The sequence below is a fragment of the Pristiophorus japonicus genome, chromosome 14 (assembly GCF_044704955.1).
Source record: "Pristiophorus japonicus isolate sPriJap1 chromosome 14, sPriJap1.hap1, whole genome shotgun sequence".
NCBI lineage: Eukaryota > Metazoa > Chordata > Chondrichthyes > Pristiophoridae > Pristiophorus > Pristiophorus japonicus.
The window spans coordinates 29,925,528-30,069,706 of record NC_091990.1 but is presented as its reverse complement, the minus strand read 5'-3'; the positions used below and the strand labels follow the sequence as shown (position 1 = coordinate 30,069,706).

The window sequence follows — 144,179 nt, the reverse complement described above, 5'->3', positions numbered from 1 at the left end:
GCTAGCATCTGACGCAAAGTTGCAAGTGAGCTACACTGCAGTCCGTCCTTGGTATCAGATGTAAGTCAATCTAAGAGGCTGGGGTGAGGAGGAGGATGTGGAAATGCAACAATAGGACTTCAGACAGCCATAACAGCAGCGTGCCATATCTTTAGCATTTAGGCACACTGTTGCCTTTCTGGAATTTTTAAATTGTTTCCATAGAAAGGATTTGGAAAAAGAGTTATTTTAAACGATGAGAGTTTGAAATGCAATGTGTATTCTCAAATTTATTCAAGAAAGCACTTGGAGAAAAGGTGGTTAATTTGATGAACAATTCATTATTTGGGTTTCCTCTCCTTCATCTTCATGGAGGCAGCTTTCACATGTATACCCAGCTCTACCTCTCCATTGCCTGTCTCAACCCCTCCACTACCTTTATGCATGTCTGTCCCACATCCAGTCATCGATATGCCACAATTTACTCCATCTAAACATTGGGAATCCTGAAGCTATCACTATCAGCACCCAGCATAAACTCCATACCCTTGCCACTGACTCTATCCTCCTCCCCAGCAACTGCAACAGGTTGAATCGGGCTATTTGCAACTGTCAGCATCCTATTTGGCCCTGAGCTGAAATTCTGGCCTCATGTCTTCTCCATCATAGTTACTATTTGCTTCCACTTCTATAATATTGGTTGTAGCGGGGGCAGGTTTCCAGATATTTTCCCCTCATTCACCGTGGGATTTAAATTTTTTTTAAACCTTCTCAGGAGATTGCAAGGCTGTGGTGGGTAGGGAATGTGTATCATGCACAAGGCATCATAACTACATGGGACAGGATAGATGGACCAGTGGGTCTATTCCTATCCATTTCCACACGTTTGTATCTACACTGAACACACATACAAATAAGTATGAGTGATTAATGAAACTAATTAGCATCCTGGAGAAGGTTTGAAATGAGCTTTATCAGAACACGTGCTAATGTGACCTATATATAAAACAAAGTGCAAGCAGAGGAAAAAATGTTGGGAGAAAAAAATCAGTGCCTTTTGGATATTGCTAATAATTGCTTAGAGAATGACATAGAATATTCAGCACTGAAACAGGCCATTCGGTCCAATTAGTCTCTGCTGGTGTTTATACTCCACACGATTCTCTTCACATTCCATCCACCTCACCTCAGCTTTTCAACATATCCTTCTATTCCCTTTTAGAAACATAAAAAATAGGTGCAGGAGTAGGCCATTCGGCCCTTCTAGCCTGCACCACCATTCAATGAGTTCATGGCTGAACATGCAACTTCAGTACCCCATTCCTGCTTTGGGTGGCAGTGGGAGCTGCGAGGAGGATGCTATGAGGCTGCAGAGTGACTTGGATAGGTTAGGTGAGTGGGCAAATGCATGGCAGATGAAGTATAATGTGGATAAATGTGAGGTTATCCACTTTGGTGGTAAAAACAGAGACACAGACTATTATCTGAATGGTGACAGATTAGGAAAAGGGGGGGTGCAACGAGACCTGGGTGTCATGGTACATCAGTCATTGAAGGTTGGCATGCAGGTACAGCAGGCGGTTAAGAAAGCAAATGGCATGTTGGCCTTCATAGCGAGGGGATTGGATTACAGGGGCAGGGAGGTGTTGCTACAGTTGTACAGGGCCTTGGTGAGGCCACACCTGGAGTATTGTGTACAGTTTTGGTCTCCTAACTTGAGGAAGGACATTCTTGCTATTGAGGGAGTGCAGCGAAGGTTCACCAGACTGATTCCCGGGATGGCAGGACTGACCTATCAAGAAAGACTGGATCAACTGGGCTTGTATTCACTGGAGTTCAGAAGAATGAGGGGACCTCATAGAAACGTTTAAAATTCTGACGGGTTTAGACAGGTTGGATGCAGGAAGAATGTTCCCAACGTTGTGGAAGTCCAGAACCAGGGGTCACAGTCTCAGGATAAGGGGTAAGCCATTTAGGACCGAGATGAGGAGAAACTTCTTCACCCAGAGAGTGGTGAACCTGTGGAATTCTCTACCGCAGAAGGTTGTTGAGGCCAATTCACTAATTATATTCAAAAAGGAGTTAGATGAAGTCCTTACTACTAGGGGGATCAAGGGGTACGGCGAGAAAGCAGGAATGGGGTACTGAAGTTGCATGTTCAGCCATGAACTCATTGAATGGCGGTGCAGGCTAGAAGGGCCGAAAGGCCTACTCCTGCACCTATTTTCTATGTCTATGTGGGACCTTGTCGAAAGCCTTCTGAAAGTCAAAATATACCACATCAACTGGTTCTCCCTTGTCCACTCTACTGGAAACATCTTCAAAAATTTCCAGAAGATTTGTCAAGCATGATTTCCCTTTCACACATCCATGCTGACTTGGACCTATCATGTCACCTCTTTCCAAATGCGCTGCTATGACATCCTTAATAATTGATTCCATCATTTTACCCACTACTGAGGTCAGGCTGACCAGTCTATAATTCCCTGTTTTCTCTCTCTCTCCTTTTTTAAAAAGTTGAGTTACATTAGCTACCCTCCACTCGATAGGAACTGATCCAGAGTCAATGGAATGTTGGAAAATGACTCAATGCATCCGCTATTTCCAAGGCCACCTCCTTAAGTACTCTGGGATGCAGTCCATCAGGCCCTTTCAATCCCATCAATTTCCCCAACTCAATTTCCCAACTAATAAGGATTTCCCTCAGTTCCTCCTCCTTACTAGACCCTCAGACCCCTTTTATATGCGGAAGGTTGTTTGTGTCCTCCTTAATGAATACCGAACCAAAGAACTTGTTCAATTGGTCTGCCATTTCTTTGTTCCCCGTTATGACTTCCCCTGATTCTGATTGCAGGGGACCTACGTTTGTCTTTACTAACCTTTTTCTCTTTACATATCGATAGAAACTTTTGCAATCCGTCTTAATGTTCCCTGCAAGCTGCTTCTCGTACTCCATTTTCCTTACCCTAATCAAACTCTTTGTCCTCCTCTGCTGAGTTCTAAATTTCTCCCAGTCCCCGGGTTGGCTGCTATTTCTGGCCAATTTGTATGCCACTTCCTTGGCTTTAATACTATCCCTGATTTCCATTGATAGCCACGGTTGAGCCACCTTCCCTTTTTTATTTTTACGCCAGACAGGAATGTACAATTGTTGTAGTTCATCCATGCGGTCTCTAAATGTCTGCCATTGCCCATCCACAGTCAACCCCTTAAGTATCATTCGTCAATCTATCCTAGCCAATTCACGCCTCATACCTTCAAAGTTACCCTTCTTTAAGTTCTGGACCATGGTCTCTGAATTAACTGTTTCATTCTCCATCCTAATGCAGAATTCCACACTATTATGGTCACTCTCTTCCCCAAGGGGCCTCGCACAACGAGATTGCTAATTAATCCTCTCTCATTACACAACAGTCTAAGATGGCTTCCCCTCTAGTTGGTTCCTCGACATATTGGTCTAGAAAACCATCCCTTATGCACTCCAGGAAATCCTCCTCCACCGTATTGCTTCCAGTTTGGTTAGCCCTATCTATGTGCATATTAAAGTCACCCATTATAACTGCTGCACCTTTATTGCATGCACCCCTAATTTCCTGTTTGATGCCCTCCGCAACATCACTACTACTGTTTGGAGGGCTATACACAACTCCCACTAACGTTTTTTGCCCTTTGGTGTTCTGCAGCTCTACCCATATAGATTCCACATCATCCAAGCTAATGTCCTTTCTAACTATTACATTAATCTCCTCTTTAACCAGCAATGCTACCCCACCTCCTTTTCCTTTTATTCTATCCTTCCTGAATGTTGAATACCCCTGGATGTTGAGTTCCCAGCCCTGATCATCCTGGAGCCACGTCTCTGTAATCCCAATCACATCATATTTGTTAACATCTATTTGCAGTTAATTCATCCACCTTATTACGGATACTCCTTGCATTAAGACATAAAGCCTTCAGACTTGTTTTTTTAACACCCTTTGTCCTTTTAGAATTTTGCTGTACAGTGGCCCTTTTTGTTCTTTGCCTTGGGTTTCTCTGCCCTCCACTTTTCCTCATCTCCTTTCTGTCTTTTGCTTTTGTCTCCTTTTTGTTTCACTTTGTCTCCCTGCATTGGTTCCCATCCCCCTGCCATATTAGTTTAACTCCTCACCAACAACACTAGCAAACACTCCCCCTAGGACATTGGTTCCGGTCCTGCCCAGGTGCAGACCATCCGGTTTGTACTGGTCCCATCTCCCCCAGAACCGGTTCCAATGCCCCAGGAATTTGAATCCCTCCCTGCTGCACCACTGCTCAAGCTACATATTCATCTGCGCTATCCTGTGATTCTTACTCTGACTAGCACGTGGCACTGGTAGCAATCCTGAGATTACTACTTTTGAGGTCCTACTTTTTAATTTAGCTCCTAGCTCCTTAAATTCGTTTCGTAGGACCTCATCCCTTTTTTTACCTATGGTGTTGGTACCAATGTGCACCATGACAACTGGCTGTTCTCCCTCCCTTTTTAGAATGTTCTGCACCCGCTCCGAGACATCCTTGACCCTTGCACCAGGGAGGCAACATACCATCCTGGAGTCTCAGTTGCAGCCGCAGAAACGCCTATCTATTCCCCTCACAATTGAATCCCCTATCGCTATCGCTCTCCCACTCTTTCCTGCCCTCCTGTGCACGGTGCCATGAACTTGGCTGCTGCTGCCCTCCCCTGATGACAGTACTCAAAGTAGTGTATCTGTTTTGCAGGGGGATAACCACAGGGGGACCCCTGCACTACCTTCCTTGCACTACTCTTCCTGCTGGTCTTCCATTCCCTAGCTGGCTGTGGACCCTTCTCCTGCGGTAAGACCAACTCGCTACACGTGCTACTCACGTCGTTCTCAGCATCGTGGATGCTCCAGAGTGAATCCACCCTCAGCTCCAATTCCGCAACGCGGACCGTCAGGAGCTGGAGGCGGATACACTTCCCGCACACGTAGTCGGTGCCCCCGAGTTCCCACATGGTACAGGAGGAGCATCTCACGTGACCGAGCTCCCCTGCCCTTAGATACACTTAAATTGGCAACAACAATGTTAAAAGTTACTGACTGTTATAGAAGAGAAAAAAGAAAAACTACTTGCCAATCACTTACCCCCTTGGCTGTGACGTCACCTTTCTGTTTCTTTCTACTTCTTTTTTGCCTTCTCCCTGTAGCTGCACCGGTACGCCTCTCGCCTACCCTGGACTAGCGCTGCTCCGAGCTCCTGCCTCCTCGACTGACTGCTCGAACTGCCTGACTCCGCTGGCCTTTATAGGCCTCTCGCCGACCCTGGACTCGCGCTGCTCCGAGCTCCCGCCTCCTCAACTGACTTCTCTCAGATTCTCAGCTGGTTTCCTTTTGGAAACATTGAAGCTTGAGACATCAACTGAACCAAAAAGAAATCTGGACCACGATTTAATCCTTTGTGTATTAGGAACACAGGAATCTCCAGGATCAGAAAAGAATACACAATTTCATTACAATATCCCTCAATTTATTTTCTTGCCTAATAGTCCGTCACCTCCCTCTGAAATTTAGTTATTGCCTCAATCTCCTCCCTGGACAGCTCATTCCAAAAACTGTCCACTGTCTGTGTGATATAATTATATCTGATCTGTCCATTCACCTTCCCTTGTCTAAGTTTCATTCCATGTGTCCTTATTGTTCTTGGGGCTATGGTACACAGTTACTCGGAATTCAATTTGTCAATAGCCTTAAGAATCTTCAATACCTCTAGTCATAAGTCAGAAGATCCCCTCCTAGTCTTTTCTCCAGTTTAAACATTCTCTGCTTCTGTGGCCTCTTGTTGAAGCTTGTGTGTGCTATCACATGTAATCTTTTATCACACCTTTTGCAGAGCCATTATGTCCTCGCAATATGTTGAATTGGACAAAAAACTCCAGCTGGCAAAAAAAACAATGCTTTGTATAGATTCTGTATCCCTCCTGTGATTTGTGTTCTAGTCCATGTACTGTACAACCCAAGATCCTATTTGTTTTATTTACTGTTACCCTGTACAATGCAATCATCAGTCCAGCAGTACTGTGATGTTTACTGTACATTAATACTATTTAGTTTATAGCCCCTATGTTTATAGTTTTCTAGATGCTTCACTTTGCACTTTTTAACATTGGGCTGAGAAATTGGAAGTGGAATACAATCAATCTAGGTCCTGCTGCACCTGATCAGCCGGCTCATGACTGTTTGAAACCTTCCTCTCCTCTCCTCTCCCCAGTCTTGCTGTCATCAGTTAATATTGATTCTATTCCCACTTCCAAATCATTTATGCACAACATGAGTGGCAAAGTCCTAGTATTGATCCTTGGGACACCCCACTGGTCATTTCCTACCCCTCTGCTGCAGCCCTATGGTTGGCCACTCTGTGTTCTTTGCAGCCAGTTGCTAACCAATAACTGCCCACTGATAGTGTCAGTTGTGGCTCAGTGAGTAGCACACTCACCTCGGAGTCAGAAGGTTGTGGTTTCAAGTCCCACTCCAGGGACTTGAGCATACAAAATCTAGGCTGACACTCCAGTGCACAGAGGTGACGTTAAACCGAAGCCCCATCTGCTCTCTCAGGTGGATATAAAAGATCCCATGGCACTATTTTGAAGACGAGCAGGGGAGTTATCCCTGGTGTCCTGGCCAATATTTAACCCCCAGTCAACATAACAAACAGATTATCTGGTCATTATCACATTGCTGTTTGTGGAGCTTGCTTGTGCCGCGTTTCCCACAGTGGCTACAGCCAATGAAGTACTTTTGGAATGTAAAGAACTTTGAGATGTTTGGTGGTCATGAAATGGGCTATATAAATATCTCTATCTCTCTATCTATCTCTCTCTATCTCTCTCTCTATCTCTCTCTCTATCTCTCTCTCTATCTCTCTCTCTATCTCTCTCTCTATCTCTCTCTCTATCTCTCTCTCTATCTCTCTCTCTATCTCTCTTACCTTGTGGACCAACTTCCTGTATTAGATGAAGCCCTTACTACTCGGGGGATCAAGGGTTATGGCGAGAAAGCAGGAAGGGGGTACTGAAGTTTCATGTTCAGCCATGAACTCATTGAATGGCGGTGCAGGCTAGAAGGGCTGAATGGCCTGCTCCTGCACCTATTTTCTATGTTTCTATGTTTCTATCAGCAGTCTGGCCAAAGTTTAGATCAATAATATTCACGGAGTTTCTTATATCTGCAAGTTCTGATACCTCAAAGAATATTAATAGATTTCCTAATCAGAGAAAGCCATGCTGATTTGCCCTGATAATTTCACAGTCCTCTCGGTGTTTCACAATACCCTTCTTCAGAATACTTTCTAACATATTACCCATGACAGAAGTCAGCCTCGCCATCTTGTAATTTCTAGAACTGGTCAATTGCCTAGATTTAAAAAAATATATAAGTGTCATGTTCCCTTCTCTAATCCTTTGGTACAATTCCTGATTTTTAGTGTTAATTTTAATATTTTTTATTACAACTGAAAAGTAGTTCTGCCATTTAATCTTTTCTAGGCATTTGCCAAAATGGCACCAGAAGCCAATGATTCCAAAAATATCACCGGATCTCCAATTCCGTTTCACACTAAAAGCATCTGGTGTCTGGTGTTCAATTATTTGTATGTAATCCTTTGATAGACACATTCAAGACAAGTTTTGACTCTCTAGTGGCTCAGCTGGGCATGGCAGTGTGTAGCTAAGAAACACTGATCAATAAAGTCCCTGGTTCAATCAGTGGACTGAGGTAACTGATTTCAGCATGGGTGATAGTGGGGAGAACTCTACTTGGCCTCAATGTGTTTAAAGAGGTAGAACTGGCCAGAGGTTTTGCTTTTAGTGGCAGTGTATCTGTGTCAACCTTGGGTGAGGACAGGATCAGGCTCAGCGAGACCTGACCAGCCACCATGACCTCCGGGTGGTTTCTCCCTGGTCTGGAAGGTATATGCTTGCTTTTTTGGAAACAGGAGGTGGGTGGGGTGGCTTGACCCATCCACCTCCACGGAGGTGTGTGGGGTGGCTTGACCCATCCACCTCCATGGCACGAACCTGGTATTGCAGTACTTCCAGGAACGGTGCAGTGGCTCTAGGCCTTTTGGCTAAGAGCATTGGCGCAGAGTGATCCTTGGCATGTGCAAGGTGACCTCTGGCGTTTGTGATTTGACAAAGAATTGGAACGATTGGCTACGAATTTAAAAAAAAAAAGATATTGCCCTGAAGTTGAACAGCAGGTCAATACTCACTGCCTATTGTCGTGCAAATATTTGCTACATGTACAAGGACCTGAAAAACATATTCAACATAGCTTGCGCCCAAAGGAAAGTGTAGTTCATGTGAAATTCCTGTAAGACCCTAGACTCTGGAAGGATCGCAAGACTGATGCCTAGGTTATATCTACCATAAAATCTGCAATAATGTTTTTAAAATTGAAGCTGTTAATATATGTCCATCACTGACCAGGGCATCACATCAACATTTCTGACGCTTTATGTGGGAGTGCTTGAAAGATTCAGTAAGCAGGATGCTTAAGTTGTGGATCACAAGGTAATTGTGAATGAGGAAGGCCATTCAGCCATTTATTGATCCTCAGAGATTCTAACATCCCCTCTTTCCCACCTCCCAACCCCCAACCTCCATTGTAGCATCCAGTTCTTAATTAGTCCATAATTTTTGCTTCCACAACTCTTATCTGGAATATTTATTCGGCTTGATCACTCTTGTGCATGAAAAATAAATTCCTGATAGTCTTTCTCTAATTTGAACACATGTCCTCCAGTTATACTACTGCAGTTTGACTTAAAATTATCAGCTGAATGTTAGGAGCTGCTAGCTTTTGGATGAGACATTAAACTGAGGCCATCTCTCCCTGGTCAGGTGGACAATAACAATCCATATGACATTACTTGAAGGAAACCAGACAGGTGTCCCAATGTCCTCAGCAACATTTGTCCTTTAACTTAACACCACCAAAAACAGGTCACTTATTTCATTTGCTGTTTGTGGGATTTTGCTGTGAGGAAATTGGCTGCTGCATTTACCTACAAAATAATGACTGTGATGCACTTTGGGACTTCCTGTGTGTGTGAAAGGCGCTATATAGATACAAACTTTCTTTATTCTCCCTAACTATTGGGACAACAATAGCAGCAGTATACAGGAATGGAAACATCTGGGCGGGGATTGGGGGGGGTGGGGAGGGAATGTGTTGCTATTAATGGCTGAAAAATGAGAATGGCAGAAAATCAGGGATGCTACCCCCTAAAGTTTAATTGTCCTATCGACCCTCTCATTGAGTGAGTCACCACATTGGCAGCAGTCACTTCAAATGTTATGTATCAACATTGTACTATTTTTTCACAGTCACTAAACTTCCTCCCAGTTATTTGCCAATTATTCTCAAATTATAAGCATTGACATTTATATTAACATGATCTGGCCATAAACATGTTCAAGTGGTCAAATATGTGGTTCCTGTTCCTCGGTATTAAGTATCATCCTATCTCTGGAGACTCTTTAATGTTGATGTAGAAAGATTAAATAACTTTCTCGTTCCTCTGCCCACCTCAGCTAGAATTGTTAGTTAAAATAACTTTCCACGTTATTTATATGTGCTCCAGATGTTCCTAATCAAATTGTTCCGTAACCACCATATATATCTTGGTTTTGAAAACTTCCATATTTTCCTATTTTTAGAAAAAGGAACCTTCAAGAATAAAAGAAAGATCAGAGTTTCCTAACCAATCATTGAGCAGCTCAAATGAGAACAATAGTTGCTTGGACAACCCACTGGTCAAGATGTCCATAGGGGTGAACACAGGGGTTGTAGTCACTTTGTCTACTCATTTGAAATAGATGCCTACACACCAATGGCACAAATAGATTCACAAGAAAGTGAACAACCCAGTTTACCATTGAAATCTCAGGTTGATGAAAGGGTTAATGCCGTCATGAAATAGTGGATGAAAAAGTTTGAGGCAAACATTAACTGTTCGTAGCTAGGATCTACAATGCAAACCTTTGCCATCGGCAGATGAATCTTGATAACTGTCTTCTGTGAAAAAATCTACCCTTGTCTCCAATCAACATGGTGTTAAAGACATGGCGAGCTAAAATACATGGGAAACTGAGGATCATATTCGTGATGTATCAACTCAATCAAATATTATGACTTGCAGCATTTCACCCATTCAGGATCATTGAATACAAATTGTCCCTGCATTAACATTTTATAAACTCTACAATCTCAAAAATACAAGCTTTAAAATACTAATTACAAGTACTGAGAGCAAAGCTATATATACACATATATATATATATACATATACATGGATTATGGGAATTACAACATATTTGCTGACAAAAAAGCAGTATGATGTGATTTTACTAAATATAATTTTGAGTCTCCCCTTGCCATCTTCCAAATTCTTGCACTACATTTAAAAACAATAGCCTAACATTTTTGTTCGGAACATCTAGGCTGCTTTATTTACAAATATTAGAATTCATTATGAATTAGAAAAATCTCTACAACAGCTCTATCTTTTTGTGTCAACCCACTTAAGTCACAGGGTGTCTTTTGCTTTCCGAACGTTTTCACAAACATTCTGATATGCAGCCAAAAAATAAGCATCATTTCCCGCAACTTCAGGATCAGTTTAAACAAAATCCGGCCTAACCGAGGTCTTGCTGCTATTTTAGTCCAATTCACATCAGAGGTATTGTTTTATTTGGCAGTAGACACTGAGACCAAGGTTATTTTGAACTGATTACCAGCACCATAAACACTGCATTGGGTTTTCTCTACTGTTTCCATATTTTGTAAAAACAAAATGTAAAATTAAAAGCAAAATCCAAATTTTAAAATAGCTTCTCCGTAATAAGTCGTTACTTATTAACTCATTTTCCATATTCGCCTCTGGTTTGCTTTGGTTTGTGAAGCAAGGGCAAACATTTGTGCAATATGCAGTAAAATGTTTTTTTTAAAAAAAAGGTTCTTTACAACAGGGTACAGTAGCATAGTGGTTATGTTACTGGGCTAGTAATCCAGAGACATGAGTTCAAATCCTACCATGGCAGCTGGGGAATTTAAACTCAGTTAATTAAATAAATCTAGAATTTTAAAAAAGCTAGTATCATTAATGATGAAACTACCAGATTTCTGGAAAAACCCAACTGGTTCAGTAATGTCCTTTTAGGGAAGGAAATCCAGTGCTTGGGGCCTTGGAGTTGAAGGCACGACTGTCAATGGTGGAGCGATTAAAATCGGGCATATTCAAGAGGCCTGGACTATATGTGACTCCATTCCCAAAGCAATGTGGTTGACTCTTAACTGTCCTCTGAACTGGCCGAGCGAGCCACTCAGTTGTACCAAACCACTACAACAAAGTCTGCACGGTGGGCGTACATTCGCCACACAGACTGCAGCAGTTCAAGAAGATGGCTCACCACTACCTTCTCAAGAGCAATTAGGGATGGGCAATAAATTGTGGCCTCGCCAATGACTTCCCACATCCCGTGAATGAATAAATTTTTTTAAAATTGCGTTTAAAATTTCACTATACATAGAACGCAATCCCCACCCCCCAATGCTCCAAGTGATATTGAACCACAGTACTGTAATATCACCTGACTCCACCCTTGCCTCAGCTCATCTGTTATTAAAACCCTCCTCCATGCCTTTGTTACCTCCAGACTCGACTATTCCAACACACTCCTGGCCGGCCTCCCGTTTTTTACCCTTCCTAAACTTGAGGTCATCCAAAACTCAGCTGTCCATGTCCTAACTCGCACCAAGTCCCGATCACCTGTGCTCGCTGACGTACATTGCCTCTCAGTTAAGCAATACCTCGATTTTAAAATTCTCATCCTTATTTTCAAATCCCTCTGAGGCCTCACCCCTCCCTATCTCTGTAATCTCCTCCAGTCCTACAACCCTCCAAGATCTCTGCACTCCTCCAATTGTGGCCTCCTGAAAATCCCCGATTTTAATCGCTCCACCATTGACGGCCGTGCCTTCAACTGCCAAGGGCCCAAGTACTGGAATTCCCTCCCTAAACCTCTTCGCCTCTCTACTTCTCTGTTCTCCTTTAAGATGCTCCTTAAAACCTACCTCTTCATCTCTCCTAATGTGCTTCAGTGTCAAATTCTCTTTGATAATGCTCTTGTGAAGCGCCTTGGGACATTTTACTATGTAAAAGCGCTACATAAATACAACTGGTAGTTTGTCATAGTCATAGTCAATGCATGTCTCCTCATATTTTTACTTTTAATGGGATCCCTTGTATCTCCAGGGAATGAGCCCTCTGGTGGCTGTACAGAGTAAATACAAGTCCACATATATAACACTGACAATGCATATCTCTCCTACCTCTTCATCTCTCCTAATGTCACCTTATGTGCTTCAGTGTAAAATTTTCTTTGATAATGCTCTTGTGAAGTGCCTTGGGACATTTTGGTGAATTTTTGTGCTTATTGAGATGTCTGTGAAAGAATAGATTCCCCCTCCCACTCCCCACTTTTTAATGTGCATTGTCAGTATTATATATGTGGACTTGTATTTACTCTGTACAGCCACCAGAGGGCTCATTCCCCGGAGTCCCAAGGGATCCCATAATCCCTTGGGAGCACAGGTATTTAAGGAGGCTTCACAGGTTGGAGAGGCACTCTGGAGACCTGCAATAAAAGACTAAGGTCACACGTTACTTTGAGCTCACAGTATTCAGTCTGACTCTTGCTCCACATTCAAGAACGGAACTGGGACTCCGAATGTTAAGTAATGGAGCAGGATAACAGAGTTAGAATAATTCTCCTTGTAGAAAAAATTCAGGAGGAAACAATCTGGGATTCTTTTTAACTGATCTGAATCTTTAAAATGTGAAAAAGTAAGCATGTCACTTTACCTAAACTGTGATTGGAGGAATCAGTGAAGTGAGAACAAGATTAAATAAGATGAAAGGTTGGAAGCCTTTTTTTCTATCCAAGGTAGTCAACAATACAAAGGTAAGCAAATATCTGATTATGAAATACTCCAAAGAATATTGTAACTTCCGTTCTGTTGGCACCATGACTGTACCATCTGTGAAATGCAACCCAATGGGGCTGAATAATGTAGTGTGTGAATTGGACATTTACACTCCTTTCTCTCTCTCTCGAGGGGTCTAGAGTTTTCTGTCTCTAAAGTTTTACTAGTTATCTCCATCTCAAGATTCAAGAAACTATGAAGAGTTCATGTCCATGCAAATTGTTTCTGTCCCATTGGCATGGGTAGAATTGATGGACTAAATGGCCTTTCCTCATCCTATAAGGAGGATGAATAAGAGATCTCTCCATCCTCTGTCTCCTGCACTGTTCCAATGAAGCTCTACGCAAGCTCGAGGAACAGCACCTCATCTTTTGTTTAGGCACTTTACCGCCTTCTGGACTCAACATCGAGTTCAGCAATTTCAAACCATAATCTCTGCCCCTATTTTTTCTCCGTTTTTTTTCTCTTTTCCACTACAGCTGTTGGTGATTCTGCCATTTCCATTTGCACCCTATCTAGACCCATCTTTTGTTTCTTAACTTGTCCCATTACCATCACTTCTGCCTCGCACCATCATCCCTTTGTCCCTTAATCTCTCCTGCCTTCCAACCTATCACAGACCACCTCTTTTGTTCTTTTCTCCCCTCCCCCCTTTCCCTGCCTCTACACTTGCTTAAAAATCTGTTACATCTCTAACTTTTTCCACACAACTTCTCCGAATTACCTGCTGCACCGTTTTTCACCCAAAACGGCAAAATATCGCCGAAAAACCGGTCACCAGGCCGGCGAATTTTTAGCAGTGTTTTTAATTTTTTGTTTTAACCTTCTTTGTCTCATTTATTCTCACTTCTATTCAACCTGATGTCAAGAGGAAAGGATGATCCAGGCTGCAGCTGTGATCAGTTGAAATAGTGAGAACTGGTGCTCTCTGTGGCAGAAATTTGAATCAGAGGCAACTTCAACACTTGCAAAACATTTTGGATCTCTTGACATGCTTTTAGCTTACCTTTGTATTTTCTTCCTCCGGTTTGCTTCTGCTGTCTTGCACATTGAATATGTTGGTAAGGTTAAGCCAATTTATGGCCATTGTTAATACTGCTCCTTGGATGGGCTCCAGGAGACATCTGGTGCTTGAAGGATGTCGAAAAGGATCCTCCCAAATATGACATAGCAAGGACAGACAAACTCATTCGCCCACGAGAAGTTTGTATCCTATTTTAAAAAGAATACATTCAGAGTACCAGCTACATTTTAAGGCATTTAATGGGAGACTAGACAAGCATATGAGGGAGAAGGGAATAGAGGGTTTGCTGATAGATACATAAGGGCATAAGAAATAGGAGCAGGAGTAGGCCATACGAATCATCGAGCCTGCTCCGCCATTCAATAAGATCATGGCTGATCATTGACCTCAACTCCATTTTCCCGCCTGATCTCCATATCCCTTGATTCCCCTAGACCCCCCCAAATCTATCTATCTCAGCCTTGAATATATTCAGAGACTCAGCATTCACAGCCCTCTGGAGCAGAGAATTCCAAAGATTCACCACCCTCTGAGTGAAGAAATTCCTCCTAATCTCTGCTGAATGATTTAGATGTGGAAAGACAGGAGGATGCTCAAGGGGAGCATAGACTGGTTGGGCTGAATGGCCTATTTCTGTGTTATATATCCTATGGAATCCTATCTAAACTACAGGATCACAAACTCTCAGCAGGTGCTATATAGTGTTGCCTGTAGACTTCCCTGATAACATGCTTTAACTGTAACCTTAGATGAATATATACTCCAGAACACTGTGCCATTGTCATTCCCTGTGCCATTATAGAATCATAGAATGTGGAAGGTTTACACATTTCACGATGGTTTAAAAAGAAAACCTTTGGAACTGTTGGACTGGAAAAAAGGGCGCCCGCCCGGGACAAGTGGTGACGCAGCACTGATTAATTCAATTTCTGCGGTCAGGAGCAAGACCCGATTAAACATCGAGACATAGGGTTTGATACAATCAAGCAGAGGAGCCCATGGATTAATTGGCCGAGGGGAAAAACCAGTTCCCTATGGAGACTACAAGTCTGCGAAAACCCAGGACAACAAAGGATCCCACAAGGCGTGTGTTTTTGGATAACAGGGCACAAAAGATAAGGAGTTATCTTTTGCCCTGTCGATTCCGTGTGCAAATTGTGGCCATCAAGACTCACCCAGACCCATCATCACAGCCATCAAGACTCATCCAGATGCATTAACTGAAAAGCAGCCCAGTAGGAAATGTGTGTAATCAAATGGATATATATGTAAGAGCAAAGAACAACAGCTCAGATCGACAAGCAGTACGCAAAGGAGGGAACATCGGAGAGGAATAGAGGAGAGGAACAACAGGTCGAAGAAACAATGACCACGAGCCTACAATCGACAACAGCAACAATTGGCTGGATGGGTGATTGTATGTCTTCTATCAATTCTCTAAGAAGTCTTGTTCTGTCATTTTTAGTTGTTTTTTGTGTAATAAACTAACAGTTGGATTTAAGCTGAAACTTTGCATTACGTGGAGTCCTTCCTGTAATTCCCAAGGTCTATGAGTCAAAGTAGAGTGGAAAACGAACGCCCTACAAATGAGACAGCACAGAAGGAGGCCATTCAGCCTATTGAGCCGGTGCTGGCTCTTTGGAAGAATCATCCAATTACTCCACACCCCTGCTCTTTCCCCATAGCCCTGCAAAGTTTTCCCCTTCAATTCCCTCTTGAAGGTTGCTATTCAATCTGCTTCCACCATCCTCTCGGGCAGTGCATTCCAGATCATAAAAACTCACCGTGTAACTCCTCTTTCCACATGTCACCTCTGGATCTTTTGCCAATTACGTTAAATCTGTGTCCTCTGGTTATTGACCCTTCTGCCACTGGAAACACATTTTGAACACCTCTATCAAATCTCCTCTTAAGCTTCTCTGCTCCAAGAAGAACAACCCCAGTAACTATGCCCCTCATCCCTGGCACCATTCTAGTAAATCTCTTCTGTACCCCTCTCTAAGGCCTTGACATCCTTCCTAAAGTGTGGTGCCTAGAATTGGCCACAATACTCTAGCTGGGGCCCAACCAGTATTTTATAAATGTTTAGCATAATTTCCTTGCTTTTGTACTCTATGCCTCTATTTATAAAGTCAGACTATGCCTTTTTAACAGCCTTCCCAACGTGTCCTCTCTCCTTCAAAGATTTGTGTACATAGACCCTCTCTCTTCCTGCAGCGCTTTAAAATTGTACCAATAGCTTATATTGCCTCTCCTCATTCTTTCTACCAAAATGAATCACCTCACACTTCTCTGCATTGTATTTAATTTGCCATGTGTCTGCCCATTTTGCCAGTTTGCCTGTGTCCTCCTGAAGTCTGTTACTATCCTCCTTTTTGTTTACTACATTTTAGAGTTTCATGTGAACTGAAAATGTTGAAATTACGCCCTGTATGTTCAAATCCAGGTCATTAATATATATCAAAAAGAGCAGTGGAACACCACTGTATATCGCCCTCCAGTCTGATAAACAATCTGCTTTCTGTCTCTCAGCGAATTTCATACCCATACTGTCATTATCCTTTTAATCTTCAATTTTGCTAACAAGTCAGAGTTCAGGAGTTCAGGAGGTCGGCAATTCGGTAGGTTCTGAGGTCAGCGAGTAGGTAGGTCCTGAGGTCGGCGAGTCGGGAGTTTGGAGGCCGGGAGTTCGGAGGCCGGGAGGTTGTTGAGATGAGTTGGTAAGTAGCTCTCTTTCCTCTATTTTCTCTCTTTCTTTTTAAGGAGGTCCGGAGTTCGAAGGCCGAGAGGTCGGGAGGTCACAGAGGTCGGTGAGGTGAGTTGGTGAGTAGCTCTCTTTTCTCTATTTCTTTTTTAGTAGATTTTAAACTAGATAAGGCTAACTAGAGGGATGGCAGTGCAGCTCAGCCCCATGGAGTGTACATCCTGCGGCATGTGGGAAGTCCTGGACACTTCGCACAGCCTAGACAACCATGTGTACAGGAGGTGACTACAGCTTCAACAGCTCGAGCTCCGAGTTTCGTCCCTCCCCCTGTGCAACTGAGCCACCTGTGGTGCCTTGGAATTGTCTCTGGCTACACTCCACAGAGTCAATAAGGTGCATCCGCAAGGCTGAGAGCTATGTGGATAGCACGTTTCAGGAGGTGGTCACCCCGCAGCTTAAAGGCGTGCAGGTGGAGGGGAAGCGTGTGACCACCAGACGTAGTAAGTGTGCTAGGCAGGTAGCGCAGGTGTCCCCCGATGAGTCCATCTGGCTTTCAAACCAATATTCAATTCTGAGTATCGGTAAAGATAATGGTGCCTCTGGGGTGTGCAGCCAGAGCCAATTCCAAGGCACCACGAGTGGCTCAGCTGCACGGGGGGAGGGATGATGAACAAAAAAGCCCTAATGATAGGGGATTCTATAGTTAGGGGAACAGACAGGCGTTTCTGCAGCCGTAGACATGACTCCCGAATGATTTTGTGCCTCCCTGGTGCCAGGGTCAAGGATGTCACAGATCGGACGCAGGGCATCCTGGGGAGGGGGAGGGTAATCAGCGAGAGGTCGTGGTCCATATCGGGACCAATGACATAGGTAAAATGAGGGATGAGGTCTTATAGGAAGAATTTAGGGAGCTAGGAAGAAAATTAAAGGGTAGGACCTCAAAGGTAGTAATCTCCGGGTTACAACCGGTGCCACGTGCTAATGAGTCCAAGAATCGAAGGATAGAGAGGATGAACACGTGGCTGGAAAATTGGTGTAGGAGGGAGGGCTTTAAATTCTTGAGGCATTGGGACCACTTCTGGGGGAGATGGGGCCTGTACAAGTCGGACGGGTTGCACCTCAACAGCGGGGCCAATATCTTCGCGGGGAGTTTTGTTAGTGCTGTTGGGGAGAGTTTAAACTAGCTTGGCAGGGGGATGGAAACCTGAGAACGAATTCAAAAGGGAAGGAAGTAAAGCAGAAATTGGATAGCAAGAATGTAGAAAGCGAATCTGTAAGACAGAGGAAACAGAGCTTAGTATGTTGTAAGCAAGGAGGCCTTCCTGTGCTGAATGGTATATACTTTAATGCAAGAAGTATAGTGAAAAAGGCGGATGAGCTAAGAGCACATGTAGACACTTGGGAGTGTGACATTATAGCCATTACAGAAACATGGCTGAAAGAGGGGCAGGTTTGGCAGATCAATATTCCTGGCTACAGGATTTTTAGATAAGACGGGGAGGGGGGTAAAAAGCGCGAGGGTTGCGGTACTCATTAAAGAAACTATTACAGTGGTGAGGAGGGATGATATGTTAGAGGGATCATCAAATGAGGCCATATAGAAACATAGAAACATAGAAACATAGAAACATAGAAAATAGGTGCAGGAGTAGGCCATTCGGCCCTTCTAGCCTGCACCGCCATTCAATGAGTTCATGGCTGAACATTCAACTTCAGTACCCCATTCCTGCTTTCTCGCCATACCCCTTGATCCCCCTAGCAGTAAGGACCTCATCTAACTCCTTTTTGAATATATTTAGTGAATTGGCCTCAACAACTTTCTGTGGTAGAGAATTCCACAGGTTCACCACTCTCTGGGTGAAGAAGTTCCTCCGCATCTCGGTCCTAAATGGCTACCCCTTATCCTTAGACTGTGACCCCTGGTTCTGGACTTCCCCAACATTGGGAACATTCTTCCTGCATCTAACCTGTCTAACCCCGTCGAATTGAAAAATAAAAAGGGGCGATCACACTGCTGGGAGTGTATTATAGACCCCCCAAAGAGTGGGACGGAGATAGAGGAGCAAATATGTAGGCAAATTGCTGTGAAGTCTAAAAACCATAGGGTAGTAATAGTAGGGGATTTTAACTATCCAAATACTGATTGGGACAAATTTAGTGTGAGGGTATAGAGGGTCCGGAATTCTTGAAATGCATTCAAGAGAACTTTTTTAGTCAGTATGTAGCAAGCCCAACACGAGAGGGGGCGATCTTGGATTTAGTTTTGGGGAATGAAGCTGGGCAAGTTAAAGGGGTATTAGTGGGGGAGCATTTGGGTGCCAGTGACCATAATTCAGTCAGATTCAAGTTGGTTATGGATAAGGACAAGAATAGGCTTGGAATAAAAGTTCCGAATTGGGGAAAAGCTAATTTTGCTAAGTTAAGCAGTGATTTGGCCATAGTGGACTGGAAACAGCTACTTGTGGGTAAATCGGTGTTGGAACAGTGGAAGGCATTCAAGGAGGAGATCTGAAAGGTTCAGGCCAAACATGTGCCCTTAAAGAAAAAAAGCTGGGAAAAATAATTCTAGAGCCCCGTGGATGTCTAGGGAGTTACAGGGGTGAATTAAGAAAAAAAGGGACGCTTATGTCATATATCAATGGCTAAATACTTTAGAATCTTTAGAGGAATATATGGAAAGATAAGAGGTAAAATTATAAAGGATATTAGGAATGCTAAGAGAGAGGCACGAGAAATTCTTAGCCAGTAAAATTAAGGAAAACACTAAAATGTTCCATAAATATATTAAGAGTAAGAGGGTAACTAAGGAAAGGGTAGGGCCTATTAGAGACCATGAGGGTAATCTTTGTGAGGAGGCGGAAGATGTTGGTAGGGTTCTTAAAGAATACCTTGCATCTGTTTTCACAAAGGAAAGAGGTAATGCAGATACTCCTATAGAGGAGGAGTGTGATATTCTGGATGAAATAAATATAGTGAGAGAGGAAGTATTAAGGGGTTTAGCAGCCTTGAAAGTAGATAAGTGCCCAGGTCCAGATGAAATGCATCCCAGGTTGTTGAGCGATGTAAAAGAGGAAATAGCCTTGACCATCATTTTCCAGTCCTCTTTGGATCTGGGCATGGTGCCAGAGGATTGGAGGACTGCTAATGTAGTACCCTTGTATAAGAAGGGAAAAAGGGATAGGCTGAGTAATTACAGGCCTGTCAGCCCAACGTCAGTGGTGGGAAAATTATTGGAAAAAATCCTGAAAGACAGGATAAATCTGCATTTGGATAGGCAAGGATTAACTAGGGACAGTCAGCACGGATTTTTTAAGGGAAGATTGTGTTTGACTAACCTGATTGAATTTTTTGAGGAGGTAACCAAGAGGGTCGATGAGGGTAGTGCGTACGATGTAGTATATATGGACTTGAGCAAGGCTTTTGATAAGGTCCCACATGGTAGACTGGTCATGAAGGTTAAAGCCCATGGGATCCAGGGCAAAGTGTCAAGTTGGCTTGGAGGTAGGAAGCAAAGGGTAATGATTGATGGATGTTTTTGTGACTGGAAAGATGTTTCCAGTGGGGTTCTGCAGGGCTCAGTACTGGGTCCCTTGCTTTTTGTGGTATATATCAATGATTTAGATTTGAATATAGGGAGTATGATTAAGAAGTTTGCAGATGACACTAAAATTGGCTGTGTGGTTGATAATGAAGAGGAAAGTCATGGGCTGCAGGAGGATATCAATCTACTGGTCAGGTGGGCAGAGCAGTGGCAAATGGAATTTAATTCAGATAAGTGTGAGGTGATGCACTTTGGGAGGGCTAATAAGGAAAGGGTATACACATTAAGCGGTAGGCTACTTAATAGTGTAGATGAACAAAGGGACCTTGGAGTGCTTGTCCAGAGATCCCTGAAAGCAGCAGGCCAGGTGGATAAGGTAGTTAAGAAGGCATATGGAATGCTTGCCTTTATTGGCCAAGGCATAGAATATAAGAGCAGGGAGGTTATGCTTAATATAGAAACATAGAAACATCGAAAATAGGTGCAGGAGTAGGCCATTCGGCCCTTCGAGCCTGCACCGCCATTCAATAAGATCATTCCCTCAGTACCCCTTTCCTGCTTTCTCTCCATACCCCTTGATCCCCTTAGCCATAAGGGCCATATCTAACTCCCTCTTGAATATATCCAATGAACTGGCATCAACAACTCTCTGCGGCAGGGAATTCCATAGGTTAACAAGTCTCTGAGTGAAGAAGTTTCTCCTCATCTCCGTACTAAATGGCCTACCCCTTATCCTAAGACTATGTCCCCTGGTTCTGGACTTCCCCAACATCGGAAACATTCTTCCCGCATCTAACCTGTCCAGTCCTGTCAGAATCTTATACGTTTCTATGAGATCCCCTCTCATCCTTCTAAACTCCAGTGAATAAAGGCCCAGTTGATCCAGTCTCTCCTCAAATGACAGTCCAGCCATCCCTGGAATCAGTCTGGTGAACCTTCGCTGCACTCCCTCAATAGCAAGAACATCCTTCCTCAAATTAGGAGACCAAAACTGAACACAATATTCCAGGTGAGGCCTCACTAAGGCCCTGTACAACTGCAGTAAGACCTCCCTGCTTCTGTATTCAAATCCCCTAGCTATGAAGGCCAACATACCATTTGCCTTCTTCACCGCCTGCTGTACCTGCATACCCACTTTCAGTGACTGATGAACCATGACACCCAGGTCTCGTTGCACCTCCCCTTTTCCTAATCTGCCGCCATTCAGATAATATTCTGCCGCTTTGTTTTTGCCCCCAAAGTGGATAACCACACATTTATCCACATTATACTGCATCTGCCATGTACTTGTCCACTCGTCTAACCTGTCCAAGTCACCCTGCAGCCTCTTGGCGTCCTCCCATCAGCTCACACCATCACCCAGTTTAGTGTCATCAGCAAACTTGGAGATATTACACTCAATTCTATCATCTAAATCATTAATATATATTGTAAAGAGCTGGGGTCCCAGCACTGAGCCCTGCAGCACTCCACTAGTCACTGCCTGCCATTCTGAAAAGGACCCGTTTATCCCGACTCTCTGCTTCCTATCTGCCAACCAGTTCTCTATTCACGTCAATACATTACCCCCAATACCATGTGTTTTGATTTTGCACACCAATCTCTTGTGTGGGACCTTGTCAAAAGCCTTTTGAAAGTCCAACTACACCACATCCATTGGTTCTCCCTTGTCCACTCTACTAGTTACATCCTCAAAAAATTCCAGAAGATTTGTCAAGCATGATTTCCCTTTCATAAATCCATGCTGACTTGGACCGATCCTATCACTGCTTTCAAAATGCGCTGCTATTTCATCCTTAATGATTGATTCCAACATTTTCCCCACTACTGATGTCATGCTAACCGGTCTATTACCTGTTTTCTCTCTCCCTCCTTTTTTAAAAAGTGGTGTTGCATTAGCAACCCTCCAATCCATAGGAACTGATTCTGAGTCGATAGACTGCTGGAAAATTATCACCAATGCATCCACTATTTCTAGGGCCAATTGTATAATACTTTGGTTAGGCCACAGCTGGAGTATTGCGTGCAGTTCTGGTCGCCGTATTATAGGAAGGACGTGATTGCACTAGAGAGGGTGCAGAGGAGATTTACTAGGATGCTGCCTGGAATGGAGAATCTTAGTTATGAGGATAGATTGGATAGGCTGAGGTTGAGAAGAGACCTCATTGAGGTGTACAAAATAGTGAGGGGCCTGGACATAGTGGATAGTAAGGGTCTATTTCCACTGGTGGAGGGGGCTATTATGAGGGGCCATAGTTTTAAAGTGGTTGGTGGAAGGTTTAGAGGGGGTTTGGGGGGTGGGGCTTCTTTACACAGAGGGTTGTGGGGGTCTGGAAGTCGCTGCCTGGAAGAGTGGTAGGTGCAGAAACCCTCACCACTTTTATGAGATGGTTGGATGGGCACTTAAAGTGCCGTGGCCTGCAGGGTTACGGACCTGGAGCTGGTAATTCGGATTAGACTAGACAACCTTTTGTTGGTTGGCACAGATATAATGGTAAGTACTGCAGGGAATAGAATGCGGCCAGGGTGATCTCCTGACTAGTTTTGATCGCCTTGATAGGTCGGAGAGGAATTTTCCCAGATTTTTTCTCCCTAAATTGGCCTGGGTTTTTATCTGGTTTTTGCCTCTCCCAGGAGATCACATGGCTCCAGATGGGGTGGAGTCTAGATGTTTTTAGTATAAGGGGTGTTGCAGTGGTGTGTGGCGGACTGGTTGGGCTGGGTGCTCTTTGCCTTTCTGTTATTGTTCATGGGTCTGTATGTAACCTTTAGGGCTGCTGACCAAGGGCCGTGCGGCTCTTTGTCGGCCGGCGTGGACACAATGGGACGAAATGGCCTCCTGCATTGTAACTTTCTATGTTTCTGTGCCTATTGTGTTTGTACTTCATCAAATGCTTTTTGAAAGTTCACATACACAACATCTACTGCACTTCCCTCATCAACCCTCTCCATTACTGCATCAAAGAACTCGAGTTAGTCCAACATGAATTGCTTTAACAAATACATTTTGGTTTTCATTTATGAGCCTATACTTTTCCAAGTGCCAATTATTTTGTCCCGGATTATTGTCTCTCAAAGATTTCCCCACCACTACCATCAGGTTAACTGGCCTATGGTTGCCGGGTTTATCCCTCTGCCCTTTTTGAACAGGAGTGTAACATTTGAAAGCCTCCAATCCTCTGGCACCACCCTCATATCAAGTGAGGATTGGAAGATTGTCACCAGAGCCTTCACAATTTCCACCCTTACTTCCCTAAGTAACCTAGGATGCATCCCATCCGGACTAGGTAACTTTTCTACTTTCAGTACTACCAAGCTTTTAAGTACCTCTATTTTATCCTATCCAATATCTCTATTAAAAACATCCCAATAGTGGATAATCAAGGGGCTATAGGGAGGAACTTAAAACAATCATTATCACTGGCAAAATAATGGGACTAAAGCCGGACAAGTCCCCTGGACCTGATGGCATGCATCCTCGGTTCTTAAAAGAAGTGGCTATAGAGATAATGGATGCATTGGTTGTAATTTACCAAAATTCCTTGGATTCTGGGGAGATCCCAGCAGATTGGAAAACAGCAAATGTAACGCCCCTGTTTAAAAAAGGAGGCAGACTGAAAGCAGGAAACTACAGACCAGTTAGCCGAACATCTGTAGTTGGGGAAATGCTGGAGTCCATTATTAAGGAAGCAGTCGCAGGATATTTGGAAAAGCATAGTTCAAACATGCAGACTCAACATGGGTTTTATGAAAGAGAAGTCATATTTGACAAATTCGCTGGAGTTCTTTGAGGATGTAACAAACAGGGTGGGTAAAGGGGAACCAGTGGATGTGGTGTATTTGGATTTCCAGAAGGCATTTGATAAGGTGCCACATAAAAGGTTACTGCAGAAGATAAAAGTTCATGGGGTTGGGGGTAATATATTAGCATGGATAGAGGATTAACTAACTAACAGAAATCAGAGAGTCGGGATAAATGGTTCATTCTCCAGTTGGCAAACAGTAACTAGCGAGGTGCCGCAGGGATCGGTGCTGGGGCCTCAACTATTTACAATTTATATTAATGACTTGGAAGAAGGGACTGAGTGTAACGTAGCCAAGTTTGCTGATGATACAAAGATGGGAGGAAAAGCAATGTGTGAGGAGGACACAAAAAATCTGCAAAAGGACATAGACAGGCTAACTGAGTGGGCAAAAATTTGGCAGATGGAGTATAATGTTGGAAAGTGTGAGGTTATCCATTTGGCAGAAAGAATAGAAAAGCAAATTATAATTTAAATGGAGAAAAATTGCAAAGTGCTGCAGTACAGAGGGAGTCGTTGTGCATGAAACACAAAAAGTCAGTATGCAGGTACAGCAAGTAATCAGGAAGGCAAATGGAATGTTGGGCTTTATTGCAAGGGGGATAGAGTATAAAAGTAGAGAAGTCCTGCTATAACTGTACAGGGTATTGGTGAGGCTATACCTGGAGTATTGTGTACAGTTTTGGTCTCTGTACTTAAAAAAGGATATACTTGCATTGGAGGCAGTTCAGAGAAGGTTCACTAGGTTGATTCCGGAGATAACGGGGTTGACTTATGAAGATAGGTTGAGTCGGTTGGGCCTATACTCATTGGAGTTCAGAAGAATGAGAGGTGATCTTAACGAAACATATAAGATAATGAGGGGGCTCGACAAGGTTGATGCAGAAAGGCTATTTCCATTCATTGGGGGCATAGTCTCAGAATCAGGGGCCGTCCATTTAAAACTGCTTGAGGAGGAATTTCTTATCTCAGAGGGTTGTAAATCTGTAGAATTCTCTGCCCCAGAGAGCTGTGGAGGTTGGGTCATTGAATATATTTAAGGTGGAGATTGACAGATTTTTAAGCAATAAGAAAATGAAGGGTTGTGGGGAGTGGGCAGGGAAATGGAGCTGTGTCCATGATCAGATCAGTCACGATCTTATTAAATGGTGGAGCAGGCTCGAGGGGCCAAATGGCCTACTCCTGCTCCTATTTCTTATGTTCTTATGTTCCTCCTTTACTGTGACATTGGCAGCTTCCTCTTCTTTAGTGAAAACAGATGCAATTTACTCATTTAGTTTCTCAGCCATGCCCTCTGCCTCCACAAGAAGATCCTGTTTTTGGTGCTTAATCTGCCCCACCCTTCCTCTGACTCCCCTTTTGCTATGTATTTGTTTATAAAATACTTTTGAGTTCCATTTCATGTTAGCCGCTGATCTATTCTCATACACTCTATTTGCTCCTTTTTCAGTTCCCCTCTGTACTTTCTCTATTTGGCTTGGTTCCCTATTGTATTATGAACCTAACATTTGTCATAAGTCTCCTATCTAACCTTAGATTTTGTGGTTGAGGCTGGCCTGGGACTGATGTTTAGTAGACAGTTTTGCACTGTGGTGCTGTATCACGAAGAAGAAAGAGCAACATGGGGCCCAAGTTTCCCCATGAGTTGCACCGTTTTTTTTGGTGTAACTTGATTTTTCTAGTGTATCTTTTAAGTTGCAAATATGGCCATTTAATTTGCGCCAGTGTAAGTGAGTTCGTTAGGTTTTTTGTGAGGTCAGTTTTGTGTTTTCAAAAGGGGGCGTTCCCAACCACTGACACCTTTTATGCCAATTTGGCCAGAAAAAAGTTGTACTAAACTAACTTAGGCCAACGTATGTGTCCACTTTTGTCCGCACAGAAAGACCTTACTTATAGTTAAGGAATCGGTGCAAGTAACTATATTTAAAGCACCATCAAGCACCAAACAAAGCAAAAAAGTAATAAGCAATTAATTAACAAATAAAATAGAAGGAACCATGTCCCTAAAGCACTAAGACCAAAGTAATAAGCAATCAATAAATAACACACAAAAAAATAGAAGGATCCCTGCACTTAAAGCACCAAAAACCAAACAGTAAATAACAAATAAAAAATAGAAGTCCTACCCTAGGGAACGCAGCAGGCCACCGATGAGGGAGCCCATTCGGCCAGGGCTAGGGACAGCGTGCTTCGGGTCCCTCCCACACAGCCTACAGCGCGCGTTTGCAGAAACGGCCTGCCAGGAGCTACTGCACATGCACGCAGACTCTAGTGCACATGTGCAGAGGTTCAGGCACTGTTTTCAGTGCCGGGACCTGGCTCTGCCCCCAATCCATTGGGCCACGCTGCGCCACAACAGAGGAGAGGCTGGGGAGTGGCCAAATTATGGAGGTCTTTTTTCGGCGCACTTGGAGGTGGGCTAAAGTGGCGCAAATCGAGTGAGGGCACCAGAAAAAGAGGTTAGGGAAATTTGGGCCCATTGTTACTATGACTATTATGACAGACATTTCCTTGCTGAATATTCTTGAAGTGGCCCAACATCCCTTTTGTCGTGCAAGTTGACTGAATCCTTTAAATAAATACACTAGGTACTTTAACACATTTTGATTTTCTGTGCTCCTTTGTATTGTGGCTTCATCTCTAACTGTCAACGCAGTGTTTTTTAAATCTTTTATAAAGATCTTGTTTCTTGCAGAGGTGCTTCCTGTAACAACTTCCTATACAGTGACTGATTCAGTATTGGCTCCTACCCTATTTTTGTGGTGTCAGAATTGAGGTGGCATCTCTGAAAATCTGCACCGTGCAAATAGCACCAAATTGGAACTCATTGGCAAATACTGTTATTAATTTAGAGAGAATGTCGCAATTATATTGTGCCTTCACCTCCACGCCACCCACCTCCTTCACTGATTCACATGTTCTGTGCCTGATTTCTCACATTATACCTCCTAGTGTCCCATGTTAATAACACCTGTTTTCTACTTCAGCATTTTACAGGTCATTTTAGAGGCCCGAAATTCATCGACATACTGCCCACTACCACCTGCTTACCGCTCAAAAATGCAAGTTTGGTCAAAAAACATCTACATACCGCTCGGTGGAATATTCATCATTGACATACCGCCGAGCGGTATGCACACCGTTTGCCGTGCAGAACCGCCCGCGTACCGCCCAAAAATTTGCAATTTTCAATAAATACTTTCGACATACCACCGGAGCTGCATACCGTCCTGGAAAAGGTTGTTTTACGTGATGTTAAGTGGGCGGGAATGGGCGGCAGTGCTTGGAGCCGCCATTTTGAAATCGGGAACAGTCAGCAAAAGCAGCACCTCAGTATTTGTGAGGTGAACAGTTACTTTACAGTGGGATTTACAGTGGGAAAGGTATTTTTATTAGTACGGAGTACATTATTAAGGTAGAAAGCATTTCAGTTATTTTTTTTCATTGAAAAATCATTTGAGTTTATCTCCGGATATTTGAGGAGATTCTGGAGATTTAAAAAGAATGGGGCCTGTACCATCTCAGCCTGTATTACTGTCTACCTGTCTAATGCAGGATCCAGATGGGAGAAGGTTTATTGAACAGAATTATCAGGATAATGGAGGAGGTCACAGACTGATGAGGAGGAGGAGGCCTTACCCCCAAAGGATTTTCATACTTGAACCTGACCGATCGACAGTGTGTTTAAAGGATGCGCTTCCGAAAAGAGGTGATCGATGAGATTTGCCAGCTCATTAAGGCAGATCTGCAGCCCAGTACCACCAACGTTACTGCACTCTCTATCGAGAGGAAGGTGACTGCGGCACTTTCCTTTTATGCATGCGGCTCTTTTCAGGCATCAGCTGGGGACATATGCTGTATTTCTCAGTACAAAATTTTAGCACCGGGTTAGCGTGAGTGCCAGAGCGTGCAACTTCCGCCAAATGAAAGTTCACAACGAGAATTTGTGCTTCTTGTGTGCTGTCCAACCACAGACGCTAATGCAGTGCGGCCACGTGCATGCGCAGTACACTCGGGGCTGAATCAGCCATTTTATAATTCGATTTTGATCATGGAGGACAAGGATAGCAGACAGCGTGCCAGGTGGTTTAGCCAACAGGCAAACGAAGCTCTCGTGGGAGCTGTGGAGAGAAGATGGCAGGAATTATTCAGGAGGTGTGGATCTAGACCCCTGCCATCCATTTTTAATCAAATATGGAGGGAAATCGCTGAGGAGATCTCTGCTTCAGACACAGTGGCCAAGAATGGGAAGTAATGCCGAAAAATGTTTAATGATCTTTCGAGGGTTTTTAGAGTGAGTACAATTTTTATTGATGCACTCCTTCATTACTATTCTATTATAAATTTGACATACTATTTGTTCTCATGTTGTTGGTGCCTCTCCGCACTCTGTGGGTTGCCTCCTAAAATGCATGAAGCATAGGAAGGCTTAGTTTGGCACCCTTTTGACATGACTGATCTTTACACATTATTAAGATTGCTTTCTGAGATCTCATAAGATGTTTCCGCACTTCGATGTCCTCCTGATGAACCACGGGTAACTTCCAAGGCCATCAAACAGACAGTATGGTATAAGTGCTTTGGTGGCTATCTGTGTCTGCCACAAGAGCAGATGGACCCTCTGGTAACCATTCATTTTCACCTTTGCAGGCAAAGAAGTCCCATAACTGCCGGGAGCAGGTGCGGACAGGCGCCAGTCCGCCTCAGACCCTGCCACTCACCGACCTCGAGGAGTGAGTGGCAGGCCTCACTGGCGTCGCAGGTCAGGCAACTGCCACTGAGGTCGCTGACCCCTGCTTGGATACTGAGGGTAAGTCCTGCACACTCCCTGGGCTGGGTTGGGGCAATGTCATGCAGTGTCTGTGGACTAGATATAATGGAGTAGCGGTGGTCCTTCAAATGAGCCTGTGCTCTGTGACCTTCCGCTTGTCACCCTGCCCCCTCCCCTGCTGCTAACCACTCGTCTGTTGTTTTCTATTTCCAGATGACCAGACACAGGCGCAGCATCCCTCAGATCAACCCTCCATGTCAGGCCATCCTGTGGAGGAGGAAGAGGAAGAGGAGTTCAGAGGTCAGCCGACTCCGGAGCAGATGCACTGTATCCCATTTTTTCCATCAGCAAACAATTGTCTGAGGACGATGATTTAACTTTCTGGGGGTTTGACACCTCCGAGGCTCCTGGGACTAGTGGCATGCAGCATCGCAGTGCTGAGGTCGAATCCCGCATGCCATCTCTCCGGAGGGTGAGTCGGCAAAGTCTGTCTGCTGACAGACAGACAGACGCGGAACTGGACATGGTGGGACTGTCCAGGGAGAGCGTCCACCTCACCCGTCAGTTCCTTGATGTCCTGGGTAGGATTCCCGCGAGCATCGAGAAACTCACTGCAACCATCACAGAGGTAGGGTCGCAGATTGTCGGTGTGAGCTGCGAGACCATCACTGGCCACACGAGGCTCGTGGCCTCCACCAGTGACACTGGAGTCCCAGAGAGTGTGGCGAGAAGCCTTTTGGTATCTGGTGCATCACAGGCACAAGCTCTGCTTCAGCTTGGGCAGGTGATGCAGTCAATAAACCCTCCCGCCATACTCTCTGCAGTCCCCAGTGTGACACCCAGACCCATACCACCTGTGACTGGCGACGCCGATCAAGAGGCTCGCCAGTTGGAAGCCGGGCCATCCATGCCACAAGCTGGTCCAATGTCTCCCAAGGCGGCGTCTCCAATGTCTTTCCCCCCAACACAGCAGCGCTCTGGCAGCCTTGCTGCACGAACTCTTGGTGCCACTTTGGGTAGGAGCATCAGGCAAGGGAGGGGGGTAAGGGGAGGGGAAGAACCAGTGGTAAAAGACAGTAGGGCAGGGGTTGCTGCATTATATTATGCATTTTGTTCATTATAATGTTGTTGTTGAATAATCACACTGCTGGATGCAGATCATTTATGTTATTTTATTAAAGTTTCAAAGTTTCAAAATTAAGTTAACAAAGTTATAAAAGTTTACAATGTTTGATAAAAATTATTGTTCACATGAACCATTCCTGTGTAGTGTCTCATTTGTAGAATAAGCGAGGGAATAGTCAACATGGTGGGATAGAGTGGCCAGGCAATGGTCAAACGTGCCGTTCACTCTTCAAGCAGAGCGTTGAATTATGGCTGCTGACGTAAGGCTTTTGCAGCAGTGAAATTCCCACGATGCCTCCCCTGTGGTGGTAGTGGCATGGGGTCCTCACCAGGCTCCTCATCCTCCTCCGCCCCCCCCCCCCTCTCCTGAGGTGGTCCTGCAGTCCCCATTGGCAAATCCTGTCCCCTCATGATGGCTAAGTTGAGTAGCACGCAGCACACCACAATGAACTCAGAGACCTGCTGAGGGGAGTATTGCAGGCAGCCTCCAGAGTGGCCCAGGCATCGGAAGCGCTGCTTGAGCATTCCAATTGTCTGTTCGACGATGTTGCGTGTGGCTGCATGGCTCTCATTATAGCGACGCTCGGCTTCTGTCTGAGGGATCTGGAGGAGGGTCATGAGCCAGGTGTCGAGGCCATAACCTTTTACCCCCAGCATCCAGCTCTGGCCTTGTGGTTGACGCTGGAACATGCCTGAGACACTGCTCTCACGCAAGATGAAAGCATCATTGATGCTCCCTGGATATTGGGCATTGACTGCCATGATGGGTTGAGTATAGTCGCAGACGATCTGTACGTTCATGGAGTGGAATCCCTTTTGGTTTCAGTAAACCTCTGGATTGTCTAAAGGTGCCTGCAGGGCAATGTGCGCACAGTCAATGGCACCCTGAACCTTGGGGAAGCCAGTAATTCATGTAAAACCCACAGCCCTCTCGTTCTGTGCCTCCTTGGACATTGGGAAATTTATAAAGTATATCCTGCATGCGTACAGTGCATTAGTCCCCTGGTGAATGCAGCAATGTGTAGCGTGCTGCGAGATGGAGCACATGTCCCCCGCTGATGCCTGAAAGGAGCCAGAGGCATAGAAGGCAAGTGCCACAGTCACCTTCACCTTGAAGGGCAGTGCAGTCCTTTTGCCGCTGATAGCCTGTAGGTCTGCCTTTATGAGCTGGCATATCTCTGTCATCACTCTTTTCGGAAGCGCAGCCTTCTAACGCACTGTGCCTCAGAGAGCTGCAGGTATGAGAAATGTTCCTTGTAAACTCGTGCGACATCTTCGATTATATTGAAAATGATCATCAATAAGCCTTCTTCCAGCGCAACACCATATAAATATAGCAGCCAGGGTTAATGGCTGACATAGTATGTCCCCCATCTTTTAAAAGGTCCTTTGAAACAAAGTATAAACTCACATAAACTTCACAATCAAAAAGTATGCAGTAACGCAGCGTTCTTCTCCCAATGCTTTTAATCACTCAGAACTCTGACTTTCTCCTCCGTTTCCAAGATGGCGCCGTTAGCGGCCGGTGTGCCCTGGGGCCGACTGCTATTTGCTGGCAGGTTCCCGGACAGACGTTAAATCGGGCGAAATGCTCAAACGTTCCGCCCGGGGCGCTAGCGCAGCGATGCACGACAATTTATGTCATCCAAACGGTGAAAAAAGCGGGCGGGCACTAAGTTTTAGCACCGCCGCAAAACCACTGCCGAAAGTTCCGCCCAGGCGCAAAATCTTGTTTCATGGCAAAAAAAAAATCATTTTTGCGCCCCACCCACGTGCTAAGCGGGGTGCAAATGAGCCGAAAATCCAGTCCGATTAGTCAGATCTACGTTACATGCTGATGAAGGATTCTATCAGTAAGGACGGGCAGGCATACGTTTTCAATTGGCGCAAACGTGGACATGATATTGCTGGTGTGTCACCAAATTCCAAGGTAAGCCAGTTCAAGAACCACCACCCTACCCCCCTCCCCTCCCCCAACTGTGGACAGCACTCCAAAAACACGGAAATGTCTGTGCAAAAAGTAGCTGGCTGCCAGCCGTGTAATAACTGTGAATTCTGCTCTGAGTCAATCTTGGCATAAAGTAAGTCCATCTTCGTTTAGGCAAGATCTAGTTCCAGGAAACATTTAGAGGCCACCCCCTGTGAGCTGAAAGCACTAGAACAGATGTTGTTCACAATCTTCAAATCAGCCTTTATTTTTTGCAATACTCATCAAATCCTGAAATTGTTACGTAAGCAACTTTCACCATCCATTCAAATACAAGACAAAACTGACTGAATTGGTGCCAAACGTTACTTTTGTGCACAAGCTGCAACCTGCCAATCTTGCTTTCTCAGCAATGCTTTCTGTTTAATTTTCAAAATATATTTGTCTTTATTCATTTTCGGGGTATGGGCGTCACTGGCAAAGGCCAGCATTTATTGCCCAACCCTAGTCATTTCTGTGATTTCATTGTCATTATGGAAATTCAAACAGTCACTTGCTCTACTTGTACATGCCCCAAAAAGTAGGTAGATTTGTAGGATCTTAGTGAAGCCTTCCTAAGAACTAATAATGAAAAAGAAAAGGTGCCACCTGCACTTAAACTAAATGTTAATGCATTCAACTCGTGAGTTCAAATTAAGGCATCAGAACCAAGTATAAACAAGGTACATGCACTGGCCACTTCACACAACAGCACCCAGTGGCAGCCCTGCCATGTTCTGCACCACTGTAAAGTATATGAGACAATGCAGCTGCCTCTCAGGGATCCGAGAACCAATTCTTGGGCTCACCTGGGGGTTTCAAAGAGAAACACTCACTGCTTTTATATTGTGCTGAGACCATACTAGTGATTGCAGGTGTTGTAAGAGCAATTGTAACCGAAAAGTAAACTTGACAGTTGTTATGTCTTTAATACTCCACGGGGTCTAGTCTTGTACTTGAGCTGTTGTGACCTTAGTCCCATTTATTGTAACTCCAGAGTGAGGCACAAGCACGGTGGGCAGCCTTTTATACTGGGCCCTGCACAGCTATGCAGGTGACCCTCAGGTCTCCCACCGCAGTGCCCTCTGGTGGCACACCTTATGTGACTATACAGTTAGTATACATGGTCAACATACATGACATCACTTCCCCCCAAGTCTTTAATGCAAATTGACTCGTACATTGACGGTGACCTGGGCTTTGCTCTTCCTGGTTGACCAATGGAGGGTCGCTTCTAACTTGGGTGGGTTGGTAGTGAGATTTGTTGCGAGTGGAGGTCCTAGTGGTTTCTGGTTGTGAGTCCATGACTACTCCATTCTCCACCCCTCCCCCCACACACACACACACAGATCATACTAATGGCCCGTTACATACAAGTTGCATTCAAGTTTATCACATGGATTTTACATTTACATCTTAGTACATTTGTTGGATGGATTACAGTTGCATTTCTTTTTGTGTGGTACATTTACATGAACAGTACATGTATACCAGTACAGGTACACAAGGACAGTCTAGTTCCAGCGCGGCCGGATGAGATCCGGGTCGTCTGGTGGCGGTGCAGCGCCCCATGCTAGTGGGTCTGTGGGCGAGGTGAGCTCATTTTGCTCGAGTTGCCAGAGCTCAGTGCTCTTGCCATTACTCCTAGTGTTGGGCAGGTCCAAAGACAGCTGATGTGTCTGTGACTTCCCTGTCCTTTTCGTTTGCATAGTGTCGCTGCTGCTCCCTGGGAAGCGGTCTGAGCCAGTGAGCGTTTCGTCTAAGCGACGATGGGGCTGCCTCGTCTTGTCTCGCAGTTCGCAGGGGACTGCTGACTCGCTTTCCTTGGGGGCACTGTTGTGAGCACTCTCTCTAGTTTGGGATCCTGGCTGGTCCAGATCCCGTTTGGAGAAGCCGTTGCAGGTGACCCTTTGCTCTTGGGCATTGCCGTGGTGGCAAGTGAGTTTGTGGGCTGCGCCTTTTCCACCCGGGCGGTGGGCGACGGTAGCCGACTGCGAGCATAGACGCAGTTTACTGTTTCTGGCCCGTGGCGGTTCATGCCATCGGGTGCCTGCAATGTTAAACCGATCTGGGGCAGGGTATCGCTACCGGTGCCTCTGCTCTCCGGGGATCGTTTACTCTGCGGCTTGTCTACTTCTGTCAGCTGTGGGGACACTTTATGATACATCGTTCTGGTCCCGGGGACGCAGGCTACAGCATTGGGTAGCCCGCTGGACCTGTATACGACCGTTAGGTGTTTGCTCGCTACATTGGCTGATTGCAATTTGCACCCGACATCGCTCAACAACATTTTGCTCGTTACAGCTGGACTTTTACATTGGTTACCAATTTCAAGCAGTTCATTCAAAAATGGCGAGTTGCTGGCCTCCTTTAAAATGGCCTTACTGCTTTTACCCCAATCGTCTTCCTTGTGTGGAACCACCTGTCATTGCTCGATTAGCGCTGCACCTCGTGATTTGGGCACCATCTTTTCCCTGTCCATGCTGTTGACTGCCGCGATCTTCTTTCCCAGGGATTCTGCCACTGAAGCTGGGAAGGTGCCCTCGGATCCAATCTTCCTCCCCAGGAGTCCTGCCACTGAAACCGGGAAGGTGCAGCGACGGCAGCAGCAGCCTTCAGACACAAAAAAAGTCATTACAATTAAATCACAAGCCTTTCCAGGGGTCCGCGAGACACAGCTTCACTTTTCCTCTAGTCCCTTTAAAAATGGCCGAGTGCCAATATTTATGTGCCACTGCACGTGCTCGCGTGCTCCAACGCGCACGCGCAGGGTTGCCGGCACGACGTTGCCTTATTTAAATTAGCCCCGCCCCCGACTACTTGTACAATCGGCGTGAGTCTCTTGCTCCGCCCCCCGCTGTTCTGTGCGCTGCTGAAGACCTGCAGGGAGCCAGAGAATATGTAAGTATTTTTTGGGCACCCTTTCGAGCACAAAAAATGGGCGTCCAGGTCGGAGCTGCGCCGTTCTAGGCACAGCCTGAAACTTGGGCCCATAGTCTCTGAACCGACACTGATGAGCCCTGTGATTACCTCCGCAACGCCAGCATGGTGCTACTCGACTTATGTTTGCACCCCTCGGCGGACTCTGAGTTAAAGGACTCGGGGGGGCCTGTACGCTCTGCCCTGGGCAGATTCACATTCAACTGTGAAAGGCGCCATTCTATTTACAGTACTTGCCGGGTTTGAGTCCTGAGAGTGAGTCGTCATCTGCTTGGAGCTGCAGCTTGAGGTCATGAACGCCTGGCTGATGCTGATGGCCTTTTACAGAGTGACGGTGGTTTCGGCAAACAGTAGCCTGTGAAGAAGGGCCCCATGACCGATACCAATTACGAAGACGTCCCGCAACGCATCTACGAGGGATGCGCCAAATACACACGGTCCTGCCAGCCTCGGGGCGGAGGTGTGCATAAAATCAATGCCTGGCTATGAGGATGCTCTCCTTCAGTTTGAGTTGGTACCAAATTACCACTTTCAGCTCCTCGTATGACTTGGTCGTTGTTTTCTCTGGTGCAAGCAAGCCCCTGACAAGGCCGTAGACCTCGGGCCCACAACAGGATAGCTCTGCTCTTATCTGCAAGTGTGGCCGGATCATCGCCTACCAGGTCATTTGCTGTGAAATATTGGTCGCGCCGCTCCGTAAAGGCTTCCCAATCTTCACCCTCTAATGCACCGTTAGTCATTTTTGCGTGAAAGTTCGTAATCTCGTCGCCAGTTGTTATGTCTTTAATACATTTATGAATGACTCCACGAGGTCTAGTATTGTATTGGAGCTGTTGTGACCTTAGTCCCATTTATTGTAACTCCAGAGTGAGGCACAAGCATGGTAGGCAGCCTTTTATACTGGGCCCTGCATACCTATGCAGGTGACCCTCAGGTCTCCCACCGCAGTGCCCTCTGGTGGCACACCTTATTTGACTATACAGTTAGTATTCATGGCCTACATACATGACACCAGTATTCGGTGAGGCTGTTTTATATTGGATTTACATTAACGAATCCCGGCGAGTTTAATTTCTGGGTATAGCCAGCTGAGCAAAAACCTGGGAATCAGGGTCCAGCACCAGTGTAGCTTGGGTCTCGCATAATATAATAGGAGCTAGCAACGACAGCAGAAGTCGTTGGAATTCTCTGCCCCAGAGGAATGTCGGTGCTGAGTCTTTGAGTTTATTCAAGGCTGAGATAGATATATTTTTGGACTCTAGGAGAATCAAGGGATATGGAGATCGGGCTGGAAAATGGAGTGGAGGACGGTGATCAGCCATGATCTTATTGAATGGTGGAGCAGGCTCGAGGGGCAATATGGCCTACTCCTGCTCCTATTTCTTATGTTCTTATGATCACCACAGACTACCTTTATAGACTAGCAATGCACTATTCCAATTTCTAACTGTGCAGTAGGATAGACCTTTCCCAGTGATCATGGTAGTTCCAGAACAGCACTAGGACAGGCGTGATTTACATCAAATTCTACAATACTGGTAATCCATTAGTAGATTTATAGTCTGTGCCCTTCTTGGGCAAAATCTTGGTTTATATTTTTAGGTGGATGACCCATATTGCTGCAGGAAACGAGTGTGATTGAAACAGATTTGCAGGATCCTAATGCTTACTAGTTGGAGCAACAAACTACTAAAACTATTGCAGATAACTTTTTTCATTCAATATTTCTGAAGACGTTAGAATTCCCAAATATTACAGACATTATACACTGAAACAAACTGATTATGTAGATCATCACATGAAATATATACCTTCAAAATATTGATATCACAAAGATTTGTTGAACAAAAACATGTTAGGCAATTCTACTTTAAAGTGTCATTTTTCAAATAAAGTTGAAGTTTGCAAAATTCTTTTGGCTCCATGTTGTTTTGCTTTGTAATCCACAGGGGTTAACATGCCAGCCAATAATAGCCTGACTCGCTGATGCAACAGATTTCATTTTAGAAAGAAAGAAATGATTTATATAGCGCCTTTCATGACCACTGGATGTCTCAAAGCGCTTAACAGCCAATGAAGTACTTTTGGAGTGTAGTCACTGTTGTAAGGTAGGAAAAGCAGCAGCCAATGTGTGCACAGCAAGCTCCCACAAACAGCAATGTGATAATGACCACATAATCTACTTCTGTTATGTTGATTGAGGGGTAAATATTGGCCAGGACACTGGGGATAACTCCCCTGCTCTTCTTCAAAATAGTGCCATGGGATCTTTTACATCCACCTGAGGGAGCAGACAGGGTCTCAGTTTAACGTCACATCCAAAAGACGTTATTGGGGGAATATCCAGTGTGACAAAGAAGGTATGAGTAAGATTTTTAATGAAAAGGAATGGAAACTAAAATAAAAGTTTTCAGAGTAAAATGTTTTTAAGCAAGGTGAGTGAAGCTTAATATGCCTGCGTACAGCAAGCAACTCAGATGGTGTGTGTGTGTTTGGTACAAATGGTGTGTGTGTGTTTGGTACAAATGGTGTGTGTGTGTTTGGTACAAATGGTGTGTGTGTGTTTGGTACAAATGGTGTGTATGTGTTTGGTACAAATGGTGTGTGTGTGTTTGGTACAAATGGTGTGTGTGTGTTTGGTACAAATGGTGTGTGTGTGTTTGGTACAAATGGTGTGTATGTGTTTGGTACAAATGGTGTGTGTGTGTTTGGTACAAATGGTGTGAAGTTGTTCTATTTGAAATGTTATCACTTTCACAATCATGTTTAGCACATCAGAAATCAAAACACATGTTATATCATTACAAATATTATCAGGCATTTCCTTGATTTATGTATGTATATATACACATATATTTTATATATATATATAATATTAGACATATAGCTGGAATTGTAATCAGTTTTGTGTAGAATCTAGCACTGTATATATGTTACTATGTTATATTCCAGACAAAGCTAATAACTATAATTCCAGCAGATCTGCTAACATTTTAGATACACCTTAAAAATTATTCTGCTTCACCATCGTAATTGAAAGACTTGAAAGAAAGACTTGGATTTATATAACGCCTTTCATGACCATCGGATATCTCAAAGCGCTTTCCAGCCAATGAAGTACTTTTGGAGTGTAGTAACTGTTGTAATGTAGGAAACGTGGCAGCCAATTTGTGCACAAGCAAGCTCCCACAAACAGCAATGTGATAATGACCAGATAATCTGTTTTTTTGTTATGTTGATTGAGGGATAAATATTGGCCAGGATACTGTGGATAACTCCCCTGCTCTTCATCAAAATAGAGCCATGGGATCTTTTACGTCCACTTGCGGGAACAGATGGGGCCTCGGTTTAACGTCTCATCCGTAAGACAGCACCTCCAACAGCACAGCACTCCCTCAGTACTGCACTGGAGTGTCAGCCTAGATTTATGTGCTCAAGTTCCTGGAGTGGGACTTGAACCCACAACTTTCTGTCTCAGAGGTGAGTGTATTACCCACTGAGCCACAGCTGACATTTCAATTGGAAAACGATGGGAAAAATTAATGGCCATGAAAATAAAAACACTTAAAAAAATGCTGGCAGGTCTAAAGCTGCTAAATTCTTGTCTGAGTGAAACTGGCAAGTACATCAAATTCCATCTGAAAAGGTCACAGCAGCAAACATGAATGCAGCCACTGAAAATTGTGTTGCAATTTAAAAATAAACATTTTTTAAAACGATTCACTGTTGTTTTTATAATGTAAAACAGTGGAAGGACAGAGCCATCTTGTACGGTCTGTGATATCATTACTTAGTGTCACTGAACTCCTGCAGATTGAGGAGTTCAACAGTGTAAGTGAGAGTGGAGCAAGAAGTCTGGAACAGAGCTGGGGTGGGGCAGTTTGATGTTTATGTCAGAACAATACTGCCAGTGTCTTGGCACCTAAACAATCTTCTTTTTAATGAATTGGCACAGGAGAAACCACTGCGTGTACCGTGGCTATTTCTTGATTGGATAGAGCAGGGGATGAAGCTCAAACAGCATTTCTGTTTTGAATTATGTTGCTAAACTAAAACTGGCTACCGATGGTAGTAGCAGAACTGCAAGATCCAAATTTTCCCCTTGCCAAGAGAATCAAGATTATATGCTAATACTCTAACTTCCTGCATTGTGGAATGACTTTCATTTCACTATTGCACCAGAGACATTACGCAGTCACTTCTTTCTGTAAGTATTCCATTTCTATTTAGGTAATTAATTCCACCTCGGATTACTAGATCCTACCTCTTGGAAATAATATGCCAGCCTTAATGTTACAGAGAGAGGTAGGCTGTTGTGGTGAAGATAATGGCAAGTTCTATCTGCCTTTGTCCAAAATGACCTGGGGGAAAAAAAAGGAAAATCAGGCCATGGGTTGGTAGTGAGGTGATTTCCCTTTTTGAGAAATATTTACATTTATATAGCGCCTTTCATGACCACCGGACATCTCGAAGCGCTTTACAACCAATGAAGTACATTTGGAGTGTAGTCAATGTTGTAATGTGGGAAATGCAACAGCCAATTTGCGCATAGCAAGCTCCCACAAACAGCAATGTTGTAATGACCAGATCATCTGTTTTACTATGTTGATTGAGGGATAAATATTGTCCAGGACACCGGGGATAACTCCCCTGCTCTTTTTCGAAATAGTGCCATGGGATTTTTTACATCCACCTGAGAGAGCAGCCTTGGTTTAATATCTCATCCAAAAGACGGCACCCCTGATTGTGTAGCACTCCCTCAGCACTGCACGGTCAGCCTAGTTTTTTGAGCTCAAGTCCCTGGAGTGGGACTTGAACCCACAACCTTCTGATCCAGAGGCGAGCGTGCTACCCACTGAGTGATCTCCCATTCTCAGAGTCTTGCCTGAAATCCCTGCTCTTCACACAGAAACATTTGGAAACTAAATATGAATTATTGTCTAGTGAAAAGTTTGAGCGCACCTGATGATTAAAATGGGGAAAGCATGCCCTAAGCACGCACTGAGATTAGAAGCGAGCTACGGTAAATAGCTACACAAGGGAAACTGCCTAGGTATCTCACAAGGTTAAAAACTATTGGCATTCTTCCATTTTGGGCCACAATGTATCCCATTTATGCCATAGCTTTAAATCAGAAGATAAACTTGAACCTAATTTAGGAGTAAATGCTCCCACTTTTCTCATTTGCTGCTTTAAAGAAAGAAAGATTTGGAACATAAGAAATAGGAGCGGGAGCAGGCCAATTGGCCCCTTGAGCCTGTTCCATTTAATAAGATCATGGCTGATCTGACATTAACATAGCACCAAAGCAGAGGGGGCAGCAGAAGCAGTGCCGCAAAAAAGTCAATGCCGGGGCACTTAAAGACCCAGCTAAGAGCCCTATACAGTCAGTGCCTCACAGCTAACCTGGCGTGCCTTGATGACCCGAAACGCAGAATTGCCACAGCGCTTGGTCTGCCCTCCAGGCCTCCATAACCAGTGCCTGCAAAGAAACGCTCGGTCACTCAACCAGGAAACACCGGGACTGGTTTGATGAAAATGATCAGGAGATCCAAGAGCTAATAGATCAAAAGCGCAGAGCATTTCTAAGCCTTAAACAACAACTCAACTCGGGAGCAGCAAAGAGGCATTACAGATGGCTCAAGGCTGAGGTCCAACAAAAAACCCGGGACCTAAAGAACAGGTGGTGAATAGAGAAAGCACAGCTGGCCAACAGTCATGATGTGCGAGGATTCTTCATCGCAGTCAAGGCCACCTATGGCCCAAGCACCCAAGGCCCCCATTCCATTGCTGGCCAAGAATGGGGAGATACTCATCAAGGACACCAAGGCAGTCAGGGCCCGCTGGAAGGAGCACTTCGAAGATCTCCTCAGTCGAAACTCTGCCTTTGACTCGAGTGTTCTCGACTCCATCCCGCAGCATGCTACCCACCGCCACCACCTCAGTAAAACCCCAGCACTGCACGAGGCAGAAAAAGCCATAAGACAGCTTAAGGACAACAAGGATACGTGAGTGGATGGAATCCCTGCTGAGGCACTGAAGTATGGTGGAGAGACAATGCTGGCGCGAATACATGACCTCATCTCTCTCATCTGGTGGGAGGAGAGCACGCTGGGAGATCTCAGAGATGCAGTGATCATCGACCATCTTTAAAAAAGGGAATAAGTCCGACTGCGGCAACTACAGAGGAATCTCCCTGCTATCAGCCACTGGGAAAGTCATCGCTAGAGTTCTCCTCAACCGTCTTCTCCCTGTGGCTGAGGAGCTCCTCCCGGAGTCATAGTGTGGATTTCATCCCCTACGGGGCATAACAGATATGATTTTTGCAGCACGACAGCTGCAGGAAAAATGCAGGGAACAGCACTAGCCCTTATACATGGCCTTCCTCGATCTTACAAAGACCTTTGACACTGTCAACTACAAGGGTCTATGGAGCATCCCCCTCCATTTCGGATACCCCCAAAAAGTTCGTCACCATCCTCCGCCTGTTCCACGATGGCATGCAGGCCATGATCCTTACCAATGGATCCACTACAGACCCAATGCACGGGGTCAAATAAGGCTGCGTCATCACCCCAACCCTCTTCTCAATCTTCCTCGCTGCCATGCTCCACCTCACCATCAACAATCTCCTCGCTGGAGTGGAACTAACCTACAGAACCAGTGGGAACTTGTTCAACCTTCGCCGTCTCCAGGCCAGGTCCAAGACCACCCCAACCTCTGTCATCGAGCTACATTAGGCAGATGATGCCTGGGTCTGAGCACATATAGAGGCTGAACTCCAGGACATAGTCGAAGTATTTACTGAGGTGTACAAAAGCTTGGGCCTTACGCTAAACATCCGTAAGACAAAGGTCTTCCACCAGCCTGTCTCGCCAAACAACACTGCTCCCCCAGTCATCAAGATCCACGGCACAGACCTGGACAACGTGGACCATTTCCCATATCTCGGGAGCCTCTTCTCAACAAGAGCAGATTTTGACAATGAGATTCAACACCGCCTCCAGTGCGCCAGTGCAGCCTTCGGCCACCTGAGGAAAACAGTGTTTGAAGATCAGGCCCTCAAAATTGGCACCAAGCTCATGGTCTACAGGGCTGTAGTAATACTCGCCCTCCTGTATGGCACAGAGACATGGACCATGTACAATAGACACCTCAAGTCGCTGGAGAAATACCACCACGATGCCTCCGCAAGATCCTACAAATCCCCTGGGAGGACAGACGCACCAACATTAGCGTCCTCGACCAGGCCAACATCCCCAGCATTGAAGCACTGACCACACTTGATCAGCTCCGCTGGGCAGGTCACATCGTTCACATGCCAGACACGAGACTCCCAAAGCAAGCGCCCTACTCGGAACTCCTTCACGGCAAACGAGCCAAAGGTGGGCAGAGGAAACATTACAGGGACACCCTCAAAGCCTCTCTGAAAAAGTGCAACATCCCCACTGACACCTGGGAGTCCCTGGCCAAAGATCGCCCTAAGTGGAGGAAGTGCATCCGGGAGGGTGCTGAGCACCTCGAGTCTCATCGCTGAGAGCATGCAGAAATCAAGTGCAGGCAGCGGAAAGAGCGTGTGGCAAACCAGTCCCACCCATCCTTTCCCTCAACGACTATCTGTCCCACCTGTGACAGGGACTGTGGCTCTTGTATTGAACTGTTCAGCCATCTAAGGACTCATTTTATGAGTGGAAGCAAGTCTTCCTTGATTCTGACGGGCTGCCTATGATGATGATGATGGCTGATCTACTTCGCTGCCCATTCCCCATAATCCTTCATTCCCTTATCATTCAAAATTCTGTCTATCTCCACCTTAAATATATTCAATGACCCAGCCTCTACAGCTCTCTGGGGTAGAGAATTCCACAGATTTACGACCCTCTGAGAGAAGAAATTCCTCCTCATCTCAGTTCTAAATGGGTGACCCCTTATTCTTAAACGATGCCCCCTAGTTCTATATTCCCCCACGAGTGGAAACATCTTCTCTGCATCTACCTTGTCGAGCACCCTCAGTATCTTGTATGTTTTAAAAGATCACCTCGCATTCTTCTAAACTTCAACAAGTATAGGCTCAACCTTTCTTCATAAGTTACCCCCTCATCTCAGGAATCAACCTACTGAACCTTCTCTGAACTGCCTCCAATGCAAGTATATCCCTCCTTAAATAAGGAGACCAAAACTGTACGCAGTACTCTAAGTGTGGTCTCACCGAAACCCTGTACAGTTGCAGCAGGACTTTCCTGCTTTTATACTCCATCATCATCATCATAGGCAATCCCTCGGGGTCGAGGATGACTTGCTTCCACACTAAAAATGAGTACTCGGGTGACTGATGAACTCATTTCAAACGGTAAAAGATGCCTGTGCATGAATTATTTTATTGTGGGGTGGCCGATTCACACCAGCCACCACACGGGCTTGACGGAGCAAGGTCTTGGTCCAATGGCAAGGTGATCCAAGATGACTGGAGACCAGGCTCCGCTGCATGTGCCAATACATACACACAAACTCAAACATACTTCCTCCTTCCCACAGGACCTCTCTCTATGTGGAATTCATAGTACGCAATGTGAGCCTCACGACCTCACAGCCTCGCTATTGGCCAGTGCTGCGCCTTCTCTTGGTCTTGTCCATGCCGTTCCAGCTCTGGGCTCAGACCTCTCTGCTCCTCCGTGCCTCATCTGTGCTTTCTTCTCCACTTCTAATCTCTGGACCTCACCAATCCCAACCTCCGCTCCTCGCCGCTTCCGACCTCCGCTCCTCGCCCATCCCGACCTCCGCTCCTCGCCGCTTCCGACCTCCGCTCCTCGCCGCTTCCGACCTCTGCTCCTCGCCGCTTCCGACCACCGTTCCTCAGCGCTTCCGACCTCCGCTCCTCGCCCATCCCGACCTCCACTCCTCGCCGCTTCCGACCTCCACTCCTCGCCGCTTCCGACCTCCACTCCTCGCCGCTTCCGACCTCCACTCCTCGGCGCTTCCGACCTCCACTCCTCGGCGCTTCCGACCTCCACTCCTCGGCGCTTCCGACCTCCACTCCTCGCCGCTTCCGACCTCCGCTCCTCGCCGCTTCCGACCTCCGCTCCTCGCCGCTTCCGACCTCCACTCCTCGCCCATCCCGACCTCTGCTCCTCGCCGCTTCCGACCTCCGCTCCTCGCCCATCCCAACCTCCGCTCCTCGCCGCTTCCGACCTCCGCTCCTCGCCCATCCCGACCTCCGCTCCTCGCCGCTTCCGACCTCCGCTCCTCGCCGCTTCCGACCTCCGCTCCTCACCCATCCCGACCTCCACTCCTCGCCGCTTCCGACCTCTGCTCCTCACCCATCCCGACCTCCGCTCCTCGCCGCTTCCGACCTCCGCTCCTCGCCGCTTCCGACCTCCGCTCCTCGCCCATCCCGACCTCTGCTCCTCGCCGCTTCCGACCTCTGCTCCTCACCGCTTCCGACCTCCGCGCCTCACCCATCCCGACCTCCACTTCTCGCCCATCCCGACCTCCACTCCTCACCGCTTCCGATCTCCGCTCCTCACCGCTTCCGACCTCCGCTCCTCGCCGCTTCCGACCTCCGCTCCTCGCCGCTTCCGACCACCGTTCCTCGCCGCTTCCGACCTCCGTTCCTCGCCCATCCCGACCTCCGCTCTCGCCGCTTCCGACCTCTGCTCCTCACCCATCCCGACCTCCGCTCCTCGCCGCTTCCGACCTCCGCTCCTCGCCGCTTCCGACCTCCGCTCCTCGCCGCTTCCGACCTCCGCTCCTCGCCGCTTCCGACCTCCGCTCCTCGCCGCTTCCGACCTCTGCTCCTCGCCGCTTCCGACCTCCGCTCCTCACCGCTTCCGACCTCCGCTCCTCGCCCATCCCGACCTCCACTCCTCGCCGCTTCCGACCTCCACTCCTCGCCCATCCCGAGCTCCGCTCCTCACCGCTTCCGACCTCCGCTCCTCGCCCATCCCGACCTCCACTCCTCGCCCATCCCGACCTCCGCTCCTCGCCGCTTCCGACCTCTGCTCCTTGCCGCTTCCGACCTCTGCTCCTCACCCATCCCGACCTCCGCTCCTCGCCGCTTCCGACCTCCGCTCCTCGCCGCTTCCGACCTCCGCTCCTCGCCCATCCCGACCTCTGCTCCTCGCCGCTTCCGACCTCTGCTCCTCACCGCTTCCGACCTCCGCGCCTCACCCATCCCGACCTCCACTCCTCGCCCATCCCGACCTCTGCTCCTCACCGCTTCCAATCTCCGCTCCTCGCCGCTTCCGACCTCCGCTCCTCGCCGCTTCCGACCACCGTTCCTCAGCGCTTCCGACCTCTGCTCCTCACCGCTTCCGACCTCCGTTCCTCGCCCATCCCGACCTCCACTCCTCGCCGCTTCCGACCTCCGCTCCTCGCCGCTTCCGACCTCCGCTCCTCGCCGCTTCCGACCTCCGTTCCTCGCCCATCCCGACCTCCACTCCTCGCCGCTTCCGACCTCCGCTCTCGCCGCTTCCGACCTCTGCTCCTCACCCATCCCGACCTCCGCTCCTCGCCGCTTCCGACCTCCACTCCTCGCCCATCCCGACCTCCACTCCTCACCGCTTCCGATCTCCGCTCCTCGCCGCTTCCGACCTCCACTCCTCACCGCTTCCGACCTCCACTCCTCACCGCTTCCGATCTCCGCTCCTCGCCGCTTCCGACCTCCACTCATCGCCGCTTCCGACCTCCACTCCTCGCCGCTTCCGACCTCCGCTCCACACCCATCCCGACCTCCGCTCCTCGCCGCTTCCGACCTCCGCTCCTCGCCGCTTCCGACCTCCGCTCCTCGCCGCTTCCGACCTCCGCTCCACACCCATCCCGACCTCCGCTCCTCGCCGCTTCCGACCACCGTTCCTCACCGCTTCCGACCTCCGCTCCTCACCGCTTCCGACCTCCACTCCTCACCCATCCCGACCTCCGCTCCTCGCCCATCCCGTCCTCCACTCCTCGCCGCTTCCGACCTCCACTCCTCGCCGCTTCCGACCTCCACTCCTCACCCATCCCGACCTCCGCTCCTCGCCGCTTCCGACCTCCGCTCCTCGCCGCTTCCGACCTCCGCTCCTCGCCCATCCCGACCTCCGCTCCTCGCCCATCCCGACCTCTGCTCCTCGCCGCTTCCGACCTCCGCTCCTCACCGCTTCCGACCACCATTCCTCACCGCTTCTGACCTCTGCTCCTCGCCGCTTCCGACCTCCGCTCCTCGCCCATCCCGACCTCCGCTCCTCGCCGCTTCCGACCTCCACTCCTCACCGCTTCCGAGCTCCGCTCCTCGCCGCTTCTGACCTCTGCTCCTCGCCGCTTCCGACCTCCGCTCCTCGCCCATCCCGACCTCCGCTCCTCGCCCATCCCGACCTCTGCTCCTCGCCGCTTCCGACCTCCGCTCCTCGCCCATCCCGACCTCCGCTCCTCGCCGCTTCCGACCACCGTTCCTCAGCGCTTCCGAACTCTGCTCCTCACCGCTTCCGACCTCCGTTCCTCGCCCATCCCGACCTCCGCTCCTCGCCCATCCCGACCTCCGCTCCTCACCCATCCCGACCTCCGCTCCTCGCCGCTTCCGACCTCCACTCCTCGCCGCTTCCGACCTCCACTCCTCGCCGCTTCCGACCTCCACTCCTCGCCGCTTCCGACCTCCGCTCCTCGCCTGTCCCGACCTCCGCTCCTCGCCGCTTCTGACCTCCGCTCCTCGCCGCTTCCGACCTCCGCTCCTCGCCGCTTCCGACCTCCACTCCTCGCCCATCCCGACCTCTGCTCCTCGCCGCTTCCGACCTCCGCTCCTCACCCATCCCGACCTCCGCTCCTCACCCATCCCGACCTCCACTCCTCGCCCATCCCGACCTCCACTCCTCACCGCTTCCGATCTCCGCTCCTCGCCGCTTCCGACCTCTGCTCCTCGCCGCTTCCGACCTCCGCTCCTCGCCGCTTCCGACCACCGTTCCTCGGCGCTTCCGACCTCTGCTCCTCGCCGCTTCCGACCTCCGCTCCTCACCGCTTCCGACCTCCGCTCCTCGCCCATCCCGACCTCCACTCCTCGCCGCTTCCGACCTCCGCTCCTCGCCGCTTCCGACCTCCGCTCCTCGCCGCTTCCGACCTCCGCTCCTCGCCCATCCCGACCTCCACTCCTCGCCGCTTCCGACCTCCGCTCTCGCCGCTTCCGACCTCTGCTCCTCACCCATCCCGACCTCCGCTCCTCGCCGCTTCCGACCTCCACTCCTCGCCCATCCCGACCTCCACTCCTCACCGCTTCCGATCTCCGCTCCTCGCCGCTTCCGACCTCCACTCCTCACCGCTTCCGACCTCCACTCCTCGCCGCTTCCGACCTCCACTCCTCACCGCTTCCGACCTCCACTCCTCGCCGCTTCCGACCTCCGCTCCTCGCCGCTTCCGACCACCGTTCCTCACCGCTTCCGACCTCCACTCCTCACCGCTTCCGACCTCCACTCCTCACCGCTTCCGACCTCCGCTCCTCGCCCATCCCGACCTCCGCTCCTCGCCCATCCCGTCCTCCACTCCTCGCCGCTTCCGACCTCCACTCCTCGCCGCTTCCGACCTCCACTCCTCACCGCTTCCGACCTCCGCTCCTCGCCCATCCCGACCTCCGCTCCTCGCCCATCCCGACCTCTGCTCCTCGCCGCTTCCGACCTCCGCTCCTCACCGCTTCCGACCTCCGCTCCTCACCCATCCCGACCTCCACTCCTTGCCGCTTCCGACCTCCACTCCTCACCGCTTCCGATCTCCGTTCCTCACCGCTTCCGACCACCATTCCTCACCGCTTCCGACCTCCGCTCCTCACCCATCCCGACCTCCACTCCTTGCCGCTTCCGACCTCCACTCCTCACCGCTTCCGATCTCCGTTCCTCGCCGCTTCCGACCTCCGCTCCTCGCCCATCCCGACCTCCGCTCCTCGCCGCTTCCGACCACCGTTCCTCAGCGCTTCCGACCTCTGCTCCTCACCGCTTCCGACCTCCGTTCCTCGCCCATCCCGACCTCCACTCCTCGCCGCTTCCGACCTCCGCTCTCGCCGCTTCCGACCTCTGCTCCTCACCCATCCCGACCTCCGCTCCTCGCCGCTTCCGACCTCCACTCCTCGCCCATCCCGACCTCCACTCCTCACCGCTTCCGATCTCCGCTCCTCGCCGCTTCCGACCTCCACTCCTCACCGCTTCCGACCTCCACTCCTCGCCGCTTCCGACCTCCGCTCCTCACCCATCCCGACCTCCGCTCCTCGCCGCTTCCGACCACCGTTCCTCACCGCTTCCGACCTCCACTCCTCGCCGCTTCCGACCTCCACTCCTCGCCCATCCCGACCTCCACTCCTCACCGCTTCCGACCTCCACTCCTCACCGCTTCCGACCTCCACTCCTCGCCGCTTCCGACCTCCACTCCTCGCCGCTTCCGACCTCCACTCCTCGCCGCTTCCGACCTCCGCTCCTCGCCGCTTCCGACCTCCGCTCCTCACCCATCCCGACCTCCGCTCCTCGCCGCTTCCGACCTCCGCTCCTCGCCGCTTCCGACCTCCACTCCTCGCCGCTTCCGACCTCCGCTCCTCGCCGCTTCCGACCTCCGCTCCTCACCCATCCCGACCTCCGCTCCTCGCCGCTTCCGACCTCCGCTCCTCGCCGCTTCCGACCTCCGCTCCTCGCCCATCCCGACCTCCGCTCCTCGCCGCTTCCGACCTCCGCTCCTCACCCATCCCGACCTCCGCTCCTCGCCGCTTCCGACCTCCGCTCCTCGCCGCTTCCGACCTCCGCTCCTCACCCATCCCGACCTCCGCTCCTCGCCGCTTCCGACCTCCGCTCCTCGCCGCTTCCGACCTCCGCTCCTCGCCCATCCCGACCTCCGCCCCTCACCGCTTCTGACCTCTGCTCCTCGCCGCTTCCGACCACCGCTCCTCACCGCTTCCGACCACCATTCCTCACCGCTTCCGACCTCCGCTCCTCGCCGCTTCCGACCTCCGCTCCTCACCGCTTCCGACCACCATTCCTCACCGCTTCCGACCTCCGCTCCTCGCCCATCCCGACCTCTGCTCCTCGCCGCTTCCGACCTCCGCTCCTCACCGCTTCCGACCACCATTCCTCACCGCTTCTGACCTCTGCTCCTCGCCGCTTCCGACCTCCGCTCCTCGCCCATCCCGACCTCCGCTCCTCGCCCATCCCGACCTCTGCTCCTCGCCCATCCCGACCTCCGCTCCTCGCCCATCCCGACCTCTGCTCCTCACCACTTCCGACCACCATTCCTCACCGCTTCCGACCTCCGCTCCTCACCGCTTCCGACCACCATTCCTCACCGCTTCCGACCTCCGCTCCTCACCCATCCCGACCTCCGCTCCTCACCGCTTCCGACCACCGTTCCTCAGCGCTTCCGACCTCTGCTCCTCACCGCTTCCGACCTCCGTTCCTCGCCCATCCCGACCTCCACTCCTCGCCGCTTCCGACCTCCGCTCTCGCCGCTTCCGACCTCTGCTCCTCACCCATCCCGACCTCCGCTCCTCGCCGCTTCCAACCTCCACTCCTCGCCCATCCCGACCTCCACTCCTCACCGCTTCCGACCTCCGCTCCTCGCCGCTTCCGACCACCGTTCCTCACCGCTTCCGACCTCCGCTCCTCACCGCTTCCGACCTCCACTCCTCGCCGCTTCCGACCACCGTTCCTCACCGCTTCCGACCTCCACTCCTCACCGCTTCCGACCTCCACTCCTCGCCGCTTCCGACCTCCACTCCTCGCCGCTTCCGACCTCCACTCCTCGCCGCTTCCGACCTCCACTCCTCGCCGCTTCCGACCTCCACTCCTCGCCCATCCCGACCTCCGCTCCTCGCCGCTTCCGACCTCCACTCCTCGCCGCTTCCGACCTCCGCTCCTCGCCCATCCCGACCTCCGCTCCTCGCCCATCCCGACCTCCGCTCCTCGCCCATCCCGACCTCCGCTCCTCGCCTATCCCGACCTCCGCTCCTCGCCCATCCCGACCTCTGCTCCTCGCCGCTTCCGACCTCCGCTCCTCACCGCTTCCGACCACCATTCCTCACCGCTTCCGACCTCCACTCCTCGCCGCTTCCGACCTCCACTCCTCGCCGCTTCCGACCTCCGCTCCTCGCCGCTTCCGACCTCCGCTCCTCGCCGCTTCCGACCTCCGCTCCTCGCCGCTTCCGACCTCCGCTCCTCGCCCATCCCGACCTCCGCTCCTCGCCCATCCCGACCTCCGCTCCTCACCGCTTCCGACCTCCGCTCCTCGCCCATCCCGACCTCCGCTCCTCGCCCATCTCGACCTCCGCTCCTCGCCGCTTCCGACCTCTGCTCCTTGCCGCTTCCGACCTCTGCTCCTCACCCATCCCGACCTCCGCTCCTCGCCGCTTCCGACCTCCGCTCCTCGCCGCTTCCGACCTCCGCTCCTCGCCCATCCCGACCTCTGCTCCTCGCCGCTTCCGACCTCTGCTCCTCACCGCTTCCGACCTCCGCGCCTCACCCATCCCGACCTCCACTCCTCGCCCATCCCGACCTCTGCTCCTCACCGCTTCCGATCTCCGCTCCTCGCCGCTTCCGACCTCCGCTCCTCGCCGCTTCCGACCACCGTTCCTCAGCGCTTCCGACCTCTGCTCCTCACCGCTTCCGACCTCCGTTCCTCGCCCATCCCGACCTCCACTCCTCGCCGCTTCCGACCTCCGCTCCTCGCCGCTTCCGACCTCTGCTCCTCACCCATCCCGACCTCCGCTCCTCGCCGCTTCCAACCTCCACACCTCACCCATCCCGACCTCCGCTCCTCGCCGCTTCCGACCTCCGCTCCTCGCCGCTTCCGACCTCCGCTCCTCGCAGCTTCCGACCTCCGCTCCTCGCCGCTTCCGACCTCCGCTCCTCGCCGCTTCCGACCTCCGCTCCTCGCCGCTTCCGACCTCCGCTCCTCGCCGCTTCCGACCTCCGCTCCTCGCAGCTTCCGACCTCCGCTCCTCGCCGCTTCCGACCACCGTTCCTCGGCGCTTCCGACCTCTGCTCCTCACCGCTTCCGACCTCCGTTCCTCGCCCATCCCGACCTCCACTCCTCGCCGCTTCCGACCTCCGCTCTCGCCGCTTCCGACCTCTGCTCCTCACCCATCCCGACCTCCGCTCCTCACCGCTTCCGATCTCCGCTCCTCGCCGCTTCCGACCTCCACTCCTCACCGCTTCCGACCTCCACTCCTCGCCGCTTCCGACCTCCGCTCCTCGCCGCTTCCGACCACCGTTCCTCACCGCTTCCGACCTCCACTCCTCACCGCTTCCGACCTCCACTCCTCACCGCTTCCGACCTCCGCTCCTCGCCCATCCCGACCTCCGCTCCTCGCCCATCCCGTCCTCCACTCCTCGCCGCTTCCGACCTCCACTCCTCGCCGCTTCCGACCTCCACTCCTCGCCGCTTCCGACCTCCGCTCCTCGCCCATCCCGACCTCCGCTCCTCGCCCATCCCGACCTCTGCTCCTCGCCGCTTCCGACCTCCGCTCCTCACCGCTTCCGACCACCATTCCTCACCGCTTCTGACCTCTGCTCCTCACCGCTTCCGACCTCCGCTCCTCGCCCATCCCGACCTCCGCTCCTCGCCCATCCCGACCTCTGCTCCTCGCCGCTTCCGACCTCCGCTCCTCACCGCTTCCGACCTCCGCTCCTCGCCGCTTCCGACCACCGTTCCTCACCGCTTCCGACCACCATTCCTCACCGCTTCCGACCTCCGCTCCTCACCCATCCCGACCTCCACTCCTTGCCGCTTCCGACCTCCACTCCTCACCGCTTCCGATCTCCGTTCCTCGCCGCTTCCGACCTCCGCTCCTCGCCCATCCCGACCTCCGCTCCTCGCCGCTTCCGACCACCGTTCCTCAGCGCTTCCGACCTCTGCTCCTCACCGCTTCCGACCTCCGTTCCTCGCCCATCCCGACCTCCACTCCTCGCCGCTTCCGACCTCCGCTCTCGCCGCTTCCGACCTCTGCTCCTCACCCATCCCGACCTCCGCTCCTCGCCGCTTCCGACCTCCACTCCTCGCCCATCCCGACCTCCACTCCTCACCGCTTCCGATCTCCGCTCCTCGCCGCTTCCGACCTCCACTCCTCACCGCTTCCGACCTCCACTCCTCGCCGCTTCCGACCTCCGCTCCTCACCCATCCCGACCTCCGCTCCTCGCCGCTTCCGACCACCGTTCCTCACCGCTTCCGACCTCCACTCCTCGCCGCTTCCGACCTCCACTCCTCGCCCATCCCGACCTCCACTCCTCACCGCTTCCGACCTCCACTCCTCACCGCTTCCGACCTCCACTCCTCACCGCTTCCGACCTCCACTCCTCGCCGCTTCCGACCTCCACTCCTCGCCGCTTCCGACCTCCACTCCTCGCCGCTTCCGACCTCCGCTCCTCGCCGCTTCCGACCTCCGCTCCTCACCCATCCCGACCTCCGCTCCTCGCCGCTTCCGACCTCCGCTCCTCGCCGCTTCCGACCTCCGCTTCTCACCCATCCCGACCTCCGCTCCTCGCCGCTTCCGACCTCCGCTCCTCGCCGCTTCCGACCTCCGCTCCTCGCCCATCCCGACCTCCGCTCCTCGCCGCTTCCGACCTCCGCTCCTCACCCATCCCGACCTCCGCTCCTCGCCGCTTCCGACCTCCGCTCCTCGCCGCTTCCGACCTCCGCTCCTCGCCGCTTCCGACCTCCGCTCCTCGCCGCTTCCGACCTCCGCTCCTCGCCCATCCCGACCTCTGCTCCTCGCCGCTTCCGACCACCGCTCCTCACCGCTTCCGACCACCATTCCTCACCGCTTCCGACCTCCGCTCCTCGCCGCTTCCGACCTCCGCTCCTCACCGCTTCCGACCACCATTCCTCACCGCTTCCGACCTCCGCTCCTCGCCCATCCCGACCTCTGCTCCTCGCCGCTTCCGACCTCCGCTCCTCACCGCTTCCGACCACCATTCCTCACCGCTTCTGACCTCTGCTCCTCGCCGCTTCCGACCTCCGCTCCTCGCCCATCCCGACCTCCGCTCCTCGCCCATCCCGACCTCTGCTCCTCGCCCATCCCGACCTCCGCTCCTCGCCCATCCCGACCTCTGCTCCTCACCACTTCCGACCACCATTCCTCACCGCTTCCGACCTCCGCTCCTCACCGCTTCCGACCACCATTCCTCACCGCTTCCGACCTCCGCTCCTCACCCATCCCGACCTCCGCTCCTCACCGCTTCCGACCACCGTTCCTCAGCGCTTCCGACCTCTGCTCCTCACCGCTTCCGACCTCCGTTCCTCGCCCATCCCGACCTCCACTCCTCGCCGCTTCCGACCTCCGCTCTCGCCGCTTCCGACCTCTGCTCCTCACCCATCCCGACCTCCGCTCCTCGCCGCTTCCAACCTCCACTCCTCGCCCATCCCGACCTCCACTCCTCACCGCTTCCGATCTCCGCTCCTCGCCGCTTCCGACCTCCACTCCTCACCGCTTCCGACCTCCGCTCCTCGCCGCTTCCGACCACCGTTCCTCACCGCTTCCGACCTCCGCTCCTCACCGCTTCCGACCTCCACTCCTCGCCGCTTCCGACCACCGTTCCTCACCGCTTCCGACCTCCACTCCTCACCGCTTCCGACCTCCACTCCTCGCCGCTTCCGACCTCCACTCCTCGCCGCTTCCGACCTCCACTCCTCGCCGCTTCCGACCTCCACTCCTCGCCGCTTCCGACCTCCACTCCTCGCCGCTTCCGACCTCCACTCCTCGCCGCTTCCGACCTCCGCTCTTCGCCGCTTCCGACCTCCGCTCCTCGCCGCTTCCGACCTCCGCTCGTCGCCGCTTCCGACCTCCGCTCCTCGCCCATCCCGACCTCCGCTCCTCGCCCATCCCGACCTCCGCTCCTCGCCCATCCCGACCTCCGCTCCTCGCCCATCCCGACCTCCGCTCCTCACCGCTTCCGACCTCCGCTCCTCGCCCATCCCGACCTCCGCTCCTCGCCCATCCCGACCTCCGCTCCTCGCCGCTTCTGACCTCTGCTCCTTGCCGCTTCCGACCTCTGCTCCTCACCCATCCCGACCTCCGCTCCTCGCCGCTTCCGACCTCCGCTCCTCGCCGCTTCCGACCACCGTTCCTCAGCGCTTCCGACCTCTGCTCCTCACCGCTTCCGACCTCCGTTCCTCGCCCATCCCGACCTCCACTCCTCGCCGCTTCCGACCTCCGCTCCTCGCCACTTCCGACCACCGTTCCTCGCCGCTTCCGACCTCCGTTCCTCGCCCATCCCGACCTCCACTCCTCGCCGCTTCCGACCTCCGCTCTCGCCGCTTCCGACCTCTGCTCCTCACCCATCCCGACCTCCGCTCCTCGCCGCTTCCGACCTCCACTCCTCGCCCATCCCGACCTCCACTCCTCACCGCTTCCGATCTCCGCTCCTCGCCGCTTCCGACCTCCACTCATCGCCGCTTCCGACCTCCGCTCCTCGCCGCTTCCGACCTCCGCTCCACACCCATCCCGACCTCCGCTCCTCGCCGCTTCCGACCACCGTTCCTCACCGCTTCCGACCTCCGCTCCTCACCGCTTCCGACCTCCACTCCTCACCCATCCCGACCTCCGCTCCTCGCCCATCCCGTCCTCCACTCCTCGCCGCTTCCGACCTCCACTCCTCGCCGCTTCCGACCTCCACTCCTCACCCATCCCGACCTCCGCTCCTCGCCGCTTCCGACCTCCGCTCCTCGCCGCTTCCGACCTCCGCTCCTCGCCGCTTCCGACCTCTGCTCCTCACCCATCCCGACCTCCGCTCCTCGCCGCTTCCGACCTCCACTCCTCGCCCATCCCGACCTCCACTCCTCACCGCTTCCGATCTCCACTCCTCACCGCTTCCGACCTCCACTCCTCACCCATCCCGACCTCCGCTCCTCGCCGCTTCCGACCTCCGCTCCTCGCCGCTTCCGACCTCCACTCCTCACCGCTTCCGACCTCCACTCCTCACCGCTTCCGACCTCCACTCCTCGCCGCTTCCGACCTCCGCTCCTCGCCGCTTCCGACCACCGTTCCTCACCGCTTCCGACCTCCACTCCTCACCGCTTCCGACCTCCACTCCTCACCGCTTCCGACCTCCGCTCCTCGCCCATCCCGACCTCCGCTCCTCGCCCATCCCGTCCTCCACTCCTCGCCGCTTCCGACCTCCACTCCTCGCCGCTTCCGACCTCCACTCCTCACCGCTTCCGACCTCCACTCCTCGCCCATCCCGACCTCCGCTCCTCGCCCATCCCGACCTCTGCTCCTCGCCGCTTCCGACCTCCGCTCCTCACCGCTTCCGACCACCATTCCTCACCGCTTCTGACCTCTGCTCCTCACCGCTTCCGACCTCCGCTCCTCGCCCATCCCGACCTCCGCTCCTCGCCCATCCCGACCTCTGCTCCTCGCCGCTTCCGACCTCCGCTCCTCACCGCTTCCGACCTCCGCTCCTCGCCGCTTCCGACCACCGTTCCTCACCGCTTCCGACCACCATTCCTCACCGCTTCCGACCTCCGCTCCTCACCCATCCCGACCTCCACTCCTTGCCGCTTCCGACCTCCACTCCTCACCGCTTCCGATCTCCGTTCCTCGCCGCTTCCGACCTCCGCTCCTCGCCCATCCCGACCTCCGCTCCTCGCCGCTTCCGACCACCGTTCCTCAGCGCTTCCGACCTCTGCTCCTCACCGCTTCCGACCTCCGTTCCTCGCCCATCCCGACCTCCACTCCTCGCCGCTTCCGACCTCCGCTCTCGCCGCTTCCGACCTCTGCTCCTCACCCATCCCGACCTCCGCTCCTCGCCGCTTCCGACCTCCACTCCTCGCCCATCCCGACCTCCACTCCTCACCGCTTCCGATCTCCGCTCCTCGCCGCTTCCGACCTCCACTCCTCACCGCTTCCGACCTCCACTCCTCGCCGCTTCCGACCTCCGCTCCTCACCCATCCCGACCTCCGCTCCTCGCCGCTTCCGACCACCGTTCCTCACCGCTTCCGACCTCCACTCCTCGCCGCTTCCGACCTCCACTCCTCGCCCATCCCGACCTCCACTCCTCACCGCTTCCGACCTCCACTCCTCGCCGCTTCCGACCTCCACTCCTCGCCGCTTCCGACCTCCACTCCTCGCCGCTTCCGACCTCCGCTCCTCGCCGCTTCCGACCTCCGCTCCTCACCCATCCCGACCTCCGCTCCTCGCCGCTTCCGACCTCCGCTCCTCGCCGCTTCCGACCTCCACTCCTCGCCGCTTCCGACCTCCGCTCCTCACCGCTTCCGACCACCATTCCTCACCGCTTCTGACCTCTGCTCCTCGCCGCTTCCGACCTCCGCTCCTCGCCCATCCCGACCTCCGCTCCTCGCCGCTTCCGACCTCCGCTCCTCACCCATCCCGACCTCCGCTCCTCGCCGCTTCCGACCTCCGCTCCTCGCCGCTTCCGACCTCCGCTCCTCGCCGCTTCCGACCTCCGCTCCTCGCCGCTTCCGACCTCCGCTCCTCGCCCATCCCGACCTCTGCTCCTCGCCGCTTCCGACCACCGCTCCTCACCGCTTCCGACCACCATTCCTCACCGCTTCCGACCTCCGCTCCTCGCCGCTTCCGACCTCCGCTCCTCACCGCTTCCGACCACCATTCCTCACCGCTTCCGACCTCCGCTCCTCGCCCATCCCGACCTCTGCTCCTCGCCGCTTCCGACCTCCGCTCCTCACCGCTTCCGACCACCATTCCTCACCGCTTCTGACCTCTGCTCCTCGCCGCTTCCGACCTCCGCTCCTCGCCCATCCCGACCTCCGCTCCTCGCCCATCCCGACCTCTGCTCCTCGCCCATCCCGACCTCCGCTCCTCGCCCATCCCGACCTCTGCTCCTCACCACTTCCGACCACCATTCCTCACCGCTTCCGACCTCCGCTCCTCACCGCTTCCGACCACCATTCCTCACCGCTTCCGACCTCCGCTCCTCACCCATCCCGACCTCCGCTCCTCACCGCTTCCGACCACCGTTCCTCAGCGCTTCCGACCTCTGCTCCTCACCGCTTCCGACCTCCGTTCCTCGCCCATCCCGACCTCCACTCCTCGCCGCTTCCGACCTCCGCTCTCGCCGCTTCCGACCTCTGCTCCTCACCCATCCCGACCTCCGCTCCTCGCCGCTTCCAACCTCCACTCCTCGCCCATCCCGACCTCCACTCCTCACCGCTTCCGATCTCCGCTCCTCGCCGCTTCCGACCTCCACTCCTCACCGCTTCCGACCTCCGCTCCTCGCCGCTTCCGACCACCGTTCCTCACCGCTTCCGACCTCCGCTCCTCACCGCTTCCGACCTCCACTCCTCGCCGCTTCCGACCACCGTTCCTCACCGCTTCCGACCTCCACTCCTCACCGCTTCCGACCTCCACTCCTCGCCGCTTCCGACCTCCACTCCTCGCCGCTTCCGACCTCCACTCCTCGCCGCTTCCGACCTCCACTCCTCGCCGCTTCCGACCTCCACTCCTCGCCGCTTCCGACCTCCACTCCTCGCCGCTTCCGACCTCCGCTCTTCGCCGCTTCCGACCTCCGCTCCTCGCCGCTTCCGACCTCCGCTCGTCGCCGCTTCCGACCTCCGCTCCTCGCCCATCCCGACCTCCGCTCCTCGCCCATCCCGACCTCCGCTCCTCGCCCATCCCGACCTCCGCTCCTCGCCCATCCCGACCTCCGCTCCTCACCGCTTCCGACCTCCGCTCCTCGCCCATCCCGACCTCCGCTCCTCGCCCATCCCGACCTCCGCTCCTCGCCGCTTCTGACCTCTGCTCCTTGCCGCTTCCGACCTCTGCTCCTCACCCATCCCGACCTCCGCTCCTCGCCGCTTCCGACCTCCGCTCCTCGCCGCTTCCGACCACCGTTCCTCGCCGCTTCCGACCTCCGTTCCTCGCCCATCCCGACCTCCACTCCTCGCCGCTTCCGACCTCCGCTCTCGCCGCTTCCGACCTCTGCTCCTCACCCATCCCGACCTCCGCTCCTCGCCGCTTCCGACCTCCACTCCTCGCCCATCCCGACCTCCACTCCTCACCGCTTCCGATCTCCGCTCCTCGCCGCTTCCGACCTCCACTCATCGCCGCTTCCGACCTCCGCTCCTCGCCGCTTCCGACCTCCGCTCCACACCCATCCCGACCTCCGCTCCTCGCCGCTTCCGACCACCGTTCCTCACCGCTTCCGACCTCCGCTCCTCACCGCTTCCGACCTCCACTCCTCACCCATCCCGACCTCCGCTCCTCGCCCATCCCGTCCTCCACTCCTCGCCGCTTCCGACCTCCACTCCTCGCCGCTTCCGACCTCCAGTCCTCACCCATCCCGACCTCCGCTCCTCGCCGCTTCCGACCTCCGCTCCTCGCCGCTTCCGACCTCCGCTCCTCGCCGCTTCCGACCTCTGCTCCTCACCCATCCCGACCTCCGCTCCTCGCCGCTTCCGACCTCCACTCCTCGCCCATCCCGACCTCCACTCCTCACCGCTTCCGATCTCCACTCCTCACCGCTTCCGACCTCCACTCCTCACCCATCCCGACCTCCGCTCCTCGCCGCTTCCGACCTCCGCTCCTCGCCGCTTCCGACCTCCACTCCTCACCGCTTCCGACCTCCACTCCTCACCGCTTCCGACCTCCACTCCTCGCCGCTTCCGACCTCCGCTCCTCGCCGCTTCCGACCACCGTTCCTCACCGCTTCCGACCTCCACTCCTCACCGCTTCCGACCTCCACTCCTCACCGCTTCCGACCTCCGCTCCTCGCCCATCCCGACCTCCGCTCCTCGCCCATCCCGTCCTCCACTCCTCGCCGCTTCCGACCTCCACTCCTCGCCGCTTCCGACCTCCACTCCTCACCGCTTCCGACCTCCACTCCTCGCCCATCCCGACCTCCGCTCCTCGCCCATCCCGACCTCTGCTCCTCGCCGCTTCCGACCTCCGCTCCTCACCGCTTCCGACCACCATTCCTCACCGCTTCTGACCTCTGCTCCTCACCGCTTCCGACCTCCGCTCCTCGCCCATCCCGACCTCCGCTCCTCGCCCATCCCGACCTCTGCTCCTCGCCGCTTCCGACCTCCGCTCCTCACCGCTTCCGACCTCCGCTCCTCGCCGCTTCCGACCACCGTTCCTCACCGCTTCCGACCACCATTCCTCACCGCTTCCGACCTCCGCTCCTCACCCATCCCGACCTCCACTCCTTGCCGCTTCCGACCTCCACTCCTCACCGCTTCCGATCTCCGTTCCTCGCCGCTTCCGACCTCCGCTCCTCGCCCATCCCGACCTCCGCTCCTCGCCGCTTCCGACCACCGTTCCTCAGCGCTTCCGACCTCTGCTCCTCACCGCTTCCGACCTCCGTTCCTCGCCCATCCCGACCTCCACTCCTCGCCGCTTCCGACCTCCGCTCTCGCCGCTTCCGACCTCTGCTCCTCACCCATCCCGACCTCCGCTCCTCGCCGCTTCCGACCTCCACTCCTCGCCCATCCCGACCTCCACTCCTCACCGCTTCCGATCTCCGCTCCTCGCCGCTTCCGACCTCCACTCCTCACCGCTTCCGACCTCCACTCCTCGCCGCTTCCGACCTCCGCTCCTCACCCATCCCGACCTCCGCTCCTCGCCGCTTCCGACCACCGTTCCTCACCGCTTCCGACCTCCACTCCTCGCCGCTTCCGACCTCCACTCCTCGCCCATCCCGACCTCCACTCCTCACCGCTTCCGACCTCCACTCCTCACCGCTTCCGACCTCCACTCCTCGCCGCTTCCGACCTCCACTCCTCGCCGCTTCCGACCTCCGCTCCTCGCCGCTTCCGACCTCCGCTCCTCACCCATCCCGACCTCCGCTCCTCGCCGCTTCCGACCTCCGCTCCTCGCCGCTTCCGACCTCCACTCCTCGCCGCTTCCGACCTCCGCTCCTCGCCGCTTCCGACCTCCGCTCCTCACCCATCCCGACCTCCGCTCCTCGCCGCTTCCGACCTCCGCTCCTCGCCGCTTCCGACCTCCGCTCCTCGCCCATCCCGACCTCCGCTCCTCGCCGCTTCCGACCTCCGCTCCTCACCCATCCCGACCTCCGCTCCTCGCCGCTTCCGACCTCCGCTCCTCGCCGCTTCCGACCTCCGCTCCTCACCCATCCCGACCTCCGCTCCTCGCCGCTTCCGACCTCCGCTCCTCGCCGCTTCCGACCTCCGCTCCTCGCCCATCCCGACCTCCGCTCCTCACCGCTTCCGACCTCTGCTCCTCGCCGCTTCCGACCACCGCTCCTCACCGCTTCCGACCACCATTCCTCACCGCTTCCGACCTCCGCTCCTCGCCCATCCCGACCTCTGCTCCTCGCCGCTTCCGACCTCCGCTCCTCACCGCTTCCGACCACCATTCCTCACCGCTTCTGACCTCTGCTCCTCGCCGCTTCCGACCTCCGCTCCTCGCCCATCCCGACCTCCGCTCCTCGCCCATCCCGACCTCTGCTCCTCGCCCATCCCGACCTCCGCTCCTCGCCCATCCCGACCTCTGCTCCTCACCACTTCCGACCACCATTCCTCACCGCTTCCGACCTCCGCTCCTCACCGCTTCCGACCACCATTCCTCACCGCTTCCGACCTCCGCTCCTCACCCATCCCGACCTCCGCTCCTCACCGCTTCCGACCACCGTTCCTCAGCGCTTCCGACCTCTGCTCCTCACCGCTTCCGACCTCCGTTCCTCGCCCATCCCGACCTCCACTCCTCACCGCTTCCGACCTCCACTCCTCACCGCTTCCGATCTCCGCTCCTCGCCGCTTCCGACCTCCGCTCCTCGCCGCTTCCGACCTCCACTCCTCGCCGCTTCCGACCTCCACTCCTCGCCGCTTCCGACCTCCACTCCTCGCCGCTTCCGACCTCCACTCCTCGCCGCTTCCGACCTCCACTCCTCGCCGCTTCCGACCTCCACTCCTCGCCGCTTCCGACCTCCGCTCCTCGCCCATCCCGACCTCCGCTCCTCGCCCATCCCGACCTCCGCTCCTCGCCCATCCCGACCTCCGCTCCTCGCCCATCCCGACCTCCGCTCCTCGCCCATCCCGACCTCTGCTCCTCGCCGCTTCCGACCTCCACTCCTCGCCGCTTCCGACCTCCACTCCTCGCCGCTTCCGACCTCCACTCCTCGCCGCTTCCGACCTCCACTCCTCGCCGCTTCCGACCTCCACTCCTCGCCGCTTCCGACCTCCACTCCTCGCCGCTTCCGACCTCCGCTCCTCGCCGCTTCCGACCTCCGCTCCTCGCCCATCCCGACCTCCGCTCCTCGCCCATCCCGACCTCCGCTCCTCACCGCTTCCGACCTCCGCTCCTCGCCCATCCCGACCTCCACTCCTCGCCCATCCCGACCTCCGCTCCTCGCCGCTTCCGACCTCCGCTCCTTGCCGCTTCCGACCTCTGCTCCTCACCCATCCCGACCTCCGCTCCTCGCCGCTTCCGACCTCCGCTCCTCGCCGCTTCCGACCTCCGCTCCTCGCCCATCCCGACCTCTGCTCCTCGCCGCTTCCGACCTCCGCTCCTCGCCCATCCCGACCTCCGCTCCTCGCCCATCCCGACCTCCGCTCCTCGCCGCTTCCGACCTCCGCTCCTCGCCGCTTCCGACCACCGTTCCTCACCGCTTCCGACCTCCACTCCTCACCGCTTCCGACCTCCACTCCTCACCGCTTCCGACCTCCGCTCCTCGCCACTTCCGACCTCCACTCCTCACCGCTTCCGACCTCCACTCCTCACCGCTTCCGACCTCCGCTCCTCACCGCTTCCGACCTCCTCTCCTCACCGCTTCCGACCTCTGCTCCTCACCGCTTCCGATCTCCGCTCCTCGCCGCTTCCGACCACCGTTCCTCGCCGCTTCCGACCTCCGTTCCTCGCCCATCCCGACCTCCACTCCTCGCCGCTTCCGACCTCCGCTCCTCGCCGCTTCCGACCACCGTTCCTCGCCGCTTCCGACCTCCGTTCCTCGCCCATCCCGACCTCCACTCCTCGCCGCTTCCGACCTCCACTCTCGCCGCTTCCGACCTCTGCTCCTCACCCATCCCGACCTCCGCTCCTCGCCGCTTCCGACCTCCACTCCTCGCCCATCCCGACCTCCACTCCTCACCGCTTCCGATCTCCGCTCCTCGCCGCTTCCGACCTCCACTCCTCGCCGCTTCCGACCTCCACTCATCGCCGCTTCCGACCTCCGCTCCTCGCCGCTTCCGACCTCCGCTCCACACCCATCCCGACCTCCGCTCCTCGCCGCTTCCGACCACCGTTCCTCACCGCTTCCGACCTCCGCTCCTCACCGCTTCCGACCTCCACTCCTCACCCATCCCGACCTCCGCTCCTCGCCCATCCCGTCCTCCACTCCTCGCCGCTTCCGACCTCCACTCCTCGCCGCTTCCGACCTCCACTCCTCACCCATCCCGACCTCCGCTCCTCGCCGCTTCCGACCTCCGCTCCTCGCCGCTTCCGACCTCCGCTCCTCGCCCATCCCGACCTCCGCTCCTCGCCCATCCCGACCTCTGCTCCTCGCCGCTTCCGACCTCTGCTCCTCGCCGCTTCCGACCACCGCTCCTCACCGCTTCCGACCACCATTCCTCACCGCTTCCGACCTCCGCTCCTCGCCCATCCCGACCTCTGCTCCTCGCCGCTTCCGACCTCCGCTCCTCACCGCTTCCGACCACCATTCCTCAGCGCTTCTGACCTCTGCTCCTCGCCGCTTCCGACCTCCGCTCCTCGCCCATCCCGACCTCCGCTCCTCGCCGCTTCCGACCTCCGCTCCTCGCCCATCCCGACCTCCGCTCCTCACCGCTTCCGATCTCCGCTCCTCGCCGCTTCTGACCTCTGCTCCTCGCCGCTTCCGACCTCCGCTCCTCGCCCATCCCGACCTCCGCTCCTCGCCGCTTCCGACCTCCGCTCCTCGCCCATCCCGACCTCCGCTCCTCGCCCATCCCGACCTCCGCTCCTCGCCCATCCCGACCTCTGCTCCTCGCCGCTTCCGACCTCCGCTCCTCGCCCATCCCGACCTCCGCTCCTCGCCGCTTCCGACCTCCGCTCCTCGCCGCTTCCGACCTCCGCTCCTCGCCGCTTCCGACCACCGTTCCTCGCCGCTTCCGACCTCCGCTCCTCGCCGCTTCCGACCTCCACTCCTCGCCCATCCCGACCTCCGCTCCTCGCCCATCCCGACCTCCGCTCCTCGCCCATCCCGACCTCCGCTCCTCGCCGCTTCCGACCACCGTTCCTCGCCGCTTCCGACCTCCGCTCCTCGCCGCTTCCGACCTCCACTCCTCGCCGCTTCCGACCTCCGCTCCTCGCCCATCCCGACCTCCGCTCCTCGCCGCTTCCGACCACCGTTCCTCAGCGCTTCCGACCTCTGCTCCTCACCGCTTCCGACCTCCGTTCCTCGCCCATCCCGACCTCCGCTCCTCGCCCATCCCGACCTCCGCTCCTCACCCATCCCGACCTCCGCTCCTCGCCGCTTCCGACCTCCACTCCTCACCGCTTCCGACCTCCACTCCTCGCCGCTTCCGACCTCCACTCCTCGCCGCTTCCGACCTCCACTCCTCGCCGCTTCCGACCTCCACTCCTCGCCGCTTCCGACCTCCGCTCCTCGCCTGTCCCGACCTCCGCTCCTCGCCGCTTCCGACCTCCGCTCCTCGCCGCTTCCGACCTCCGCTCCTCGCCGCTTCCGACCTCCGCTCCTCGCCCATCCCGACCTCTGCTCCTCGCCGCTTCCGACCTCCGCTCCTCACCCATCCCGACCTCCGCTCCTCACCCATCCCGACCTCCGCTCCTCGCCCATCCCGACCTCCACTCCTCACCGCTTCCGATCTCCGCTCCTCGCCGCTTCCGACCTCCGCTCCTCGCCGCTTCCGACCTCCGCTCCTCGCCGCTTCCGACCTCCGCTCCTCGCCGCTTCCGACCTCCGCTCCTCGCCCATCCCGACCTCTGCTCCTCGCCGCTTCCGACCTCCGCTCCTCGCCGCTTCCGACCTCCGCTCCTCGCCGCTTCCGACCTCCACTCCTCGCAGCTTCCGACCTCCGCTCCTCGCCGCTTCCGACCACCGTTCCTCGGCGCTTCCGACCTCTGCTCCTCACCGCTTCCGACCTCCGTTCCTCGCCCATCCCGACCTCCACTCCTCGCCGCTTCCGACCTCCGCTCTCGCCGCTTCCGACCTCTGCTCCTCACCCATCCCGACCTCCGCTCCTCGCCGCTTCCGACCTCCACTCCTCGCCCATCCCGACCTCCACTCCTCACCGCTTCCGATCTCCGCTCCTCGCCGCTTCCGACCTCCACTCCTCACCGCTTCCGACCTCCACTCCTCGCCGCTTCCGACCTCCGCTCCTCACCGCTTCCGACCTCCGCTCCTCACCGCTTCCGACCACCGTTCCTCACCGCTTCCGACCTCCACTCCTCACCGCTTCCGACCTCCACTCCTCACCGCTTCCGACCTCCGCTCCTCGCCCATCCCGACCTCCGCTCCTCGCCCATCCCGTCCTCCACTCCTCGCCGCTTCCGACCTCCACTCCTCGCCGCTTCCGACCTCCACTCCTCACCGCTTCCGACCTCCGCTCCTCGCCCATCCCGACCTCCGCTCCTCACCCATCCCGACCTCTGCTCCTCGCCGCTTCCGACCTCCGCTCCTCACCGCTTCCGACCACCATTCCTCACCGCTTCTGACCTCTGCTCCTCACCGCTTCCGACCTCCGCTCCTCGCCCATCCCGACCTACGCTCCTCGCCCATCCCGACCTCTGCTCCTCGCCGCTTCCGACCTCCGCTCCTCACCGCTTCCGACCTCCGCTCCTCGCCGCTTCCGACCACCGTTCCTCACCGCTTCCGACCACCATTCCTCACCGCTTCCGACCTCCGCTCCTCACCCATCCCGACCTCCACTCCTTGCCGCTTCCGACCTCCACTCCTCACCGCTTCCGATCTCCGTTCCTCGCCGCTTCCGACCTCCGCTCCTCGCCCATCCCGACCTCCGCTCCTCGCCGCTTCCGACCACCGTTCCTCAGCGCTTCCGACCTCTGCTCCTCACCGCTTCCGACCTCCGTTCCTCGCCCATCCCGACCTCCACTCCTCGCCGCTTCCGACCTCCGCTCTCGCCGCTTCCGACCTCTGCTCCTCACCCATCCCGACCTCCGCTCCTCGCCGCTTCCGACCTCCACTCCTCGCCCATCCCGACCTCCACTCCTCACCGCTTCCGATCTCCGCTCCTCGCCGCTTCCGACCTCCACTCCTCACCGCTTCCGACCTCCACTCCTCGCCGCTTCCGACCTCCGCTCCTCACCCATCCCGACCTCCGCTCCTCGCCGCTTCCGACCACCGTTCCTCACCGCTTCCGACCTCCACTCCTCGCCGCTTCCGACCTCCACTCCTCACGGCTTCCGATCTCCGCTCCTCGCCGCTTCCGACCTCCACTCCTCACCGCTTCCGACCTCCACTCCTCGCCGCTTCCGACCTCCGCTCCTCACCCATCCCGACCTCCGCTCCTCGCCGCTTCCGACCACCGTTCCTCACCGCTTCCGACCTCCACTCCTCGCCGCTTCCGACCTCCACTCCTCGCCCATCCCGACCTCCACTCCTCGCCGCTTCCGACCTCCGCTCCTCGCCGCTTCCGACCTCCGCTCCTCACCCATCCCGACCTCCGCTCCTCGCCGCTTCCGACCTCCGCTCCTCGCCGCTTCCGACCTCCACTCCTCGCCGCTTCCGACCTCCGCTCCTCGCCGCTTCCGACCTCCGCTCCTCACCCATCCCGACCTCCGCTCCTCGCCGCTTCCGACCTCCGCTCCTCGCCGCTTCCGACCTCCGCTCCTCGCCCATCCCGACCTCCGCTCCTCGCCGCTTCCGACCTCCGCTCCTCACCCATCCCGACCTCCGCTCCTCGCCGCTTCCGACCTCCGCTCCTCGCCGCTTCCGACCTCCGCTCCTCACCCATCCCGACCTCCGCTCCTCGCCGCTTCCGACCTCCGCTCCTCGCCGCTTCCGACCTCCGCTCCTCGCCCATCCCGACCTCCGCTCCTCACCGCTTCTGACCTCTGCTCCTCGCCGCTTCCGACCATCGCTCCTCACCGCTTCCGACCACCATTCCTCACCGCTTCCGACCTCCGCTCCTCGCCCATCCCGACCTCTGCTCCTCGCCGCTTCCGACCTCCGCTCCTCACCGCTTCCGACCACCATTCCTCACCGCTTCTGACCTCTGCTCCTCGCCGCTTCCGACCTCCGCTCCTCGCCCATCCCGACCTCCGCTCCTCGCCCATCCCGACCTCTGCTCCTCGCCCATCCCGACCTCCGCTCCTCGCCCATCCCGACCTCTGCTCCTCACCGCTTCCGACCACCATTCCTCACCGCTTCCGACCTCCGCTCCTCACCGCTTCCGACCACCATTCCTCACCGCTTCCGACCTCCGCTCCTCACCCATCCCGACCTCCGCTCCTCACCGCTTCCGACCACCGTTCCTCAGCGCTTCCGACCTCTGCTCCTCACCGCTTCCGACCTCCGTTCCTCGCCCATCCCGACCTCCACTCCTCGCCGCTTCCGACCTCCGCTCTCGACGCTTCCGACCTCTGCTCCTCACCCATCCCGACCTCCGCTCCTCGCCGCTTCCAACCTCCACTCCTCGCCCATCCCGACCTCCACTCCTCACCCATCCCGACCTCCACTCCTCACCGCTTCCGACCTCCACTCCTCACCGCTTCCGATCTCCGCTCCTCGCCGCTTCCGACCTCCTCTCCTCACCGCTTCCGACCTCCACTCCTCGCCGCTTCCGACCTCCGCTCCTCGCCGCTTCCGACCTCCACTCCTCGCCGCTTCCGACCACCGTTCCTCACCGCTTCCGACCTCCACTCCTCACCGCTTCCGACCTCCACTCCTCGCCGCTTCCGACCTCCACTCCTCGCCGCTTCCGACCTCCACTCCTCACCGCTTCCGACCTCCACTCCTCGCCGCTTCCGACCTCCACTCCTCGCCGCTTCCGACCTCCACTCCTCGCCGCTTCCGACCTCCGCTCCTCGCCGCTTCCGACCTCCGCTCCTCGCCGCTTCCGACCTCCGCTCCTCGCCGCTTCCGACCTCCGCTCCTCGCCCATCCCGACCTCCGCTCCTCGCCCATCCCGACCTCCGCTCCTCGCCCATCCCGACCTCCGCTCCTCGCCCATCCCGACCTCCGCTCCTCGCCCATCCCGACCTCTGCTCCTCGCCGCTTCCGACCTCCGCTCCTCGCCGCTTCCGACCTCCGCTCCTCGCCGCTTCCGACCTCCGCTCCTCGCCCATCCCGACCTCCGCTCCTCGCCCATCCCGACCTCCGCTCCTCGCCCATCCCGACCTCCGCTCCTCGCCCATCCCGACCTCTGCTCCTCGCCGCTTCCGACCTCCGCTCCTCACCGCTTCCGACCACCATTCCTCACCGCTTCCGACCTCCACTCCTCGCCGCTTCCGACCTCCACTCCTCGCCGCTTCCGACCTCCACTCCTCGCCGCTTCCGACCTCCGCTCCTCGCCGCTTCCGACCTCCGCTCCTCGCCGCTTCTGACCTCCGCTCCTCGCCCATCCCGACCTCCGCTCCTCGCCCATCCCGACCTCCGCTCCTCGCCCATCCCGACCTCCGCTCCTCGCCCATCCCGACCTCCGCTCCTCGCCCATCCCGACCTCTGCTCCTCGCCGCTTCCGACCTCCGCTCCTCGCCGCTTCCGACCTCCGCTCCTCGCCGCTTCTGACCTCCGCTCCTCGCCCATCCCGACCTCCGCTCCTCGCCCATCCCGACCTCCGCTCCTCGCCCATCCCGACCTCCGCTCCTCGCCCATCCCGACCTCTGCTCCTCGCCGCTTCCGACCTCCGCTCCTCGCCGCTTCCGACCTCCGCTCCTCGCCGCTTCCGACCTCCGCTCCTCGCCCATCCCGACCTCCGCTCCTCGCCCATCCCGACCTCCGCTCCTCGCCCATCCCGACCTCCGCTCCTCGCCCATCCCGACCTCTGCTCCTCGCCGCTTCCGACCACCGCTCCTCGCCGCTTCCGACCACCGTTCCTCACCGCTTCCGACCTCCGCTCCTCGCCCATCCCGACCTCCGCTCCTCGCCCATCCCGACCTCCGCTCCTCGCCCATCCCGACCTCCGCTCCTCGCCCATCCCGACCTCCGCTCCTCGCCCATCCCGACCTCTGCTCCTCGCCGCTTCCGACCACCGCTCCTCGCCGCTTCCGACCACCGTTCCTCACCGCTTCCGACCTCCGCTCCTCGCCCATCCCGACCTCCGCTCCTCGCCCATCCCGACCTCCGCTCCTCGCCCATCCCGATCTCCACTCCTCGCCCATCCCGATCTCCACTCCTCGCCCATCCCGACCTCCGCTTCTCGCCGTTTCCGACGTCCATGTTGTTGATTGTGCTGACGGTGGCTAGCTTTTTTCGATTTGCCCACAGCTCCAGCCTCGCACTCCAAACTCCAAACTCCAAACTGTCCCACAACTATACTGCACTTGCCTTCCTGATTACTTGCTGTACCTGCATACTAACTTTTTGTGTTTCATGCACAAGGACCCCCAGGTCTCTCTGTACTGTAGCATTTTGCATTTATATAGCGCCCTTTTCGATCTCTGGACCTCTCAAAGTGCTTTGCAGCCAATTAAGTAATTTTGGGGTGTAGCCACTGTTGTAATGTGGGAAACGCGGCAGCCAATCTACGCACAGCAAGCTGATAATGACCAGATAATCTGTTTTTTAGTTATGTTGATTGAGGGATAAAGATTTGCCAGGGCACTAGGAATAACTCCCCTGCTCTTCAAAATAATGCCACGGGATCTGTTATGTCCACCTGAGAGAGCTGACGGTACCTCGGTTTAATGTCTCATCCAAAAGACAGCACCTCTGACAATGCAGTACTCCCTCAGCACTGCACTGGAGTGTCAGCCTAGATTTTTGTGCTTAAATCCCTGGAGTGGGACTTAAACCTACAACCTTCTGACTAGGAGATGAGAGTGTTCCCCACTGAGCCACGGCTTAATTTTTCCCCTCAATTTTCTTCTCATTCCTCCCAACACATTGGGCCCAAGTTTCCACACGCACCTAGAACGGCGCAGTCCCGACCTGGACGCCCGTTTTTCGTGCCACAAAGTGCGCCTAAAAATATCCTCCGTATTCTCCACCTCCCTGCAGGTCCTCTGGCCCTCGGCGCAGCGCAGCACGAGCTGTAGGGGGCGGAGCCAGGTCCCTGCGCTGAAAACAGTGCTGGGACCTCTGCACATGCGCGCTACAGTGGGCACGCAAGTGCAGTAGCTCCAGGCGCCGAACTGTGTGGGAGGGGCCCGAAGCACGCAGCTCCTAGCCCTGGCCGAATGGCCTCACTGGGGCTGCGTGAATAAGGCTCCTCTCACAGCCAGCTCCTGCTTCCCCCCCCCCCTCCCCGACCAGACCCGACACCGCTCCCCTCCCCCCCCACCCCCCTGCCTCCGGACCGGACCCGACACCTGCTCCCCCCCCCACCCCCGGACTGGACCCGACCCGATTCCCGCTTCCGCTCCCCCCCCCGGACCGGATCCGACCCGACTCCCGCTCCTGCTCACGCTCCGCCCCCCCCCCCCCCCCCCGACTGGACCCGACCCGACCCGCGCTCCAGCTCCCGCTCCCGCCCACCCGACTGGACCCGACCCGACTCCCGCTCCCCTCCCCCCCGCCCCCGCCCCGCCCCCGGACTGGATCCGACCTGACCTCCCCCTCTCTCTCTCCCTCTCCCCCTCTCCCTCCCTCTCTCTCCCTCCCTACCCTCTCCCTCCCTCCCCCCCTCTCTCTCCCTCCCCCTCCCTCCCTCCCCTCCCTCCCTCTCTCTCCCTCCCTACCCTCTCCCTCCCTCTCTCTCCCTCCCCCCTCTCTCTCCCCCCTCTCTCCCTCCCTCCCTCCCCCCCTCTCTCTCCCCCCTCTCTCTCCCTTCCTCCCCTCCTCTCTCTCCCTCCCTCCCCCCCTCTCTCTCTCCCTCCCTCCCCCCGACCCAAACCGAACTGAGCCTCCCCGACCCGACCCAACGCCACCTACCTGTTAAATCTGGTGCTGGGGATGGGCCCTGCCCGAAGTCTCGGGCCAGCCCGTTCAGCCTTCGGTCCCGAAAGGCCTGCCTGAAGCACTTTCACACAGGTAGGAAGATGGTTTATTTAATCTTTTCTTTGCTTATAAATGTTTATTCAGGTTGGATTTATTTGTATAATATTTGTATAAGTATAAATAAGGATTTATTATAGAATTTAATTACTTCCCTCCCCCCCCCACCTCGTTCTGGACGCCTAATTTGTAACCTGCGCCTGATTTTTTAATGTGTAGAACAGGTTTTTTCAGTTCTACTAAAATCTTCACTTTCTCCATTCTAAGTTAGTTTGGAGTACGTTTTCACTGTGGAAACTTTGAAATCAGGCGTCAGTGGCCGGACACGCCCCCTTTTGAAGAAAAAATTCTGTTCCAAAGTGGAACTGTTCTACCTGACTAGAACTGCAGAAAAAAAAATGTGGAGAATTGTGATTTCTAAGATAGTCCGTTCTCCACCAGTTGCTCCTAAAAATCAGGCGCGAATCATGTGGAAACTTGGGCCCATTGTAACTCATGACAGGGTACAGTTCAATGTTGCTAGTGGATAGGAATATATTGTACGGGATGTTTGTGTTCAATGGTTTTCCCTCATTGTGGAATGTTGGTTGGCTATTCCATCATGGGGTGCATCACAATGAGGCCTGGTTCTGTCCTCACCAGACATGGGCTTTCCACTTCTGCGCTCGCCAGCACACAATTTTCCACCTTTTAAATTGAATGGTTGAAAAACCATGGACTGATGAGTGCAGAAGTTAAAACCCCAGCCCTAGTATCTACATACGTACACTCTCTAGCAACAGTCAATGCACATCAATTGGGAGCATGAACCCTCGCCCTCTATCACCTGCAGATACTGAGGTCAATTCTTCTCTCAGAGGGTCATGAAACTTTGGAATTCTCTACCCCAGAGAGCTGTGGAGGCTGGGTCATTGAATCATTTTACACTGGAGATATAGATTTTTGATGGATAAGGGTGTTAAGGGTTATGGGGAGCAGGCAGGGAAGTGGAGTGGAGGCCAAGATCAGCTCAGCCATGCTCTTATTGCACAATGGAGCAGGCTCGAGGGGTTGAATGGCCTACTCCTGCTCCTATTTCTTATGTAATTACTGGCCTGACTGATATCAGTAAGGCCAACACAGGTCAGGGATCAAGCCTGTTTGGTGCATTCACCCATTGAGGTATCAGGGGAGCCACTGCCCAATGATTCTATGGGCAAGTCACAATCTGTAACATCGACGACACCTAAAAAAAGCTGTTACGGGTATAGACACACCGGTTGAAAGCTGTCTGGGGTGAGGGTTCAGATGGTAATCACGTCACTGCTTCTGCCTTGTTGCACAGACCAGTTTATTTTCTCTCTGTCTCACATACACAACTCTTGCAACACATTCCTGTTCGATTTGCAGTATTTGCTGAGTGCTGCCACTTTAAGACCTTGCTCTTTTTCTGATGGCCCACCAGTTCCCGGGGATTATCTCATTCCACCGGATTACACTCGGCAGAGTTTGGCAGAGGTGCATTTCCGTCCCTTCTCGCGGAGAGGGAGTTTAACTGGTGATCGACGAACGCAATGTCAGGGACGTCTTGCGTCACGGCTGGACCGATGTGTTTTACATAAATGTCACCTCCCCTAAACTCCATTGACGGGTTAGAAAGTTTACAGGAGGAGATTGTAATAAGAAGGGAAGGCGCGGCTGGAGCGCTTCCTGGAACACATTTCTTCTCTGGTTTATTATTTTTTTTGTGGGGGGGTGGGTGGGAGGGGGATTTATAACATGGATGCTTTAAAGTCAGCCGGACGAGCGATTATAAGAAGTCCCAGCATCGCGAAACAAAGCTGGGGAAGTGGTAAACACAAAAGTATGTTCATTTACAATCAGACTTTAGGGGCTAATGTTATTGCGTGGCGGCGGGTTAAAGTTGCTCAGCACTGACTAAGTTGCTGGTTCGGTGCATGTCGCTACATGGTTACAGATTGCTGTGTGCCCGTCTCTCGTCGGTCTAGGTGCTGGGAGACAACCTTTCAGCTACTTTGTACTTTTGAAGGTTTAAGGTGGATCATGAATTCGACTTCAAGACAGGCAAAGCACGGCTGTAAATGGAGACCTGTCTCTTGCGGTTAGAATAAACGTGTCAACGTGTGTAACTGACCAGGGAACTGTCAATTTCACTAGTTAGGAATTCCTTTCAGCTTCAGTTATACTGTGACCGTATTGATTCCAATCCGCCCGGGATTACTCCGACATTGAATGTTTATTAATTTGCTTTTTTTTAAAGAAAACATCTTTTAAAGGCGTCTCCCTGAAACTGCGGGTCGCCTCCCCTCCCCCGGGTAGACTGACGTGCTCACTCCACTATTGCCATCAGAGTTCATGACTTTTTCCCAGGGCCTGAAAGGAATTTCAAGTATGCCCTCGGCGAGTTTCTCAGCGAGGCCTCGCACTGCCCGCACACATCAATTCTTTCATGTTCATCACTAGCTCCTGTAACTTTACCTTCTGGCAGTAAGACCTCGGGTACACCAACAGGGCACTGATACCTTGGGGGTGGGCTGCAGATGTGAAGACTGGTCAGAGTGCTCTCAGAATATCATATTGCACTAGTCTGGGGGTTGAGGCAATGGACTGACCTAATCCCCTCGGGCCACACTGTGCATGAAATTGTGGGTGAGAAGCTTGGTTGATTTATTTTCTAGACTTCCTGGCAGTGCTCACTGACTTCTGACTATTTGACACGGTTTGCAATGTGTAGGACTTGTGCACGTTTCTTTTTTGAAGAGTGATGTGCTGCTGGCCTCTGCTAATGAGATTTTTAAATGGAAAGGGAGGGTGGGCCGGTGAGCCTGTGGCGACGGAGATTCTTTAAATGTACCATGTTGAGCATCAGTTATCATACTGAGCACCAATTTTCTCGTTGGCACTTGAAGTCGGTTCTATATGCGCCAAAATTTGGAGTGTCCCTTTAACAAGTAGAAGATTATTTCAGTCAAGCTGAAAGATTACAGCATCATGTGATGGTAGTAAGGTATTAAAAGCTTTTATTCAGTTGGTTGCAACAATGTATTTGATCATATTTCGCAATTTAACTTCAAACTTGAAATTTACTTGAAGGCAACTTAGATTGTACCATTGTAGTGCTGGAATAGTTTATCTCAGGATTGTGGATGTGGCAAACATGTTGCCTAGCACAAGCATTAGCAGTAGCTGACGATTATCGGAACTAACTGTGAGCACAGCACATGGACAACCCTAGCCAAGGTAGCAAAGCTCCTTATATCCTTGTATGGTTTAACCCTCAAGGTCACAGCCAGCAAATTACCCTGGAGTGCTGCATTCCTAAACCAGTGTGTCTGACTGTGCCAACAGACTCACTGTATCCATAAATGCCACATAAGCCACTGTCAAACTGTACCAACTGTACAATCAGCCAGTGAATTAATATCATTATAGTAGCACTTTATCATGGTGGTAATCTGCCCTTCTGAAATGGTTCCTCGAAAATTACATAACCATTGTTTCCTGGTAGTGAGATTGCTATTACCCAGATTCGAAGCAGACACGTTGTTCAGGATGTCCAGGGGGTTTAAGTGCATAAACAGGTGAATCATAGATGACATAAGTGTTTTTATTTTTGAAATTGTATTTGGACTTCAAACAACATCTTGTGACAGCGGATGCAATTCTGACATACTGTAACAGTACTAGTCTTGCCTAACCGTGCCTCTTTCCCCGCCCGCAACACAAAATATATCAGTCCTGCATGCTGTGTCTGATGTATGGAGTATTGTGCGACCACTGGGGTTGAGGGAAGTATGGGGAAGGCTGTGGAGCTGTCCCTCTGAAACCACACTGTGACTGGTCAGCTACTCAATCCACCCACATTGTTCCATTCAGCACACCAAGGGTGGCTTCTCGATGCATAATCCTTTGTTTTTAGTTGGTAAATATAATGTATGCACCTGTGAGTATGCTCACTGGTTTGCAGAGTGTTAGCCAGTCACGTGGTGTTCACAAGGCTCCATAAAACCCCAGCCAGTTGGGTTTGGGGGATCCACGATGAGGTAGATGGTTGTGAACCTGGTGGATGAACTGGTAATGTGTAGTATGATTGTTAAACCTTTTTGCTAATAAACCAACTAGTTCTTAATAGCAATGTGTTGCTAAGGACCCATGAAACAAATGCATTACAGTAAACAAGGACCAAATTGTCCACTTGTTTTGACAATTTGATTCCTCTTTTACCTCAATGAACATTATGAATTTGTTGAGTATATTCAAGGCTGAGATCACTAGATTTTTGAACACTAAGGGAATGAAGGGATATGTGTAAAGGGCAGGAAAGTGGAGTTGAGGTCGAAGATCAGCCATGATCATGTTGAATGGTGGAGCAGGCTCGAGGGGCCATATGGCCTACACCTGCTCCTAATTCTTATGTTCTTATGAATTTAGTGAGTTCAAAATAAATATAGAGCCATATAGATGCTGATGGGCTCCAGCTAAGAAATGTCAGAAAACAATGCCGGCTTCCATCCCACCTACCTTCTTTTAGTGGTCTTGTTAGTATTGACTTAGAATATGGTTTCGCTTAAGTGGTGTGCCAGTGAGATTGTGGGCAGCATGCCATAATCTCAGAGATGCAGTGATTGTTTCTATTTTTAAAAGAGGGAACAAATCCGACTGCAGCAACTACAGGGGAATCTCCCTGCTATCAACCACTGGGAAGGTTGTCGCTAGAGTTCTCCTTAACTATCTTCTCCCTGTGGCCGAGGAGCTCCTCCCGGAGTCGCAGTGCCGATTTTGTCCCCTTCGGGGAACAACGGATATGATCTTTGTAGCACGACAGCTGCAGGAAAAATGCAGGGAGCAGTGCCAGCCCTTATACATGGCCTTTTTCGATTTCACAAAGGCCTTTGACACTCGACCGTGAGGGTTTATGGAGCATCCTGCTCCGTTTTGGATGCCCCCGAAAGTTTGTCAACATCCTTCGCCTGCTCCACGATGACATGCAGGCCGTGATCCTTACCAGCGGATCCATTACAGACCCATTCCACGTCTGGACCGGGGTCAAACAGGACTGTGTCATCGCTCCAACCCTCTTTTCAATCTTCCTCGCTGCCACGCTCCACCTCACAGTCAACGAGCTCCCCACTGGAGTGGAATTAAACTACAGAACCAGTGGGAAGCTGTTTAACCTACGCCGCCTCCAGGCCAGGTCCAAGATCACCCAAACCTCGGTTGTTGACTTGCAGTATGCGGACGACGCCTGTGTCTGCGCACATTCTGAGGCTGAACTCCAGGATATAGTCAATGTATTCACCGAGGCATATGAAAGCATGGGCCACATGCTTAACATCCGTAAGACAAAGGTCCTCCACCAGCCTGCCCTTACTGCACAGCACTGCCCCCATGTCAACAAGATTCACGGTGTGGTCCTTGAGAACATGGACCACTCCCCATACCTTGGGAGCCTCTTGTCAACAAAGACAGACATTGATGCGGAGATTCAACATCGCCTCCAGTGCGCCTGAGGAAAAGAGTGTTCGAAGACCAGGCCCTCAAACTTACCACCAAGCTCATGGTCTACAGGGCTGTAGTAATACCCGCCCTCCTGTATGGATCAGAGGCACGGATAATGTACAGAACACCTCAAGTTGCTGGAGGTATATCACCAATGATGTCTCCGCAAGATCCTGCAAATCCCCTGGGAGGATAGACGCACCAACGTCCATGTCCTCACCCAGGCTAACATCAACAGCATTGAAGCACTAACCACACTCGATCAGCTTTGCTGGACAGGCCACTTAGTTCGCATGCCAGACATGAGACTCCCAAAGCAATTGCTCTATGTAGAGCTCCTTCATGGCAAACGAGCCAAAGGTGGGCAGCGGAAACGTTACAAGGACACCCTCAAAGCCTCCCTGGTAAAGTGCGACATCACCACTTACACCTGGGAGACCCTGGCCAAAGACTGCCCTAGGTGGAGAAAGTGCATCCGGGAGGGCGTCATGCTCCTCGAATCTCAACGCTGCGAGCGTGAAGAGGTCAAGCGCAGGCAGCGGAAGGAGCGTGTGGTAAATCAGTCCCACCCCCCTGTCCCCCGACGAATGTCTGTCCCACCTGTGACAGGGTCTGTGGCTCTCATGTTGGACTGTTCAGCCACCAAATAACTCAATTTAGTAGTGGAAGCAAGTCTTCCTCAATTCCGAGGGACTGCCTATGATGATGGGCAGCATGCCACTGTCCGTACAGACTTTTGGGGTAAGGGAAACAAATGTTTTGGCTGTAACTCTTCGTCTTTCCCCAACCTCATAAAACTCCTTGTTAAATGATCCAAGAATGTAAATGGTGCCGGGTGTGCGTACAAATAAAACATCTATTAAGGAGATAGCTGGTACAGTGAATATTAAACACTGACATAGTGTCTGTCGGTGATTTTGTTCCTGCGGATTGTTGATTCAAGTTCTTGCAACGTGTGCTGTAACAAACTTTAAAGTGACTGATGCTGTGACTGATTGATCGCAGTGACTGACTGACCACAGTGACTGATACTGGAACATAGTTTGGATATTAGTTACTACCATCAGCGGCCCCCCTGTTTCTTGCCATTCTTCAGTTATAAGCCTAAAGGATGAGAATTTGTGGGCCATTCGACTAATGGGTCATCAGAATGAAGTCTCGTATTGTCCTTGCCCTCGGGTGGATTTTCAATATGTCATTAAACAGTGATCAGAAATGGGACAGTGATATTTTTTTCTCTCTAGCCTGGTGACGTCAATCATGTGCACAACATCCTGTTTGAGGTCATTTACTCGGCGCAAACCAGTAACTAAACTTGGACTCCTCCTTGTCTGTATGCCTCCTACCTATTGTCAGATTGGCCCAGCAGTAGCGTTCCCACCTCTTCAGTCAGAAGGTTGTGGGTTCAGCTTCCATTTCAGGACTTGAGCACATAATCAAGGCTGGCACTGAACTGCAACACTGAGGGACTGCTACATTGTTGGAGGTGCGGTCTTTCAGATGAAACGTGAAACCAAAGAGACCTGCCTGTTTAGGTGGACATGACACAATATTTGAAGAGCGGAGAATTGTCCCAGTTTTCTGGCCAACATTCTGCCCTCAACTACCAAAATAGATTTGCTGGTCTTTATCTCATTGCTGTTTGTGGGACTTTGTTGTGTACAAACTGGCTTCTGTGTTCTCCTACAAAATAATCACTACACATCAAAAAGTTATTCATTGTCTATGACACACTTTGGGGTGCTGTGAGGGTGGAAAAGGTGCTACCCTGTATATAAATGCAATTATTGTCTTGATGTACATTCAGACATTGAGTTTTTGACTGAGCAAACCATGATGATACTAAAATGGTACCTAGCTGCTGTTTTCAAATCATTATCTGGATTCACTTAAATTGCCACTGACTGTTTTTATAGGGCCTCATATTTTGCATGTTGTGGAAATGTATTTTTATTCTGGTGCTTTTTATATATACACACAGTACTGTGAGTATAAGGGTATACAGCTACCACACCCATTTCATAACACGACTTCTGTTTACTGATACCTGATTTCAAAAATTAAAACTAACAATTAGAACATGACACTTAATAAAAATCATTTGATGAAAAAGTTCAAATTCCAAAAGTATAAATACAAGCAGATTTTATTGCTTCCCACGACCATTGTGGTGTTGAGCATGCTGTTTAGGAACTGAACTTGTCTGCAAACTTCCCTTCATCTTTACACCAACTCAGGGTTGTAACACTTTAAAAACCAGTCATCACCATAGGCAGTCCCTCGGAATCGAGGAAGACTTGCTTCCACTCCTGAAGTGAGTTCTTTGGTGGCTGAACAGTCCAATACGAGAGCCACGGTCCCTGTCACAGGTGGGACAGATAGTCGTTGAGGGAAGGGGAGGGTGGGACTGGTTTGCCGCACGCTCTTTCTGCTGGCTGCGCTTGATTTCTGCATGCTCTCGGCGTTGAGACTCGAGGTGCTCAGCGCCCTCTCGGATGCACTTCCTCCACTTAGGGCGGTCTTGGGCCAGGGACTCCCAGGTGTCAGTGGGGATGTTGCACTTTATCAGGGAGGCTTTGAGGGTGTCCTTGTAAAGTTTCCGCTGCCCACCTTTGGCTCGTTTGCCATGAAGGAGCTCCGAGTAGAGCAATTGCTTTGGGAGTCTCGTGTCTGGCATGCGGACTATGTGGCCTGCCCAGCGAAGCTGATCGAGTGTGGTCAGTGCTTCAATGCTGGGGATGTTAGTCTGGACGAGGACACTGATGTTGGTGCGTCTGTCCTCCCAGGGGATTTGTAGGATCTTGCGGAGACATCTTTGGTGATATTTCTCCAGCAACTCGAGGTGTCTACTGTACGTGGTCCATGTCTCTGAGCCATACAGGAGGGCAGGTATTATTATAGCCCTGTAGACCATGAGCTTGGTGGCAGTTTGGAGGGTCTGGTCTTCAAACATTCTTTTCCTCAGGCGACCGAAGGCTACACTGGCGCACTGAAGGCAGTGTTGGATCTCGTCATCGATGCCTGCTCTTGTTGATAGGAGGCTCCCGAGGATCTTGATGACTGGGGGACAGTGCTGTGTGGTGAGGACAGGATGGTGGAGGACCTTTGTCGTACTGATGTTTAGCGTAAGGCCCATGCTTTCGTACGTCTCATTAAATACGTCGACTATGTCCTGGAGTGCAGCCTCTGAATGTGCGCAGATGCAGGCGTCGTCCGCATACTGTAGCTCGACGACAGAGGTAGGGGCAGTCTTGGACCTGGCCTGGAGACGGCGAAGGTTGAACAGGTTCCCTCTGGTTCTGTAGTTTAGTTCCAATCCAGCGGGGAGCTTGTTGACTGTGAGGTGGAGCATGGCGGCGAGAAAGATTGAGAAGAGGGTTGGGGCGATGACGCAGCCCTGTTTGACCCCGGTCCAGACTTGAATTGGGTCTGTGATGGATCCGTTGGTAAGGATCACGGCCTGCATGTCGTCGTGGAGCAGGCGGAAGATGGTGACGAACTTTTGGGGGCATCCGAATCGGAGGAGGTTTCTGAATGCATCAAATGCTTCTATGCATGTGAGCCCATACGACTAGTAATGAAGCAGTGCAACAGGAATCACTGTTCTCAATCTGTGCAAAAGGGCTATTCTTGGATTTCTTTTCTAGTGATGGTCACACTGTGCAGGGCACAGTAAGGTAAACCTTCTATTTGTGTGCTCTGACCATACCAGGAAATCACATGCACAACCCACGATCCTTTAATTGTATCGTGGCAAAAGCAGAAGTAGAAAACTGATGCGACTATTTCCCATGTGGTGTGTTCTCTGGAATGAGTCTTTCTAAAAATGATGAATATTATGGGTTATATAAATTGTATGATCCCTCATGGCTCAATTGGTATGTACACCACCCCGCTTGGATCTGAGCCAAGGAGACCAAGAGGGTAGCAGATCTGATCCTCGGTCTTTTGCTTTCGCTGATCTCGGTTGGAGTAGAAGGAATGTTGCAATTGACATCAATGGCTCGGAATGTGTGGTCAGCGGTGTAGCAAAGGTGTTTGTCACTGGCCCCGAAGTAAGCTTTGCCCAAACACCTTGCGATCTCTGTGTCGACGTTCGGGTTTTCTGCTGTGTCAACAGAATATAGTAGGGATCCCCTAGTGCAAGTTACTGTGACATTAACAAGCTGTCCAAGCAACCAATCAAAATGCAGAATTCTCACAGATAATGAGCCAGAAAGTGGGTAAGTTCTTAAAATTCTAACTTTTAAAAAAATGTTAGAGACAATAAAACAAAGATTGGGGCTCTGACCTGGGGAGAAGATGAACAAACTTAAAAAAAAAATTATAATTGAAACTTTTTAACAGCGCAGTCTGTGGAGGAGCAGTGAATGACAGGACATAACCTCAGGATTTCCGCATTAGTTCGCGCAAGTGCTAAATCCTGAAGTTGCGGTCAGTTTCAAAGACAGAATGACAGCGAACGCTGCCAGTTCAGGGCCACAAATTCCAGGCCCAAATGTCTGAGTGCAGGGGAGAGAAATCAGTTAACTTTCCCAATTCTGAATTTTGTTTTTTGTCTACATTACAACACTTCTTCATTGGCTGTGAAGTACTTTGGGTCTTCCTGAAGTCATGATAGGTGCTATAGAAATGCAAGTTCTTTAACTCTCCTATTAATCAGTGACTCTTGTTAGGAAATGGTAAGTGTGGCTGCCAAGTAAGAAGGAGATCCAAGTTGGTTGTGATGATCTCCATGGAAAGAGTGCCTACATACATTTGCCATCTAGACTCATGCATGAAGAATACTTACTTGGATGGGAATTGTAGGTTGGGTAGCAACGAACTGTGCCCCAAGCTGAGTTGATCTCCCAGACTGGAGGAAGAAAATGACAGAGAAGGGCGGGAATATCTTTAATATCACAACTGTGGAAATTGCTCTTCACGTGTTGAGTTGTGACTCCTGCCACAAACCTTAAGGCATCTTGTGTCCTCCATTTTTAGCCTAACTTAGTTTGTAAAGACCTTGTGTTGCAGTGCTATGTACCTCTCAATGCATCTGACAAATGCAATGGACAATGGGGCCGAAATTCAGGGTCTCAAAGAGACCCGTTAATGCCCGTTTGCAGCAGCCATTCCTAAAAATCAAATGGCCGCCGCTTTGGGGTCAACTGGCCGATCCAACCGAAATCGGGAATTTTTTGGCCTGGACCCCATCCTGCCCTAGTGCTTGCACCGTCAATGAAAACAATAAAAAAAGCAATAAAAATTCTTACTCGTCGATATTTAGCTCCATCCATCGATCCCCCGCCGCGTGGTGTCCCCGGCAGGTTTTTCTGCCAGTGCGGAGCTAGTGCACCGAGTGCGGCCCGGCAGTATGGCCGCCCTTAAAGGGGAGGACCCACTGCCGTGGCCGCAATGGAAACATTTTTGCCGGCTGACTTGCCGATTGGCCTGCAAGCAGCCTGGCACCCGCACTTGGGTTGAACACTGGATTGCCATATGGATATCAGGTGTAACTTTTTAATTCAAATTAATTTTTTAATTCATTTTTGGGATATGGGTGTTGCTGGCACAGTTGGCATTTAATGCATGTCCCTAGTGGTTTGATTGGCTGGCTAGGCCACTACAGAGGGCATTTAAGAGTCAACCACATTGGTGTGAGACTGGAATCACATATAGGCCAGACTGGGCAAGGACAGCTTCATTGTCACTTTTTTACTGACACCTGCTTTTTATTCTATTTACAGATTGTTTTTTTAACTGAATTCAAATTCTCAAACCTCTGGCGGAACTTGATCTCAATGTCCCTGGATTATTCGGTCATGCCTCTAGATTCCTAGTTCAGCAATATAACTACTATACAACTGATTGTTGCATAATGTGTGGTGCACACAGTAATTTGTATCTACATGTATTTTGTAGTATGCTAAAACTCCACCCATATTCGTCATTAATTCTGGGATTGTAGCTTCCTGCATTTTTAGGGATCTATGTACTGTATCTGATACTAGGGTCAGAATTTTAATTTGTACTGGGTGAGACACTGGAAAGTATTCCACGCGGGACAATTAGTTTCCCGAAGGGCCTGTTTAGCATTTAGAATCACTGTTCCCTGCCTGCAGCCAGCCAGATGGAGAGACTGGTTGGCTGTGGGCGGGTAGGCCTGTGACACTAGGCCGCATAAATGAGGCAGGCAGGGATCTGAGCGGAGGGGGGAGGTCGGAAGGTGATCGGGGGCCAGGAGGGGAGATGTCAAAGAGGGGATCGAGGGCTGGAGGAATGGTCAGGGGCAGAGGATCGAAGACCGGGGGGGCAGAAGCCTCGAGATGTGAGGGGGTGGAGATTAGAAGGGTCGGAGGGGGTGTCCGTTTGTAGGGTTGGCAAGGCATGCTGGATCCAGCAGGTAAATGATAAAGCACTTAGCTCCTGTATCCAGCAGTACAGTACTCCCTTTAGCTAACAGGTTCCCAGTGGCCTGGGAAACCTGTCAAGCCAGAGTTAAATTTAAAATGGTGGAGCACCATGAAGCACGAAGCCTCATTATAATATTTAAAGAGCCAACCTGCCTCCTGTGAGCAGGATTGCTGCCCGCCCTCTGATTGCCTCCGTTAAGCAGGGCTCTCTTTGAGGCTGAAAGAATACCTAGATAAAGTTGTATTTCTATTTTCTGTTTGCTCATAATTTGGCTTTGGAGAACTTGCAGTACTTCGGTTTTGACTTCACGAAGGAAGATACAAATAACCTTCCGAAGGTACTAGGGAACAGTGGGTCGAGTGAGAAGGAGGAACTGAAGGATATCCTTATTAGGCGGGAAATTGTGTTGGGGAAATTGATGGGATTGAAGGCCGATAAATCCCCGGGGCCTGATAGTCTGCATCCCAGAGTGCTCAAGGAAGTGGCCCTAGAAATAGTGGATGCATTGGTGATCATTTTCCAACAGTCTATATCGACTCGGGATCTGTTCCCATGGACTGGAGGGTAGCTAATGTAACACCACTTTTTAAAAAAGGAGGGAGAGAGAAAACGGGTAATTATAGACCGGTTAGCTTAACATCAGTAGTGGGGAAAATGTTGGACTAAATCATGAAGGATGAAATAGCAGCGCATTTGGAAAGCAGTGACAGGGTCGGACCAAGTCAGCATGGATTTATGAAAGGGAAATCATGCTTGACGAATCTTCTGGAATTTTTTGAGGATGTAACGAGCAGAGTGGACAAGGGAGAACCAGTAGATGTGGTGTATTTGGACTTTCAAAAGGCTTTTGACAAGGTCCCGTACAAGAGATTGTTCTGCAAAATCAAAGCACATAGTATTGAGGGTAATATACTGACGTGAATAGGGAACTGGTTGGCAGACAGAAAGCAGAGAGTCGGGATAAACGGGTCTTTTCAGAATGGCAGGCAGTGACTAGTGGAGTGCCGCAGGGCTCAGTGCTGGGACCTCAGTTCTTTACAATATACATTAACGATTTGGATGAAGGAATAGAGTGTAACATCTCCAAGTTTGCAGATGACACTAAACTGGGTGGCGGTGTGAGCTGTGAGGAGGATGCTAAGAGGCTGCAGGACAGGTTAGGTGAGTGGGCAAATGCATGGCAGATGCAGTATAATGTGGATAAATGTGAGGTTATCCATTTTGGGGGCAAAAACACGAAGGCAGAATAGGAAAAGGGGAGGTGCAACGAGACCTGGGTGTAATGGTTCATCAGTCACTGAAAGTGGGCACGCAGGTACAGAAGGCAAATGGTATGTTGGCCTACATAGCTAGGGGATTTGAATATAGAAGCAGGGAGGTCTTAATGCAGTTGTACAGGGCCTTAGTGAGGCCTCACCTGGAATATTGTGTTCAGTTTTGGTTTCCTAGTCTGAGGAAGGACGTTCTTGCTTTTGAGGGAGTGCAGCGAAGGTTCACCAGACTGATTCCAGGGATGGCTGGGCTGTCATATGAGGAGAGACTGGATCAACTGGGTCTTTATTCCCTGGAGTTTAGAAGGATGAGAGGGGATCTCATGGAAACATATAAGATTCTGACAGGACTGGACAGGTTAGATGCAGGAAGAATGTTCCCGATGTTGGGGAAGTCCAGAACCAGGGAATATAGTCTTAGGATAAGGGGTAGGCCATTTAGGACTGAGATGAGGAGAAACTTCTTCACTCAGTGAGATGTTAACCTGTGGAATTCCCTGCCGCAGAGAGTTGTTGATGCCATTTCACTGGATATATTCAAGAGGGAGTTAGATATGGCACTTACGGTTAAGGGGATCAAGGGGTATGGAGAGAAAGCAGGAAAGGGGTACTGAAGGAATGATCAGCCATGATCTTATTGAATGGCGGTGCAGGCTCAAAGGGCCGAATGGCCTACTCCTGCACCTATTTTCTGTTTCGATGTTTCTATATATATAAAGAATATGGGGTGTGTGAAAGTGAGCTGCCAGTGGGGTGATTGTAGTAACTTGGGAATATACCTGAGTTGGATATCAGTGGAATGTTGAATAATTATATTTTGTACTCTTGACTACTATACTGCGTGGGATTTGATGACCTGACTAGTTTCAAAAGAATATTAGGATTGCCTTTCTAGGGTGGTTGTGGTCCATGGCGTGTTTCAGGAAGTAATCTTGCTCCTCATAAACACCAGACAGTAAAAATATCTTGCTATGGGGGTAGGAGCAAAGCCAATGCCATTGTGGCTTGCAGCAAGTGAATCATGTATCCAGTGATATGGTTTGTGTCTTGTAAATGGTGCTTTGGATGTATGTAATCCACTTTACACGTTGCTTTCTAAATGCCTTGTAGTTTGTAGCTACGCCAGTGGCCTATTGAAGCTGTGAGTGTTAAAGGAATAGAATTATCATCTCTTTTAATCACTGTCAATGTAACCTTGTACATCCAATGTAGCTTGGGGGTACAGGGCACAATTTCACAATTTGCAGGTGACACAAAACTTGTAAGTATGGTGAACAGTGAGGAGGATAGTGATAGACTTCAAGCGGATGTAGACAGGCTGGTGGAATGGGTGGACACATGGCAGATGACATTTAACGCAGAAAATTGCAAAGTGATACATTTTGGTAGAATGAGGAGAGGCAATATAAACTAAAGGGTACAATTCTAAAGGGGTTGCATGAACAGAGAGACCTGGGGGTATATGGGCAAAAATCGTTGATGGTGGCTGGGCAGGTTGAGAAAGCGGTTAAAAAAGCATGCGGGATCCTGGGCTTTATAAATAGAGTAAAAAAGCAAGGAAGTTATGATGGACCATTTATAAAAACACTGGCTCGTCCTCAACTGGCGTTCTGGGCATCACACTTTAGGAAGAAGGTGAAAACTTTAGAGAGGGCGCAGAAAAGATTTACAAGAATGGTTCCAGGGGTGAGCGAAGCTGGGGTTGTTCGAGCACAAAAGGCTGAGAGAAGATTTGATCGAGGTGTTCAAAATCCTGAGGGGTCGAGACAGAGTAGATCGAGAGAAACTGTTCCCATTGGCAGAAGGGTCGAGAACCAGAGGACACAGATTTAAGGTGATTGGCAGAAGAACCAAAGGCGACACGAGGAAAATCTTTTTTACGCAGCGAGTGGTTAGGATCTGGAATGCACAGCCTGAATCGTGACTTTCAAAAGGGAATTGGATAAATACCTGAAGACAAAAAAATTGCAGGGCTACGGGGAAAGGGCGGGGGAGTGGGACTAGCTGAAGTGCTCTTGCAGAGAACCAGCACAGGCTGGATGGGCTGAATGGCCTCCTTCTGTGCTGTAACCATTCTATGATTCTTTTAAAATGGGTGGATTAGAGTGGGCGGGTTGGGATCGGCATTCAGATTTTTAATGCTTTAACCTCTCACCCGACACCAACCCGCCTGGTTTTTGAACGAAAGAAAAACTTGCATTTGTACAGCGCCTTTCATGGCCACCGGATGTCTCAAAGCACTTTACAGCCAATGAAGTAATTTTGAAGTGCGGTCCTTCTCCTACGCCTCTCCACCGTCGCCCAGCTGGGTGGGACTGCACTCACCTGGTTCCATTCTTATCTATCTAATCGTAGCCAGAGAATCACCTGAACGGCTTGTCTTCCTGCACCCGCATCATAACCTCTGGTGTCCCCCAAGGATCTATCCTTGGCCCCCTCCTATTTCTCATCTATATGCTGTCCCTTTGCGACATCATCCGGAAACACAGCGTCACCTTCCACATGTACGCCGATGATACCCAGCTTTACCTCACCACCACTTCTCTCGACCCCTCCACAGTCTCCAAATTATCAGACTGCTTGTCCAACATCCAGTTCTGGATTGTTTTCGGTCCCCGCCATAAATTCAATTCCCTAACCACTGACTCCATCCCTGTCCCCAACTTCTGTCTGAGGCTGAACCACACTGTTCGCAAGCTTGGTGTCATATTTGACCCTGAAATGAGCTTCTGACCACATATCCGCAGCATAACTAAGACCTCATGTTTCCACCTCCGTAACATCGCCCCTCTCCGCCCCTGCGTCGGCTCATCTGCTACTGAAACCCTCATCCATGCCTTTGTTACCTCCTAGACTTGACTATTCTAACACACTCCTGGCTGGTCTCCCACATTCTACCCTACGTAAACTTGAGGTGATCCAAAACTTGGCTGCCTGTGTCCTAACTCGCACCAAGTCACCCCTGTGCTCGGTGACCTACATTGGCTCCCGGTTAAGCAATGCCTCGATTTCAAAATTCTCATCCTTGTTTACAAATCCCTCCGCCTCGCGCCTCCCATCTCTGTAATCTCCTTTAGCCCCACAATTCCCCGCGATATCTGCGCTCCTCAAATTCTGCCCTCTTGAACATCCCTGATTATAATCGCTCCACCATTGGTGGCAGTCCTTCTGTTGCCTAGGCCCCAAGCTCTGGAACTCCCTGCCTAAACCTTTCGGCCTCTCTTTTCTCCTTAAGACACTCCTTACTTTTGCTCCCTGGGTACTACAAGATAAGAAGACTGATTTTAAGTATTCTTACTGGCGTGATGCATGTCTTGTATCATTATTTTTTAAGTTGGCACATGAATTGGGAAACGATCAATAGTACAGGTATTTGATTCTTTTGGTGTTCAAACTGCTCATTCCTCATCAAGATATGGAGCAAGGCGGCACTCGTTCTGAATAATTTCAATTCATGAAGTTGGGTGTTGCAGTGATTCCTGCACAATACTCGTCAACAAACCATTGAACCTTACCTTGCCCATCTAGTTTGATTAAAATCTCATTCAGCTCTTTAAATGCCAGTACTTGTGATCTGAAGATTAAAAATGTTTACCTACAGGATTTAACTTTGTTTTTAAAAAAAAAAAGGATCCCATGCCCAAATGTGAATTTGTAATTGGAATTTTGTATACTTTTACCCACCCATTTAAAAATTAATGTGCATCTTTATTTTCAATTCATCTTGAGTGAGAAGTGAATACTAATGAAATGTAGGTGCAGGAGCCTCCAAATAATGGACTGGAAGACATAGAATAAGGTCAAAGGTCAACTTGTTAACCCAGAATAAGCAGCTATTCAATCACACTGTAAGGATTAAAGATTTTAAACTTCTTATTCCTCCTTTCTTTCCTGAAGGTGTCCCATGCAAGATTTCACGGGTGCCGGCCACAATCCACTGCATGTGCCTTTTTTTAATATGGTTAGTTTTGACAGGAAATTCACCCATCACTACTGAGCTCAGGTTTGTCCTCGGGCTAACCACACATGCACACTGGCAGCAGCCACTCGGGGGGGCGGGGGGGGGGAAACAATTCCCCATTTTTCTTTGCCTCCCCGGAGTGCTAAGGCCTACTGTTGCATTGGCTGTGATCAGTTAACAGAACAGACCAAGCATCTAACCTGGGTCCTCCTTCCCTGGCAGTACTGCTCAGCACCACTCGTAGTAGCCAAGCTATTTGAACTCCCGATTATTCTGGGGGTATTTCAGAGATTACAAGTAAGATTCAAAATACTGACCGTTTGTAAGCAACTGCAAGTTGGGTAAGTCCCTGCTGTTCGAGAAGTTGTTGAATGTGCTCTTTTATTTCACAACTGATGGAAATGTCATAACTCACCACAATGAACGCTGCATCCTTTTAAAGTTATACTTTGCTCTGATGTGATACGTACAAAAGGAAATAGAAATGGATCCAAAAATCTGCTTTTAGTGTTACGCTCGTGCCGAGCCCCAATCTGAAAGGCTGAAAAGCAATGAGTGATGGGGGCAGGGGGGAGAAAAATACAACTAGTCAAAGGCTTTTTAAGAATGGTGAAGGCCTCTTTACTGAGGGGACTGGGAGCCATATGAAAGAAACATAAGATTTGGATGGTTCAGAACAGCTAATGATTTGATTTTATCAGAAATAAATGTGTGGATTTCTCAACCCCCTTATTAACCTGGCTCCTTTTAGCAGTTCGTACACTCAAAATGAGTGAATCGACAGTCCACTATTTGTTATATGGAATGGATTCTGAAGGTGAAATCATAGACATTTCATTGCAGAATGTATTTCATGTCTATGCTGGTATTGGCTGCTTCACTGGAGTGCCATCGTCTCATTTCTCTGCTCTTTCTGTGTCCCTTTTAATAATTGTCTTTGTGTTTAATTCTCCCTCTCCTAGGCTTCAATAGACTTCTGTGATTAAGCATTCCAAATCTAATAATCTATATATTGGGGGGGGGAAAAATCCTTCTAACCTCTCCCTTTAGATTTCTAGTACTAATCTTTAATTCGTGCTTCCATGTTACAGATTCACTGAGTGGTGGAAATCTTTCATTTATATACTCTTTTTGAAGGCTTCTATTAGATTATCTCTTGGTCTTCATTGAATGATGGCCAGACAGTGGAGGCCTCAGAGAGCAGCTGGGGCCATGGAACTGCACCAGAAAAGGGGAGAAAATGTGTGTGTTTATTTTTGAAGAAAAACGTTTGGTTGTGACAGTCGAGGCTCCATGAAAGTGTTGAAGGCCAGGATGTTGATCCCACTCCATCATTTTATGTACACCCAGTACGACATTGAAATTCCCATTTCATGTATGCTACCCATATGACCCCCTCGTAAATGTAAACAATGAAACATTTTCACCATCAATTTTCATCATCATAGGCAGTCCCTCGAAATCGAGGAAGACTTGCTTCCACTCTAAAAGTGAGTTCTCAGGTGACTGTACAGTCCAATATGGGAATTACAGTCTCTGTCACAGGTGGGACAGACAGTGGTTGAAGGAAAGGGTGGGTGGGGAGTCCGGTTTGCCGCATGCTCCTTCCGCTGCCTGCGCTTGCTTTCTGCATGCTCTCGGCGATGAGACGCGAGGTGCTCAGCGTCCCCCCGGATGCTCTTCCTCCACTTAGGGTGGTCTCTGGCCAGGGACTCCCAGGTGTCGGTGGGGATGTTGCATTTTATCAAGGAGGCTTTGAGGGTGTCCTTGGAATGTTTCCTCTGCCCACCTGGGGATCGCTTGCCATGTAGGAGTTCCGAGTAGAGCACTTGCTTTGGGAGTCTTGTGTCGGGCATGTGGACAATGTGGCCCACCCAGCGGAGCTGGTTGAGTGTGGTCAGTGCTTCGATGTTGATGATGTTGGCCTAGTCGAGAACACTGGCACTGGGTTACACCTCTTTTAACATGCCGTTAAATGTGTTTTTAAAGATATGAATGAAATAACATTCATACAGTGAAATGAGTGAACTTGGGCTGACCAGTTCTCTCCTAGCACGAGTTGATGCAATATCTATTGTGCACCACTAAAAGGCACTGTAATAACTGAGCTCACAAAGGGCCTCTAGTGGTAGTACAGGTATTTCAAATGGTTACCGGAGGATGTGAAAGTAAATACCAGCACTGTCAATATATTAGGGTGCCAGCAATTAAGGGATAGTCCTGTGGAGTTTTTGAATCGAACTCCTTTAACATAAGGATTTGACAGTGTGAGTCTGGGCCAATTAGTGTAACAATTGTCTATATAATCATGCAGTTTCACCACTGGACCTTTGCAGATGATTCCAACATCTGCTGTAGAGCAAGAGGGTAATTATTTGATGTCACTGGATTATTTTTATAAATATATCTGGGAGGCCGCAAATTGTTTGAAGCCTAAAGTGAACTACATGGCAGTGGGAGTCCTGCAATTTGGTGAGCACCTGATTAACATTACTGAAGAACCTATACAGACAGCATACTGTGAGGAGGCACAGTATGTTAAGTTAGTAGACGCACTCCATGCTGAGCATCAAATCCACCTGATGATAACAACAAGATACTTCATGAGTGGGCTCGGCCTGTGTAAAATCGAAGGGAACGCTCACCAGGTTGTAAACTGCAGCATGTGTTGTTGTAAGGGATCATGGCAGGAGTCACGAGCCAAGGATGTTATTGATAACTGTTTCAGGGCAAAGTAATAACTTTCATTCTCCTGCTTGCCTAATTACAGCAAACATGCCTGAGGGCCCAACCGCCTTCAAAGCACAAAAATAAAACCATTCTGACTGGCACAACATCTAATCAGTTATTGGCAATCCCATGTCGAGAAAAGTTATTTAAAAAATGTATATGGATAGCTATATTGTCAGATCCGGTGAGTACAGCTAAATTTAGCTTTAAGGGATATGTCTATATGTTTATTTTTAAAGTTGAGCCATGTATATCATTAATACATTGAACTAATTTTACATCTACTGTATGTGCCAGATAGTATCAATTTATATCTGCAGAACAATAGTTCCATAATTTGCGGTCCTGATGACAGCAAACTGGCAGCTTTCTTTTATATTATTTGTTTCCGGGATGTGGTGTCGCTGACAAGGCCAGCATTTATTGCCCATCCCTAATTGCCCTTGACAAGGTGGTGGTGAGCCACCTTCTTGAACCGCTGCAGTCTTTGTGGTAAAGGTACTCCCACAGTGCTGTGAGGGAGGGAGTTCCAGGATTTTGACCGAGCGACAATGAAGGAACAGTGATATATCTCCAAGTCAGGATGGTATGTAACTTGGAGGGGAATTTGGAAGTGATGGTGTTCCCACGCGCCTGTTGCCCTTATCCTTCTAGGTGGAAGGGGTCGCGAGTTTAGGAGGTGCTGCCGAAGAAGCTGTGGCGAGTTGCTGCAGTGCATCTTGTAGATGGTACACACTGCAGCCATATGGTGGAGGGAGTGAATGTTTAAGGTGGTGGATGGGGTGCCAATGCGGGCTGCTTTGTTCTGGATGGTGTCGAGGTTCTTGAGTGTTGTTGGAGCTGCACTCATCCAGACAAGTGGAGAGTATTCCATCATACCTCTGACTTGTGCCTTTATAGATGGTGGAAAGGCTTTGGGGAGTAATGAGGTGAGACACTTGCCGCAGAATACCCAGCCTCTGATCTGCTCTTGTGGCTGTCATTTCATCTTTGAAACTGACCGTAAGTTCAGGATTTAGCGCATGCACAGCCGATTGTAGAAATCATGAAGTTGCGGTCTGTCATTCACTGCTCCTCCACAGGCTGTGCTGTGCCCCCCCTCCCCCCCCACAGAGCGGCAATCTGAGAAATCTCTCAAATCATGGAAACTAACGAAAACTTTGACTCTTCTGCAGTAAGCACGCTGTTAAATTACCCACCAAAGGGATTAGGTGGAACTGGGGTTTTAACATTGTATTGACTGCTAAACAAAAGTTATGGCCCTGAAAAACTTATTTTAATTTTGTGCAGTTTCAAATTTATCCATTTTAATAAAAATGTTAATTTTTTTTCAAAAAATGTTAATTTTTAAAAAAGTTTTTGCCTCTTTATTTCAGGTTTGCCTTTGCCCCGTGTGAGAGCCCCAATCTTATTTTTGCTCTCGCTAACAATTTTTTAAAGTTAGAATTTTAAGAGCTTACCCATACTCTGGTTCCTTGTCTGAGAATTCAGTATTTCGATTGGCTGCTTAGACAGCTTGACATCATAGCAGCTTGCACTAGGGGATCCCTATTATACTCCGTTGATTTGAATTACACCGGAAAATCCGGATGTCTCGACACAGAGATTGCGAGATCTTTGGGCGAAGCGTACTTCAGAATCAGCGGCAAACGCCTTTGCTTCACTGCTGACTGCAAATTCCAGGCCATCAAACTCAATTAATGGCTGCATTCTAAAATATTGCTAATGTTTGCCAATATTGTCAAATTGTGAAGATTTTTCAGGGCCCTAACCTTATAAAATTTGGTATTCTCCTCATTAATTCTAAACTTTATTTTGGTCCTGTAATGTATGCACCTGTGAGGATGCTCACAGGTTTGTAGTGCAGTTGAGGGGTCGTTCAGCCCGACCGCCTGCCTCTCTTCCACGGTTACATCCGAGCCAGGGTGTCCCTGGAGATGGAGCATGCGGTGTCCACCGGTACACTCGCGGCTTTCCGTGAGAGGTGGGCGCCGGAGGGACTGGAGTGCATCATCACCCCCGGCAACCAAATTTTAATTTGATTTTACATGTTTTAAAGTTTAATTTGTTTTATTGCCAGGTTTTAGTGTCCCCCCCAGTAGGGGGCACTTGTATAATTTGCCTCTCGGTGCCCTAAAAAACCCCACAAAAAAACCCATAAACCCCGCCCCCCCCCCAAAAAATAAAAAAAAACAAAGAAATGCACTGGAATACTGTTTGGAGTGTCCCCCTCCTTTAATCAGTGGGCACTTGATTTAACGTTTATTTTTTGTTTCACAACTAAGAGTTGTAGAGCTGTTGAGGAGTCGTTCAGCCTGACAGCCTGCCTCTCTTCCACAGTTACATCGAGCCAGGGTGTCCCTGGAGATGGAGTATGCGTCCACCGGTACACTCGCGGCCTTCCACGAGAGGTGGGCGCTGGAGGAACTGGAGTGCATCATCACCCCCGGCAACTAAATTTTAATTTGATTTAAGTTACTGCCAAAGTTTAATTTGTGTGTTGTGTAGGGTTTAGTGCCCCCCCCTCTTTTATAGCCGGGGGCACTTGTATAATTTGCGTTTTTGGTGCTCTCAAAAAAAAAACAAGGGGGCATTGGAATGAAAGTTTCTAGAGTGTGACCCCCTTTAATCAGGGGGCACTTGTTTATTGCCTTCAACAAAAGAGCTGTTGAGTTGTGAGTGGCTTAGCCAGTCACATGATGTTCACAAGACTCAATAAAACCCCAGCCAGTTGGATTCAGGGGATCCACGATGAGGAAGATGGGTGTGAGCCTGGTGGATGAACTGGTAATATGTAGTGTGATTGTTAAACCTTTGCGAATAAACCAACTAGTTCTTAGTAGCAATGTGTTGCATTGAAGTCTTAATCAAGGAGCCCATGAAGCAAATACATTACAGTTCCCCTGGTGATTTAATTTCTTGACTTTTTTTTGTCTACATCTGTGTTCATCCCTACTCTCTGTCTCCTACTTCCCGACCAATTTCCAACCCATGCCGCAAAATGTTGCCTCCAAATCTGTCTACTTTTATTTCACTTTTTTTTCATGCAGGTCAAGTTCCTCTGATTCTCAGCTTACCTCTGTCACATCGTGAATACATTTGTGCTTTTGTATGTGTAAAATGGTTTTCAATACAGACAGGGACATTTTGTTGACATTAAATATTTGTACATTAATGTAGTCCTTCAGTTTTAGCTGTAACTCAGTGGGTGGCACACTCGCCTCTGAGACAGAAGGTTGTGGGTTCAAGTCCCACTCCATGGACTTGAGCACATAATTATAAGCTGACACTCCACTGCAGTGCTGAGGGAGTGCTGCACTGTCGGAGGTGTCGTCTTTTGGATGAGACGTTAAACCGAGGTCCCGTCTGCTCTTTCAGGTGGACATCAAAATTGTGCCATGGGATCTTTTAAGAAAAGCAGGAGAGTTATCCCCGGTGTCCTGGCCAATATTTATCCCTCAATCAACATAACAAAAACAGATTATCTGCTCATTATCACATTACTGTTTGTGGGAGCTTGCTTGTGTGCAAATTGGCTGCCGCGCTTCCTACATTACAACAGTGACCACACTCCAAAAATACTTAATTGGCTGTAAAGCGCTTTGAGACATCTGGTGGTCGTGAAAGACGCTATATAAATCCAAGTCTTTTTTCAAGTTAACACATGACTAATTTAACTTTTAATGGGTGTGTTATGTGGATTCTGGTGTATAAAGCAGACTTTCTGTTCAAGGATTCAGAGTTTCTTTTGATGTGCTATTACTCAGAAAAGCCTGCTCTGTTATGGGTTTTAAAAGCTGTATAATTATTTCAGATAGTATGGTGGATGAGGGCTGTTTTCTAACTCTGGGTTTAAATGTAATGTGTCGGCTTGCATGTGCTTTACATTAATGTCTATATTAAGGTTTCAGGGTTTGGTCATTTTAAAATCATGTCTACAGTAAATTACCTGTTGCAGATATTTAGTCTGCATGAAAAATCCCCAGAATTGGAGTTGGAGATTAAAATAACTACAGTTCTTGCAGACTTCAAAAAAAAAATGTCCAGCCTATTCCTGACTAAACTGTCCATGATCCTGGAATCTGCATTTCCTGATTGGATTTATGGCATGGTAAATTTCATGACCAATAACTTTTTCTTTATCTTGGTGCATTTATTATGTCAGTCTTTTACATCGGTCTATCCTATTTTTTTTAAAGTGCTATATCTAGTAAAGAGTAGGATTGAAATGATAAATGTGGATCAAATATCCTAACCAATTGGTTCCTGAGAACATGGAACGTAACTGGTGAAAGATGAAGTATTTTGTGTTGTAAGAATAGATCTGCCCAACAAGCCTGTTCCTTCCATGAACTATGTACAATTGACTCCAATGCAAACCAGTTTTAATCTCTGTACAAACTTTAGTCCCATACGTTTGAACAGAATTGGCTCTTTGGCCCTTCAAGTCTAGCCCGGTGGTTTTCTTTAAATAAGCCGCCTGGTCCAATCCCACATTCGTGCTCACTCATCGTAGCCTTTTAATATTCCTCTTTCTCAGGCAGTTATCTAATTCCCTTAGATAGAATGTATGGACGCCACTTCAAAAACCATTTGTGGCCAGATGTTCCACCCTCTGTGTAAAGCAAGTGTTGTAACCTTCCTCCAGTGCAGTGCTGAGGGAGTGCTGCACTGTCAGAGGTGCTGTCTTTTGGATGAGATGTTAAACCGAGGTCCCATCTGCCCTATCAGGTGGATATAAAAGATCCCAAGGCACTATTTTGAAGAAGAGCAGAGGAATTATCCCTGGTGACCTGTCCAATATTATCCCTTAATGAACATAACAAAAAACAGATTATCTGGTCATTATCACGTTGCTGTTTGTGGGAGCTTGCTGTGTGCAATTGGCTGCCGTATTTCCTACATTACAACAATGACTGCACTCCAAAAATAATTCACTGGTTGTAAAGCGCTTTGAGACGTCCGGTGATTGTGAAAGGCGCTATATAAATGCAAGACTTTCAATTCTTTTTGTGGTTATCTTGAAGTTGCATTCTTCTTACTGTCTTGTGGAAATGATTGGTCCAATAAACCGAAAATAACTGTTAACCAGTTAAGGCAAGAAATGTTACAGGTAAGGATACCTTTGGGGAAAATGAATTTGAAATAATGGTAGCCTTAGCTTAGTACAAAATGTGTTGAACTTGTTTCATATTGTGGGTTTATTTTGTATTTAGTTCATCGAAAATGAAAAACATTTGTGTTGCATGTATTTACCACAAAGGTGTCTTGTCCTGAATTGTCATACACCAGCTGATTGCACTAATCTGTGGGCGTTATTGGAACTGATGGTTTCCATGGCACAGGAGTCGCACTGTGAATGAGGGCTTCTCAGTGCTGTGGTCCTCAATTCAGCTTTTTGTTCTTACAATATAGAGTTAGTGCTGTAAGTCGTTCTGGTGGTGAAACAAAAGTCTTGAGGATCTAGTAGAAAGAGTTCCGAACTTTAAACTTAATTCCCAGAAGCCTCAATTGCCAAACATCAAACAACAAGTATGTCTGACCTTTGATTGAGATTGTGCATGGGCAGGTGGTGGGAGAAATGTGTTAAGAAAGTACCAAGATTGCTTTTTACTGCAACTTGCAACTTGAAAGATTAGCGTTTCCGTTCAATTTCCTTTTGTGGTAAAGCACAATTAAAGCTATGAGGTCGGATGGTTATCACAGAAAATCTGAATTGGATGTACAATCTGCCATTTAAACCAGGTTACCAGGTTCTATTCTCAGCCCCTCAAAATTACCCTCGTTTTCATCGTACTTGTGTCCTTCTCAATTACCATCTTAAAGCATATTATATCATGGTCACTATCGCCTAGATGTGTCCTAATGCAAGAAACACAGAAAACTAGCATGCAGGTACAACAAGCAATAAGGAAGGCAAATGCCATGTTGCCCTTTATTGCAAGGGGGTTGGAGTATAAGAGTAAGGAATTGTACAGGGCCTTGGTGAGACCACACCTGGAATACTATGCACCTGGAATACTTCCTTATCTAAGGAAGGATATACTTGCCTTGGAGGCGGTACAACAGAGGTTCACTAGATTGATTCCTGGGATCGAGAGGTTGTGTAGAATGGGCCTATACTCTCTGAAGTTTAGAAGAATGAGAAGTGATCTCATTGAAACATACAAGACCCTGAAGGGGATTGACAGGGTAGCTGCTGAGAGGTTGTTTCCCCTGGCTGGAGTGACTAGAACCAGGGGGCACAGTCTCAGGATAAAAGGTAGGCCATTTAAGATGTGATGAGTAGGAATGTCTTCACTCAGAGGGTTGTGAATCTTTGGAATTCTCTGCCCCAGAGGGCTGTGGATGCCGAGTCTCTGAATATATTCAAGGCTGAGATGAATCAAGGGATATGGAGATCGGGCGGGAAAGTGAAGTTGAGGTCGATGATCAGCCATGATCTTATTGAATGGTGGAGCAGGCTCAAGGGGCCATAGGGCCTACTCCTGCTCCTATTTCTATGTTCTTAATCTCCACAGAACTGCATTATTCTGGAAATATCTGACCTTCCAAGAGGAGAATCATTCATTCTGTGCACTTTAAGTTAGTTATTGGTTTAAAGCTTGACCAGGATAAAATGTGGATTTTGTTTGCAAGAACCATTGCTTTTATGTTGCTATATTTGAGTTTTGAGACTGATAAATTCCCGGATTGGGTTGCTTTAGAATTTTTACTCAAACTTGTCATTTTTGCCATCTGTGGAAGTTCATACAGTAGAAGCAGCTGGCAATATTTCCTCATTGGGTAGAGATGCCATTGTATTCCAATCACTCCGACTACAGTGTGATTTCTAAAAAAACAATTGTTCCCTGATCGTGTTAGATGTGGAGTTTTGCACACCCATGTTGAGATTCATAACTTCCTTAACTCCAGGTAACTTGGAAATTTTGGATTATTGCAAGAAAGGATATTTACAGACTCTCCCATATTTCTATTTCTGAGATTAATGTGACTCCAGACCCATGGCAATGTGGTTGACTCTAACTGCCCTCTGAAATGGCCTAACATCCACTCCGTTGTACCAAATCACTACAGCACAGTCAGCAGGGGAGTTATCCCCGGTGCCCTGACCAATATTTATCCCTCAATCACAAAAACAGATTATCTGGTCATTATCACATTGCTGTTTGTGGGAGCTTGCTGTGCGCAAATTGGCACATTACAACAGTGACTACACTCCAAAACGATTTCATTAGCTGTAAAGCGCTTTTGAGACATGCGGTGGTCATGAAAGGTGATATATAAATGCACTTTCTTTCTTTATAAGTCTTATTAAAAGGTCTTTAGCGGCCGATGCAATAATGGGTATTTTACATCCCATACTGAATTATCTTTATCCAACTACATTTTATTAATTGGTTGACAGGATATGGATGTCACTGGCAAGGCTGGCATTTATTGCCATTGAGGAAGTGGTGGTGAGCCACCACCTTGAACCAGTTGTTGTGGTTTGGTACAACTGAGTGGCTTGCTAGGCTATTTCAGAATCAACCACATTGCTGTGGGTCTGGAGTCACACACACGCAATTTGGACAGCAGATTTCCTTCCCTAAAGGACATTAGTGAACCAGTTGGGTTTTTCCGACAATCCAGTCACCATTACTGATACTGTACCAGCTTTTTAATTCTAGATTTATTTAATTAACTGAATTTAAATTCCCCAGCTGCCACGGTGGGATTTGAACTCGCATCTCTGGATCATTTGTCCAGGCCCTTGGATTACTAGTCCAGTAACATAACCACAATGCTACGGTACCCCTATTGATTTCAATGTAAAAGGCAGATGTCAGATATAAAATAGTCTTTGATTAAAGTCTGGCTTTGTTTAATAATTTCTAACGCTTTTTATTTGAGCATTGACTTTCAATAGACTTCTTAATATAGACTCTGTCCACTGCCAACACAACTGCAACTTGCCCAGCAGAAGTTCACGAGGTGATAACTGCCTCCGTGAGTCATTTGTCAAAGGTAGCAGGTAACTGAGCCATTCGGTCCAGAATGTCTGAGGTTTAATTGGTCTCTGATATTAGCTGGGTGGCAGTAGGTGCACTACAATTGGCTTCAGCTCCCATGGGATATTGGGAGGAAAAGCCAGCGTGTTTTCTTGGCCCTAGTGTCAGCTGCGGCTCCGTGGGTAGCACTCTTGCCTCTTGAGTCAGAAGGTTGTGGGTTCAAGTGCCACTCCAGGAACTTGAGCACATAAATCTAGGCTGACAGTTCAGTGCAGTGTTGAAGGATTGCTGCTATCGGAGGTGCCGTCTTTCGGATGAGATGATAAACCGAGGCCTCGTCTGCCCTCTCAAGTGGATGTAAAAGATCCCATGGCACTATTTTGAAGAAGAGCAGGGGAGTTATCCCTGGTATCCTGGCCAATATTTATCCCTCAATCAACATAACAAAAAAACAGATTATCTGGTCATTATCACATTGCTGTTTGTGGAAGCTTGTGCGCAAATTGGCTGCCTCGTTTCCCACATTACAACAGTGACTACGCTCCAAAAGTACCTCATTGGCTGTAAAGTGCTTTGTGACATGCAGTGGTCATGAAATGCAAGTCTTTCTTTCTCATTGCTATCTAGTAGCAAATACCTTGGAGCTGCCATTCTGGTGCTGGCACTAAATATCCTCCTTATTTTTGGGCACTGGCTAAATGTAGAAGTGCCAGACATGGAAACTACCAACCTTTTTGTATTTGTGCTGTTAGTTTCCACATAAGATTCCAGATCCATTCAGGTAAATGTGAATAGCCCGAAATCATCATTTGAAGCTGTTTCACATTACAGATCACCAGTAAGACCCATATCCCAATGGGGAAAACTGTTTTCTCTCTACCTGTTTACATTGGTTCTGTAGAATTCATGGTCCGTCGCATGTTGTATAATAACACACCACCATTTCATTCTGTACCCGTGGGATTTGAGTGGTGATTTCTACAAACAGACAACTAGCCTTTATGCAACAAATGCACATGGTGTTTAGTTGTACATTTTTCTAAACACTGACTTAAAAAATAATCCAAATGCAAACTGATAATGTAACAGACACGAGGTGGTATCTGAAATTCTTCAATTTTGAAGATATGGCTTCAGCTTTTAATAAAATGAGGCTTTTAGTTGACTGGATCTGATGCCAATGCCATAGCCAAGAACCTAATAATCTAGAAGGAACCTAGCAAATCTCCCACACAATACACATCCTGTGGTGAGTGTGATCAAAATTAAATTTTGGCCTGAGGTTGATGTTGTACATTCAATTATGACTGCCATAAATACTCAACTGACACAGAATATCTTTTCTTGTTTCCTATGATCAATGAAGTGGAAGGAATGGCTTCTGCTTACACCGAGCGAGTATTTTTCCCTAGTGAAAACAAAATTCAAATATTTCATCCAATTTTATTTCACAAAAGCTGCCTTCAGCAGCAGCTTTGAAAGGAAAGTTCTACCTCAGACATCATTTGTGCTGCTGTGAAGTCCCACATGCTCTTATCTGTGTGTGCTGGCTATATTTTAAACTATAGCATTAAGTTTGAAGTTAATGCTGTTTTGAAATTAATGCTTAAATGCACATTACTGTCCTAATAGGTGTTCAGATATACTGTGGATTTTAACACCTGTACTAAGGACTATTGCCAGATGGCAGTATTGGTTAATGGCCCATTTCTAAATTTGGTCGATTTAATGTCTTCACTGTTCTATGGGCTGGCTTAAACCTTTCAACTATTTTATTGTTAAATCACAAAGATTTGTGGTTTGCCTGTGGCCTTTGTAAGGGTAAGAGAACTGTGGTCACGATTACGGCATCTGAGATCTCCAAGCATGCTCTCCTCCTTCCAAATGAGAGAGATGAGGTCATGCATTCGAGCCAATAGTGCCTCTCCACCATACTTCAGTGCCTCAGCAGGGATTCCATCTGCTCCTGATGCCTTGTTGTTCTTGAACTGACGGATGGCCATTGCTACCTAATGCAGGGCTGGGGTTTTGCTGTGATGGTGGCGGGTAGCATGCTGCGGGATGGAGTTGAAGACACTCGTGGCAGAGTCTTGATTAAGGAGATCTTCATAGAAACATAGAAACATAGAAAATAGGTGCAGGAGCAGGCCATTCAGCCCTTCTAGCCTGCACTGCCATTCAATGAGTTCATGGCTGAACATGAAACTTCAGTACCCACTTCCTGCTTTCACGCCATACCCCTTGATCCCCCGAGTAGTAAGGACTTCATCTAACTCCCTTTTGAATATATTTAGTGAATTGGCCTCAACTGCTTCCTGTGGTAGAGAATTCCACAGGTTCACCACTCTCTGGGTGAAGAAGTTTCTCCTTATCTCGTCCTAAATGGCTTACCCCTTATCCTTAGACTGTGACCCCTGGTTCTGGACTTCCCCAACATTGGGAACATTCTTCCTGCATCCAACCTGTCCAAACCCGTCAGAATTTTAAACGTTTCTATGAGGTCCCCTCTCACTCTTCTGAACTCCAGTGAATACAAGCCCAGTTGATCCAGTCTTTCTTGATAGGTCAGTCCCACCTATCAGTCTGGTGAATCTTCGCTGCACTCCCTCAATAGCAAGTATGTCCTTCCTCAGGTTAGGAGACCAAAACTGTACACAATACTCCAGGTGTGGCCTCACCAAGGCCCTGTACAACTGCAGCAACACCTCCCTGCCCCTGTACTCAAATCCCCTCGCTATGAAGGCCAACATGCCATTTGCTTTCTTAACCACCTGCATGCCAACCTTCAATGACTGATGTACCATGACACCCAGGTCTCGTTGCACCTTCCCTTTTCCTAATCTGTCACCATTCAGATAATAGTGTGTCTCTCTGTTTTTACCACCAAAGTGGATAACCTCACATTTATCCACATTATACTTCATCTGCCACGCATTTGCCCACTCACCTAACCTATCCAAGTCACTCTGTAGCCTCATAGCATCCTCCTCGCAGCTCACACTGCCACCCAACTTAGTGTCATCCGCAAATTTGGAGATACTACATTTAATCCCCTCGTCTAAATCATTAATGTACAATGTAAACAACTGGGGCCCCAGCACAGAACCCTGCGGTACCCCACTAGTCACTGCCTGCCATTCCGAAAAGTACCCATTTACTCCTACTCTTTGCTTCCTGTCTGACAACCAGTTCTCAATCCACGTCAGCACACTACCCCCAATCCCATGTGCTTTAACTTTGCACATTAATCTCCTGTGTGGGACCTTGTCGAAAGCCTTCTGAAAGTCCAAATATACCACATCAACTGGTACTCCTTTGTCCACTTTATTGGAAACATCCTCAAAAAATTCCAGAAGATTTGTCAAGCATGATCTCCCTTTCACAAATCCATGCTGACTTGGACCTATCATGTCACCATTTTCCAAATGCACTGCTATGACATCCTTAATAATTGATTCCATCATTTTACCCACTACTGAGGTCAGGCTGACCGGTCTATAATTCCCTGCTTTCACTCTCCCTTTTTTAAAAAGTGGGGTTACATTGGCTACCCTCCACTCGATAGGAACTGATCCAGAGTCAATGGAATGTTGGAAAATGACTGTCAATGCATCCGCTATTTCCAAGGCCACCTCCTTAAGTACTCTGGGATGCAGTCCATCAGGCCCTGGGGATTTATCGGCCTTCAATCCCATCAATTTCCCCAACACAATTTCCCGACTAATAAAGATTTCCCTCAGTTCCTCCTCCTTAATAGACCCTCTGACCACTTTTATATCCGGAAGGTTGTTTGTGTCCTCCTTAGTGAATACTGAACCAAAGTACTTGTTCAATTGGTCTGCCATTTCTTTGTTCCCCGTTATGACTTCCCCTGATTCTGACTGCAGGGGACCTACGTTTGTCTTTACTAACCTTTTTCTCTTTACATACCTATAGAAACTTTTGCAATCCACCTTAATGTTCCCTGCAAGCTTCTTCTCGTACTCCATTTTCCCTGCCCTAATCAAACCCTTTGTCCTCCTCTGCTGAGTTCTAAATTTCTCCCAGTCCCCAGGTTCGCTGCTATTTCTGGCCAATTTGTATGCCATTTCCTTGGCTTTAATACTATCCCTGATTTCCCTAGATAGCCACGGTTGAGCCACCTTCCCTTTTTTATTTTTACGCCAGACAGGAATGTACAATTGTTGTAATTCATCCATGCGGTCTCTAAATGTCTGCCATTGCCCATCCACAGTCAACCCCTTAAGTATCATTAGCCAATCTATCTTAGCCAATTCATGCCTCATACCTTCAAAGTTACCCTTCTTTAAGTTCTGGACCATGGTCTCTGAATTAACTGTTTCATTCTCCATCCTAATGCAGAATTCCACCATATTATGGTCACTCTTCCCCAAGGGGCCTCGCACAATGAGATTGCTAATTAATCCTCTCTCATTACACAACACCCAGTCTAAGATGGCCTCCCCCCTAGTTGGTTCCTCGACATATTGGTCTAGAAAACCATCCCTTATGCATTCCAGGAAATCCTCCTCCACCGTATTGCTTCCAGTTTGGCTAGCCCAATCTATGTGCATATTAAAGTCACCCATTATAACTGCTGCACCTTTATTGCATGCACTCCTAATTTCCTGTTTGATGCCCTCCCCAACATCACTACTACTGTTTGGAGGTCTGTACACAACTCCCACTAACGATTTTTGCCCTTTAGTGTTCTGCAGCTCTACCCATATAGATTCCACATCATCCAAGCTAATGTCTTTCCTAACTATTGCATTAATCTCCTCTTTAACCAGCAATGCTACCCCACCTCCTTTTCCTTTTATTCTATCCTTCCTGAATGTTGAATACCCCTGGATGTTGAGTTCCCAGCCCTGATCATCCTGGAGCCACGTCTCCGTAATCCCAATCACATCATATTTGTTAACATCTATTTGCACAGTTAATTCATCCACCTTATTGCGGATACTCCTTGCATTAAGACACAAAGCCTTCAGGCTTGCTTTTTTAACACCCTTTGTCCTTTTAGAATTTTGCTGTACAGTGGCCCTTTTTGTTCTTTGCCTTGGGTTTCTCTGCCCTCCACTTTTCCTCATCTCCTTTCTGTCTTTTGCTTTTGCCTCATTTTTGTCTCCCTCTGTCTCCCTGTATAGGTTCTCATCCCCCTGCAATATTAGTTTAACTCCTCCCCAACAGCACTAGCAAACACTCCCCCTCGGACATTGGTTCCGGACCTGCCCAGGTGCAGACCGTTCGGTTTGTACTGGTCCCACCTCCCCCAGAACCGGTTCCAATGCCCCAAGAATTTGAATCCCTCCCTGCTGCACCACTGCTCAAGCCATGTATTCATCTGCGCTATCCTGCGATTCCTACTCTGACTAGCACGTGGCACTGGTAGCAATCCCGAGATTACTACTTTTGAGGTCCTACTTTTTAATTTAGCTCCTAGCTCCTTAAATTCTTTTCGTAGGACCTCATCCCTTTTTTTACCTATGTTGTTGGTACCAATGTGCACCACGACAACTGGCTGTTCTCCCTCCCATTTCAGAATGTCCTGCACCCGCTCCGAGACATCCTTGACCCTTGCACCAGGGAGGCAACATACCATCCTGGAGTCTTGGTTGCGTCCGCAGAAACGCCTATCTATTCCCCTCACCATCGAATCCCCTATCACTATCGTGCTCCCACTCTTTTTCCTGCCCTCCTTTGCAGCAGAGCCACCTACGGTGCCATGAACTTGGCTGCTGCTGCCCTCCCCTGATGAGTCATCCTCCCCAACAGTACTCAAAGCAGTGTATCTGTTTTGCAGGGGGATGACCACAGGGGACCCCTGCACTATCTTTCTTGCACTGCTCTTCCTGCTGGTCTTCCATTCCCTATCTGGCTGTGGACCCTTCTCCTGCGGTAAGACCAACTCACTACACGTGATACTCACGTCATTCTCAGCATCGTGGATGCTCCAGAGTGAATCCACCCTCAGCTCCAATTCTGCAACGCGGACCGTCAAGAGCTCGAGGCGGATACACTTCCTACACACGTAGCGCCCAAGGACACCGGAAGTGTCCCCGAGTTCCCACATGGTACAGGAGGAGCATATCACATGGCCGAGCTCTCCTGCCATGTCTTAACCTTAGATACCCTTAAATTGGTAATAACAATGTTACAGTTCACTTACTTCGAGGTGCTCCTTCTAGCGGGCCCTGACTGCCTCGGTGTCCGATGAGGGTCTCTCCATTCTTGGCATCTCAGAGATGCAGTAATCGTGACCATCTTTAAAAAAAGGAACAAGTCTGACTGCGGCAACTACAGAGGGATATCCCTGTTGTTGGCCACTGGGAAAGTAATTGTTAGAACCCTCCTCAACTGTCTTCTCCCTGTGGCTGAAGAGGTCCTCCCGGAGTCACAATGCGGATTCTGTCCACTACGGGGTACAACGGACATGATCTTCATGGCGCAACAACTGCAAGAAAAATGCAGGGAACAGCACCAGCCATTTGTACATGGCCGCCTTTGACTGCACAAAGGCCTTTGACACTGTTATCCGCAAGGGTCTATGGAGCATCCTCCTCCGTTTCGGCTGCCCCCAAAAGTTTGTCACCATCCTCCGCCTGCTCCACGACAACATGCAAGCCATGATCCTGACCAACGGATCCACCACAGATCCAATCCACGTCCGGACCGGGGTCAAGCAGGGCTGCATCATCATGCCAACCCTCTTCTCGATCTTCCTCGCTGCAATGCTCCATCTCTCACTCCACAATTTCCCTGCTGGAGTGGAACTAAACTACAGAACCAGTGGGAACCTGTTCAACCTTCGTCGCCTCCAGGCTAGATCCAAGACCATCCCAACCTCTGTTGTCGAGCTACAATACGCGGACGATGCTTGCGTCTGCGCACATTCAGAGGCTGAACTCCAAGCCATCATCCACATCTTCACCGAGGCGTATGAAAGCATGGGCCTTACACTAAACATCTGGCTGGCAAAGGTCCTCCACTAACCTGACCCTGCCACACAGCACTGCCCCCCCCAGTCATCAAAATCCACGGCATTGCACAACATGGACCACTTTCCATACCTCGGGAGCCAACTATCAGCAAGGGCAGACATCAACAACGTGATCCAACCCTTCAGTGCGCCAGCGCAGCCTTCAGCCGCCTGAGGAAGAGAGTGTTCGAAGACCACGACCTCAAATCTGGCACCAAGCTTATGGTTACAGGGCAGTAGTGATACCCGCCCTCCTGTATGGCTCAGAGACATGGACTATATACAGTAGACACCGCAAATCGCTGAAGAAATACCACCACGCTGTTTCCTCATATCCTGCGAATCCCCTGGGATGATAGACGCACCAATGTCTTGATCAGGCCGGCATCGAAGCACTGACCACACTTGACCAGCTCCGTTGGGCGGGCCACATCATCCGCATGCCCAACACAAAACCCATGTGGGCAGAGGAAATGTTTCAAGGACCCCCTCAAAGCCTCCTTGATAAAGTGCAACTTCCCCACCGACACCTGGCCAAAGACCGCCTTAAGTGGAGGAAGAGCATCCGGGAGGGCACTGAGCACCTTGAGTCTCGTCGCCGAGAGCATGCAGAAAGCAAGCGCAGGCAGCGGAAGGAGTGTGCGGCAAACCAGACTCCCCACCCACCCTTTTTTTTCAACCACTGTCTGTTCCACCTGTGGCAGAGGCTGTAATTCCTGTATTAGACTGCACAATCACTTGAGAACTCACTTTTAGAGTGGAAGCAAGTCTTCCTCGATTTCGAGGGACTGCCTATGATGATGGTGATGATGATGAAGAGAACTCTGCTCACTTGCCTTCGGGCTTGAATAGGAGAATAGTTGGAAAGTCAAATATTTACAGCTTTCACTGTACAGTTTACAACTGAATGCAACAGGCTTCCCGTCTGAGAACATGTGGAGGTGTTGCAGTGCATTATAGAACCACCAATGTGCTACATCAGAGAAATGGTGGTTACAAAATGCAGGGTGTGATCTCGTGTCTGAATTCCTGATCTGATGTGGCTGGGGGCGCCTCTAAATGGAGCGAAAATCTGAGTGACTATTGTCACTTTACTGCAATCCGAGACCATCTAGCAGTTTGGAGCAGTACACAGGGCAGATTTCTTGTCCATATGTGGCCCAACTGGAGAAGGTGAAGCAATGGGTAATATTCTCCCAAAAAGCAATGAGATTTACAATACACAAATCAATCTTGATTCTGAATTGGCTTTTGTGTACATTATTTAAATTCTTAAATGCCCCAATCTGAGTGGAGGCACAATTGATTTCAGAAGTTTTACCATGGCAAAGTTTTGGTGACCTTAATTGGAGAGAGGGAGGAGATGCTAAAAGGAAAAGTTTTAATTGTATGATGGCAGACAGCAAACTTCATCTTATCACAGCATCTCTCACTGGCTGAGTGCTGATGCCACTTATGAATAAAGGATCGGTTCAGTAGGAGTAGGCTGGAGGGAAGGGCTTTAAGCACTAGTTTGGGACTATATTTCCCACTAATTTTTAAGGCAAGTGCCTTCATCTTGTGATGAGTGATGGTAAATAGCAAGACGATGACCTTTGAACACATGCATGTCTTGAGAGTTTAACGTCTAGGGGTAGAATTTCTGCTTCGGGTACAATCCGCGATCTGGGCCCAAATTGCGCCCATTTTGAGAAGAGTTTTATTTGTGAGTTGCATATCGCCGACTGGGAAATCTGCTGTGAACCAGTGCAATGGGGCAGTATTTTTAAATTGTAATTAAAAATAAAAATTGCTTTTTTAAAAAAAAAAATCCTTGATCTGTCTGAGAGGTAACTTGGTGTAGTTTGATTAATACAGCTGAAAACGGATTTATCACAAGAAATAAACATTATTCATTACAGTGACAATCCACCACCTGTAAACTATGATCCTTGTAATTCTTTGGCCCTGCATGCGCAGTTTTTACATTGCCAGCAAACCAGGTGCGCGGATTCCCTGACACACTGCACGGGGAACGTTGTCTGTGAGTAACCCCACTTTAAAGACTGAAAATGACTTTTAAAACATATACAGAGCCATTGCGAGTGCAGTATTAGGGTGCAGTAGTCCGTTTCTTAGTAAATTAAGCAAAGATTACGTTTAAAAGCTTTTGAAACCCACAAGCACCAGCTAAAATTTTAGAGCCTCCTCGAAGGCCTGCAAATGAGCGCAATTAGCAGCAAGTCCCAATGGGGAATAGGTCGGTCTGGGGGTCGTGGCCTGTTTTGTGGGTGGGCCCGGCTTCGAGCGTGATGTTGTTTAAACTCACGGAAACTCGATTAGCGCTGAATATAATTTGCGCTTAAAATTCTGAGATCTTTTTCACAGGTTATGCTGATTTTGGGCAATTTGCACCGAAAAAATAAGCAGAAACTCTATCCCTTAAAAGTTAGAGGTATAATATTAAATCTTGTAGCTACTGGTTGAAAACAATATAGCAGAATCTGCCCTCTGTTGCTCGTGTGCTGATATGAGCTTTGAACTTGCATTCCTTAATGTGAACTTTTTTCCCTTTTTTTTTCTTCAAGAGTTGCCAGAAAACTGGACAGATACAAGAGAAACACTCCAGGAAGGAATGACATTTAACCTCAAATATTTGGGCATGACTCTCGTGGAACAACCAAAGGGGGAAGATATGTCATCAGCTGCTGTCCGAAGGATAGTTGCTATGGTAATACTCAATTTTGTCTACACTTTGAATGATTGGTTTTGGATACAACTCAAACATTGAAAGCAGTGATAAGAACTTTGTCAGATTTGGTTGCCAACCTCATACCTATAACGATTCGTGTTGGCTTCCCGAGATTTCCTGGTGGCACTAACATAGCACAAACCCATTATTAACATAGCTCGTAGATGCAACCCTTGTTTATATTGACCATGGTGGCGAGGATTTCTGCATCTATCACTCATCCAGTCAGTGAGTTCCAGAACCCCACAACACTGCGTAAAGAAGCCCCCCCCCCCCTCAAATGCCCTCTAAACCTTCCATCAACAACCTTAAAACTATGCCCCCTCGTAAGAGACCCCTCCACCAATGGAAATAGACCTTTACTATCTACTATGTCCAAGCCCCTCAATATTTTGTACCCCTCAATGAGGTCTTCTCTCAACCTTCTCTGTTCCAATGAGAACAAACCCAGCCTATCAAATCTGTCCTCATAATTAAGATTCTCCATTCCAGGCAGCATCCTCGTAAATCTCCTCTGCACCCTCTCTAGTGCAATCACGTCCTTCCTATAAAACGGCAACCAGAACTGCACGCAGTACTCCAGTTGTGGCCTAACCAAAGTAAGCATAACCTCCCTGCTCTTATATTCTGTGCCTCGGCCAATAAAGGCAAGCATTCCATATGCCTTCTTAACCACCTTATCCACCTGGCCTGCTACTTTCAGGGATCTGTTGACAAGCACGCCAAAGTCCCTTTGTTCATCTACACTATTAAGTGGCCTACTGCTTAATGTGTATACCCTTTCCTTATTAGCCCTCCCAAAGTGCATCACCTCACACTTCTCTGAATTAACTTTCATTTGCCACTGCTCTGCCCATCTGATCAGTAGATTGATATCCTCCATGACTTTCCTCTTCATTATCAACCACACAGCCAATTTTAGTGTCGTCTGCAAAATCATACTCCCTATATTCAAATCTAAATTGTTGATATAAATCACAAAATGCAAGGGACCCAGTACTGAGCCTTGCAGAACTCCACTGGAAACATCCTTCCAGTCACAAAAACATCCATCAATCATTACCTTTTGCTTCCTATCTCCAAGCCAATTTTGGATCCAACTTGCCACTTTGCCCTGTATCCCATGGGCTGTAAACTTCATGACCAGTCTACCATGCGGGACCTTATCAAAAGCCTTGCTAAAGTCCATATATATTACATCGTACGCACTACCCTCATCGACCCTCTTGGTTACCACCCCAAAAAATTCAATCAGGTTAGACAAACACGATCTTCCCTTAACAAATCCGTGTTGACTGTCCCTAATTAATCCTTGCCTTTCCAAATGCAGATTTATCCCGTCTTTCAGGAATTTTTCCAATAATTTTCCCACCACCGAGGTTAGGCTGACAGGCCTGTAATTACTCGGCCCTATCCCTTTTCCCCTTCTTAAACAAGGGTAATACATTAGCAGCCCTCCAAACATGTGGAGATAAAATCTTCCAATGGAAGTATTAAAAAATAAGGACAGAAATACAAACACAAAATACTGTGGATGCTGGAAATCTGAAATAAAAACTGAAAATGCTGGAACTATTCAGGTCAGGCAGCATCTGTGGAGAGAGAAGGAGTTAATCTTTCATGTCGATGATCTTCCGTCAGAACTTGTCAGAATAAGGACAGAATGTATGGCTTTAAAATAGGGACTGAATTACGGTATGTCTGAATGCCCTGGTCGTGTACGATGCCCTGCTTCACCCGAAGACGACGCTTGGTCTTCACTCCCTGTCTGCAGTGCTGCAGACGATCAGCACGTTGAATACATTTAAAAAAATATGTTTGCAATTTGTGGAACTGCTGTTTCCAGAGTTCTGCTTTTTTGGGTCCTGCAATACTGCCGACCGCACCTGATCAGTCATTATGGAACTATTGTTGCCATATCTTTTTGCATTTTGCAGTGCTTAACTAATTTAAAGCTTGAATTTATGAATGTTGAAATTAATCTAATTGGCATCAACCATGTAATGCTTGTAATCAATGTACTAAACATTTCAGATGGTGCAGCAGGCCTGGTCTATAAAGAAGCATCTGTGGTTTTAGTAAGCTGAGCCTCTGGGAATTGCTGTATCCTGTTATCAATAAAATTGGAAAGTTGCCAGGTCTAGCCTTGGTTGGATGATCTATAGAGAATTCATCTCTTGTGCATTCGTTAGAATCATCATAGGCAGTCCCTCGAAATCGAGGGAGATTTGCTTCCACTCTAAAAGTGAGTTCTCGGGTGACTGAACAGTCCAATACGGGAATTACAGTCTCTGTTGCAGGTGGTACAGACAGTGGTTGAAGGAAAGGGTGGATGGGGAGTCTGGTTTGCTGCACGCTCCTTCCGCTGCCTGCGCTTGTTTTCTGCTCTCGGCGACGAGACTTTTTATGGTTCCATATAGGTTTCGACAATGTATCCAAATTTAAGTTTTTTTTTCCTTCAGGCTAAAGCAAGTGGGAAGAAATTTCAGAAAGTCGCACTGACTGTGTCACCACGAGGAATAATTCTACACGACAGTACTAGTAATGAACTAATAGAGAACGTCTCCATTTACAGGTACAATGCACGTCCATTCAAACACTTGATTTAGATACAACTATTGACTGTACACTGACACCAGATAGGGAAGGTGATGTAGGACTCTCATTGCCACCTGACATTTCTTGTTAAACAAAACAAAACTGCTGGCAATACACAGTGTTACTGTCAACCTCTGAAAAGGCAACAGATTGGTTAACATTTTGTGTGGTGACTGTTGACCCTTCTTCACAACCTGTCCCTACATAAAATGAGGCTGAGTAAAAAGCACAGTGTACGGAGTAATACCTTTATGCTTTAATCTTGACAAAACATGAGGGGCCTTTTGAAGATTGTGAGGATCTGGAAAGTCCAATACAAGTTGCTGTATTTACGGAAAACAAAAATAAGAAGTAAGTGTGCAATCGTAAAAGAAAAAAAATACTCGAGACTTAAATGCGTTGGCAATCTGTCATATTTTCTGCTAAATTATAAGTGTTCCCCTGATGTGCGTTGCAATCCCTGGAAGCTAATTTCAGTCATTAATAATTGCAGTATTGTTGAATACCCGTCCGTGTGTGTTTTACCTGACTATACCACACTGCCTGACTGCCTTCCACTACCTGCTATGGGTGGCTTGGGGCAGAGAGAAGGGAGTTGTTATTTGTAAAATAACTGGTGTGTTGCTGTACCTACCCTGTGGCTGCAACCTGCCTGCTTCATCCAGGCTTTCAGTTAGAAGTTCTGGATAACATTTTAAAGTATCAAGAGGCCAATATTGCCCCTTTCTATAAGAGCCATGACTGCCTCAAAGAGGTGGCCACAGGTCGGTAAGGACTCACTGCCTAGTCGGCGTGGAGTCATCGACATCTCTGAAATTGCCCTCCATTTTTCTTCCAGCGGTGATTGTCATTGCGCCTTCCCGGTTGCCGCCCCATCGGGCATGCGCCGACTCCCTTTCCGGCCCTCGTGGGAAATTGCCCTGCGGGAGCGAATCAACCGCCGCTCGCTACCCCCGACAGCTTTCCCCGGGCGGAAAGCTGTTTGTGGCTGGGCGACACGTCCGCCCTTAAAGGGGAGGGCGCTCTGCTGCAGACGCCATTTTATTTCAATTGTTGGCCGACTGCCAGGTCGGCCCGACAATGGCGGCCACGGGTTCGGCTGGGCCGCCAACAGGCAGTGCGGCAGCCCCTCTCAGGTGCCAGGCTGCTGGCCCGGCTGGAACCCTTCCTGGTGGCCCAGTGCGTGCCACTAACATGGCTGCAGCGTTCGCGGTGGCCCTCCCCTTTAACTGAAGCTGATTCTGATCAACGTTCACCCCGCTCCCAGGGCACTTCTGTCCCGCAGCCACCACGAGCACCGTCCCAACCAAAAAAAAATGTAAAGAGCTGAATATCGCTCGAATTTCCGCCCCATGGATTGGGTTGGAGAAAAAAAGTGGTAGGTGTACCACTTTTTAGTCGGGTGCAATTTCGGCCCCCAAGTCTTTTATTTTTGTTAACTCCTCTTCCACTCTTGCCCCCAAAATAGGTGCTGTACGGTGGACACTTTGGTTGCAAACATAACTTGTTGCTCCGCTAACTAATCCGAACCTCTTAAGCAGGCTTCAAAATTAACTGGAGAACATACTCTGCACGCAAGCAGCCTAATTCATTGAAGCGAGCAAAACACATATCACTGTTTAGACATAGTCAGAATATAATGAAAGGGGAGAAATATCCTGCAGTGACACCTTGGCACATGCCAATGTTCTCAATACTTCTATACCAGGTTGCATTTCTGAAGTTAAGAATGTTGAATAAAATCTAGTTGCCACAACACACTTCGAACTGCAGTATGCTGTGCCAAGGTGTAACAGGATGTGGGCTTGCAGTTACAGTTTTCTCCCCAAACCACATGTTTATTTTTGCACCTTTGCATATATTTTGCATCTATTTTCACAAAGGAAAGGGGCAATGCAGATACAGCTAGTGGAGAGGAGTGTGATATTCTGGATGAAATAAATATAGAGAGAGGAAGTACTGAGGGGTTTAGCAGCTTTGAAAGTAGATAAGTCCCTGGGCCCAGATGAAATGCATCCCAGGCGGTTGAGCGAAGTAAAAGAGGAAATAGTAGAGGCCTTGACCATCATTTTCCAGTCCTCTTTGGATCTGGGCATGGTGCCGGAGGATTGGAGGACTGCAAATGTAGTACCCTTGTTTAAGGAGGGAGAAAGGGATAGGCTGAGTAATTACAAGCCTGTCAGCCTAACTTCAGTGGTGGGAAAATTATTGGAAAAAATCCTGAAAGACAGGATAAATCTGCATTTGGAAAGGCAAGGATTAATTAGGGACAGTCAGCAGGGATTTGTTCAGAGAAGATTGTGTCTGACTAACCTGATTGAATTTTTTGAGGAGGTAACCAAGAGGGTCGATGAGGGTAGTGCGTACAATATAGTTATATATGGATTTTAGCAAGGCTTTTGATAAGGTCCCACATGGTAGACTGGTCATGAAGGTTAAAGCCCATGGAATACAGGGCAAAGTGTCAAGTTGGATCCAAAATTGGCTTGGAGGTAGGAAGCAAAGGGTAATGATTGATGAATGTTTGTGTGACTGGAAAGATGTTTCCTGTGGGGTTCTGCAGGGCTCAGTACTGCGTCCCTTGCTTTTTGTGGTATATATCAACAAGTTAGATTTGAATATAGGGAGTATGATTAAGAAGTTTGCAGACGACACTAAAATTGGCTGTGTGGGTTGATAATGAAGAGGAAAGTCATGGGCTGCAGGAGGATTTCAATCTACTAGTCAGGTGGGCAGAGCAGTGGCAAATGGAATTTAATTGAGAAGTGTGAGATGATGCATTTTGGGAGGGCTAATAAGGAAAGAGTATCCACATTAAGTGGTAGGCCACTTAATAGCGTAGATGAACAAAGGGACCTTGGAGTGCTTGTGCACAGAACTCTTTTTTGGGAGGAAACAAAAACATTAAATCGTGGCTCCCCGATCTAGGGGCCGCACCAAACATTTACAAGGCTCTTTTTTGAGGTTTTTTTTGTGGTATTTTTTAAAAGTTTTTTTAAGTTTTATTTTTGGGCACAAAAATCATATTTTTTTTTTTTCCAAGTGCCCCCTATAAAAGGGGAGCGGGACACTAAAAACACCAGCAATTAAAACAAATTCAACTTTAAAACATAAAATCAAATAAAAATTTGGTTGCCAGGCGTGATGATGCACTCCAGTGCCTCCGGTGCCCACCTCTCGCGGAAGGCCGCGAGCGTACCGGTGGACACCGCGTGCTCCATCTCCAAGGACACCCTGGCGCGGATGTACGCGCGGAAGAGAGGCAGGCAGTCAGGTTGAACGACCCCCTCGACCGCCCGCTGCCTGGACCGGCTGATGGCACCCTTGGCCGTGCCCAGGAGCAGTCCTACGAGGAGGCCCTCGGACCTACCTGCTCCCCTCCGCACAGGGTGCCCAAAGATCAGGAGTGTGGGACTGAAGTGCAGCCAGAATTTCAGGAACAGCCCCTTTAAATAATAAAACGGGGGCTGCAACCTTGTGCATTCGATAAAAACATGGAACACGGACTCTTCCAGACCGCAGAAATTGCAGGCGGCCTGGGAGCCCGTGAACCGGCTTAAAAATTTATTGCACGGCACTGCTCCATGCACCACCCTCCAGGCCAAGTCCTCGATAAGTAGTGGGAGGACTCCCGCGTAGAGTGCACTCCATCGGGGACCCCCGCCTCCTCCGGACGGCAAGATGGTACGCCATGGCGTGTCCGGACGGCTGGCGAGGGTGTGCAGGAGCAGCCCATACAGGAAACTCCTCCGCGCGGAACTGAAAGGCACGGAGGGGATTTCCCCGAGGCGGCTCAAGTTGTGAGGCGCCGGCTCCCGAGGGAGGTTTCGGGGTTTGGCGCCGATGAGGAATTCCGTCCGGACGGGGGTCAGTTCGGACGGGATCTCCCCACATGCTTGAGCCTCCTCGATGCACCTAACAGAGTCGGGGCCCAGAGCTGTTTTTAGCGACTCGATGGCATCGGCCGCGTGGCGGACGTCGGCCGTATTTAGGCACCGCGCCAGCGTGTCTGGCGCCATCCAGCCCGCTCCTCCGCCATCGAGCAGGTCCCTGACCCTAGTCACCTCACCAGCCACAGCCCTCTCGTCCGACTGCCACCTAAAACCTCGGTCGTGGAGGTACGGATTCCCGAGTAGCAGCTCCTGCAGGACAGCCGCCACTCCAGCCGGTGGAGAGCTGCGCTTGGTGGAGACTTTGTTCCAGACCCTGGTGAGTTCCTTGTAAAAGACAGGCAGCTCCTGGAAGGCGGTCCTGACGCCCCCCATGCTCACAAACAGGAGCTGCGTGTCGTAGTTGAGGCCGTGCTGCTGGCGGAAGAAATACGTCGCCAGAGCACGCCACCTAGGAGGGGGCTCGACGTAAAGGTATCTCTGCAGGGTCTGAAGACAGAAAGTCGCGAGCTGGGTGCTGACTCACACCAACGACTGACCGCCCTCCCCAAGCGGGAGCCTCAAGACCGCAGCAGAGACCCAGTGCTTCCTGTTGTTCCAGAAGAAGTCCACCAGCTTCTTTATCTTGGCGACAAACGCAGGGGGAGGGGTCAAAGTGACCAGCCGGTACCACAACATGGCGGCCACCAGCTGGTTTGTGACTAGCGCTCGACCCCTGTAGGACAGCACTCGGAGCAGTCCTGTCCAGCGCCCTAGGCGAGCGGCGACCTTGGCCTCCAGCTTTTGCCAGTTTGCCGGCCAGGCTTCCTCGTCCGGGCTAAGGTAGACTCCCAGATAGATGAGATGGGTCGTGCTCCAGGCAAAAGGCCTGAGCTCCTCCGGCAGGGAGTCCACCCGCCACTGGCCCACCAGGAGTCCGGAACATTTCTCCCAGTTGATCCTGGCGGAGGATGCGGCCGAGTAAATCTCCTGGCACTCACGCATCCTCCACTGGTCAGCGGGATCCTTTACCGCGAGGAGCACGTCATCGGCGTAAGCCGAGAGGACGACCTCCACGCCCGGCCCTTGCAGAGCCAGTCCCGTCAACCTCATCCGCAGGAGGCGCAGGAAAGGCTCCACGCAGATGGCATATAACTGGCCGGACATGGGGCATCCCTGGCGCACCCCTCTCCCAAAGCGAAGGAGCGCCGTCAAGGACCCGTTAACCTTAATCAGACACTCCGCGGCGGCGTACAAAAGTCGGATCCGGGCGACGAAATGTGTCCCGAACCCGAAAGCGCGCAGAGTCCCGAACAGGTAGTCGTGATCCACCCTGTCGAACGCCTTCTCTTGGTCGAGAGATAGGAGGGCGACCGACAGACCAGCCTCCTGGGAATGATGGATGAGGTCCCGGACCAGATGGATGTTATCGTGGATTGTCCGGCCCGGGATCGTGTAGGACTGGTCGGGGTGGATCATGTGGTCCAGCACGGCGCCAAGGCGAGCAGACATCGCCCTGGCGAAGATTTTGTAGTCCGTGCTGAGTAGGGAGACCGGGCGCCAGTTCTTAAGGAGGCAGAGATCGCCCTTCTTAGGCATCAGGACGATGACTGCCCTGCGCCAAGAGAGGGGCATCTCCCTGGTCGCCAGACTTTCCCCCAGGACCCACGCGTAGTCGCCCCCCCAGGACGTCCCAGAACGCCCTGTGTAACTCCACGATCAGCCCGTCCAGCCCCGGGGATTTTCCCCTCGAGAGCCGGGCGAGGGCGCCGGTCAGCTCCGCCAGGCTTAGCGGAGCTTCCAGATTTTCGGCGCCCTCCAGGCTGACCTTCGGCAGGTCCTCCCACAAAACTCTACGCGCTTCCTCGCTGGAAGGCTCCGGAGAGAACAGAGCCCCGTAATATTCACGGGCCCTGTTGTTGACGCCCTCCGGATCCGAGACGAGAGAGCCGTCGTCGGCCAGCAGCGTCAAGAGCTGCTTACGGACACTCTGTCTTTTTTCCAGCGAGTAGAAGAAGCGGGAGCCCTGGTCCAGATCCTGCAGGAACCGGATCCGCGACCTCACGAACGCGCCTCGGGACCCGACGAGCTGCAGGTCCTTCAGCGCGGCCTTCTTCGCTTCATACACCATCCGCAGGACCGGGTCTTCGACGACTTGACCGAGACGGGACTCCAGTTCGAGCACCTCTTTTTCTAGGCGCCCGACCCTGGCCGCCCGCCTCTTGGTCGACCCCCTCGCGTACTCTTGACAGAAGACGCGGACGTGAGCACGTCCCACCATAGCCTCAAGGAGGGGAAGCCCCCCTGCTTCCTTCTCCAGTCGGCCCAGAAACGACGGAACGAGTCCTGGAACCGCACGTCCTCCAGCAGCTGGTTGTTAAAATGCCAGTACGCGGACCCCGTCCTCACGCGGAGCGAAGCGAGCTCCGCCCACACCAGGTGGTGGTCCGAACACGGCACCGGCCACATGGAGGCCGCCGGGACGCAGGAAACGTACGTCCGTGACACGTAAAGGCGGTCGACTCTGGACCATCCTACTCCAGGCCTCACCCAAGTAAAGGCGCTGGAGTCGGGATGGAGATTTCGCCAGACGTCCACCAAGTCGAAGGACCCGACCAGGTCCTTCAACTTCTCCATCGCCGTCATGCTCTGCGGGGCACCGGAGCGGTCCCTTGCCTCAAGGGAGCAGTTAAAATCCCCCCCGAGGACAATGCAGTCGCCGACGTCGACAAGAAGAGCGGACACTTCTTCGAAGAAGCGCGTTTGTTGCGGGCCGGGCTGAGGGGCGTACACGTTCACGAGATGGAGCGGCGCGTCCCCCAGGCGAACCGTGACGTGCAGCAAGCGGCCTGGCACGGGCTCCTCGACCCCCAAGATCTCCGGCTGAAAATGCGGGGCCAACAAGATGGCCACCCCACAAGAAGTGGTAGTGAGGTGGCTCATGCAGACCTCTCCTTGCCATTCCAGGAGCCACGTGGCTTCGTCTCCCGGAACGGTGTGGGTTTCTTGCAAAAAGCACACCGCATATTTCCCCTCCCGCAGGAGCGAAAAATTGTTAAATCTACGGTGTGCCTCTCTGCCGCCGTTGATGTTGAGGCTGGCTATGGTTATCTTCATGACAAAAGCATAGTGCAACCTCTACCTAACCTATTGTGGGGGGGGGAGTGGAGTAGTTTGTTGACCTCCACTCGCAGTTCAAGGCCTTGCGCCTTTGATGAGGGCCCGCCCGCGGCCATGGTTTTAGCGGCGGCGCGGACGGACGCGACGAGCAGCCCCGGCTCGGACCATCTTTCCAGGGCCAGATGGGCTCGGTTGCAGCGACCCTGGCTCTGGACCAAAAAGTCCCGGAGTTCCTTTGCAGGAATGAGGGGGGACTCAGCGGCGGGCACGAGGAGATCCACCGCCTCACTGGCGATGGACTCGAGATCTTCTCCCTCGTCCCCCACCGAGTCCCCGTCCCCCTCCGGGAGGTCGCCGCTAGCAGCCGGCCCGTCGACCGCACGAGGTACGGCAAACGGCCCAGCCGCTCCATCTGGCCCTGACTCTGCCCCGATCCCAGCCCCAGGATCGTCGGCAGAGGAGTCCCCACTGGGCTCTTTTAAAATTGGTGCTGGGTCGGGAAGCGACAGCAGAAGGGGTTCCTCCTCCGCCCCAGGAGCCGGGGAACGCGGAGAGACCTGGTCAAAGTAATGTTCCAGGTCCTCCAAGTACCCCAGCTCCAAAGTAGGGGGCGAGGGTTGTTGTTCTTCCCCCTCCCCGCCGCCACCCCCCGGCCCAGCGTGTACAGAATTCGTTAAAATTGTTCATATTTTCCGTTTCTTCCGGGCCGAGCGACACCCGGGGAAGTTGGTTAATAGCTGGGCGGGCTCAGGTTCGGCCTTTTCGGCCCCGCCCACCTCAGTCCCCGGGACGCTCGACCCGGCGGCTACGCATTCCTCCGCTGGCCCCACGCCCCCCACGACAGGCAGATCTTCCACGCCATCCCCGGGAGGCAGAGGCTGGGCAGCCTCGACTGCCTCACCCTCCCCGGGGACAGATTCCTCCTGCCTACGGCGCAGTTTGGGGGCGCTGGTGGGGGACGCGGGACACGCGGCGGGCACCGACTCCTCCACGGAGGCATGTTGTTCCCCCTCAGCCTCATTGGAGCGGCGCCTCCTTTTGTTCCTGGGGGTGCGCGGAGGCAGGGAGACCTCCATGTCTGCCGAGGCCTCCCGCTCCACTCCCCCCTTTTTCTTATCTTGCCCGCGCCCGAACCCCTCTGCGGTATTGGTCAAGGGCTCGGGCACGGGCTCAGGGCACCCGCGCTCGCCGGTGACGGGGTTGGGCTGAGCGCGGTAAACAAATTGTCTGGCGCACCTGAGGGGACCCGCCTCGAGATGTTTCGCCTTCTTCCGTGCCTTCCTTCCGATCGGATGCTCCCCCGCGCCCCCCCGCCGGAGGCCGTGAAAACAAAGGCCCCCGACGATGCCCGCGCACCTACAGCTCCCGGCACGCGGACGCAAATAGGGGGAGGGGTGGCGGCGGCGCCAGCCTTGGCCACCTTCGGTGGTTTGGCGGCCTTGGAGGCGGGGCAGTTCTTGCGAACGTGCCCCACCTCCCTGCAGGCATGGCACCGCATGCCGTCCGACGTCCAGAAGACGCGGTAGGCAGTCCCCTCGTGCACCACATTAAAACTTCCCTCCGTCGTCTCCTCCCGCGCCAGCCGGACAAAGAGCTGGCGGCGGAAGGAGAAGACGTGGCGCAGGCTGTTCTCCCTGAGGCCGAGCGGTATGGGGTTGATCCCTGACCTTACCTCCCCCAGTTGGTGTAGGTGAGGGAGGAGGAGCCCAGCGGGAACAAAGGGCGGGACGTTAGAAATGATGACCCTCTGCGCGGTGGCCTCGAGAGGGTCCACCGGCAGGAATGTCCCGCCCACCGTGAGCCCCTTTTCGAGGGCCAGGGACACCGCCTGCTCCGACCCCAGGAAGAATACAGCCTTCCCAGACATCTTGGAGGCCGTGACAATGGCCGAGGGGCCGACTACCCCAGCCATCGCCCGCACGCACACCTCGATGCTCATTGTAGGGTGAGTGTAGCTCTTGACCCCGTGTTTTTTTGTTATAAGTCTAAATGGTGGCAGGGCAGCAGGAGCCGCCGTGGATGTGGACGCCGCCTGCGCGTACGTCTTAGCTGGCCCTGCCACCGGTGTGGATGGGGTCGCCATCACGGGGTCCCTTTAAGGGCTACACCTACCCCAAAGTCACAGGCCTTAATGGTCTTTAATTGGCCTCGTTGGTGTTTTGAGCAGAGGGAGCTCTTAATGAAGGCACACCTCTCCCCTAGTTAACGAATGGGGAGGGGCCTTGCTCCCTCTGCTCAGTTGTCTTAATTAACTTTAATTTAAGGAGGAAAGGGACTCTCCGAGAGAGCGAGGGGAGAGACAGAGAGGGGGGTGGGAAAGAGGGAAGCTGCGAGGGCAGGTCTCCCCTCACAGCGATGGGTGGGCATTTTTCTGGGGTGCACTCCCCAGATGATTTGGGGGGGGGGGGGAAAGACACAGTCCTTGTAGATGGTCTTCGGGTGGGGGGAGAAGATGTCTTCACCTTGGGCAGCTGGAGCCACCTAGGCACACACTCCCAACGATGATAAATAGGGTGATTAGTAATACTTCAGCCAGGTAGCTCCAGCTATCCCAGGCTAGGCAATGGGGGAGGGGTGCTTCAGTGGTGTGTGGGGCCTAGCTGTAAGCAAGACCCCCACACACGCTTCCACACACACACACACCCCCCGCAATGTTCCGGCCCTTGAGATGGTCTTCTTTCCTTCCCCCCACCGATACAACAAAGTCTTTCGGGGAATGCACCAAAACACACCCACCTGTCGAAGATTGTAGAAATGGCTCTTCCTCCTTCCACACTGGATGGTGCTTTCTCAGGTGGTTGTTCTTTTCCCCCTCTCTCCAACTCTCTGTAGTAGTAATAAATGATAAATTTTCTGCTCTCCTCCTCTCCCTCTGGACGTTGAATTGTAGTAAGCCAGCCCCTTCCTCCTCTTCCTGGGCTGGTCTCGGCTCACTCTAGGCCTTCCAGCCAGGAGCTTTAGCAGCAAGCTCCTTCTCTCACCACAGCACAGCTCCAACTGAATAGGCCACGCCTCCAAAGCTCCACCATTGGTCCACAGATTCCCTGAAAGTAGCAGACCAGGTGGATAATGTGGTTAAGAAATCAAATGGAATGCTTGCCTTTATTGGCTTTGGCTAAGAGCAAGGAGGTTATGCTTAAATTGTATAATACTTTGGTATAATAATTTGGTTAGGCTACAGCTGGAGTATTGCGTGCAGTTCTGGTCGCCGTATTATAGGAAGGACGTGATTGCACTAGTGAGGGTGCAGAGGAGATTTACTCGGATGCTGCCTGGAATGGAGAATCTTAGTTATGCGGACAGATTGGATAGGCTGGGTTTGTTCTCATTGAAACAGAGGAGGTTGAGAGGAGACTTTATTGAGGGGCCTGGACATAGTGGATAGTAAGGGCCAATTTCCATTGGTGGAGGGGTCTATTATGAGGTGGCGTAGTTATAAGGTGGTTGGTGGAAGGTTTAGAGGGGATTTGAGGGGGGCTTCTTTACGCAGAGGGTTGTGGGGATCTGGAACTCACTGCCTGGAAGAATGGTGGATGCAGAAATCCTGACCATTTTTCAGGGATGGTTGGATGGGCACTTAAAATGCCGTAACCTGCAGGGTTACGGACCTAGAGCTGGTAATTGGAATTAGACTGGATGGCCTTTTGTTGGATGGCGCAGATATAATGGTAAGTACTGCAGGGAATAGAATACGGCCAGGGTGATCTCCTGGACTAGTTTCGATCACCTGGATGGATCGGAGAGGAATTTTCCCAGATTTTTTCTCCCTAAATTGGCCTGGGTTTTATCTGGTTTTTGCCTCTCCCAGGAGATCACATGGCTCCGGTTGGGGTGGAGTGTAGAATGTTTCAGTATAAGGGGTGTCACAGTTGTGGTGAGGCGGACTGGTTGGGCTGGGTGCTCTTTGCCTTTCCGTCATTGTTCATAGGTTTATATGTAACTTTTAGGGCTGCTGACCAAGGGCTGTGTGACTCTTTGTAGGCTTGGGTGTACACAATGGGCCGAAATATCTATGTTTCCATTCCAAAATCTTCGCTCCGCTTTCGTCAGCCACTTTTGCACTGGTAGTATTTTGATATCAGATTCTGGGAGACTGGTGACAGTGAGTTGGCTTCCTGAACATTTACACTGCTAAATCCAGAGATAATTACAAATGAGGTAGGCCATTTAACTCTTAGTTCACCCATTCAGAGATTCCGTACAGAATCACCACTATTTCCTCATCCCCACAGTTGCAGCATCCAATTGGCTCTTGAATGACTGTAGGGTTTGCCTCGAACACTCTTTGTATTCATTCTGCATATTGATCACTTTGTGTGAAGGAGACTTCCTAATAGCAGTCTTGTATCTGCCCTTTACTGGTCGGAACCTATGTCCCTTTATTCTATTCAAGCAGTTTACTTTTAATTAACTTTCCACATTTACTTTATTTCATGCCATTAACTGTCATTATTAATTCTAAAAGATCAATTCTTAGACACCATCTTTCAAGGCTGAAAAATCCAAGTGTGTTTTATCTTTCCTCATAACTCATCTCTTCTGCTTGTGTCTCTTCTCTGTAAAGCCTCCAATGGAGTTTAGAAACATAGAAAATAGGAGTAGTAGTAGGCCATTCGGCCCTTTGAGCCTACACTGCCATTCAGTATGATCATACCCACTTGTACATCCGCAATCTCTGTTTATAGGCCACCTATGAAGTAATATGGAGGCTGCCTAGAACGTCTTTTCCTATTTCTCCTCATCCCATTTCTGTACTTTCACAATCACATTCTCTCTCTTGCATGGAGAGGTTTAAAGTGTTACTAAATTCCGGATTTGTTTTTGGATCAGTGATCTTTTCAGAATGAGTGAAATGTTTCTCACCTAACTCACACCAGGTGTTCTCCATTGGCACTTTATAAATTTAGATTGAAAGTGTTCACACTCGTGTTTATTGTGGCTCAGTGGGCAGCACTCTCGCCTCTGAGTCAGAAGGTTGTGGGTTCAAGTCCCACACCAGAGAGTTGAGCACAAAATCTGGGATAATATTTCAGTGCAGGACTGAAGGACTGCCGTCTTTCAGATGAGATATTAAAGCAAATCTGCTCTCTCAGGAGGACGTAAAAGATCCCACGGCACTATTTTGAAGATTAGGGGAGATCTCTGGTGCCCTGGCTAATATCTTTCAATCAACATCTCTTTAAAAATAGATTATCTGATCATTATCACAATGCTGTTTGTGGGATCTTGCTGTGGACAAATTGGTTGCCGCGTTTCCTACATTACAATAGTGACTACACTTCAAAAGTACTTTATTGGCTGTAAAGCGCTTTGAGACATCCGGTGGTCATGAAAGGCGCTATATAAATGCAAGTCTTATATGTCACAAAACTGTGCATCTACAATTGCTAGCTCAATGAGGGGGAGCCGACTTTAGCAATGTAACTACGGGCAGCCTACCACAGGTGCTGCTCACCTGCAATCCAAACCCAAGCACCTGCCACAGCTTGCTTTTACCAGCCAACCTTCCCTATCTGCTCTGCAGCTGAATTTACCTCCCTCATTTCAAAGAACTGTTTTCCAAGTCACTGGAAACTAGTTCGCAGCGGTAGGATCATTTTCTGCAGACGGAGTGGCTGGATTAGTTGGGTGTGGACATTCATTTTTATTGGAGGCTTAATTGCCCAATTACTACACAACTGAGGGCCACTTATTTTAATCTTTTTAATGAACGACTAAATCTAATCCAAAGAAACTGGGATTGAAGGAAGGTCCTTGCCACTTGTGATATTTAAGATGTCACAATTTAAAAGATCAAAATTCTCATCCTTATTTTCAAATCCTTCCAGGGCCTCGACCCTCCCTATCTTTGTAATCTCCTCCAACCCCACAAACCCCAAGATGTCTGCGTTCCTCTAATTCTGCTCTCCTGAGCATCCCTGATTATAGTCGCTCAACCATTGGTGGCCCGTGCCTTCTGTTGCCTAGGCCCCAAGCTCTGGAACTCCCTGCCTAAACCTCTCCACCTCTCTACCTCTCTCTCCTCCTTCAAGACACTCCTTAAAACATATCTCTTTGACCAAGCTTTTGGTCACCTGCGCTGATTTCTACTACTGCGGTTCGGTGTCAATTTTTTAAATCTTGTAATACTCCTGCAAAACGCTTTGGCCCGTTTCACTATGTTAAAAGCGCTATATAAATACAAGTTGTTGTTGTTGTAATATTTTTTCTTAAACAATGTCCTTGTTTCATTACCAGGATATCCTATTGTACAGCAGACAAAGTACATGATAAAGTTTTTGCCTACATCGCTCAGAGCCAGCTAAGTGAGACATTGGAATGTCACGCCTTCCTGTGTACAAAGAAGAAGCTGGTGAGCTCATTCATACAGTATCTCTCTCGTTTCTCAGCATTTGCATTGCCATCCTCAGTAAGGATGCATTCACACCCCAACTTTTGCATTTGTGTGTAAATGATGTCAATGGCAAATTGAAGCAATCTACAGACCTGATTTTCTAAACCTACTACCTATTGCTTTCCGAGATCACCAAATGCAGCGTAAACACAATATTCTGCAACTCAAAGAGCTAACAATTAACAGTGTTGAGAAAAATGTTTTTTAAAAAAAACCTTTCCCAATTGGCTGTCTCTCCCGGACATCAAGTAACTTAAACTTTTTTTTTTTAATTACCTGAACAGTGTGGCATATGTTGTGACATTACAATATTTATTACCAAAGTGATCCCCATGAGATCAGATCAGGGTTTGGATTATAAACAGAAAATGCTGGAAACACTCAGCAGGTCAGGCAGCATCAGTGGAGAGAGAAACAGCGTTAACGTTTCAGGTCGCTGACCCTTCATCAGGTTTGGGACTTGCTTGTGAATGGGGCCTCCAAACGCTAAGGAGGTTTGAGAGCAGCTCACTTGCGGTTCATTTGATGGAGTATGAATGTGCTGTTTATACTCAGGGACATGTGGTTCAGTTCTGTGCTTTGGATTGGGAAGTCTTTTATTTAAGTATGCTGAGTTGAGTATATTCAAGGCAGAGGTCGGTAAATTTGGGGCAATTGAGGGATTATAGGGATAGTGCGGGAAGGTGGATTTGAAGTAGATCAGCCATGATCTTGTTGAATGGAAGAGCAGGTTCGAAGGGCCAACTGGCCTACTCCTCCTCCTATTTCTTATATGTTGTTATGTTCCTGTGACTTAAAATCTCAATTGTAATAGTAAGGAGAATTGCAAGTGCTGGAATTATGAACAGAAAGTTATGGGTATGGAACTGAGGAAGTGCTGCACCCAAGACGTCATCATCATCATAGGCGGTCCCTCGAACGAGGATGACTTGCTTCCACCAGAGTTCACAGATGTTTCAATGAAGGACCCAATGTTCCAGTCCTGAACTCCAGTTGAGGGGGTGGAAGATGCCTGTGCATGAATTTTTTTTTAACATGAGGTGACGGTTGCACATCAGCCACCACACGGGCTTGACAGAGCTAGGCCTTTATCCAGTGGCAAGGGTTAACCAGGATGACTGGAGACCTGCTCTGCTGCACAGACCTAGCACGCACACATATCGCAGTGTGGGCAGGCCCGTGCTGCCCCACCCAGGGTGTACACTTGACACGTTAACCTATCTTTTTACTTATCTCTACGGATGCTAACAAGCTACCGCAGTATTTTCACTCTTCTCCAGTCTGTAGTTTTCTCTAAAATATAAACCTAGCATAGTTTTAAAAATAGAAGTCCATTTTTTTTCTGCTTTAGTGTCTCATTATGTCAGTCATTAATTAAATGTTTAATTTAATTTCCCATTAACAAACAATATATTGGAACGTGATCTATGAGCCCAACTCCTGCTTAGTTTGGGCTTAGCAGAAAGTAACAGTGATAGATTTAGGTCTCCTTGTGTGGCTCGGTGTCAACATTTTTGTCTCATAATACTCCTGTGAAGCACCTTGGGACGTTTTACAGCGTTAAAGGCGCTATATAAATACAAGTTGTTGTAGATTTAGGAATAAATTGGTCTGCTCTAATTTGGCTAAATTCATTATTTTAAACATGCAGAAAATCTGCACACAAATCTAAACCCCGGCAATACTATGAAAATATGCAGCGATTTCTCTCTATGTTTATGTCCATCTTGGTTACAAATGCCATTTAGCCAATGAAAGATAACTTGTGCTCTCTCTTCCTAGGCTCAGGCAGTGACGTTAACCGTGGCTCAGGCCTTTAAAGTAGCTTTTGAATTCTGGCAATCTGCCAAAGAAGGTGGGTTTTCTGTATCGCTAATGAATTTACTGTGACTGGGTCATGACTATTTTTTGGTTTTGCAATTAACTAATTCAAAGTTGCAGCAAAATAGTTTTATAAAAACCTGCCTACTAATTCACTGTAATTGCTGTCTGTTCCGATGTGGTGAGCAGCACATCTGCAATACATTTATGCAGCATCCGTGATGGGTGTTGCTAGCTATTGTAAATGACCATGCATTGGGTAAGCAGTGGACACTAGACCAGTCTTCTATGCTCCCTTTTTTTATAATTGTAGAACTACTCTGGGAGACTGGGTTCTGCAACGCACAGGGACTCCCAGTCTACTCTGATCAATATATGGTCAAATAGCCGACTGACCATTCCTCTCTGGGCTCCCGCACATAGAATCATGGAATTATAGAAATTTACGCCACAGAAGGAGGCTATTCAGCCCGACAAAGAGCTATCTAACCTAATCCCACTTTCCAGCTCTTGGTCCATAGCCTTGTAGGTTACGGCACTTCAAAGTGAATATTTAAGTATTTTTAAAAATGTGATGTGTTTCTGCCTCTACCACCCTTTTAAGCAGTGAGTTCCAGATACCCACCACCCTCTGGGTGAAAAAAGTTCTCAACTCCCCTCTAATCCTTCCACTCATTACTTTAAATCTATGCCCCCTGGTTATTGACCTCTCTGCTAAGAGAAATAGGTGCTTCCTGTCCACTCTATCTAGACCCCTTATAAAGAATAACCGCTTGTGGAACTCTACCCCTGCACATGTTCACGCCTAAGAGGGTAGGAATAATTAAAGTCTGATCTAAAAGGATTTCCGTCGCTATCAGCAATGCCACATCCACCGGCTTTGTGCAGTTAGGGGCATGTTGCACTAAGGCCTATGTGATTCATTGAGTTTACCTTGGTCTGGTACACGAACCCAAGGTGTGAGAAAAATCATGGGCCACAAAAATATTCACAACACATGGCTCCTATTTGTGATGTGTGATTTCTTATGAGCATTGCTGATTTACCACAGCTGGCCCCATCGATCCGTCGGTCTCTAAGGCAATGAATCATCTCATTTCTTTTCAGCACGAAACTACCATCTGCTGTGCAATTTTTATTTGTGCTCATTTTATTTTTTAAAAAACCCTAGAATCCGCAGGAAGGTTTTTTTTTTACAATTTAAATTCTGAAGAGGGCTTTGCAGTCGCATCCTCAGGAAACCGAGATATTCTGTTTCTTGGTGCGAGAGGAAGGGTATGTTTTTCACACCGACTCTATTTATTTGATGTTTGTAGTGCCTCCTGTGTCATCTGGGGGTGAAACAGGTTTCATTATATTGCACACTTCATTTTATGGATTACACACTGAGGGTTTGAAATAACGGCAATGGTTCAAGTTCATTCCTTCGTTCTGATTTTATTTATTTTTAGTGAACTCACTTTAGAAACGAGAGAAATTGTTATTTCTCCATTTTAAAAATATTCAGAGTTTGCACTTTATTTTTGTTTCATCATTACCAGCACATAATAATTGTTAGAAAGAGGTCCCTTATTAGTAGCCAATTTTGTACAATTTCTGTGAAGTGGTTTTGGTTTATGTTGGGAAAAGGTAAATGATACCATGCTTCAACCCTAACTGAGTCAATCGGATGGCTGGCGCTGACTTCAATCCATTCTTTAAATACAGTTGCATCTATGATGGTTTTAATGTGAAAGTTGTACATTTTGGCAGTGTGTCATGGTTTGGTGGGGAGTGGGTTGGTGCCTCCACTCCTCACGCATCAGACTTAGGTCACTTGTCACCATGCAGAGGTGAGTTATTTTCCAAGAGGGAGCGTAAATCTGACCACTGTTTCAGACAGCTTACTTGCAGCATTGGTGATGCATGGTCTTCAGCCCATCCATTCAGATATGGAGGGTGGATGGTACTGGGAGACTACAGGAAGTGGGTGGTGGGGGGGATGAATGGTGCATTTATAATGCACTGGATTCCTTTTTTACAGAGAAGATATAAATGGTTTAAACTGGAGTCCCAGCCGTAACTGACTTTTGAACTTGGATGCCTTTATTTTACCTCTGTGTTCCTATGATCAGGGGTGATAATCATGAGTTTGCTTTTTAAAGAAAGAAAGACTTCTTCCATTTATATAGCACCTTTCACGATCACCGGACGCCCCAAAGCGTTTACAGCCAATGAAGTACTTTTTGGAGCGTAGTCACTGTTGTAATATGGGAAATGTGGCAGCCAATTTATGCACAGCAAGCTCCCACAAACAGCAATGTGATAATGTCCAGATAATCTGTTTTAGTGATGTTGGTTGAGGGATAAATATTAGCCAGGACACTGGGGATAACTCCCCTGCTCTTCTTCAAAATTGTGCCATGGGATCTTTTACGTCTACCTGAGAGAGCAGATGGGGTTTCGGTTTAACATCTCATCCGAAAGATGGCTCCTCCGACAGTGCAGCACTCCCTCAGTACTGCTTCAATTTATATGCTCAAGTCTCTGGTGTGGGACTTGAACCCACAACCTTCTGGCTTCGAGGCGAGAGATCCACGCACTGAGGGAGCTACCAACTGAGCCACTGGCTGACACACTATTGTAGTATTCCGTGCTCACTGAGAGGAAACTACTGTGGTATGACAATCGTAGACATTTTGAAGTAAGCTGTGCCCTTAAACAGATCAAAATGTTTGCCTTGCTTTTTGGAAACATGGTGCGTTGTGATCAAAGGCAGTAAAACCTAGCTTGATTACTGTGTAGTTTTGGGCAATTATATTTAACCACTAAACCGTTGTTCTTTGTGGAGAGAATGAGGAAGATTCAATCTTTTCCTCCTCAGCGAACTGGATGGCTGGTCACCTCGTCCATAAGAGTGATGATCTGGAGTTTATTGATTTTCCCCCTCCCCTGCCCCTCCCAATTCTAACTTCACAGTTGTGTCTTGTGTGCCTCAAGAGAATTTAATAATTTGTTTTTAAATGGCCATTCTTAAGAGTATTGTGGATCTGTTTAGAGTGAAATATTTAGCGGGGCCTCTACATTAAATATTTAGTAGTTTCTATAAATCATTACATTTCAAGTGAGGAAATCATCCAGTGTGTAACACTTGTATTATCCTGGCGCTTTTCAGAGAAAGGAAAAAGGGCAGCAGCTGGGCCGTCCAACAGTGTTGCTGCTGGTAAACTCCAGTCCGAGGGCTCGACCAACATCCATCTCAAAACAGGTGAGGCCAGCTTTGGAGACGGTGTGGTGGTCCCATCCACGGAGAGGACAGGCTGAAATGGTGAGGCTACACTGCTAGCATGGAGTCCTTCTGGCTGGAAATGTGGCTTGGAGATGGGGCTCAAACATTGCAGCCCGATTCTGTGCTCTACACTCCATGCTTTCATCTACTGAACCTCCATGCCTGCAACAAAGCTTTGCTGTTTTTGATCTTGTATATCTACTTCACGTCCTGTTAATTTCCTCTGGCTTAGAAACAATTCATGTGTTTGCTTTGCATCTCATGATCCTGGGGACGTGTACATTTTTTTTTTTTACTGATTTTTATGTAAAATCTAAACGAATTATGTGAAATCTAGAAGAACGAGAGGTGATCTTATTGAACCATATAAAATTCTTAAGGGGCTTTACAGGGTAGATGCTGGGAGGATGTTTCCCCTGGCTGGGAGTCTATAACCAGGGGTCACAGTCTCAGAATAAGGGGTCGGCTATTTAGGACTGAGATGAGTAAAAACCTCTTCACTCGAAGGGTTGTGAATCCTTGGAATTTTCTACCCCAGAGGGCCACGGATGTTCCATTTGTTGCGTATAGCTATCGCTAGATTTTTGGATACTTGGGGAACCAAGGGATATGGGGATAGTGCGGGAAGGTGGAGGTGAGATAAAAGATCAGCCATGATCTTGGCAGAGCAGGCTCGAAGGGCCGAATGGCCAACTCCTGCTGCTATGTCTTGCGTTGTGTTCAATATTTTCTGTAGCAGAATTATGTATTTCTGTACATACTTTACACTTTACAATATAGGAAATTATATTTTGTGAGTGCTAACGTTTATGATCCTCTGAGGAAAGACAAATAAAGTAATTGAAAAATTCTTGCCTTCAAAGATATTCTTCGTTGCTGTAAAAATGCAGTTTAAAGGAGACTTTTGCTGAAAAAAGATCTGTTTATGTAATTCATCTGGTGGGTCTTTGTTTTTGGGTGGTTGCCATTGAGTTGAGCAGGAATGGTCTTCATTTCAGGTACTGGTTTGTGAAGATATTCCCTCTTGGGCCACATCTCATAGCAATACTAATCCTGGTCATGCCCATAAAGCTGTAGCAAGAAGACCTGTAGCCTGGGCTACCTGAGGGAGCTGAGAATCCTTTCCACACAACATGAACTAAATGAAGTCAAACCACTTTCACCTGAAAATTGTGTGCAGATTTTCTCACTGTATACGGGCTTCTTTGCAGTAATGTAGTCAATTCCTGTCGGTGACTATCTGGCCATATGCAGGTTGTGGTGCCTTTTTCCTTTTTGAGGTGGTGAATCTATATTGAGTCTCTGTTTCCACAATCTCATTTGTGACTTTTATTTTAACCAGACTAAATTAGGTTATGTGGTGTTAAATACGATGTGATTTTTTTTTCAAATTGCCTGCAGAAGTGGCTACAGCAAATTTGTTGGATTTTACTGAAGAAGTAATATCTTCGTTATCGACAAACCACAGACATGAGCTCTCCGTTACAGATACAAACAGTTCGGTAAACAACAATGTTGTATGGGTAAGTGCAATCAGTGCTGAGGAAATGTGCGGAGACACTAATGAACCTATAGTTTTAGGAATGAGGTCGGTGTGCTTTTTCTTTTGCCTTAACAAAAAATATATACACCCACTGGATTCACTTCATTCAACTGAGACATCTTAGGATAGAATCATTTGGACTCTTGAGGAATCAAGGAATCTGTAGAATGGTCGGAAAGTGGAGTTGAGGTCAAAGATCTTATTGAATGATGGAGCAGGCTCGAGGGACCATATGACCTACTCCTGCTCCTGTTTCTTAGGTTCTTATACAGCACAGAAAGAGGCCATTTGGCCCATTGTGTCTGTGCCAACATCCAGTCACTATCAACCCTAAAAATTCTTTCTAATAACCTTATGGTTGTCGGACGTGAAAAATTACCCCTCGTCCCGTCCAACAGTTTATAGAGCTCGGACTTGTGGAACAGACAACTCAAGACAAAGATTTCTGGAATAAGTTCTCTTTACTTAAAATCAACAAAAGATTACAAGCAAGCATCTAATAGTACTGTTACACACAGTAATCCCGGATTACGAATAAGCATGCACAGGTCTATTCCTTTACTTAAAACTCAAGTGATCATAAGCAAAAACTCATACATACTAAAACCAGTGAGTGGTCGGTTCAGCAGTGACTAGACGTGGCTCTTTAACTGGCAACTGAACAGGCTGCCCAAGACTGTAGCAGTGCCAATGTCCTTTCGCAGCACGATTTTATACCCCAAAGAAACCTGGGGAGTCCCTTTGTGTGTACGTGTTTCATCCAGCATGGGTAATGGCCGATGTCAGTTTTTTCTCTCTCTTCTCCCAATCAATCATTCAGGGATTGCGAGGGGCAGTCGTTCAATCACGTTCCCAGTGGTTCAGTTATTCATAAGAGTTTGCAGAAGAGTAGTAAACCATATGGTCACATCACATGTCGTTACCGTGTATTGTTTTTTTGCAGAATTCCCAAGGTATGCTTTCTCCCTTTAGATCCAAATGTCTCATTTTATGACCCCGTGGCCTATCCATTGGAGACACGATGATTGGAACTCTGTTTCAACTAAAAGGGATTTGTTTATCTGAGAATACCCCCTGTAGTTACCACCATTTGTTCTGTCTGAGGTCTGCCATCTGAAACACAGCTTTCGAAATAGCTCAATTACAGAACACCTCACAAGTTAACAGGCACATTTGCTCAACAGGAAATATACAGTTTTTCGTGAGGCATATTGGTCAACTTTAAGCCAACTTTCACAAAATCTTACCTGGTACACTGCACTTTTATACAAATGAAATCTCTTTTTGAGGGCACATATGTCGACAGGTTTCAAATGATGCATGTTCAAAAACATCGATCCAGTAGCCAAGAGCTGGCTAAATGATCTAACTTGACTTCAGTTTAAATACTACCACTGCTGTCGCTAACAACCCCTCCAGATTGGATTGAACTCAAAGGCTGTATTTTAATTTAAGTGGTTTCCTTCCTCCCCTCCCCCGCCCCCCCACCGTTCCCAAATTAAATGTTGTAGTATCTAGTCTGCAGCAAAATAATTAGTGACCTGGTGACTTCAGCCAAACTGATAATCTTTCCAAGTACTTTTTAACCTCCTTTTCTTTAGTGTTGTTGGTTGGGGAAAAATGTTGGCCAGAAAATTAGAAGAATTCCCCTTCAAATAATATCATGGGATCTTTTACATCCATCTGAGAGCGCAGGATGAGCCTCTGTTTAATGTCTAATCAAATGTCACCTCTGGCAGTGCAGCATTCCCTCAGTATTGCACTGAGGTGCCAACCCAGATGATATGTTCAAGTCTCTGAAGTGGAGCTTGAGCTCACATCCTTCTGACCCAGAGGCCGAGGCTGACATCTAAGAGACATTTATGAAGAGAGAGGAAAGTAGCGAGATGGATGATAATTTGCCATGACTACGGCCTCCCAGGTTGCTGCTGGGAACTTTATCCCTCTGCTGTAAGCTGGGTGGATGGTGGACTTTTGCAAAGTGTTGCTGTTGACCTGACAAACACTTGGCTGAACCATGCAGTTGGAGCTTTTCTCAGAACCATGTAGTTGGATCTTTTTTAAGTGCAATAAACCAAACCCAATTGTTTTGGGATTTTTTTTGTTTGGATTGAGCTGTGTTGCTAACCTCCCTCGTTTGTATGGGTGTATTTGCTAAGTACGGATCAACTGCTTGAATGTATTGGTGTAAATGTGCAACTTTCATTTATTTTCAGGAAATGAATGATGACCTGGATGAAGCTTTTGCAAGGTAAAATTACATTTAAGTTTCTGTCTTATGAGGAAAGGTTGAGCAGGTTGGGCTTATACTCATTGGAGTTTATAAGAATGAGAGGTGATCTTATTGAAACAAAGATTGTGAGGGGGCTTGTAGGGTAGATGCAGAGAGGATGTTTCCCCTCATGGGGGAATTTAGAACTAGGGGGCGTAGTTTCAGATTAAGGGCTTGCCCATTTAAAACCGAGATGAGGAGGAATTTCTTCTCTGAGGGTTGTGAATCTTTGGAATTCTCTACCCCAGAGAGCTGTAGAGGCTGAATCATTGAATATATTCAAGGCGGAGATAGACATATTTTTGAACGACAGGGGAGTCAAGGATTATGGGGAGTGGGCAGGGAAGTGGAGTTGAGGCCAAGATCAGATCAGCCATGATCTTATTGAATGGCAGAGCAGGCTCGAGGAGCCAAATGGCCTACTTCTGCTCCTATTTCTTATGTTCCAACCTGCATGTAAAATGACCCACTCTGAGAACCTTTTCATGATGACCAATTTCATTCTTGCCGCATGTCAAACTGATCTCTTGTTCTGACTTTTACAAGCTGCAATTTGGATAGCTTTAACCTGGCTACAGGTAATTACAGTGAATGCACGTTTCGAAACTTGCAGCCCACCACCTGTGCACATGATTCTCTCCGCACTGTGTGTAACAAATAACAAATCTGTAAATTATTCCGGTTCTCTGCTTGTGCTTCACACTGTGTATGCTATCACCCTGCTGAGTTTAATTGCTTGTTGCCAATCTGACTAAGGTATCCTGTTGTGCGGAAGAAGTGTCGTGAATCTTTATGACTTTTTTTTTTAAAAGTCAACTTCGCTACCACATCTTTTATTTTGGTCCTGGGAATGTATTGAACAAGAAATTTTCTCTAATGTACAAAATTAATTCATTAAAGATGAGCTTAACTGGAGAGTGATGTAAAAGTAGATGTGTAACTGGGAGAAAATAGCTTCAAATGAAACTTGAGCCATGAATACTGAAAGTGGAAACATTCCAATGCACCTTCCTGTAAAATGGGATTTCTTTTCCAATGGTCTCCTATTATGATATTGTCTTGGTGTATTGCAATAAATACTTTTGACACGAGTCAAATTTCTCTTGGTTGGGGGAGGATGTTGAGCGGATAAAAGCCACTCGATTCTGACAGTTTTTATTGTGAGGCAGGTGATGGGGGAAGCAGCTGTCACACTCCGCCCGTATGCTGCTTGCTTTAAGGCACTTGTACATCAGCTGCTTTTATCTGGGTTACGGGAAAGCAATATCTGTTCATTAGCCGTGCCCATATTGCAAAAAGTAGCTCCATTGTCAAGACGACGATCCTAGAACAGTGACAATGCGGGTCTATGCTTCAGCCATTGGTGGGAATAGGGAGTTGGTTTTAGAAATGTAAATGCAAGAGAACCAGGACACAATGTCACTCTCTCACAATCAACTCATCATCATAGGCAGCCCCTCGGAATCGAGGAAGACTTGCTTCCACTCCCAAAGTGGGTTATTTGGTGGCTGAACAGTCCAATACGAGAGCCGCAGATTCTGTCACAGGTGGAACAGATATTCGTCGAGGGAAGGGGTGGGTGGGGCTGGTTTGCCGCGCGCTCCTTCCGCTGCCTGCGCTTGATCTCTTCATGCTCTTCGCGTTGAGACTCGAAGAGCATAACGCCCTCCCGGATGCACGGTCTCTATCTCGAGCGGTCTTCGGCCAGGGTCTCCCAGGTGTCAGTGGTGATGTCGCACTTTAGCAGGGAGGCTTTGAGGGTGTCCTTGTAATGTTTCCGCTGCCCACCTTTTGGCTCGTTTACCTTTGGCTCACAATCAACTACTGAAGCAGCGAATGCAGATGCAACTTTTTATTTTTCGTCCTCTTATTTATTTTCCTACATTTAAAAAAATTGTCATTATTGTAAAGTACTTCATTGGCTGTAAAGCGCTTTGAGACATCCGGTGGTCATGAAAGGCGCTATATAAATCAAAGACCTTCTCGCTCTTTCTCGCGCGCTCTCTCTCTCTCTCTCTTTCTTTAATGTCTTTCTGATGATGCTACATCTTTGTATATAGCAGTCATGGCCACTCGGCTGACTGCTTCCTCCTGAGCTCCTCTTCTTTGCAAATCAATCACTGACCATCCTTTATCCTTTTTCTCGCCCCTTCCCCCCATCCATCTCTTTCCCTTCCTTGCCCCCACGCCAGTTGACATTGTAAATAGTTCCATCTACTTTGTCTCCCTCCCTTTCAAAATTGCCGTTATTAACACCCACCTCAAAAAACCCTCTGTCTTGCAAACTGCCGCCCCAAATCAACCTCCCTTTCCTTTCCAAAGTCTTTAAACACATTCTTGCCTCCCAAATCTGTGCCCATCTTTCCCCCAACTTATTGTTTGAATCTCGGGTTCCACCTCTGCCACAGCAGTTAAATGGTCCTAATCAGTCACAAACAAGATCTTCTGTGACTGTTACCATGGTGTAGTTCCCCTCCTCAACCTCTCTGTAGGTTGTTCTGTAAGTGTAATTGATTGAGGAAGCAATGTAGCGTGCGCTCCTTCAGCGTAAAACAGCTGTAGTCATGGTGACACTGTGCCAGACTTGTAAAATAGAGCACTTGGCAGCAATTGTTATGGAATGAGAGATAGCTGAATGAGCATATTTCAGAAAGCAGAACTATTGAAGCAGGAGTTATCAGTTATCTATTAGTTTTATTTTCTTCTGCTTTCCATGCTATTCATTTCCTTCACCCATTCGGCATGTGTTGGGGTGGCTAGTGTGCAACAGCTGGTGTGCAACGGCCACCCCACGTTAAAAAAATCCATGTACAGGCATCTTCCACCCTTCAGGATGTAGTTCAGGACCTGGAATATTAGGTACTTCAATACCTGTGAACTCATCCTATCCTTTTTTGGCGTGGAAGCAAGTCATCCTTGATTCAAGGAACTGCCTATGATGATCCATTCTATAATTGTCTGGTTTGCTACTTTTAAAACTGCTGTCTACATTTACTTCCATTTTACATATCGGATTGTACCATTGCAGAGTAAAAACAAAACTGGAGTGACTGTTATGCATTCATTCTTTTGCTTTTTTTAAGGTTGCTCTCAAAGTTGTCTGCTAACTGGTTTCATTGTCTGCTGTAATTTGTAAATTGCTGCTGGAATGACCACCTGTGGGTGGCAGCAGTGCTTTGATACACAAAAATAGCACTTGCATTTATATAGCAAATTTCACACATCTGCCAAAGTGCTTTACAACCAATGAAGTACTTTTGAAGTGTAGTTACTGTTGTAATGTAGAAACTGACTTCCTAAAATGCAGCAATTGGACATTCAGCTTTATTGGGTTTAAGTTCCAACGATAATATATCTGCAGTGGAATTAAAATAAAGGCTCTAAAATTCCTGAATGTGGGGCGGGGAAAGGGAGTGTGTATTTCAGATCCCTCCGAGGGTTCCACTTCTTTTTGGACCAGCAACACGTCCCAGTACCTTTGGGGTTGGGCACATTATACATCTGTCCACAAATGGGCGGGCGTATTAAATGGTGAAAATCCATCCAGATTACATTACAGTTACAACATCCCAAATCCGGAATTCCAAAAACCAGAATTGTCCGAAAACCGGAATTTTTTTTTTTAGAAAAGCGCATTGCAGATGGAGTCGTCCAATGTGTGATCGGTCCATGCCTTGCCAAAAGACCCTCAATCCCAACCCACGTGTGACCCGACCCGACCTGACTCATGCGCTGTTTTAATGTCTGACCCAAAATCCAGAATAATGCGAAAACTGAGGTTGCCGGATTCGGAACGTCGGAATTTCTTCTCCGAAATCTAGAAAAACCGGCACGGCATCGGTCCCGAAGCGCTTTACTGCCAGTGAAGTACTTTTGGAGTGTAGTCACTGTTGTAATGTGGGAAATGCTGGGTGTCGGGAATACCTGTGAGTTCTTGGCATCCAGCGTTGCTGGTGGAGGGGGCGGGGTGAATTGCTTTGCAATTGATAGTATTGTGATACATTTATTGATGAAACCAGCAGAAGTAACAAGAGCCATTTTCTTAGTAACAAAGGGCCCAAGTTTCCACAGGATAAAAAATGGGCGCCCCTCCGAGCTGGGCACCCGTTTTTCGCGCCTAAAACGGCGCCAGAAAAAAAACGCGCTCTTCTCGAGCGCTTTGCAGCTCCTTGTCTGTTTGGCGCGGCGCCCGGGGGGCGGAGCCTACACTCGCGCCGATTTTGTAAGTGGGAGGGGGCAGGTACTATTTAAATTAGTTTTTTTCCTGCCGGCATCGCTGCGCGTGCGCGTTGGAGCGTTCGCGCATGCTCAGTGTGAAAAATACATTGGCACTCGGTCATTTTTGTAGTTCTTTGTAGCTGTTTAATTTTTGAATGTTTTTTAATAAAATCACATTGCCATCAGCACTGAGGCTTCCCTTCTCACTGTCTCGTTCCTCTCCCTCCCCTCCGCGGCAACAAACGGCTGCCTCCTTCCACTCCCTCCCCTCCGCGGCAACAAGCCGCTGCCTCCTTCCCCTCCCTCCACGACAACAAGCCGCTGTCTCCTTCCCCTCCCTCCCCTCCGCGGCAACAAGGATAAGGGGTAAGCCATTTAGGACCGAGATGCGGAGGAACTTCTTCACCCAGAGAGTGGTGAACCTGTGGAATTCTCTACCACAGAAAGTTGTTGAGGCCAATTCACTAAATATATTCAAAAAGGAGTTAGATGAGGTCCTTACTGCTAGGGGGATCAAGGGGTATGGCGAGAAAGCAGGAATGGGGTACTGAAGTTGAATGTTCAGCCATGAACTCATTGAATGGCGGTGCAGGCTAGAAGGGCCGAATGGCCTACTCCTGCACCTATTTTCTATGTTTTCTATGTAACAAGCCGCTGTCTCCTTCCCCTCCCTCCCCTCCGTGGCAACAAGCCGCTGTCTCCTTCCCCTCCCTCCCCTGCGCGGCAACAAGCCGCTGTCTCCTTCCCCTCCCTCCCCTCCGTGGCAACAAGCCGCTGTCTCCTTCCCCTCCCTCCCCTGCGTGGCAACAAACGCCGGTTTCCTTCGAACGATGGCTGAAGCACTTTCACACAGGTAGGAAGATGGTTTATTTAATCTTTTTTTTGCTTATAAATGTTTATTCAGGTTGGATTTATTTGTATAATATTTGTAGAAGTATAAATAAGGATTTATTGTAGAATTTAATGACTTCCCTTCCCCCCCCACCCCCCACCTCGTTCTGGACGCCTAATTTGTAACCTGCGCCTAATTTTTTAATGTGTAGAACAGGTTTTTTCAGTTCTACAAAAATCTTCACTTGCTCCATTCTACTTTAGTTTGGAGTACGTTTTCACTGTGGAAACTTTGAAATCAGGCGTCAATGGCCGGACACGCCCCCTTTTGAAGAAAAAATTCTGTTCTAAAGCAGAACTGTTCTACCTCACTAGAACTGCAGAAAAAAAAATGTGGAGAATTGCGATTTCTAAGATAGTCCGTTCTCCACCAGTTGCTCCTAAAAATCAGGCGCAAATCATGTGGAAACTTGGGCCCAATGAGTTGATTTAGATTTCTGTACCTGGATCATGTGTGGACGCAGCAATCAATGTAACATTCTGTTTCTTTTTCTTTCCCCCCCCCACCCCCTTCCCTTTTAGACTGGCTCAGTCTCGAACAAACCCGCAGGTGCTGGACATTGGGGTGAGCCCTCAGGACATGCAGACAGAAGAATGCCTATCTCCTACAGACTGGGAAAAAAGTGACCCTGGAGTCACAGAAAAAGATGATTTGTTTGGGTTCTGATAACTGGAGAGCCCTGGAGAACAGGCAGCTTACCTACAAAAGAGGAACTGAAAAGAGGATGTAAAAACTCAGCACCTTCTCACAGCCAGATGGAGTATTTGAAGTTCATGAATGGAACTTTGATTTGAGTGGCTGTGGGGTAACATGACTGAAACCAAGGATTAATCATGTCTGCTGTTGTAGCGTTGCCTTTTAGGAGGTCCAGACCAAAGCAAGCAAATGGCCTTGACATAAAACCCATACAGGCTTATAGACCCAACCAATGATGCATAGACTAGCTTTAGTTGGCTGTTAATTAGGCAGCAAGTTGCCTGTTCATTTGAAGTTGTTGGTGGAAATAAACCCCTGAAAGTACAAGTTTATAGCTATATAGATAATGGATTCAGTATAAGTGTTAAACAGTATAAAATCTCTTTTTAAAAAAAATAAAATATTCCTCCTTCCTAAATGAACAAGCAGCTTATTTTCTCTTCAGCACCTGTTGTTGTCACCCCAAGTGCACCCTTTAATTTACTGTGCAAGTAGTGAGCACAGGTAAAAACCCTTGATTCTCACTTGGTAGAATTCCTATTTGGAACTTTAGATGTAAATATTTGTTGCATTAAATGTGGAAAAAAAGCATAAACCATATTTAGTCTCTGTGTTACATAAGTAATATATTATTATAATGGACAACTAATGTTCTTGTATTTCGAACCCATCTCATTTCCACTCCCTTATCGCCTTAATTTCATCTGGATGTTTTTCCTCCCCAAAAGTTTGGAGGGTGAAAACAGGATTACTTCCACACTATTTTATGGAATAAATAGAATCAGCAGATCACTTATTTAAAGTGTGAAGATCCAAAATCTTCAGTTGACATGTAGTGGATGCATTTTACTGAAGATGTCTAATGCAAAACAAGAGCAAAATTGCAACAGTGGCACCAACTGTACTGTGATGTACCCCTGTTGATTGTAGAAATTTGTTGCACATCTATTTTATATACTGAAAAGGAGTACAAAGTATAATATACAAAGAAGTATTTAAAAATCAGTTTTATATTTACAAGCTGTTTTCTAGTACTATTGAGGTTCAAGGCTAATTGGCACACTAGGTCATAACTGGCAAATGGAATCAATAACTACCTCACATTTTTAATGGTGAGAATAGAGGTACAAGAATCCAGTTAATTTTACATTGCTCTTGTGCACTTAACAGAAGAAGGAACATTAAATGGTGCATTCCCTCTACTTTTCTCTGCCTCTCCCTGCTATTGAATAGGCAATCCAAAGTAGCTGACATTTTGTAACCATCCACCTCCATCAGTGGGAAAGCTAACCATTATAACACAACAAAAGTGGCCAACATAGTAACTCGATCAAAGCTACCTTTATGTGTAGAATGATTCCCATTTAACAATCTGGTATTCTGTTATCGTAGTTAACTTATTATGCATGGCATCTATTGGATTACTTAATAAATGATGTAAAGTGTGGTTCTCAACTGTACATTTCTTATTGGGAGAATTTTTATGGATTATATCAGACCGGCTGGGTTCAGAACTGTTTTATCCTGTGGAATTTTGGGGGGAAAGTTGAATAAACTCCAGTGTGAGTAATTCCCACTCTGAGAGCAAGTGTTTGTAATAGCTGGTACACAGCTTTGTCCTTTAACGGTGGCAATATTGTTGGCACTTTTGACTGTACAATAAACGCACTACTCTTAAAATCAAGAGGCTACAATAAACCTCAGCTGATGTCCTTTTTAATTTTGTATACTTGCTCCCACTTCTAGAGGACTAAAATTGATGGTGTGTGCACATCCTGCAGGCAGCAAGTGATCGAGACATGATTTTACTGCCACTCCACTACCTTACTACTTTGCTATATCCACTTTCTTTTGGGGAGGTGGGAGGATAGTGGGGAGGGACGGTGAGAGAAGAGGAAGACATTTTAAATGAGGATTGAGACAAAGCATATAGGGGCCAATTTTCCACATTGCCGATTTTTGGCGCAGTTGTAGAGATACATCAGGATTTTTAGTGGCCGACTGAGCCAAAAATAAAGTTGCAAGTTTCGCCGGCATAAACTTTCATTTTGGAGCGGCGCACATAGACCTTAAGTGGGTGGAGCTTAAGGTCTGCGCTGAAAAACTGAGGTTGCCAGGGTAACGAGGAACACACTGAAGGGCTGAGGCTGCAAAGTGAAACGTACAAGATGCAGCAAGACAGAAGCAATTGTAGAGCCTCGGTGCAGCTGCTATCCCGGGCCGAATGGCCCCTGATGCTGATACCGCTGCTATCCCCAGCCGAATGGTCGCCGGTGCTGATGCCGCTCCTATCCCGGGTCGAAAGGAACCCCGCCCCCACCGCTGCTGCTATCCCGGTCCGTGGAACTCGTTCTTCTGCGGCGATTTTCTTAAGTTCAGGTAAGGTTTTTCAGAATGGTGCTCTGCGCTATTTTTGAAAAAATCCTAGTTGGCCAAACTCGCTTAAATGGCCAGAAATGGCGCTACCGGCAGCCGGCAGCCCCAGTGACATCAGAAAATCGGCTGTAAGTAGTTTATGATGGTGCAGAAACTTTGGCGAAACTTGCAGGTTTTATTTTGCTCAAAAAAAACAGCGGACGCCAAAAAAACGGCGCAGAATGGTGGCAAGAATTGAACCCATAGATAGGAAGGAGTCACATACTTTTAGATTTATTTTAAATACCTTTCATAATCACTTGTTTGTCAGCGTGGCACAGTTGGTTGCGCTGAGTTAGGGTGTGGTTTCAAACCCTAATCCTGGATTTGAACACAAAGTAGGTCAACACTCCAATGCTGAGGGAATGACTCAGTAATTTACCGACGAACAAGTCATCTTTTTATCAATTTCTTGGTCACTCTTTGTTGATTTTTAAAGCCCTCCTAATCCTCAGACTTACTACTCTTTTTGGCAACATTTGTAAGCCTCTTTTAATCTAATACCATCCTGAACTTCTCTAGTTAGCCATGGTTGTACCACTTTTCCAGTCTCAAGGGAATGTATATTCATTGAGAATTATGAATTATTTCTTTAAATGTTTGCAATTGTTTATTTACCATATCTTTCAATCTAATTTCCCAATCTACCTTAGCTGACATGCCCCTCAGATCTTTATAATTGGCTTAATTTAGGACCCTTGTTTCAGACTTAACCACATCACTCTCAAACTTAACATGAAATTCTATCAAATTATGATCACTCTTCCCCCAGAGACTCCTTTACTATAAGATTACTAATTAACCCTGTCTCATTATACAATACTTGATTTAAAATAGCCTATTCCCTAGTTGGTTCCTCGACATATTGCTCTAGAAAACTGTTTTGAATGTCCTATCAGCTACTTTTGCCAATTTGGTTTGCCCAGTCTATTGAAAATTAAAGTCTCCCATGATTATTGATTGCCCTTTTTTACATGTTCCTCCAATTTCTTGATTTATATTCTGTCCAACACTACTGTTAGAGGGCCTATCAACTGCTCCCACCAGTCTTTTCTGTTCTCACCCATACTGATTCTACATCCTGATTTTCTGGGCTAAGATCCTTTCTCGCTACTGCCTTTATTATCAGGGCTATCAGTCCTCCTTTTCCATTTTGCCTAACTTTTCTAAAAGTCAAGTACCCTGGAATAAAACCAGAAAATGCTGGAAATACTCAGCAGGTCAGGCAGCATCGGTGGAGAGAGAAACAAAGTTAACATTTCAGGTCGATGAGCTTTCATCAGTACAGATTGCCTGGACTATTTAGTTCCCAACCTTGGTCACTCTGCAACCACGTCTCAGTAATTTTATTTTACTCCCCATTTTCATTGATTTTCGAAGCAAAGGAAAATCATGCAGTTTCTAAAATGGGCCTGTCCCGCAATTACATGCCAGTGATAAATTGAATATTGTCAGCTGTGGCTCAGTGGGTAGTACTCTTGCCTTGGAGTCAGAGGGTGTGGGTTCAAATCCCACTCCAGGCACTTGAGCACAAAAATCTATGCTGACGCTCCAGTACAGTGCTAAGGGAGTGCTGCACTGTTTGAGGTGCCGTCTTTCGAATGAGACGTTAAACCGAGGCCCTGTCTGGATTCTCCGGTGGACGTAAAAGATTCCATAGCACTATTTTGAAGAAAAGCAGGGGAGTTATCCCTGGTGTTCTTGGCCAATATTTATCCCTCAGCATAACAAAAACAGGAGCTTGCTTGGGCCCAAATTGGCTGCTGTGTTTCCTACATCACAACCGTGACTATACTTAAAGTATTTTGTGGCTCTAAAGCACTTTTAGACATCGGGTGGTTGTGAAAGGTGCTATCTAAATGTAAGTCTTTTTCTTTTATTGCCACTGATATATTCTCAGAGATGTCTTCTTTCAGATTAATTGTTGAAACTAAGGCCCACATGCCTGCTCAGGTGGACAGTAAAGATTAAAGATCTCTTGACATTATTTGTGAAGAACAGAGTTTTTCCAGAGTTCCAGGCTTTATCTTTTTCTTTTCCTTTACTTCCTTTCTTCCAGCCCCCCCACCCCCCCCTGCCTCCTTCATTCTCAACAAACACCACTAAAACTAAAATTACTAGTCAGTCAGTTTGTGAGATCTTCCTCTATGAAAAGTAATGGCTTCTTTGCCCTAATGACACAGCACGTTAACATAATTCAGTGCATGTAAAGAGTTACTCTGTAACTGTTTGAGTATTTTTATATTGCTATGATTAATTTTGGGTGAGCAGGATTATATTTGTCTCTTCCCCATTTACATTCTCATTCTGCACCACTCTCCTTTAGCACTGGCTAGAAGGGCGCTGGTGCATCTGATGGCATTTCAGAAGACTCATGGAATGAGTAGGTGTGCACGGTTATTGAAACAAGATAAATGAGCCATTATGTATTTCCAAGTGCAACTAATGACAGAAGATCAGTATGTTGGCTGTCTGTGACACTTCTACAATCTAAGTGCTTTACACTTGTCCTCTGTAGCCCTTGAGAAGATGATCTGAAAATACTTTAATAGGTTAATATTTTTATATATTCACCTTCTGGTAGTATCTGGTCTATGGCAGACGTAGGTTGCCACATATAGGCAGGTGCTGTAGAAAATGAAATATATTCACAAAATATAACTTTATATAAAGAGTTGAAGGCGGGAACTTTGGGTTATCACCAATATATTTTGCAAATTGGGAAGTACAGATTTGCAAAGATGTGTTTCATCAAAAACTGCCAAGCAGCCACACACAAATCTTTTCATATGAAGATTACACCAGAAGCTCTCCAAAAGTATCCTTTAGTGTGAAGTAGTGTTCTTCCATCACCAGGATGATGCTTGATTGAGTAAGCCAACAGCATTGCTGCGACAGCAGTTTTCTGTTAGTATTGCTCACCTCTTCACCTTTCTTGTGGGACCACATGGCTACTTCCTTTTGGCAGGAAAACTAAGGGCAAGAATTTCCACAAAATTTGCCAGCGCCGGATTGCCATCCAAAATACCGCTGAGATTCTCAAATTATCGCCGGCGAAAAATCCCATTTTAAAAACAAAAAGAAAGAAAATCCGCCCGGCGAAAAAAAAAATGGTCCATGAACCCCGATTCTCGGCGGAAAATGGAATCTTCAAAAAATGGGCGGTAAAGACTAAAATTTACACCGAGGCTGTGGGTTAGGCCTAGGAGGAGAAAAACACAAAAAAGATTTTTCTCAAAAAAAGTAAAATAAAAAAAATCTGAGAAATGTTCTCGGGACCATTTTCACCTTAATCACGGTAAGAGAATTTAAAAATAATAATTAAAAACCTATTAACTTACCATTTTTGCAGGGTTACTTACCTACTGCCCAGCTCCCGCTGCTTATTGTGGGCGTTTTTTTCAACTTACCTACGGGTCACCGCTGAGTCAAAAATCGGGCCATGGCGGTCTATGGACGGTGCATGCCAGCGGTCCGCGCCCCCAGCGGTACCTCGAAACCGCTGGCGGAGCTCAGTTGTGGAAATTTTTGCCGACCCGGTTCTCACCCAAAACGAGAGACCGGGCGGCGAAACAATGAAAGTTCTAGCCCGAAGACTCTCAGGACACCTCCTTTCCACTCCTTAAGCAATATGTTTTCTTGTAATCACTGAGGCA

At 49.7% G+C, this 144,179-nt stretch overlaps 1 protein-coding gene across 1 annotated transcript; it reads left to right on the top strand.

Annotated features, from left to right (window-relative positions):
• The first annotated feature begins 71,611 nt into the window (after nucleotides 1–71,611).
• On the top strand, nucleotides 71,612–139,806 carry ldlrap1b (low density lipoprotein receptor adaptor protein 1b). The gene is made up of 9 exons (XM_070899080.1): nucleotides 71,612–71,696; nucleotides 107,254–107,396; nucleotides 109,880–109,992; nucleotides 123,242–123,356; nucleotides 125,181–125,253; nucleotides 128,374–128,466; nucleotides 129,889–130,010; nucleotides 132,247–132,281; nucleotides 137,934–139,806. The coding sequence occupies exons 1-9, from the start codon at nucleotides 71,612–71,614 to the stop codon at nucleotides 138,076–138,078; spliced, it is 924 nt and encodes a 307-aa protein (XP_070755181.1). The 3' UTR covers nucleotides 138,079–139,806.
• The last annotated feature ends 4,373 nt before the right edge of the window (nucleotides 139,807–144,179 follow it).

Excerpts from the sequence above, each read along its gene's own strand:
- ldlrap1b (XM_070899080.1), top strand. The coding sequence starts at position 71,612 with ATGGATGCTTTAAAGTCAGCCGGACGAGCGATTATAAGAAGTCCCAGC. Across the intron at positions 109,993-123,241 it reads GAGAACGTCTCCATTTACAG|GATATCCTATTGTACAGCAG; the intron begins GTACAATGCACG and ends TTTCATTACCAG. Across the intron at positions 132,282-137,933 it reads CTGGATGAAGCTTTTGCAAG|ACTGGCTCAGTCTCGAACAA; the intron begins GTAAAATTACAT and ends CTTCCCTTTTAG.